Raw genomic sequence first — 139,556 nt, 5'->3', positions numbered from 1 at the left:
GCTATCTTTCCCCTGGAAGAGCTGAGCAGGAGGGGAAGCAGCCACTTCACCTCACCAAGACCTCTTGGATGCCGCTTTCTGGGTTTTTGCCCCTCCCCTAGCAGCCATCTTCCCTGAGGGCTACCAGGGCTTCGGGCATCCGTCTCTTCTCTTCCAGAGCTACCTTCTGCGGGAGAAATCGTGAGCGGAAGGGAACAGGGCTAGGAAAGGGGGCTGGGGGCTCCAGGGGAAGATCCCTGAAAGACACACTGCATCCCAGCTGTCTGTCCCTGCAGCATGCGATGGAGGCTGGGGGTGGGGGATGGGGGAGATGGCAGGGGCTGGTCCTCGGTCCAAATCCAGGTCACTCCCAGCCTGTTCAGCAGCAGCTCAGTAATTAGGGGCCAGCAGGACGTGGGCAGGCAGGTGGCAGGAAGCCTAATTGTCTGATTTTTCAGGTAATTAACAGGCGGCTGTCTGGCCAGTCCCCACGGGGCCCAGCATCCGCCACCCCATCCCCTGGGCAGCCCTAGCTACCTAATGAGGCCAATTACTGAGTGGTGCCCAGGTTCTCATTAGCCACCTGGAAAGGTCATGTGGGACTGGCACCGGGGGGCAGGGCTCAGCCAGCCATGGTGGAGGCTGGGCCTCTCCCCCAGAAATCGGGGTGCAGCATGGACAGGCTGCTGGGCTCTGCTGCTGCGTGTTGAGGGGTAGCCCGTCCAACAGCTGGGACCTCCCTCCACAGCTCCCTTTTCAGGACAGCAGCTTTAGGTCAAACGCCAAACTCACTTGCCACCTCCCAGCTATGTGGCCTTGGGTATGTCAAGCCCCAGTCTGGCCCTAGGATTCCTGGATCAGAGATGATGGACGTAAAGCCCAGTAGGTGCCCCGCACATGGGTGGGCGCTCACGTTCCAACAGCACCAATTCCTGTCCTGACTCTACTTGTGAGGAGCAAGAGGCCAGAGGGGATAGAGCCTGAGGTCACCAGCATGTCAGGAGCCCACTCTGCAGGGCCCTGGAGGCTGAGGGCAGCAGGGACAGCTCCCTGGGATTCACCCTAGGGGACCTCAGCACCTGGGTGGGGAGTCTTAGGAGGGGTCAGTAGAGGTGGCCAGACCAGGTTGGGGGTGCTCTAGAAATGGCTGGACATCCAGGGCATCTGAGCTGGAGGAGGAGGGGAAGCAGGCAATCCCTAGGAAATGAGGGGATTCAGAGACCATGGTGGAGCCTTCCCCCTCCCTGGCTGCTCTGGGACATGTAGGGAAAGAGCCCAGAGTCCCCAGGCTCCTGTCCGAGGCAAGAGCTCATTTTTTCTTGGTCAATTCTCGCCATTTTCGGCCCAGGAAATAGGGGGAGGTCTGCATCCTGGGATGTTGAGCCTTTTGGACTTCTGTGGCTCTTCTGGTTTAAGAATTTTGTGACCTAATTCCATGCTGACAAATTCCATGCTGTTCCGGCTCCTGTAATCGTCGGCTAACGCTACTTTTGGTCCTGCTGCTGGCCTAGAATCTAAGTTAAGGGTTTCCAAAATGTGTCCCCCAGGAGCCCTTGGGTAGAGGCGGAAGCGAGGGGTGAAGGGATACCTGACCCCACAACTGGAGCAGCTTGCCTTTGGTCACTAGGAAAACATTGGTAGCTGCCCCTTTGTGAGCTCGTGCCTTGTGCGGGGAATCCACCTCTATGGTTGTGTTTTGTCCTCATAAAACTCCAAAAAGAAGATAACATCACAGTCCCATTTCCCAGATGAGGATGCTGAGGCTATTCCAGGCTAAGGCTGAGCAGCTTGCCTCAGGTCTCAGAGCTTATAGGAAGAGCCAGGACTTGGATCCAGTTTCCACTCTGAGCCACCGGGAATATGGGTTCCTTAGAAAGAAAACTAGCTGCAGAGTTGGGGATGTGTGTGTCACATTCATCTAAACTTGTTTCCTCCAAGTCGGGGTGTGGACGCTGGCCTCTTTGTCCCAGGGGAGCGTGGTTCTAGTGCCAGGTCACCCAAGGACCCCTGCATCCCGCCACACGGTGTGGTGTCTGTGTGTTTCAGGGCCCGTCTGCCTGTTTCCCTTCCCTCTGCTGTGGGCTCTGCTTTGCTCACGGTCCAAACCAATAAGATCTAGCCCAGAAATAGCATATGTTTCCAGCCTCTGCTCCTCCAAGTCATACATCGCCTGGTGTGATGTGTCCCTGTGTCAGCCTGCTTCAAGACTCAGGGCGGGGGTGGCTGAGGAGGGAGTGTGAGGAGCTCGCAGGGCCACCTCCAGGTTGAGAAACTTAGAGGTGAAGAGCCGGGTAAGCCCAGGACACAGCCTCAGAAGGCAAGTGGGGACCAGTAATCCCTAGGCCTGGGGCTGGGTTGGGGGCTCAGCCTGGGGTGGGAGTCAGAGGTTAATGGCCCAGATTCATCCTGGGTCTAAGGGTTGAGACTTTAGAAACTAGCTGGGCGTGGTGGCTCACACCTGTAATCCCAGCACTTTGGGAGGCCCAGGCGGGTGGATCACCTGAGGTCAAGACCAGCCTGAGGTCAAGACCTGAGGTCAAGACCAGGAGTTCGAGACCAGCCTGACCAACATGTAGAAACCCCGTCTCTCCTAAAAATACAAAAAATTAGCCAGGCGTGGTGGCACGTGTCTGTAATCCCAGCTACTCAGGAGGCTGAGGCAGGAGAATCGCTTGAACACGGGAGGTGAAGGTTGTGGTGACCCAAGATTGTGTTATTGCACTCCAGCCTGGGCGACAAGAGCGAAACTCCGTCTCAAAAAAAAAAAAAAAAAAAAGAGAAACTAGAGTTGGGGCCCAGAGGTTTGGGCTTCAGTCTTGTCTAGCAGTCAGAGGGCCAGACTCAGCTTGGAGTTAGGAGTTAGAGGGCCGGGTTCACTGTTCACCCCAAACTGACCTTTGACCCTGCCCCCAAACTGAGCTTGGACCTTCATCCTCATCAGGACTCAGGCTGGTCCCAAAGGCCACGACTGCCTGAGGAAGAGGTCCCCAAAGACCCAGAAGCCTTCCTATTTTCTGGAGACAACTCAGAGCAGGACTGGTAACAAAGAGATGCCTGAAAAATGGGCATCTAGGGCTTGGACATGACCACGCACAGGGTGGTAGCCAGGTGCGGTGGCGCGTGCCTGCAGTCCCAGCTACTCAGGAAGCTGAGGCGGGAGGATCGCCGGAGCCCAGAAGTTTGAGGTTACTGTGAGCTATGACAGTGCCACTGCACTCCAGCCTGAATGACAGAGCAAGACCATGACTCTAGAAAGAAAGCAAAGGGCTTGGACCGAATCTTGTTCCCGAAGGCCTCCAGCCCCGGCTGCCTGCCTGCTCCCAGGGTGTGCTTCCCCTGAAAACTTGGCTGCTCATCTCCGAAATGTGGGTGATCACAGCACCCACCTTCACGTTGATCATGCTCCCTCCGCGTTGCCGATTTCTACCCTCAAGGCTGTAGGCTCGAGGGACCAGGGGTAGCTGAGCTATTAAGTGTGGATGAGTGTTTGAGGTGGGTGTGTGAGACACCTAGTGTGGGTTCGTGCCCGCTTCCTACCTCCACGGCATGGGGGCCTCAGGGACGGAGCTGAGCCAAGGCTCTAGGTCCCCAGTCACAGCCCAGGGCCCCATCACTTCCCAGGCTACCTCCAAGAGGTAGCCCTGTGGCCTGTTCAGGCCTCATATGTCCCACCTGAGCAGGGGACAGGCAGTACTGTCCAGGGGACCTTTTCTAGGCCTCCGTTCGGCCAGCTGGGTTTTCCCGCCTCTTCTCCATTCTGGGCCCAGCGTGGACAGACATCTGGGGACCAGCCCACATGGCGGCCAGCGGAGGAGCCAGGGTGCAGTAAGCAAGCAGGAATGAGAGGCCAGTGGGCAGCGGAAAAGGGTGCGAGGGGGAAGCCTTATCACAGGCTTCTCTGTTCTCACCTCCCACGGGGCCTGGTCACAAACCAGCCTCAGGCACCAACCCACAACTGGGGCAAGAGGTCTCCCCCTCCCCAGGGAACCACAGGAAGATTCAACCAAGGGGGAAACCGGTTCTGTGTGAGGGGCAGAGGGGTGGGGGCTGGAGGAGGAGAGCACCCCTGGGGGACGGTAGTGGTGGCGTTCAGAGCCAGCAAGGGAGGGGTGGGCGACAGGGGGATTGCTCTGCTGCCCAGGATGGGAGGCCTCCAGGCTTTGGCTGTCAAAGCCCCAGTCACCTCCTCCAGCTGAGCTATTAATACCCAGCTACGACCCACGCACCCTTGCTGGGAGGACGCCGAGTTCCTCAGGGGGCTAAAAATGGTTTCCCATGGGGGCAGGCAAGCCCTCCTCCCTCTCTTCTTGTCAGAGGAGCTGAGGCCGAAGGCCAGGTTGGCTTGGAAGGGGACCGGGGCCAGAGTGGAGGTGCAGAGAGAAGCGAGTGGCTGAGGATTCCAGTTGGGAGTAGGAAGGCGCTCATCCAGTCCGATCCCCATTGCTCAGAAACCCGAGAGGGAGGGGGCTTGCCAGCGGCCGGTTCCAGGAGGGGACCACACCAAGGTCTCCTGGCTCCTTGCCCCCATCCAGACTTTCTCCTTTCCCTCAGGTCTTCGTTTGGTCCTCCCCAGGCTGCAGTGGGGCTGGAGACTGAGGACTGCCTGTCACCTCCTGCCAGGAGGGGCCTAGAGGAAAAAAATGGGGCTCCAGGGAGACGTTGGAGCCTCTGGTAGGAGCTGGGCTGCCTAAAGCATAGCCACTTATGTTTCTGTTTCATGTGCAAAGTCTTGTTTATCCACAGCATTGTCTGAGAAGGGAATTACTGGCAGCACCATTTTACAGATAGCAAAATTGAGGCTCAGTCATCTCCCCAGAGCTTGAGCTGGAAGGAGCCAGGCTGCCTGACTCCAGACCCTATCCTGTGTTGCCTCCTGTTATGAGTTATTGGAAAAGGAGATTCCCTGGTTTGTTTGGGGGGCCCATGAAAAAGGTGTTTCCATCCCAATGTCCTGGTCATCGCAGTGTCCGGGCCCACTGAGGGGCATGGACCAAGAATGAGGAGGTTGCACGGGTGCCCTTCTGCGTTAACCAACCCTCCTGCCTGGACCCATCGACCACTTCTTTCTCCATTCCTGGGGCTCAAGGGCACATCCTCAAGGCCTGTGCTGGTCTTCTGGCCTCAAGGCCACCCAAGGCCACCTGTTTCCTGCTGTGTCCTTTTTTCTCATGGCAGATGCTCTAGGGTCCAGACATAGACCCCAGAAGAGTGCAGACTTGGCCAGCAGATTCCAGACAAGAGAGTGGCTGAGAGAGGTGTCAGCCCCAGAGGCCCCCCCGTGCTGGAAATCCCGACAGCTGCCTGGCTAATAGGTCCTGGGCACCAAGCCCTGACCCCAGGCAGCCAGCAGCCGTGTCAGGTGTCCAGAGAAGTTGGGGGAGGTGATAGCTGCAGCCAGGGCAGTCTGCCTGTGGTTAGCGAGGCTGTCAACACCTTCTGGGTTGCCAAGGCAGAGTGGGATAGGGGTCTGGGAGAGGGGTCCTGCCCTGGCCTGGAGAGACAGTCTCTGGCCTGGCCTGGAGGTAAGGGTAGAGACAGCTTCTGCCCTAAGGGTTCTGGGAAGGCTAAAGGAAGTAGGCTGAAGAAGACCTGGCTCTACCTGAGGAATATAAGGAGGGAGACAGGCCCCTGGCCTTTGGAGCTGGTAGAGGGGGTTTATTTCCTAATGGCTGGTGGGGACTGGGGTGCTGAGGGGTTGTCTCAGACTGACTTCACTTCTCCATCCAGGAAATGAGCTGGCCTAACTCTGCCTGGATTTTCCTCAGCCCCTGGGGAGGATCCTTGCCTTTGAGCTGGGGTAGGGAGAGACTGGCCACCCTCAGAGACCGGGTTCCAAAGGAGCCTCTCCCGGGATGGGCCCGGGTGGCTGCCACCTCCTACCTGCTCCCCTGCCCCCCATGCCTTCGGTTCTCCTAATGTCCTAACATCCACATGCTCTCCTGCTCTGGGGCCACTCTCCAGGCAGTCTTCCTAGATTGATACAGGCTGGGAGGAACCATGTTCCCAACACCCAAAGCAGGCCTGGAATGCCCCTGCCTGCCCCAGCTCTTGGGAACCCTCCCCAGCAAGGCCTGGCCTGAGGCCGTGGACCTCCACCTTCCTTTTCCTGTTCTCTTCTCGGTGCTGTCTCTCTCCAGGCTCTCTCCTACACAGCAGCCGTCTGGTTCTCCCTTGTGTCTCTCCATCTTGTTTCCCTGGGTTTTATCTTTGTCCCTTGGTCTCAGACTCAGACCCGGCTGTGTCTCTGGTTCGGTCTCCATTTCTGCCTCTCTCTGCCTCTGCAGTTCGACTGGTGACTCCTTGTCCTCTCTCTAGCTCTGCCTGGCTCTCTCTTGTCCTATCTCTGATTATCTCTGCCTCTTTGTCATTGTGACTCTGGAACCCTCTCTGCCTGGCCAGGATGTCTGCTCAGACATCTGCTCTAACTGCCGCGCACTGGGCCCCATGAAGAGCTTAGGGGACTTGTAGTCTCAGCTCTGGCCCAGTGCCAGGGGAGCTCCTGTGATTCCCAGGAGGCAGGCGAGGGAGAGACAAGACAGAGGGCTGCGTGCCTGCTCTGCTTGTCCCTTGGGGAGCCTAATGACGCTGGGCCTCCCCTTGGTCAGGCCATTGGCCACGCCCTCCGACCCTGGCTCCCAACTCCCAGCACCACATGGCTCATGGTCACCCCCCATGCCCCCCACTATGGCTGTGTGGCCCTGGATCAGTTTCTGAGCCTCAGTTTCCTCTTCTATAGAGTGGAACCAATTCCAAGGCCAGCTTCAGCAGGCATCAGAGGGTTAAATGTCAATGCACATGGCAGGCATCTGGCACTGTGCCCAGCATGCTGTGGTGCTCAGTAGAGTCCCCGTTACCATCACCGTGGTGGTTATTCTTCAGGATCCCCAGAGCCATGGCCAGTCGGATGGGGGCTGGGTGGAGCCTCTGCTGCTTGTCCCTATGTGCACCCTGCGTCCCACGCCTGTCCTTCCTCTGCTGGGCAGTAGACGCCCCCACAACCTGGGACCTGCCTGTCTTCGGAGCCAGTCTGAATTGTACACAGTGATGCTCACCAATCAATTTTCACTGGCTTGGGGATATATTTTTTTAAGAAGACATTTTTTTCCAGGGGGAAAAACACGCAGGAGCTATAATTAGTTGGGAAGAGGAAAGAAGAGCGGAGTGTGTGAATCACTAGCCCCAGTGACAGACTGTTGGAGCCGAGCAGAAGTTTCAAGAGAAGCCACTGGGGTGTGGGTGAGTTGGGGTGGTGTGTCGTGGGGATGGTGCGCTGCCGCAGGCAGGCTGGGGTCCTCGAACACCAGGTCCAGGGATGGGCACCTTCACCCCTCACCCTAAAGAGTCTTTTTGCCCCGCCTCTCCCCAGACCCTGTCACCCGACACCCTATCCCAGCGTTCAGCTTCTCTGCAGCTCCTGTCTGCCCTGACCGAACCCAGGACCTCTCCCCTCCCCAGTCCTTGCTGACACAAGCCTGAGCAGAGAGACTAGCACTCAAATGAGGAGAGAGAAACTGTAGAGGATTTGAGCTCCAGGGTTTGGAGACTGTCCAGTCCAACTCCTTATTCATTCATTCATTCATGCATGCATGCATTCATTCACTTAGTCATCAAATACTGAACTACTGCTCTGTGCCTAGCTCACAGACAAGCAAACTGAGGCCCAGGGAAGTGCCAGGCCTTGCCCAAGGCCATACATCTGTGAGTGGTGCAGCATCTCTGCCTGTCCGTCATCACTAGCTCTGCTGAGCCAGGCCCTGGCCAGGGCTCTGACCACCAAGGTGACCACAACTGGAACCCATTGTCACAGAACCCCTATCCCAATGGGGAGGCAACCAGGTACCCTTTAGACAAGGAACCTGGAGATGGTTCCTGACTAGGCTGGTGGACATAGAGGACTTCCCAGGGGAGGAGGAAAAGCAGCATGACAGCGGCCATCATGCTGGGAAGGACCTTAAGTGATTCAGTGTGCCTAAGCTCGGGGAGTGGCAGGAATTGGGGTCAGGGTTGCTAGAGACTGAGGCTTCTTGGACCAGGTCATTACAATGCCCATTTTGCCCACATTTCTCCTGAGCTCCTGCCTGAATGGGTGTGACCTGCTGGCCAGGGGCACCCTGGGGCAATGCTCACCATGTGGCCTTGGTCCTTGGAGACCCTCCACTAGTTCTTCCTGATGCCGGGAGCACCAGTCAGTCAGTGGACCAGACAGTCAGTGACCAAGGAGTCTGGCCCTGGGTTTCTCCCTCCCTCCTTCTCCCCTGGCTGAGGACCGGCTGCCTGACTCTCTAGGGGCCCCAGCTCAGGCCTCAGGAGGGAGCACACTGGAGCAGTGTGGCCTGGAACTGAGAGCAGAGGCCCCAGGTCCCCAGGGAGGGGATGCTTCCTCCCCTGGGAGAGCGTGGCATCATTCGGCACACAGAGAGCTCCCTTCTAACCCTAGACCAAATTAGCCTTCCAAATTATAGGCTGCGTTTCCTCTAAATTGGAGACTGGGTGGGAGAACAGAGGCCCGGCTCTCCTTCCTGCTTCCTGTTCACAGAGGGCCCTCAGTTGGTCTAATCCCAGATCACAGGACCACATTCAGAAAGAATTCAGGACACACACACCCTCCTGCCCCTCAGTTCAGGGATCCCCAGGTCCCAGACCAGCATCCAGGGCTCAGGGGAAGCCTGTACCCTTCTGGGGTTTGACAACGAACTTAGAGCCAGCATGGTTCAGATAAGGCCAGCCTAGAGTTCTGAGGTCATTTTCGGGGGGAGGTCATTCATTCAAAAAACACTTTCTGGGTACATTCTCTATGCCAGGTACAGGACAGAATGAGAAGGTGCACAGGTGGCTGTAGGAACACCTGGTGAGGTTAGGGAGGGCTTCCTGGAGGAAGAGGCATATAAACTGAGACCCCAAAAATGAATGTGCTCTTGGTGAGGGGAAGAGAGCAGAAGACAATCATAGGCAGAAGGAGCATTGAACGAAAATCCCAGGAGCAGAGAGTGAGGGAGTGGGCATCAAGAAGTGGGTGGAAACATTGGTTTGCCCAGATTGGGGGGTGGGGAGGAGTGTCAGTCAGCCACATTGGGAGGATTGCATTTCATCAGGGAGGACGCCTGTGAGCAGGGGTGAGGGGGTGGGGGTGCTGTGCAGAAGCAGGGCTGGACTCACTGCCTGACCCAGACAGAGGGCTCCTTGGGCTCTCTCACACTGGCCTCCCTTAGGCCCCTCCACATGGCCTCAGGCGAGAGAAATAATTAAATTTACTTCAAGGAAAACATGGGACATGGGTTTTATTTCATGTGACCTGAAATGAAGGTGCCTTCCTATGTTTTTGCTAATTGGCTTGGGACTTTTCGTGGTTTTCTTTTAGAAGAAAATTATTCTAGATGTTGAGAATAAATGCAATTATTGTTTGGTGCTGCATGCAGAAATAAAAGGAAAACACCTCCCTGAGCTCACCCACTCCTGTGTCACAGAAGAGACAAGTGAGGTGGGGAGGGGAGACACCTGCACGACAAGGACCCGTAGCCATGACAGCCACAATAATTGCTCCGGGGCAGGAGAGGGATGGCTTTCAGGGCTCAAATAGGACAGACGATGCTTAGTGGGGAATATTCCTAACGGGGTGGAAGAGAGGAACTGGGAGATCCTCCAGCTTCTGATCTCACTTGCATACCTCTCCAGACATAGAGCTCACTGCTTACCAACTGCCTGGTAAATTTGCCTAGCTGCAGCTGTTGGACAGTCCTTCTTGAGTGAGGTGCTTCTCCCCTCAAACTCCCAGCCAAGGTTTTCTGCATCCTAACCTCTACCCACCCTCTGCCCTCAACTTTTCATCTTTCCCACCTTGGCCTGAATGGAGTCTGGGGCCAGGGTAGACTCCGTGGGTAGGGCCCTGGGCTTCTGCAGGCTGCATGACACTAGCTGTCCATTTGATCTGTCCTGGGAATATGGCCCCAGATGGCTGAGGTGGGTTCCAGGCTAGAGCCTCCCCAGCTGGCTGCCGACGTGTGCGCGTGAGGAGAGGCACACAATCTGTTTCCTGGACGCCTGGGCTGTCAGCCTGCACATCCTGCCTGGACTGACCAGGTTGAGGACACAAGCCAGCGGGTAGAGGCAGGGCCAGACAATTTCATGGGCATTGACAGACAAGTGGAGCATCCCATTAGTGACCTCCCTCACTTAGCACACATCTGTTTGGCCCCTGCCACTTGTCTGGCCCTGTGATGGACACTGGGCCCTCAGAAATGAATTAGCCACGAACCCACACCCTGCCCTCCTAGACCAGAGCCCTAGGTCTAGACAGGCATGGGGAGACCACAGGGAACAGTACAAAACCTGCAGTCCTGGCCATACCAGCAAAATCAACTCCAGACTTTTGGGAGTAAAATCCTACAGAAGCCACCTTCCACCCAGCAGCCAGAGAAGGACCTCTCAAAATCACCCCTGACCTCCTGCTCCTTCTGCATGGCCTGCCATGGCTCCCCAGTGCTGGACCTATGAGGCCCTGTGTGCCCCTGATCCCACCCACCCTCCAGCCTCCTCCCTGGAACTCGACTCCCTCCCTCCCTCCACTCCAGCTGCCCCGAATGCTCTCAGGTTTTCATAGTCCCTCTGGCCGTCTGGCCCTTGCCCAGGTTTTTCTCTCTGCCTGGAATATGTTCTCTGTCCTTTTCACCTGCTAACTCCTACTTACTCTTCAGATCCCAGCCCTCTCCCAGGGCAGCTTGCTCAGCCCCCAGACTATGACAGCTCTCATGGCACCTGCTCCTATAGCCCCTTGCTCTGCTCCTCATGGAATCTGCAGTGAGAACCTTAACTGTATGCTTATTCGATTGGTGTCTGCACCCACTACAAAAAGCAGGCTGTGTTCTCTTGGTCACTGCTGTATCCCATCACTTCACACCCTGGATGAGCCCTGGAGCACATGCTTAATCAATATATGTTCAAGCCGGGCACGGTGACTCACACCTGTAATCCCAGCACTTTGGGAGGCTGAGGTGGGTGGATCACCTGATGGCAGGATTTCGAGACCAGCCTGGCCAACGTGGTGAAACCCTGTCTCTACCAAACACACAAAAAGTAGTCAGGCATGGTGGTGCGCACCTGTAATCCCAGCTTCTTGGGAGAATGAGGCGGGAGAATCACTTGAACCCTGAAGGCGGAGGCTGCAGTGAGTTGAGATGCACTACTGCACTCCAGCTTGGGCGACAGAGTGAGACTCCATTTCCAGAAAAAAAAAATACATATATATGTGTGTGTGTGTGTGTGTGTGTGTGTGTGTGTGTGTGTGTGTGTGTGTGTCCAGTGTGGAGTAAATAAATCTAAAAACCTATCTAGTATCAACTGAAATGTTTCCATTCCATTGTTGTAGTTAACATCATGAATGGACTTCCTAAGCTGATTACCCCACTGTGGGAATCAAATTGGATTCCTACTTTGTTGGCGTCTCTTTCCAGATTTTAACAATTTACCATCCCATTCTCTGCCCTGTGATTTTTTTAAAGCTTATTCAATGTTCTGCAGCATTGTGATTGTATGCTGGCTACACTGCTTTTAGAATGCTCTTTCTCATGAAGCAAGGAAATAAATTTGTTTGAAATGACAAAAATAAATAAATAAATACAAAAACCAGGGTTTCCGCTAGTAGAAATTTAAGGTCAGGATATCAGGCCAATGGCATTGAAAATGCACGTCAAGACTGTGTACGGTGGCTCATGCCTGTAATCCCAGCACTTTGGGAGGCCGAGGCGGGTGGAATGCCTGAGCTCAGGAGTTCGAGACCAGCCTGGGCAACATGGTGAAATCCCGTCTCTACTAAAATACAAAAAATTAGTCGGGCGTGGCGGTGTGCACCTGTAGTCCCAGCTACTCAGGAGGCTGAGGCAGGAGAATTGCTTGAACCCAGGAGGCGGAGATTGCAGTGAGCCAAGATCGCGCCACTGCACTCCAGCCTGGGTGACAGAGTGGGACTCCATTTCCAAAAAAAGAAAGAAAGAAAATGCACGTCCATACCCTCATGCTGAGGATGTCACAAAGATGGTTACTCTCAATCATAAAATGTAACCATCCCTGAGCCAGCCCCAGTGTCACTGGCAGTGGCTGGTTCCCAGGCAGCCGGGAAGCTAACCACAGCAGCAGTAACACTGACCATGTGTTGGGAGCCACCTGGGCACCGAATGAGTGAGGAAGTTTTTTCAATGAAACACATTCGAATGTAAGAATTTAAATGTGTTTGAAAGTATCAAAGCAGGTGTAGCCAAGCTTCACTCATTGACAGCCATTTCTTTTTCTTTCTCTTTTTTTGGGGGGCGGGGGGATGGAGTCTCGCTCTGTCACCCAGGCTGGAGTGCAGTGGTGTGATCTCAGCTCACTGCAAGCTCCGCCTCCCGGGTTCACGCCATTCTCCTGCCTCAGCCTCCCGAGTATCTGGGACTACAGGCGCCCACCACTACACCTGGCTAATTTTTTGTATTTTTAGTAGAGATGGGGTTTCACCATGTTAGCCAGGACAGTCTTGATCTCCTGACCTCGTGATCTGCCTGCCTCGGCCTCCCAAAGTGCTGGGATTACAGGCGTGAGCCACCACGCCTGGGCATCGACAGCCATTTCTTCAGTGCCAACTCTGTGCCAGGGGTTGCCTGGGCACTGAGGTTGTGGACAGACAGACCCTGCCTTTGCCCATCAGGCTGAAGCCAGGAGGCTCAATGGACCTGACCAAAGGGAAGGGAAGACATTTTCTCCCGTGGGAGGTGCGATCTCTGGGTATAGCTGCCATCTACAACGCAGCACAGACTGATCCTGTCCTGCAGGGCCCTGAGAGGCTTGGGCCAGCCTGGAGCCCTAGAACCTTCTGTCCCTCTGCTGGGGGCCTGGGCCGTCGCCCACGCCATCTGCGGCCAGCATTCAAGCAGCTGCGATAGCAGGTCTGGGCAGAGGGACCCACGGAGACAGGCTGGCAGCCTGCCCTGCTCATGCCTTCCCCTTCCGCAGGGCACCCCTCTGCCACCAGCCCGTGGGATGCAGCCTACAACCAGCTCCTGCTAAGGTCATGTATGAGTCACGGCTCAAAGCAGCCCCTCCCTGCTGCCGGGGCACAGCTCAGTGTGTCTCGATGACCCAGGCTGCGTGATGTGTGTGTGCTGGGTGGGGGTGTGCAGGGGATGGGGGTGCTCTGGGAGGAACGAGGCCTCCCCTTCCCCTCAGACTCAAGGCAGAACTGAGTCTCCCCATCAGACCAAAGTCCCCGAGGGCCCTAACCAGGAACATGATGCAGCCGGCCAGCTTCCCTGGGGTCAAGCCTCCGTCCCCACCTGGCAAGACCCTTGGGTCAGTGGCCCGGGATCTTCAGCGGCTGTGCTGATGTGCCTCAGCCCAAGGCTGCACCCAGCTGTGCCCTCTGCAAGCAGGCAGGGCTCTGAAGGATACAGGCAGCTCTTCCTCTGCCGGGTCAGTGGGACCATCTATCAGGGAGACAAGCGGTAGCCAGAGGGCAGAGCTGGTGGAAGGAGCTGTCTGGAGGAGATAACCTGGGGTCACTCAAAGGCAGCTCATGGCCCCACTCTCAAGCCACCTAGACCTGGGCTCTGACACCCTGCCCCCATGCCTGCTGGCCACAGACATCTGGTCGCCATATCTCAGAGTAAACCCTAAGGCCCTCTGTGCACAGCTTACTCGGGACCTGCAGCTGGCATGGAGTGTGGGTCCTCTTTGTATTCTGTGCCATGGCAGGGCCCCTATTATGGTTCTGTCTCACTCCTTTACAGACTTTACAGATGGGGAAACTGAGGTCTGGAAGTGGCTTTGGTCTGCTCTGGTCCGAGGGAGCAGGCACAGGGTCTTCACCCCGCCCTCAGCCTCCCGAGCATTGGATGGGGAGGAAGCCACATGGCGCTGCACCACTGGGCATTTATTGTGCGTGTCCCCACGTGTCTGCGGTGCATGGCCCCTGTCCTATTCCTGCTGCCCTGTGGACCAGGTCCTCCTTTTCTAGATGGAGACAATGCCCAGAGAGGTGAGGTCACCAGCTCAAGGTCACACCACTAGAAAGTGAAGTTTGAATGCAGGCCTCTTAGAGCTGCATTCAGAGCCTCAGCTGACCGGTGAACAGCACTGTCTGCCCAGAGGGGCCTCGGGTGCCCAGCAGAGGCCAGAACAAACCCCCAGGGAGAAAACGGCTAAAAGCTATCACCCCCAAACTGTCAGAAGACCCTGGGCTGATCTGGCCACCCCACCTCTTATTTATCAAGTAGGACTCAATACATCTCTCTGAACAGATTAATAACTCAATATTGAGCAAATACATGGGAATAAATAATACAACATTTCCCCTTTCTGAGCCCCTGAGGTTGGTCTGGCCCATCTTTAGGGCTTCACACACTGGTCCTGACAGCTCCCTGGGACACATCTGTCCATCATCTGTTGGACTCTCAGGAAGAACCATCAATAGTGACAGTGCCACCTGTGGGAGCCAAGAAGAGCCCAGGCCTTGGATCACAGAGACAGGGAGGAGGAGTGTGAAGGAGTGAGGAGCCCCTTAGCCTGGACTGGGAGCCAAACTCATCATTGCCCTGTGGTGGAGACTTCTGCAGCCCTTGCTGTCAGGGTCTCTAAGGGCTGGCGTGTTCAGGTATTGAAGGAGGCCAGGGCCAGTCTTGGGGATGAACCCTGGCTTTCTTCTCTGCCCCAATGTCCAGGGCAGTGGACATAACCCAGAAGCAGTTGGGAGCTTTTCTGGAAAGTATTTTCCAGATGAATGGTGGGAAGGGGCACCTTGCGGAGTCTTGGAATTCATCTGGCAGGCAGTGGAGGAATGGGGGCCTTTAAGGGGCCTGGGACCTTTCTGGCCATGATCAGCATTGAGGGGCTTCTGGGTCCTCTTTAGCCTGGGCCATCCTGGGAAGGGACAGGTGTGTGTAAAAGGAAGCCTCTGGGTCCTGGGGAGGGAGCCAGGGGAAAAGATGGTCACTCAGAAAGGAGCCCACAGGCTGTCGAATGGGTGCCAGCCCCACCACCCCAGCCCCTGGGAGGCTTCCACACCGAACGGGTCCTTCTTTGAATGCAGCTGAGGGCCTCCATCTCCGCCCAAGGCTGGATTCATGAGAACCTGAGGGTGTGGAAGGGTTTTTTGCCACATGACATGGGTTGAGTCACCTCGTGCTAACCCAGAGGGGAGATCCAAGCCTCCAGTTCCCCTGAACCAGAGACCAGGCCCAGGCACGCTTCTCAGCAAAGCTCCCACCCTTAGGACCTGGGTGGTTGCTGGCTGCAGGATCCCAGCCAGACCAGGCAGATGACACTACTGACAAGAACAGAAACCTGGGGAACAGCACCCTTCTGCTCTTGCTCTGCGCCAGACACTGGCTGAGTTCAGCTTCCCAGCACTCTCTCATTTAACTTAATTCTCACGATCCTGGGAGATTTGCCCAATTATTTACCCCTGTTTTACAGATGAGGAGCTGAGGCCCAGGGGAGTTGAAGTTCTTGCCCAGAGTCACAGAGCACCAATAACCCTAGTACACAGATGCACACTCAGAGAGACTGAGACACTCTGCTCAGCGGTCTCGTTGCTCACGAGCACACTCCTTGCAAGGGGGGTCTGTGATGGCAGAATCCTTAATGGCAAATCCCTGGGAAACTGGAAATGTCCATGGCAGGTCTTTGCACGGGACTCCATTGAGGCAGACATGGAAGCTGGCACAGAAGGCAACGCAAGCTCGTGGTTGGGGGAAAGGCAGCTGCAGCTTGTATAGATCAATCCCACTTATGCGACACAAGTGTCAGAGATAAAAACCGGGGACGAGGCACGGTGGCTCACACCTGTGTTCCCAGCACTCTGGGAGGCCAAGTCAGGGGGATTACCTGAGTCAGAAGTTCGAGACCAGCCTGGGCAACATAGTGAGAACTCATCTTTACAAAAAATACAACAAAAACTTAACCAGACATGGGGGCACTCACCTGCAGACCCAGCTACTCTGAAAGCTGAGGCGGGAGGATCACTTGAGCCCCTTGCTGCAGTGAGCCATGAACACACCGCTGCATTCCAGCTTGGGTGACCGAGTAAGATCCTGCCTCAAAACAACAAAAACAAAACCAAAGCTAGGTGGCTTGGGGAGCAGATGGGACACCCTGCTACATGCCCACTGGAGGGTAGACACAGACAGGGCCCAGGACCACACCGCCACATGTCTGCATGCTTGCATGCACACAGACCCCCCAGCCCCCCGGCAGACCCTCCAAGCCTCTCTGCCTGGGCCTCCCTGCCTACCTGGCTGGGATGAAGGGACTGGCGGGCTGGGCCCAGGTCCACAGCATGGAGTCCTGGCCGGTCCATGGCAGTCTGGGGGCCTTGGCTCCGCCCTCTCCAGCAGCTCCCTCCTTCTTCCTTCCTCTTTTCTTTTATCCTGCTTGTTCCCACCTCTCTGTCACCTCTGAGAGGTCCCGAGAAGGAGTCCTCAGTGGCACCAGCCACACACATGACATGTCATGCTGTTCAGTCACATACCGCATTCCTGTCCCCAGCCCGTAACTGCAACAGGCTGCCCCGTAAAGGCAGCTTCCCTCACTCCATCCCTCCTTTGCGACCACAGGGTGTGCCTTAGCCTTGCAGAGCCTCAATTTCTTCATCTGTAAGATGCGGAGAATGCCACACATATCTGGAGAATAGGTGTGTCTCGTGGGCTATTTGTGAAGATGCATTGTACACCCCAGTTTCATTGCTTGAAAGATGGGGAGAATAATTTCTTCCCATAAAGATGAAAGCATACAAAAGGCTTCGTGCAGAGCTTGCAGAGAACAAGGCCTCACTAAACGGAGACAGTGCTCTCACGATCACGCCAGGCCCTGCACTGCCCCACCTAAACCTCTGGGGTTCTGGTCTCACACTCCCCATTTTCCTAATGAGGAATCTGGAGCTTAGCAGGGTTAGCGATGTCCCCAAGGTCACACAGCTGTAGGTGGCAGAGCTGGGGCTCCAGCCCAGGGTTGTCCTCTACCTGCAGGCTCAACTCCACTGGATGACCTGTTCAGCCCACGTGGAGGGCATCTGTGGCCCTCACTGGAGGGCAGCCAGTTTTGCACAGGGTTCTTTGTCTGAGCCCCCAGAACACCAGGGGAGGAGGCTCAGGCACGCCTGCCTGGCTCTGCGTTCAGCCCTCTGGACAGGGCTCTGAGCCCAAGTGGGTGGCTGGGCAGCTGCCAGCTTGCAGAGAGGGGCTGAGGGCTCTGCAGGAGCTTCTGCTTCCCCTGGCACCACTCTCCCAGGTCCTGGGGTGGGGTGCAGTGGGAGCAGGAGCAGGTGGCCTTAGGTTAATTCACTCTCCTTTTCTCGTGTGAGGACCCCTGAGGCCATAGCACCTCATGCAGTGTGGAGAGACCAACCTGGCCTTGCCTGGAGCCAGCTAGGCTCTGGGCAGATGGTCTCTGCTCTCAGCTTTGGAATTCCAGGCACATCCTGAGGCTGCAGCAGAGGCTGTTGGGGATAAAGCCAGGGTCTGGGCCTGCATGGCTGGGAGAGGCCAGAGCAGACACCCCCAGCACCTGCTGCGGCAGCATGAGGAGTGACGCTGCAAGGTCTCAGGAGGACAGGCGCTGTGAGTCCCTAAGAGGCCTCCACCTGGCCTGCGCCCCTCTCCCTGCTTCAAGGGCTCCCTCCCCACTGTTTGCAGGATTATAGCTGAGTTCCTTGGCTGGGTGCCTGAAACTCCCTGTACATCCCAATTTCACTGCCTGAAAGAGGGGGAGAATAATCCCTTCCCATGAGGATGAAGTAAGGTGTGTGCCTAGAACAGAGCCGAATACACAGGAGGGGCTAAACCACGCAGGTTCCTCTTCCCTAAGACTTCTGAGTTCCCTGAGACTTCCCTGAGTTCCTCTTACCTGTGACTCCTGAGAAATCAGGTACCACAGTTTAAGCTGCCTAGTGCACGGTGCTGAATGGATTAAGTACCTTCTCACTGTGCTGCACCCCTTGCCCAGCAGCCTGGCCGGTGTCTCTCTGTTTCTCTCTCACTCTCTCTTTTTCTTTTATTGAGATAGGGTCTCACTCTGTCTTCCAAGCTGGAGTGCAGTTGTGTGATCATAGCTCACAGCAGCCGTAAACTCCTGGGCCCAAGTGATCCTCCCACCTCAGCCTCCTGAGTAGGTTCAAGCCACCATGCCTGGTTAATATTTTATTTATTTATTTATTTATTTATTTAATTTATTTATTTATTTAGAGACAGAGTCTCTCTCTGTCGCCAGGCTGGAGTGCAGTGGCGCAATCTTGGCTCACTGCAACCTCTGCCTCCTGGGTTAAAGTGATTCTCATGCCTCAACCTCCCGAGTAGCTGGGATTACAGGTACGTGCCACCACACCCAGCTAATTTTTGTATTTTTAGTAGAAACAGGGTTTCACCATGTTGGCCAGGATGGTCTTGATCTTCTGACCTCGTGATCCGTTTGCCTTGGCCTCCCAAAGTGCTGGGATTACAGGCATGAGCCACCGCGCCCGGCCAATGCCTGGCTAATTTTTTAATTTTTTGTAGCGATGGGGTGTTGCCATATTGCCCAGGCTGATCTCAAATTCCTGGTTTCAAGCAATCCTCCCTCCTTGGCCTCCTAAAATGCTGGGACTACGTGCATGAGCCACTGCACCCAGCCACCTCTGTCTCTTGGACTTACAGGGAACACAGGGCAGAAGTTCACTCACCTCCTGCTGGAAAAATAGACTTTGTAGGCAGCAAGGGCTGGAGGCAGGGGGAAGAACAGATGACCCTCCGAGGGCCTAGAGAGGGAGGGGAAGAGGGAGGCCTTGCCTGTGTCCAGGCATCCCAGGCTATGCTATGTTGAGGCCGGGCACTGCCAAAGACGGGGAGCATGGGGCTGACCCACCAGGTGTGTTGTCGTGGTGCCCACCCCTTCCCCCTAGGGAAGGACAGCAGTCCAGTCTCACACCCGCTAGAGACTCTTGGAATTCAGCAGGGAGTTGTCAAACAGCACTATGGAGAGTGGAGCCACCTCATACCCACAGGGAGGACAGAGGCCTCCAAAGACCTCCACCTGGGGGCACACAGGGTGCAGGATGCCCATGGATGAAATCTGAGCAGACTCCCTGGAGGAGGGGGCCTCTAGGATGCCCGTGTTTGGGCAGAGAGAAGCCTGAGTCCCAGAAAGGTGGAGGATGGACAGGGAAGGTCCATGAATGTGTAACACAGACCTGGGCAATGGCCTGGCACCATGGGCCACATTCTTTGGGGAGGATGATGGATATGATCCTATGGGAGGGAATAAACTCATCGGGGGAGGCTGGACAACAGCCGCTGGGTCCAATGTGAGCCAGGGATCACGGAGCAAGTTAGAGGCTAACCACTCTACTTCTCCCTTCCTTCAAGCTATGATTTTCTTCGGGCAGATTCCCAGGAATGGGATTGCCGGATTAAAGGTTGTTCACATTTTTAGGCCTTTTGATTCAAAAGGCCTTTTGATTCAAGTTGCCAAATGGCCTGCAGAAAGCATCTCCAGATCCCCCGCCCTTGGTTGGTTACAACGCAGCGAGGGAGAGCTGAGACACCGTCCCACCCCCACTTCCGAAGGTCGGTTATACCTGTGGTCTGGGACGAGGCTGCCTGAGCTCTCCCTAGGATAAAAGCACCTGCTGTAACATCATGGCCCACGCCATAGCCTCATGGCCCCTTCTCTGGGCTTCCCTCGCTCCCTCTGTGGGAACATAGGAGTGGGTGAGCCAGCCCTACCCTCCTGGAATCTCATGGGTATTCCCACAGACAAACAAGCCCCACAGCACCAGGACAGGGTGGTGGGCACAGCGAAGGCATTTCACTCAGCCTGGGGCTAGGCAGCTTCCTGGAAGCGGCAATACCAGCCCACTAAGGAGGCAGCCAGCTGGGGACAGGAGGGATCAGGACAGGTGGGCCTTGGGGTGGCCTTGTCCCTGCACCTCTCTAGGGCTGGGCCTGACCCCAGGATGAAGCATCCTCATTCTATCCCTTCTGTCTAGCCAAGGGCTGGGGCTTTGGGTTCCCCTCCCTCACATTCCTAGTCATTGAATTTCTCTGGGCCTCCGTCTCTATACTCACAGTCCAGTGGGAACCTCGTGGAGGAGTTAGAAGCACTTCTGTCAAGTCTTCACCTTGGAGCAGTGGTTACTGCTAGCCCGGGTACCTGGGAGGGAGAGTTCTTCTGGCAGGGGAAGCATGGCTGAGCCCACTGGGCACTGGCTGGAGTCCCGGGACTCCCCCAGCCCAGGGTCAGGCTCAGACTGTAGCATTCAAGGAGCCCTGCTACCAGAGGAAAGACACCTGAGGCCACCTTCCTTCTGGGCCTGACCCCTGTGTCTCTCTGCCCTCTGTTCCTTGAGACCCAGTGCCAGGGCAGAGTGGCCTAGCACCCTGATCCTCCCAGCCACCCACAGGGTCACCAGACAGTGTCCCCCATCTTCAAGGCAGAATTTCCATCCCCCCTGTCCTCCAGCTGGGGCACACTCCACAGTGGCTGCTTGGACAGCCCCTGACGGTGCATCCCCAGGGCTCTTCCCCCAGCAGGGTGAAGCACCCAAACTCACCCCCAGCCCAGAGGCTGCGGGGCGCTGAGGGGTGCCTGGGAGCTATTGCTCCCATCCCCCAGCAGGCACAGCCCAATACCAGCTGCTCTCATCCCCCAGGGCCTGGTGGTTCAGACAAGTTCCCCCACACCTGATGAGACAAGTCCCTTTATGATCCCCATTTAAATGAGGCTCAGAGAAGGGAAGTACCCTGCCCAGGGGCATACAGCTGATGCCCTCTGAGGGTGACATTGGAAACCAGTCTGACTCAAAGCCAGACTCTCAGCTGTGCCGCACAGCTCACCCCACTGGGATACTGTCATATGTGATGCTCACCACCTGGCTTGGCTGTGTCCAGATTTTTTTTTTTTTTTTTTTTTTTTTTACAGAATCTTGCTCTATCGGTTGCCCAGACTGGAGTGCAGCGGTGCAATCATAATTCTGTGGCCTCCACCTGCCGGGCTCAAAGGATTCTCCCCCCTCAGCCTCTAGAGTAGCTGGGGCTGTAGGTGAGTGCCACCACACCCGGCTACTTTTTTTGGGGATTTTTTTTTTTTTTTTTTTGTAGAGATGAAGTCTCACTGTGATGCCCAGGCTGGTCTTGAACCCCTGAGCTCAAGCAATCTTCCCACTTCAGTCTCCCAAAGTGCTGGGATTACAGGTGGTTTTCAGAGCTTTTGTTCATCAGAGGTCTCTGATCCTTACCACAGCCCTTGGGGAGGGGATGTACTTACTGCCTACAGGTGGCAGCTGAGGCCCAGAGACCGAAGGGCTGGATCACATACCGACCACTCACAGACACCGGGTGCCAGTGGAGTGACACCTATACAGAGGGAGGTGCTCAAGAGGTTCAGGGGTGGAGGCTGCTGGGCTGGGGGAAGGTGGGAGGAGGGTGCTGGGCTGCAAGGGGCTGTCTGCCTATCCCAGGCCCACCACCCCAGGGCTGCACTTTCAGCCACCCCAATATTTTATTGCCTGAGTGGCAAAAAAGCTTTCAGCACAAACAGTGCCATGTGAGTGTGGAACAAGGTCTACTAGGCTGGCCTTTTGAGGCCGGGTCTCCCTACCTCTGTGAGGACTCTGTCACCTGCCCCAGCTACAGCCCTGGCTAGGCTTGCCATCAGAGCGTCATTGTACTTTCCTCAGAGTGCCTCTTCACCAGTGGACAGAGTCTGAGGACAGAGTAGGATCCCCTCCCAGAAACCCTCAGGACAGGCAGGGTGACTGTAGGGGGCCTGCTGGTGTATTCTGCCTAGCAGGTATGATGCAAGAACTTACAGTATCTGGACTGCCAATAGCCCTCTACAGGAGTCCAGCCAGTGTGCAGATGGGGAGACTGAGGCCCAGAAAAGCCAGGGACCTGACTGCAGGCCCACAGCCCTTCGGGAGCAGAGCTGGAGTCAGGATCCAGAGCCTCAGCCTCCTGGCCCCGCCTAGGAACACTCAGGTCAGCTGTGCTTTGCCCTCAGGCCCCAGCAACCTCCTCTGCCTAGCACATCCCAGCTCAGGCAGGTGCTGGCCACCTCAGGGCCTGAGCCTGGGGCAGAGGCTGGAGTTGGCTATGTTGGAGCTGTGGCCCTGCCCTGGATCCAAAAGTTGCCTGAAGCCCCATCTCTCCTCCCATCACTCCCTGACAGCAGCTGCCGCAGATCATCCAGGGATCTCAGACGGGGCAGCCCCCAGTGTAATGAGGCCAAACTCCCACTTCTCTCCCAGACATCTTGGGGTAGCCTCGACCTCTCTGTTCCTTGGATGGACACAGTTCAGTGGATACCTTGAAACTGAAGGAGGTTGAAACTGGGCTCAGAGCCAAGGCTTTCCCCTTCTGCTGGAGGCTCAGCACCTAACCCCCTCCCTGGGTCTTGGGCTTGGCTAGGCTCAAGGAGGCTTTAGGCACCAAGGACTCTGAGGCTGGGGTGTCAGCAAGATTGGCAGCCGGGACAGAAGGGGCCCTTGGCCAGGTCTGGATGACAGAGCACCCCCGCTTCTACCCCCCACTGCCTGATGTTGGCTCAGGCTGAGCCCAGCACCCTCAAACCAGGGGAGCAGCCTCACCCCCACCATGTGCTCCTGGCAGCCTCTGTCAAGGAGCCCAGAGAGAGGGTGACAGGGCAGGCACGCTCTGGGGAGGCTGGGCTGGGCATTTCCTGCCAACAAGTGCCAGGGCTTGAATCCCCTGAAGGGGTGAGTCTTTAGCTTTAGTCAGAGGAAGTGAGGCAGGGCAAATGGGCAATGTGTGTGTAGTGCTGCCGACCTGGCAGCGACCATGGCTGCGGGGATGGGCAGCCGTAGGGACTGCAGAGCAGGCCTGGCCCTGCAGGTCTCCGGCATCCATGCAGCCATGTCTGCCCTCAGTGGCTGTGTACTGCCCAGCACCCAGGGCGGTCACCCTGAGACCAGGCCCTTGTGGTGACCAGCCCGACCCCAGCTGCATCCTGACCCGGTTGCTGAGTCTCTGTTCTGCCCGTCACCTGCCGTGGGGTTTCGAAGGTCACTTGACCTCTCTGAGCCTCAGGATTCTCATCTGGAAAGTGGGGAAGACTGTGGAACCCAGGTGCCCCTGGCTTCCCCCTCCCCAACATCAGGAGTTTACTCCTGAGTTAGAAAGAGCCCACCAGGGTAGAGTCTGCTGCGTTGAGAGGGGTGCCCTGCTTCGTTGAGCAGAAGGGGCATCTGGGCCCGGGCAGCAGGGCCTTCTCAACACGGACTGCCCGGATGGCTTGTGCTGCGCAGATGGCCCAGGGTGAGCCCCCAGACCCATCAGCCTTGAGAGTCATCAGCATTCCCATGGGGCTCAGCAAATTGAGCTTCCCTACTCACCCCTGGGTGATGAGTTATCAACACTATTGCCGTCTGCAGGCCCAAGGCTGTGAGCACCCTCCAGGAGGCCTCCAGCCTGTCCCGCAGCCCCTATTTCCGAGGATGTGGCTTGGGCCCCCAGTGGCTGGATTCTCAGGCATTTTTCCTGACCCAGCTCTGACCATGCGGGGTGAGAGGGGCAGTTTCTGTCTTGGTCCCCAGACTAGGGTCTCTTCATCAAGAGCAAGACAAGGCCTCCCATGCCTCTCCCTGCTAGGAAGCCTCCAGCAAACCTTGGCCACATGGAGAAGGGAGAAAACGTGGGGCTCAGGGTCCCAAACCTCCAGGCCCTAACAAAGGCAGGAGGCAGGGCTGGGCATAGGGAAGAGAGTACCCTGGGTAAAGCCCTGTCCCCCTGGGCCTCTGTACAGCCTAGTATCCATGGAGGGCTCAGGCTAGCCCAAGAGTGAGCAAAGATGGCCTTGCGCTAGCTGACATCATGGAAAGTCACTGGGAACAAAAGGCTGGTCATGGTCCTGGCAAGGACTCAGACCACAGAGCCTCTTCTATTTCCTGTCCCCCATGGGCCAGGGACCCCTCCCCAAGGAGGCATTGCCCCATCCCACTTCAATGCTTCCTCTTGGGGACCAGGACTGGCTGGGAGCAGAGACTACAAGTAGAAAGGCTTACGCCTTAGAGTCACAGACTTGAGCGGAGCCTGGGGGTCCATCTCTCCCAGCCCCCTTTCCACAGATGGGGACACCAAGGCTTGGGGAAGGGAAAGAGCAGAGCGGAGCCAGGTGTCTTCATAGAAGGCCAGCGGTGAGCCCAAAAGGCAAAGGTGTGGGAACTGAGGAGGGTCCTGGGACGGATGTGGCTGGGCCGGATGGGAGACCGTCCCGGGCTCCGGCCAGCCTGGGCAGTCAGCCTCCCTTCCCGGGCCCGGCTGGGTGGGGGCAGCAGGGCTCAGGCGGGCGGGCTGTTGATCCAGCCCGACAATGATGAAACGGCCCCTTTGTCCTGCGGCGCCAAAGTTGCTATGACTGGAGGAGGCGTGACGTGAAAGGGTCATTGTTCCCACTTGGGCAACCACTCAGGGAGCTGGAGGACCGGCCCAGAGCAGGCTTCATGCCAGCACTGCAGCCCTGCCTGCTGCCTGTGGCCGGTCGGGGTGTCCTGGGCTCCCTGCTCCTACTGTGGCCAGTTCCTCCCTAGGGCCAGGGCCAGCTTGGGCACAGGTATCCCTCCCCACCACTGTGTCCCCCTCCCTTTCCCTCCTTCCTCCTGTCTGGAATAGATCACAAATGGGGTACTCCACATACATGTGAACGCTGCTAGGTCGGACGCCTGCAGATACCAAGGAGAGCTGGCGGGTGGGGGGTAAAGAAGGTGCTTTATCCTGGGACAAGGAAACATGCCAGTGACATTCACATCCTGAGGCTGTGACCTCAGGAACATCTCCTCCCCACTCCCACCCCCCAACCCTGGCACCTCGTGGATGGAGGGAGAGAGGGCCAGAGAAGGGAATTGGGCAGCCCTGGGCACCTTGTGGATAGAGGGAGAGAGGGCAGAGAAAGGAAGTGGGTGGCCCCGGGCACCTTGTGGATGGAGGGAGAGAGGGCCAGAGAAGGGAAGTTGGCAGCCCCGGGCCATTCAGCACAAGCTCGTGGGCTGATGCCCAGGCTGGACCTCACTCCCCACCAGCCCCCAGACATGATGGACCTCCATTCTCTCTGGAAACCTGAGGCCCCTTCTCCATGCCCCCCATTCCTCCCTTGTCCCTTCAATCCACTCTCCCCTGAGCAGCTGTGCCCCATGAGATCTTTCTAAAACCAAAACTTCATTGGATTCCACCCTAGCTTCAAACCTGCCATGCCACGTCCAGAGAAATCCCAAGCTCTTGTGTGGCATTCAAGGCCCTCCCTGCATAGCAGCAGCCAGGGCTGGGAGCCCCTGTCTGGATCCTCCCTTAGCCCCTGTGCAGGAACACAGATCACAGTAAAGACTATTTCATCTTCCCAGATCCAGCCTCCACCCTTTTGCTCCCACAGGTCCTGTCTCTTGAGTACACATTTTACCTCCTCCGGGTCCCATTGCCTCTGGCCTCTGGGGCTCAGGGCCGGGGTGGTCAGGAGTGGCTGGTCTGGGCTGAAGTGAGTCTCCTTCTCCCCACCCTAGGTGGCCCACTGGCTTCAGTGCCCAGAACTACGCTCTTCTTGGGCTCTCCACTGCCCCCAGCAGCTGGCATCAGGCTCAGCCTGACCCAGGCTAATTAAACCCTCCTCCAGCTCAGAGGAAGCTCTGGCTCCAGCTCTAGACTTTTTCCCTGGAGGGACAGAGCTAATTAACCGAAAGGGTTTAATTAATCAATTAGCGTGGCCTCCAGACCCCTCCACTTAGCTGTGGCCATGGCAGATATTTATAAACAGGAGCTGCCAGACCCTTCTCTGGCTGGAACCTGACAGAGGGGAGGGCAGGCGATCATGGTGGGCACAGGAGCAGTAAACATGGCTGCAGAGGCAGGACGTCCTGTCAGAGCTGCAGAAGTGCCAGCCCCAGCTCCTGAGTACCTCCAAAGGCCTGGGCAGATGCAGTCAGTGATGCTCGGACATGTGAGGGGACACAGTGAGGCAGATACTCCAGGGCCCCATGCAACACCTCTTTGTGCATGTCACACAGGTCTGACACCCAGAGCTAGGTAAGTTCCCAGAGGTGCCCCAGACATATGGCCAGGGGTGCTGATGATGTCCAGCTGGACACAGCACCCTGGCCACCAAGACCTCCAGGGATGGACCTGCACAGAGGGCCATGGGAGCTAGAGGAGGCACCAGAACCCCAGCTGGGGGACAAGGTGAGGGAAGGCTTCCTGGAGGTGGCAACATGTGCACTAAACTCAGGGAAAGAGCAGACAGGCCAGGCACGGTGGTTCACACCTGTAATCCCAGGCGGGCAGATCTCTTGAGGTCAGGAGTTCTAGACCAACCTGGCCAACATGGCAAAACCCCATCTCTACAAAAAATACAAAAATTAGCTGGGCATGGTGGCTCATGCCTGTGATCCCAGCTACTCAGGAGGCTGAGGCAGGAGAATCACTTGAACCCGGGAGGCGGAGGTTGCAGTGAGCCAAGATCGTGCCACTGCACTCCAACCACACAAGAGCTTGGGATTTCTCTGGACGTGGCATGGCAGGTTTGAAGCTAGGGTGGAATCCAATGAAGTTTTGGTTTTAGAAAGTTCTCACGGGGGACAGCTGCTAAGGGGAGAGTGGATTGAAGGGACAAGGGAGGAATGAGGGGCATGGAGAAGGGGCCTCAGGTTTCCAGAGAGAATGGAGGTCCATCATGTCTGGGGGCTGGTGGGGAGTGAGGTCCAGCCTGGGCATCAGCCCACAAGCTTGTGCTGAATGGCCCGGGGCCGCCAACTTCCCTTCTCTGTCCCTCTCTCCCTCCAATAGTCAGAATGAGACTATGTCAAGAAAGAACGAAAGAACGGAAGAAAGGGAAGGAAGGAAAGAAGGAAGGAAGGCAGGCAGGCAGGCAGGCGGGCGCAGTGGCTCACGCCTGTAATCCCAGCACTTTGGGAGGCCAAGGTGGGCGGATCACGAGGTCGGGAGATCAAGACCATCCTGGCTAACATGGTGAAACCCCATCTCTACTAAAAACACACACACACACACACACACACACACACAAATTAGCCAGGCGTGGTGGAGGGCGCCTGTAGTCCCAGCTAATTGGGAGGCTGAGGCAGGAGAATGGTGTTTACCTGGGAGGCGGAGCTTGCAGTGAGCCGAGATCGCACCATTGCACTCCAGCCTGGGCGACAGAGCGAGAAAGAGAGAGAAGGAAGGAAGGAAGGAGAGAGAAGAAGAAAAAAAAAAAAAAAAAAGAAAAGAAAAAAAAAAAAAAAAAAAAAAAAAACAGACACATGGCTCATCCTGTAACCACACTTTGGGAGGCTGAGGCAGGCGATCACTGAGGTCAGGATTCGAGACCACTTGGCCAAATGGTGAAACCACTCTACTAAAAAACAAAAATTACTGGTGGGTGGGGGCACCTTAATCACTACCCAGGAGGCTGAGGCAGGAGAATTGCTTGAACTGGAGGTGGAGGTTGCATGACTAGATCTCCATTGCACTCACTGGCAAAAATGAAATCTGTCAAAAAAAAAAAAAGAAAAGAAAAGAAAAGAAAAGAAAAGAAAAGAGGGAGCCAATTGAAGGGGGTGGTGGCAGGTGGAGAATATTGCAGGGGGAGGAAATAGCACGCACAAAGGCTGGAAGCAGGAACAGCAGGAGGTTCATCTCCACTAGAAGATGTCCCCTTCTGGGAGATGCCCCCAGACTACCTTACCTGTTGGAACTGGGTGTCCCTGACTCTCTGCCCCTCCAGCCTGTGCACTCCAGGAGGACAGCCCTGACTCGACACTCCCTCCCAAGCCTTCCCAGCTGTTGCCAGCTCTTCTCTTCCATTTCCCCTGCCCCACCCAGGTAACCTACAGGTGCATCACAGTCCCTTCAGAAAGGGAGCTCCGGGCTCCTTCCCACAACATGCTGCTTTCCTCGGGCTGGCATGGGTGGGAGCCCAGCTGGTGTCAGGGATGGGAGGGGGTCAAAACCCAAAGGTCTCCTGACCTCTCAGGCCTGGGGTAGTTGAGAGCAGAGACTCTCAAGGCAGCCAGACCTGTGCCCAGACCCCAGTGGGGCACCTTCCTGACACATGGCTTCACAGTTCTCTGTCTTGGCTTCCTCATCTGTCTGCGGGGGATAATCCAGCACCTCCCTCTGAGAGCTGCTGGGGAGATAAGTGAGTTTATCATGTAAAGTCCGCAGGACACCTGGCCCAGCGCAAGGGCCATGGCTGTGTGTTATTATTATGGCTTTTACTGCAATTTGAACTGCCAGGTGACTGACTACATCGGAACAGATCCCAGCCAGGGCCAGGCATGAGGGGCAGCCGTGGCAGGACCTCACGCCGAGGAATGATTCAGCCCCCAGTGCTGTCCTGGGCCCCTGCCGTGTGCCTGGCACTGCCAACACGTGGCTTCTCTAAATCAGCAACAGTAATAGCTGAACGTAAAAGACAAACAACTCTGCTTTCCTTTCAGAAGCCAGTCTGGAAAAATGGAAGCAGAGGTGTTTGTCCCAGAAATGCCACTTCTGGGCACGAGGCCCAGGGAAAGAATCTGAGATGCGGAAGAACCACACCCAGACTCCCTGCCCAGAGGTGCTGGTGAGACCACCTGAGTCCCAGCAACCAGGGAGGGACAGTGGTATCCAGCCTGCCTCTCTCCCAGCTGCCAGGGAATACGGCTGCAGGGGCCTGGTGCCAGGGGTCTGGGGAGAAGTGTGAGCTGGGTCTTTGCTCCTGTAGTTCCTCCACCAGGAGCCCCATCCCAAGCCCCCATGCTAGGTTCTGTGGGGTGAGGAGAGAACTAGGTTTCGGGCATGCGAACTGGGGGACCAGAGGCAGGCTCAAAGGGGTGTGGTGCTGAATCTGAGGGCCAGGTCCCTCAGGGTCATTATTCTATCTCTCGTCAGTGGAAACAGGGAATCGGAGAACTGAACGGGGGAGGAGGCTTGTCCGAGATCACACAGCAAATTGGCAATGGTTGGGCCAAAGAGGTGCCCCTCAGCAGGGGTGGGGATGCCACAGCTAAATGAACTCACCTGGGCTCCTGTTCCGGAGGTCTAGCTGAGCGACCTGCCCTTCATCCCGCTGTCTCCTCTTGAATTGGCAATTCTTATCCCCACCGTACAGAGGAGGAAACGGAGGCCCTGAGATGGGCCGTCAGGGCTGTGCTGTCCTGGGGGACTTCTAGAATGCATAAGGATCTTGGGGCCCCCTGGCTCTCCCTGGGTGCCTAGCATGTGGCGGCACAATGAGGGTGAGGCAACCTTCCCTCAGGGGAGGTGAGTGGGGGCTCAGGGTCCTGTGGGCCCATGCATGCTCCGGCTAAGCTTAATCCTTCTGCGTGGCACAGCGGCTGGCTTTCAGGCTGTGGACGTGGCGTCAGACAAGCTGGGACCCTCTGTTCACACCATGGGTCTCGATTCCCATGGGGCCCAAGTCCTGCTGGTCTGCAGATGTGTCCTTCCCACACCCTCTCCAGCCCTCCTGACCCACCCTCAACAACTGTCCTGGCCTCCTCCCTGTCCCCTGGCCTGCGACCTTGCCTTTCAGGCCGCTCTCACTCACCAGCTAGATCTTCATTGTGACAGCCAGATCCATCAGCCCTGTGCCTGATGCCCTCTAGGGGCTCCCCTGTCCCCTAAAGAGGCTCCTCCCTGGCCCATGACGCCCTGTGGAAAGGCACTGCAGCTTCTCCTCTGCCTGCAGCCCTGAGGCCAGAGGAGGAGTTGAAGGCACGGAGGGAGGCGTGTGGAGACCCCACACATGCACGGAAGCTACACGGCAGACAATGGCCCCTGGAGGTGTGCGACAGGACAGCCCTGGGAAGGGGGCTGGCTGCCTGAGCAAAGAGGGGTTCTAGCAAGGGCCGGAGTCTGTGTCACAGTCACCTGTGGGGGCTCATCCGACCCAGCCAGAGACAATGGGGCCAAGGCCTCTAAGAGTTGCTAATGATAGTCTTTAATGACCATGCCTGGAAAGGGATGACCTCACCCAGGACGCACCCTGATGAGAGGAGGCTACAGTCACAGGCAGGCGGCTCCTCCATTGCTATGAGACCTGCATGGGCTTGTCTAGTCAGAGGATGGCGAAGCCGCGTGCGTGTGTGTGTGTGTGTGTGTGTGTGTGTGTGTGTGTGTGTGTGTGTCTGGTCCCTCACAGAGCCAGGGCCTAGTGAAAAGCCTCAGGGCAGCAGGATGGGGGGCCCAGCTTCTACCTTGCCTCACTCTATGACATCCCTCTGCAAACCTCACCTTCTCCATCAGCACAGGGCTGGGAAGCAGAGTGATTCTGAGCCTTCCCAGGGCTCTCAGGTCGGGTGGGTCTTAGGAGTCAGGTGAGAGCGCTGTGACCTGGTGGGGCCCAAAAAAAGCAGGGGAAAAGATGTCAAGGATCAGGACCTGAACACCCTCCATCGGGGCACCCAGAGGTTAACATGCTACTGTGCTCCCTCCAGAGAAAGCTGGCTCCCATATCAGGCCCTCTGGCTTCTGCCAAGGATCTGGGGGTAGGTGTTGGTGTCCCAGACACATCCATTCTGACACAGAGGGAGGTACAGTGCAGTCATGGTGTTGGCCCAGGTGCACAGTACATGGGCAGTGGCAGGGAGGGACAGGCTCCAGTGCAGGCTTGCCACCTACCCCCACCCTGGTCCATTCATGAGGCATGACTGCCCTCTGGGGAGGGGCCCCGTGGGGGTGGCAGGCAGAGCAGGGCCCCCTCCTGAGGGCTCCCTCTGCCCCCAGGCTCAGAGCGGGACCACCCTAGGGAAATGTTCATCTCTCCTGCGGTCTCCTTGTCGGAACCCCTTCAAGGTCACCGCTCCACAGCGCTCCAAGTGCTTCCTCGTATCCAGCCTTAGTCCTCATGTTGCACTTGATTCATTTATCAGAGGACAAGTTGAGGGCCCCATCATCTTGCCACCCAGTGTGACATCACCGAGCTTCCCTCGGGCATATTCCCTCCCTGGGACTGCCCAGCCGGCACAGGAAATGGCTGCTGGATGAATGTGCAAGTGAGTAAGTGTCTTGGATCCTCCTCCCATGGGAACACTAAGCGGCTAAGGAGTGGACCAGGTCCCCGGGGCCAGGGCTGAAACGGAGGCAGAAACAGGGACCAAGGAGGCAAACAGGCTCAAGAGAGCAACAGGACTGGGGACAGAGATAAAGCAGGTGCACCCCCGGAGAGCCAAGTGTCCAAGAGCTCAGGACCGCTGGCACGGAGGGCCTCAGCCACAGATGGCCTGGAGCAAGCAGGGCCCGCGGGGGAGAGCATGGCAGAAACGGGGTGGGATAGGAGGAGCTCAGGACACGGGGCCATGAGATGGGAGCCCAAAATCTGGGGGTGGGGGACCACAGTCCAGTAAGCGTGGCCCGGCCCAAGGTCACAGAGCAAGGACCCAGGGCCCCAGCCACTCAGCCATGACCTAGCCCTCTGTCCCCCAGCAGGGAACCTTAGCCAGGCCCAGTGCTGAGGTAGGAGTTTCTACAGGTAAGGAGGACACAGACGGTCAGAGAGACCACTGGCCCCAGAGTGCACAGGGGTAAGTGGCGAGGCTGGCCCTCTTCAGGCACTCCCAGTCCTCCGTCTGAAGAGCCGGCTCAGGAGGTGGCTGCCGCTCCCACCCCCACCCCCTCCTGTGCTTGGGCACGCTGGCACTGCCAGGCACTTACTCGGTTTGTCGAGGGCCCAGCCCCCAGCCCAGCACCCGCGGGCTTCCCCAGGCCTGGGCGAAGGCAGCAGGAGGGAACAAAGGCCCAGTCTCTGCCTGCTCAGGCCCCCACCCCCTTTGCCTGCCCCTGGCACAGAAGGAACAGGGCCTTGAGGGAGCCCAGGAGCAATAGCAGCACCGCTCCCTTGTTGAGGATGCGGGGAGAAGCCCCCTCCCACCCACACAGGCCTGCCGGCTGAGCGGCAGGATTCTCCCATGCTCCAGATGGGAGTGTTGGGGGGTAGAGCTGAGGGACTGCAGTCACATAGCTGAGATTTGCACCCAGGCCCCACAGTGGGCAGAACCTGCCCTCTACCCCTCGCCACAGGCTGCGCATGATGGTTGTGACTGTGTTCTGGTGCAGAGTAACTGAAGAGCAGAGATGAGGGAGAGAAGAGGAGAGCCTGGGCACTCCAACAGGGCGAGTCCCAGGCTGAGCTGCCCTCACCCTCTCAGCCCTCCGCACCTACCTTCCACCTGGGTCCAGCTCAGTGCTGATCACACAGTTTGCTGAAGGGATAGAGCTGGGGAATGTCAGAAATGGGGAAACTGAGTCAGCTTCCAGGCCTCTTAAGTCCTTGACTGGGGCTCACCTGATCCAGCCAGAGGCAAGGGAGACCTAAGCCACTCTGGAGCCTCCATTTCCTGATCTGTAACTAGGGGCTTGTTGCCTACTGGGGGCCTCACTTCCCCGGACTGTGGCCCCCATCCTTCTCCAGACCTCCTCCCTGCTCTAGCTCAGGGCCTCGCTTAGACCCCCACCCCCAGGGGAGCCTGGACCGAGGCCCGCGCCCACCCTTCCTTGTACATGCCTGAGCACGGCTCATTCCTCCCTGTGAGCCCAGGCCAATAATGTGCTCATCATTGCCACAAAGCTGAAAAGCACTCAGGAACCAGGGCCAATCGGCCTAAGGGACCTGTCCAAGGCCACCCAGCCCTTAAGAAGCAAAGAAGGGCTGATCTGTCACTGCCCACTGACATCCCAGGACCTGCAGGGGCAGGGTTAAATGCACATTCCCCTCTCACCCACACAGCAGCAAGAGAAAGGGTTAGGGTCCTGGCGGCTGCAATCTGAGCAATGCCTAAGCAGACAGCCTCGGACAATGAACGGCGAGTCAGGGCTCAGTTATGTGAACTTGGTATATACAACCTCTCAAGCCTTGATTTCAGCAGAAGCCCACAGAGAAAGCCCTGATGCCTCTGCCTGCCAGTGCCTAAGGGCTGGGGAAATGCCACCTGCCCCAGCTTCATCCAGAAACTTTGGCTGCTCCCTCCCATCTGCGGGGCACCTTAATTGGTCTAAGCAAGTGCCCAGCAGACCCCAAGCAGAACCAGGCAAATGCCTCACACAGAGCAGGCACTAGGATGCCTGTCGACAGTACTCCTTCCCCTCCTTCCCAGGCCCCAAGCCCTTATCGGACACGACTCATTTTAAAGAAAAAATAATATTTATTTGCAATATAAACAAAGTCCCGTTGTTGGTTCGGGATATATATATGTATGTGTGTGTATATATATATGTAGGGTCACAAATCTTCCTTCATAAGATCATAAAGCAAAACTGGCCACCTTCTGGCATACCCTCATTTACACAAATCTGGTACATCTTTCTGGGTTTTCTTTTTAAAAATAAAAGAGAGAAAAAGAGAACCATGTACAGCATGGAAGCTTGTTGTCAATTTCTCGACTGTGGCAAGATTTTAATCTGCTGCCCTAAAGAATCCCTGAAAGCCACCCCTGTGAGGTAAGAAGCAGTGGGGCAGAGTTTTTCTGGGGCCTCACTCACATGCTGAGTGCTGCTCCATCAGGGACCCTGGCCTGACCCCTCTGCCTGCCCCAGGCCCCCATGCAGTCCTGACACCTGGTGGAACTGAGGCTGGAGAAGGAACAAAACTGGAGGAAGATAACGGAATCCGTGGCTTTGTTCTGTGGAGGCAGGGGGAAGTGAACAGAGTCTCACTCCCCTTCTGATCCATCCTTGCCCCACTTGCCCCTGCCCTAGGGTTGAAATGGGTGCAAGTCTCCTGGCAGTAGAAGGCATGGGCAAGATGAGGGCAGGGCAAGCTTCCAAGGGGACAAGGGGGCTGGGAGTAGCTAGACCAAAGCGACAGCTAGGGAGAGGGAAGAACCTGGAGGTAGGGCTGGGCCCCACCACCTAAGCTCTCCCCAGCCACTGGGCCTCCACTCCCAGTTACAACAAGAGAGAGGAGAGGGAGAGAGAGAGAGAGAGAGAGAAACAGACAGACAGACAGAAGTAGTGGCTAAGTATATAAAAGGGCTCAGAGCCCAGGCCCTCCTAGGGGCTGAGCCCAGGGGGCTAATGCTACTGCCTGGCAGCCCCCTGCGGCCCACCTCCTGGGGGACAGCGGCAGGGCCCCAGGTTCCCCACCTTCTGCCTCAGGGAGGTCTGCACGGACCATCAGAGGGATGGATGAGAGGGCAGAAAATGCAAAGACCACCATCCAGCCCACCAATCACAACTTGCAGCAGTCATCACAGGCGAATGCAGGGCTAAGTCAGACTAGGCCAAGGGTGGGAGGCAGCACGACCCGGGGTCCCAATACCTGAAGAGCAGTAAGCCACCCCTTCAAGAAGGGCCCGCCGAGGAAACGGAGGCTTCACACATGTGCAAAACGCATTTGGTCAAGGTCAACATGGGGTCTGTCTTTTCCATTAAAAAACAAAAACAAAAACAAACACGATACTTGCTTTTTGAAATTGAACAAAAAACAAAACTGATAACATTTCTCTCTCTTGCAGGATCAGGAAAGGGATGAAATACTGGGTTATACAATCCACTGTTGCATGTAGCCTGAAAATAACACTTTTTGTTAAAAAAAAAAAAAAAAAAAAGAAAAATCAAGAAGAGCTCAAACACTCTGTGCTCCAGGGAGCTTGGATTTACCTGCCAAAAGTAAAAAGTAAACTCAGGTCCGTGGATGTGTCTTTAAAAAATAGCCAAACTGGCTGGGCCATCAGCAGAAAGGAGCGTCCTGGACAGGATGAGGCCCTGGTGGACGCCCAAAGCCACAGGTCCGAGAGACGAGGCCTCTCCAGCAAGCCCTGCAGTGGGAGACCTTGCCTGTGGGCCCCGCCCCCAAGGATGGTGAGGGGCGCTCCGACACCGATCAGCCTGGGCCTCTGGGCACAGGCGACATCTGGGGGTTCCTCAGGCCAGAGGCGGCAGGCTTGGGCTCTCCCACCTAGCCCTGTGGAGAGCCGAGCAGGGGCCTGGTGCCATGCCCCCCCGTGCACCAGGCCTCACGTGGACTCCAGCGTATTGAGTGGGAACAGGTTGTGGTTGGTGGGCGTGGAAAAGTAGAGCTGCTCACTTGGCGCGTGGTTGTCGCACGGGCTGCTTAGCCCCAGCGTCCGCTCAAAGTCCAGCAGCTGCCCCATGAAGTTGAAGTTGGGCGAGATGTTGGACTTTTTCCTCTTGACAAAGTCGTAGGCGTCATTGAGTGACAGGTTCATCTTCTGCATCAGATAGGCCACAGTGACCGTCACTGAGCGGCTGATGCCTGCCAGGCAGTGCACCAGGACACCACACTTCTTGGAGCGGGCTTCGTCTGAAACACATTGGCATGGGTCAGGGAGGTGCCTCCTTCAAGGAGCCTTCCCACATGGGTGGGCAGGTAGGGCTGGGCCACAGAGGGCAGCATGGTCACTGGCTGGTCTTGCCCAACCCCTGAGGGACTTGGCCAAACCCAGTGTGGGTAGGGCAGCAACTTGGAATAGAGGTCAACAGCACTGCTGTGGAGAGGGCTCTGCACACTTTAGCCCCAAGGCACTGGACACCCGTGTCTCAGTTTCCTCATCTATAAAATGGGCCTATTTATGCACAGTGGTCTCATAAGGACCTGAGCCAAGTGAGGGGTCAACAAACATGAACTACTGTAATGCCTGTGATCATGGCTAGTCCTACCACTGCCATGTGCATTACGACTGCTGTCACGGGTGTCACCTGCATCCTCTTGGGTCATCTGCACCATGGCCAGTAAGCCCATTTTATCAATGAGGAAACAGACACACAGACAAAGTGGCAAGCCCAAGGCCACACAGAAGCTCCTCCTAGCTCAGTGCCCGCTGCTGCCAGGCCATGACCTGGGACTGGGGGCTGGGCTGGTTCTCTTGGAGCTGCTCCCATGGGTTGTCCCTGAGAGTCTCCCAGGAAAGTGGCCTGAGGGAGGCTCCTCTGGAAGGAAATAGGTGGCCTGGCCCTGCACTTTGCTCTGCCCTCTGCCCAGTTAGTCCCCAAGGCCTTAACTCCAGCTCCTAAGACACAGGGACTGGGATGATGGCCACACTATCACTTGTGATGGGGCTTCATAAGTGAGGTGTGCTTAAATGGGCCCCACCCCTGCCACTTGCTAGACCTTCTGCAGCAGGCCCATGTGTCAGTGATATCTCCTACCACAGCCAACTGGATGTGGCCAACCTTCCCATCCCCTTTCCCCTCCAACCCTCCCAGCTTCCCCCAGTGCCACCCTCAGACTCCTCTGTGACACATAGAAGCTCAATAAATACTGGCTGAGCTACTGAACAACTCAGTCCTGTAATCTCTCCTGGACCCTGGGGCAGCTGCCTGTGTGCCACAGCTGTGCCAGGGACATAGATTCACAAGAGGCAGCCATGGGGTCCTAGATGTCCCCACCACCCTGACTCTGAATCCACCAGGAGCCAGGCACACAGCTAGCACTCAATCAATGCCTTCCTACAAGATGACACACGGGTTCACCCACTGTTCTTCGTTGCCTTTGTCCTGACAGAGCTTCCTCTCCCATCCCTGCCCAACCAAGGATTAAGCATACAGTAGGTGCTTCCTCCAGACTCAGGGACTGACAGGGGGCCCCATGGCTAAGGCACTGGGGCAGGATCATCTGGCGAGGAGACAGACATTGTGGCTTCATGTGGAGCTGTGTGGTCTGACCTCGAGATTGGGGGTGGGAGAAGGGGGTGCTGGGACCAGCCTCCAGTGGTGACACCAGGATGTGAGGAACGCCTGGCCTCCAAACCCACCTCCAGGTGATCCAAAGAGAGTCTGTTTCTGCTGGCTTTATTTTTGGCCTTTTCAGGGTGTAGCTGGTGACTGATCCTGTCCCACTGACTCCTAAGGGATGCCTGGGCCTCAATTCCTTCACTTGTCAAATGAGGAAAAAGGTCCCCCTACCCATATGGGGAGGGGCTTTCAGGAAGGATAAAGGTACCCAGTAGCTAGGCCCAGCCTGGCGAAGCCTGCTTCCCTCTCTCTATTCCACTCCCTCGTTGGGGGAGTTCAAATGCTGAGGCAGCACCCCTAGCCTTCTTGGCCCAGAGGGTGGGGGGCAGGGCTGAGAAGCTCCAGGCAGCCCCAGTTGCAGCCCCTCCCCCAGGCCTCAGCTTCCTTCCTTCCTCCCAGCCAGGCACCTACTTTTGGTTCCCAGTAAGCGGATGAGGCGGGGAAGCCTCCCACTTCCTGTTGTTAAAGCTAGCCCAGCCCAGCCGACACCAAAACGCCCTCCACTGGACACAGCTGCCATCGGGAAAAGACAGCCCAGGCCACCCCCACACCTTGCTACTGGAGGCTGGGCAGAAACATTGGGTTACCAGGCTCAGAGATAGAGCATTTACATTCATCCTGAGCCCCCATGCCCCTGCCTTGCACCCTGGGCCAGGGGAGATGACCTGTGGTCTCAGCATCCAGCTGGCCAAGCAGAAAGCAGCGGGGACCCGAGTCTGCTGAGGCTGGGGATACAGGGACTCAGAGGGCACTAAGCCAGACAGCAGGACACACTGCTCTGGGGAAGGCCTTTCTCCACTCCTCCACCTTCTCTTACACTCCTCCACCTTCTCTTACACTCCTCACTCCTCCACCTTCTCTTACACTCCTCCACCTTCTCTTACACTCCTCCCTACACTCCAAGCAAGTCCTACAGGCTGCAGAGAGCATCTGGAGCTTGACTGAGCTAGCAGTCACCACATTTCAACAGCTGCCTGTTTGGGGTGTGCCTCTGGCTCCAGGGCTACCTTTCAGCCCATCTTAGGTCCACATTAAAGCCCAAAGAGGCATTATGACAACCCCATCCTGGAGAGACACGTGTGCTGAGGCGTGATGCGGAGCAAGTGAGACCGGTGGGAGGTCTGTGCGCTGTGATGTTTCAGCTTGCTAAGCCCGAAACAACATCTAAGCCAGGAAAACACAAGCTGGACAGCAGAGAGCCCATGAGGTGCTGCCAGCTAGGGGGAGCTCAGGACTCAGGAGACTGCTCAGGCCCCAACAGGTAGAGGGGCCCAAGGGACTCGGTGACTCACAGTAGGCGTAGGTACACCCACGGGCACATGCTGGCACACGCAGGGCACACACAGGTCTCAACAGGCCCAGAGGTACCCAGTCAGGCGGGGGCGCCACCCAGAGTCCTGCATACACCTTGACGCGCACACACCCCCCTGCCCAGCACACAGCACCTACCAATGAAGCTGATGGCCTCAGGGAAGAACTGGGAGAGGTTCTGGCTCCAGTGGTCAGAGATGGGGATCTGCTTGTAGGTGAACTCGCCGCCGTGCTCGAAGGCGTTGGGTAGGTTGGGTGTGACATTGAGGATATACTTGATGCCGTACTTGCCGAGCACGTCCAGGTTGGTGGAGTCCTTGGCGCAGCCGAGGTAGAGGTAGGGCAGGATCTGGACAGGGAAGGCTGGTTGGCTGGATGGCACAGGGCTGCCGTCCGACTCGGTGGCACTGCTGGGCAGCTCTCGGTCCGACTCGCCGTCAGAGCAGTCAGAGCTGATGCGCAGGCCCCCCAGGCCCAGCACTGAGGTGGGTGGCGAGCTGCTCGGCGAGGAAGAGCTGTCCACGTTGGTCTCGCAGTGCTCAGAGTACTCTGTCTGAAACTTGTTGAAACCACCTGTGTCCGGGGTGAGACAGGGCCTGGGTGAGAGGCTGGCGAGAGCCCAGATGGGCTGCACAAGACCAGAGATGGCCAGGACTCCCCACGCCAAACACCACACCACCGACGGTCAGCATGGGCCATGCCAAGCGTGTTACACGTGTGCCCTCTCTTGTGTTCTCTCCATCTAAACCATGACCACTTCACAGATAAGGAAACTGAGGCCCCAGGAGGTGAAGTGATATGCCTGGACTCCAAACTGGTACCCATAACACTTCAGGGCCCCCAGCCATGCCACCAGCTTTAGGGCACTTGAGGACAGGCCCCAGCTAATTCCTCTTCTGCAGCTCCAACGCACACCTAGCACCCATGGGTGTTCAGTAACAGCTAAGTGGTAAAGAAAAGCAGACAACCCCATCTTAGCCAGCACCTCTGGGTTGGCAAACTCCTCTTACAGATGAGACCACAGGTGCCAGAGCCACATCTGGCTCAGTTAGAGGCAGAGAGGTCCTTGGCTTCCTGAATGGGAGTCTAGTGGTTGCCCAGCCCCGAAACTAGAGCTGGGGAAGGTAGTGGGAAGGTACTGGCTGGCCCCTTCCCCCCAGCAGGGGCAGGGTTTTGAAGGGGGACCTGGCTCCACTTCTCTAGAACCCTCCCTTAGAACACAAGCCCCCCCCAACCCTTGGACCTGCAGCGGGGGAGGGCCACTGTGGCGATACAGGGACAGGAGAAATGGGGAGCCCCTTGCAGCGAGGCATGGGCCCTGCGCCCGAGGGTGCCGCAGGCCTCCCCCACCTCCCGCCCGCACGCCCGCCCCGCTGCCAGCAAGAGGCCATTTTGGAATGTTAATTGGAAACACCGGCCTCAGCCACTCGCCCCCCGGTGCTGCCTCTCCCTTCTGCAAGCTCCGGGGCAGCAGGCTAGGGACCTGGGGGTCCCGAGAGACCCGGGCCAGAGCAATGGACCCTGCCCATACCCTGCCCCAAGCGCCTCCTAGAGGCGGCAATTCTCCGGTGGAAGGAGCAATATCCGGATCCAGGAGACCCCAACCCAAAAGGTCTCCATGCGCTGGAGATGAGGATGGTGCTATGAGAGGTGCCCTTCCTGATCCTGGCCTTCCAGAAACACGAATTCCAGGCTGGACCTGGGCGCCCTGCCGCTTTTAGGGTTCTGGGAGACGGCGCCTTCCACCTCTGAGGGGCTCCAATGGAGCCTAGGCACTACTGTCGCCCCATCAACAGGAAAAAAAGGAAACCTCAGGCAGGGGAAAGTTTGTTCCACCCACTCGAATCGTGCCGAGAAAGGGGGCGCAGAGGGAGCCCCGCGCCTGCCAAACCACACAGTGGGGACCCGGCTCCAGGAGGGCGGATGCGGGCCGGGGACGACGTGGCGCCCAGAGGGGCAGGCCGAGCGCGTGGAGAGGAAAGCGCCTCCGAGGGGGGCGTCAGGGAGTCGCGGGGAGCCCCGATCCCGTAAGGCGTCTCCGTGCTGCCCTCACCTTGGAGGTAGTAGGCCTGGCAGCCGTCGTCGCGCAGCTTCTGTAGGAGCAAGCCGAGCACGGAGGCGGGAGCGCCGGGCTCGGGCTGCCACTCGGCCGTGGCCTCGTCGTAGAGCAGCACGGTGGCCGCCTTGCAGCGCGTGGCGAAGCGCTCCTTGTCGGCGTGGTTGGGGATGATGGAGCGGATGGGCAGGTTGCCCTTGCGCAGGCGGCGCAACATGAGGCCCGGGATGGCCAGGTTGATGGCCGTCTCGATGTGCGACGACTCGAAGAGCTCGTGCGGCCGGCAGTCGAGCAGCAGCAGGGACGCGCCGCCGCGCGCCTCCAGCTCCTCCTGCAGCCACTCGGCGCTCTTGCAGGGCATGGCCCCTGCCCCCGTCGCCGCGCCCGCCCCGGTGCCTGCGCCGGACCCCGACCCCGCACCGGGCTCGGACCCCGCCCGGGTGCCCCCAGCCGCCGCCGCCCCCGAAGTCGACATGTGCGCCCGCGCTGGGGGGCCGCGGAGCTGGTTTTTCATGGGGAGCGCGGGCGGCCCGGGGCCGGGGCCGGGCAGCCCTGCTCTGGGACGGCGCCCCGGCCGCGCGGGCCCCAGCCGCGTCTCCGGGCGCCCGCCTCCCGCCGAGCTGCGCGCCCGCCGCCCCGGCCTCCCGGCCTCCGTCCCGCCCGCCCGGCCCTCCGCGCGCACCGCGGCCTGACAGCCCCAATTAAACAGCGGCTCCGGCGGCCGCGCGCCGAGGCGTTCTCCGGGAGGCGGGGCCGCGGGGGCCGGCCCCCGGGCTTAAAGGCGCAGCGCCTCCACCGCCCCTCCCCATGGGGTACGCGGGCGCGCTCGCGACCCGAGCCCGGGAGACCAGCGGCGGGGCCCTCCCCCACTGCCTCCGCACCGTCGCCCCCTGGACTAGCCCGGAGCTGACTACGATCCGCCTAGGGGCCCCGGCCCAGACGCCCTCACGGGTTCACTCTGCGTGTGTTCCCAAGCTCTTCTGGACACTACGGGAAGAGAGGACCTGGGGGCGTCCTATGCCTGGCACCCCCAGCCCACATTCACAAGAGCATAGTTTTCCTGGGACGGGGCGTGGTGGGGGGGGTGGTCAAGCTGAGCAACCTCTCCTCCTTCCGCCTGTCATCCCATTCATTTTTTCTGTCATCCAGTTCATTCAACAAATGGGAATTGAACGCCTACTACGTGCCAGGCACTGTGCTAGGCGGTCACCGTTTCAGGGGACCTCATCGTTCCCCTGACGGTCACAGGCTCCAGACCTGAGGCGGAACGTCTCACGCCAGCAGGCCTCATGGGAAATCAGAACCTGGGCAACTGGCAGGGTAGGAAGTCTCAGGGCCGTGCCACCTTCCGTGGGCAAGGGTGGAGAAATCCTGGAAAAGACCAGCTCTGGGAAGGGAACGCCAGCCCCTTAAGAAAGCTTTACAAGCGGGGTGGTGACAGGCGCCCAGTGAAGCGCCACGTGACTTTTTCCACGGGGCCGGTGGGAGCGGAATGCTCCTTTATAATCAGCTTTCCTTCCCCTGCCTCCCTCTGAACGGACCAATCAACTTCCGCGGTAGGCGGGCGCCTGCCATGCAGATGGCCAATCCTGGCCGAAAGAGGCGGTGGCGGAGGGAGGCGGGGCCCGCCGCGGTTTCCACCCAGCTCGGGGAAGTGGGCGGGGCCTCCGCCAGCCCTGTGTGTGGATTTGCAGGCAGGCGGGGCAGCGGAGGTGAATGGACCCGCAGGTAGCGCTAGAACAAAGCGGCTAGACGCAGGCGGCGCGCTTGCGCAGGACCTGCAGTGCTTTCCCTACGGAGCCTGGGTAGCAGCTCAAGGCTGGATCCTGCCGTCTATCTGGTCCATTCTTTTGCCTGGCGGGGTGCCCCTCCTTGGGGCTTAACCCTCCGACTCCGCCCGAGGCTGGTCGGCTCTGAGACACCTTGCCCCCATCCCTGACTGGGGGAGCGGTGATGCTTGAGGGACGGCCTCTGGAACCCCGAGGATTTGAGCTTTCCGCTAACCTCTGACCAGAAGGCACGAAAAGGGGTGACTCAGGAGCAGTCCCCGCCCGTCTTTCAAGCGAGCGATAGTCTTTCTGAAGGGTTTCATCCTGGGCCACAGGGCTGTGTCCCAAAGGAGCAGGGGTCTCTCCCACAGTCACACTCTCAGAGTGTGAAAGGAGAAGCAACTCTCCGCCCAAGGTTGTCCTGGGGGTCCTGGGCCCGTGGAAAGAGCTTCCAGGGCCCGAGAGGCCAAGACCCAGATTCTGTCCTGCCACTTGCAGGTGTGTCGTGTGACCTTAGTATGGTTCTTCCCTCTGGGCCTCGGTTCCCCCAGGGTAGGAGAGTGCTAGTGTGGACAGAGCCCAAGCCGTCTATGAATCCATCCGGCTGGGAGGACATGGTCTGAGGCCAGGCCTCTCGGCTGGCAGGCTGGATGCTGCTTGTCAGGGATGGAGGCAGCACCCAAAAAGAGGCCTGAGCAAACTCCCAGGGGAGGGTGAGCTGCTGAGCAGTGCACCATTCACTCAGCAAGCCTTGCTGAGGGCCTCCTGAGTACTAGCCTGCCTGGAGCCGGAGTGACAACAGTGGAGCCTCCATCCTCCACTCAGGCCTGGCTACCTCTCCCCTCTGCTCCACCATGGGGCTGGATGCCGGTCTGGGTGCTCCCCCAGGCCTACCACAGGATGAACACATACCCCCCTTTCTCTAGGGAAGAGACTGGTCTTGGTGTTCCCTCCCCAGACGGGTCCATGGTAGCTCAAGAAGGTGTCCAATAAGTCAGGGTGACATCCCTGAGGGGCAGGCCAGAGTCACATCAACAAGAGGCTCATGCCGTCCTCAAGTGAGACTGGGCGCGTGTCCCACGGTGCTGAAGCATACTCGCTTCTGAGTGCCTGGTGAGGAATGGGCCATTGCTCTCACTAGCAAGGGAACTGAAATGGGAGCCTTCTCTGAGCCTCCCCAGCCCCCACTACCCACGCATGAGGAAGAACTACCCTAGAGAGAGGAAAGGGGTCCCGCCATCCCTCACATTAGCCTGCAATGACTCCTGTCTCTCTCCCTTTAGACTCCTCTAGTGGGGCATACACCCTGGAGGAGAGATCTGTGAGAATGTGTGAAAAGCTCCCGCAGCAGGAGGAGAGGGCGTCCTCTAACAGGGAGGTAAAGAGAGGCAGATTTGGATGAGTGCAGGAGAAGGGGGAGCATGTGGAGAGGGGGTGACGGTGGAAGCAAAGGGTTGGCAGGAAAATTAACCAGCCCCTGAGGTGCCAGCAGGACCCTGGGCCCCCACTGGGCAGGTTGGAGGAGGTTGGAGGAAAGGCCCTAAGTCTTGGTTCTCACTGTGGGGAAGAACCCTCAATCCTGGACTTACAAGGCCCAGAGCAGTGCAGGAACTCGCCTGTGGTCATATGGCAGGAGACCAGAGCTGTCCCTGTCTGGGGCCTTGCCTGGCAGCTGTAGGCTTCCCTCAAGGGAGAGGGTCTTTCTTGGCAGGAACCTGGTGCCCTGGGTGATTCCAAGGCCTTGGAATCATTCTTCCTCTTTAGAAATGTGGTCTTTCTTGCCTTTAGGGTTCAGGCCTTCCCTCACCTGCAGCTCCCAGGAGAGGTGTCCAGCTCACTAGGGTCTCCCTGAGGGGCAGGGTTGGGGAGTGGGAAAGAGGATGCCAGAAAAGGTCTGTCCCTGGGGATGAGCTGGTTTTAGGAGGGAGAGGGGAAGTGCAGGTGGGACATGCTTGAACTCTCTGAGAGCTGTCCCTCCTTCCCACACAGCCTCAGGCCTTTGCGCAGGTATTTCCCCTGCCTGGACAGTTTTCATCCTCAGCCTTTGCCTGCCTTCTGATCCCAGCTCAGAGTCTCTGAGCACAGAGGCCTCCTCTCATTATCTAGGCCCAGATTAGCTTCCCTGCTGCGTGCTCCAAGGACCCCATCCCCTCCTCACCCCATCTTTGCTCTGCACCCTATCACAGTCACTGTCCACCACCCAACACCATCCACCACCACACCACACTTGTCACCCAGAACGCCCAGGGGCAAGTCTGCCCTCCCTCAAGTCTGCTGCTCCTCCTGCCATCCCTTCTCATCGCGTTCAGCCAACTGCCAGGCCTGAACCCACAAGGCACGTCTGGAGCTGCCTTCCCTGTCTGCACACATCCAACCTCAGAACCACACAAAGAAGGGGCCTTCCTGGCAGCACAAGGCCTCGCCATGGTGGGAATGTTTCATGGCCCTTTGCTATTCCTCTGGGAGGAGCTGAGGGTCCCTAAGAGCAGATGTGAGCTAGTGTGTACCCCCTTCCCCGCAACACACACATTCATATGGCTGGTTGACCAAGGAGCTGTGTCATCAGAACAGTTCAAGTGCCTAAGAAACAGATTTACCTTTTCCCACTAGTGCCCATGGATTTCTTGCAAACGGGCCACCATGCTTCTAATGGACAGGCTGAGGCGAGGGGAGGGTCAGCTCCCTGCCCTCCTGGTCCTAAGGAGGCTGGCACAAATCTAAGCTAAGGAGGCGGCTTTCTACTATGGGTCTGTCTCATATCCCACTGTAAGGGATGAGCAAGGGCTGAGCAGTCTGTGGTGCCTGTTGCTGGAGAGTAAGCCAGCCTCTGCCCAGACCAGCTCCACCAGGCTGGAGAGGTGCTCCGATGGAGGCCTGCTGAGACATAGACTTGCTCTGCTTGCCCTTGAACTTTGGGACAGCTTCTTCCCCAACCCTTGGTGGGGTGCCTGCCTGGGCCGGTGTTCAGACAGCAGCATCTAAGCCAGGCCAGGAGAGGACTGTGAAGGGCTGGCAACTCTTCTGCCCTGTACAGAACTCCTGGCTGCACACATACACATATACATGTAAGGATACGTACAACACAGGCACCAACACACATAGTCCTACCCATATAACCACATATGCCCATGGGCACATAAGTGTATGTACAGAAATACACAGATACGGACCTATACATCTGTGCAGAAATACACAATACACGTGCACACACACTCTGTTGTATGTAGACACACACGCTTCCAGACCCACGTCTGGGTGCTCGCCACTCCTATTAGGGGAATACCCACAGACATGTCCTCCAGAGGGGCGGTTACCAGACTGGTGGGATCCACGGTCCTCTCCCCTCAGCCCTCTAGTCACCTAGGCTCACATTGTCCTATTGGCTGTTGCTGGTATCTCCATGGCAACAGGTTCTGGATGGAACCGGAGTCCACTCCTGCCTTTCCAGCAGGGGCCTGCCAGGCCCTGGGTAATGGCAGTGTAGTGTGGGAAAGCTGGGACAGCTCTGGGGTGGGGGAGCCACGTGCCCATTTATCTGCGCCCTCTCCTGCCCAGGTATGCAGGGCAGACCTGGTGAGAGTGCAGGACCTGGGGGAGCAAGTAGACCTGGCAGAAAAGTGGGTCACACCCAGGATGATTAGAGCACAAGACATGGCAAGACGGAAGCAAGGGCCTGGGAGATCTGTGGGGAATCCCCAAGGCTGCTTGGAGAAGGCAAAGGGAAGGGGGAGGAGAGAGCCTGGCCAAGAGGGAAGCCTCCCTGTTCATTCTCAGACATTTTCTCAGCACCTGCCCCATACCAGGGAGTGTGCAGGACAGTGAAGGGGGGACTCAGATGGCACAGACCAACATAATTCTTCTCTCTCAGAGCTCCCCACCCAGCAGTGACAGAGCAAGCCCTTGGCCAGCCTCTCCACGTGGAGTCCCTGGGGTCACTCACTTGAGGGTGTACCTTTCCAATCACAGCCCAAGGGGCCAGCCCAAGGATGGAAAACAGAGGACACACATCTACTGCTCTTCCATGCTTTGTCCCTGGCAGACATTACTAGTCAACCACAGCACATTTTCTTGCTGAGCCATGCCCTGGTCTCAAAACCCTTCCAAGCAGGCATGACCAGCCGATTGTCATAGGCAAGAAAGCTAAAACCTATTTACTTAGGTTTTAGTTCATAGCCAGACCAGCTATGCCCTCCCTGTCCCCACTGCCAGCTCAGCTCACTCTGACTTCCTCCTGCTTGCTCCCTACACTGTGCGCCAGATACAGTGCCCCTGCCTCCACATGTGTCTTCATTCCATGCCCCCACCCTCTGAAATCATCTCCAGCTTCTGAGGGGCCACAGCTTCAGAAGGCCTTCCCTGCCTCATTGCAACAGTCTGCACCTTCTCCTAATCCTTTCCTGTGGGGCCCAGCATTTTACTTCATTTTGTTTTATTCTTATTGTTAGTTTTTTTGAGACAGTCTCTTGCTCTGTCACCTAGGCTGGAGTGCAGTGGTTTGGCCACAGCTCACAGCAGCCTCGAACTCCTGGGCTTAAGTGATCCTCCTGCCTCAGACTCCCAGAATGCTGCGATTACAGGTGTGAGCCACCACACTGGGCCAAGTCCAGCATTTTCTACCCTCTACCCACTTAAGGGCACCTCAGCCTGCAGGGTCTAGGGTGGGGCTTCACCTCTGTGGCTTCTTCCCCTAGGTTAGCCTTCCTTTCATCATTGAAGTCCCATCTCTCATGAGGTCACCAAGGTCCTGGGCCCCACCCTGCCCTCCATTCCAAGCTCTCCCAGGCATGGGTGCCCCTCAGAGCAATGGGGATCTGCTGGGCTGGTCAGCCTAAGCAAGTGAGCATTTAAAACTCTGCTTGGAGCCAAGTTGGGACTGATGTCAAGAGGGCCTGGTTTCTGTTCCCGCAGAAAGACCACACCCTGCTTTGTCCCCACTCCATTGCAGCCTCTTGCTTTCACATCCTCAGCCCTGTATTCACCCCAGATTCCCCAGTGGGGTGAGCAGAGCAGGACCTGTCTGGCCGTTCTATAGATAGGAAAGCTGAGGCCCAGGAAGGGAAGTGTCTTGCCCAAGGGCCTGGCTCCAGCCTCAGCCAGTTACTCACTCACCCACCAGGCCTGGGGTGAGTCATGGTGGCCCAGGTGATGGGAAGGAAACACATAAACACGGGCAATTGGGAAGGACGGTCTGCAGGGAGGGTGGATGCCCGCCTCAGGCTCCCAGTGATGAGTTCCCACACAGGCTGTCTTGGGCTTAATGGGCTTGCACACTTCCAACTGTCTCAAAACATCTTCCCTTCTGGCCTCGAATCCAGGCTTTGCATCAGCCCTGGGAGCACTGCCAACCCATTTTACAAATGGAGAAACTGAGGCCCATGGCCACAAATCAAGCAGTGGCAGGGGGCTGGGCCCCAGACTAAAAACCTAGAGCTCCTTTCCCCCGCCCAGGGGTTCCCAGCTGGCTCTGACTGTGGCTCCAGTCTCCTCCAGGCTCAAGTACAGTCCACAGGGAGCCCTGCTCTGCCAGCTCTTTCCCGTCTCTGGGGAGGCCCAGCGCTAGCAGGGTGGAAGACAGACTGGGAGGACAGGCAGCTGTGCATGCCCATAAAGAGAAGGGCTCTGTCTTCCACAGAGCATTCGTGCTACCAAATGCCTTTTCCACTTCCATGACAGAGATGGCTAATCCATCCCAGTACTCAATTTCAGAAGCCATCTGGCCACCACTACACAGCCCAGATTCTCCCCCTTCTCCCCTAGACCACCTGCTGCGCCACCTCCCTGGGCCTCTGCCTCCATCCCGACAGTCATTCCCCACACAGCAGCCAGAGGGATCTTTTGAGAAGGTGGAGGCAGCCTCTCCTCCTCCACAGCCTCCCACTGTCCCTGGCATAGAGTCTACACTCTGCCTAGAGTCTACACTCTGCTCTGTGACCCCTCCTCTCCCTCTTCTCCTCGTCCTGGATTCTCCAGCCGCTTTCACTCTCTCAACTGAACTTCCCCAGCCTGGGCTCCCTCTGCAGGGCCTCTGCCCTCATTGATCCCCCTGCTGAAACGCTCTTCTCCCAGCTCTCACCTTTGACTACCTTCTTATTCTGTCCCGCAAACCCACTCATCCTCTAAGGGCCACAGTGGGCACCTGGGAAGTGGCAGAGCCAGGATTGGAACCCTGGCCTACTTCTAGACTCTTCTGTGTTGTCAGCCATGAGCACATGGTCCTGTGATTTAAACATGTTTGGGGCCAGGCGTGGTGGCTCACACCTCTAATCTCAGCACTTTGGGAGGCTGAGGTGAGTGGATCACTTGAACTCAGGAGTTCGAGACCAGCCTGGGCAACATGGCAAAACCCCATCTCTACAAAAAAAAAAAAAAAAAAAAAAAAGCTGGGTATGGTGGTGCATGTCTGTAGTCCCAGCTCCTCAGGACACTGGGTAGAAGGATCTCCTGAGCCTGAGGGGCAAAGGCTGCAGTGAGCCATGATCATGCCACTGCACTCCAGCCTGGGCGACAAAGCGAGAAGCTGTCTCAAAAAACCAAAGCAAACAAAACCCACAAACAAAACAAAACATCTTTGGCCCTCCGTTGCCACACTCGATGATCCCAGAAGCCTCTTATTTCCATTCCCTCCTTGGGCCTTGGCCTGTTCTGTATGACCTGCCCAGAGTCACTCAGTGAGAGTCTCTGGAGCCAGAGGGCTCCTTGCCATGAAGGGATGGACCTGCTGGAACCTTGCCTGGCAGGCCTCATCTTGGCCTTGGACCATAGCCCTTGATCTCCCCCACCCAGCTACAGCTCCTCCGTCCTCCACAGAATGAGCCCAAACTCCCACCTTTTCATGGACCTGAGGGTCCCTGGGGTCTTAAGCCTGGGTTTTAGTCCTATACCACACCACCACCCCCCTTCAAGCCTGGAGGAGGGGCTGGGCTGGGTCAGGGGCTCTGACTCACCTGGGCACCCCATCTGCTGACACTGAGGTCATCCCTAGAGAGCCAGGAGAAGACACTCAACAGCCCGGGGAAATCAGGTGTGCTGCATCTGATGTCCTCGGGCCTCAGAGGCAGGCAGAGGAGAAGGGAAAGGACTCAGATAAGCCCAGGTGGACTGGGTTCCCTGCTCCAAAGCCACAGGTGAGGGCTACACCTTCGCCTCTTGCATCCCCTTCCCCACGATCCTCAGCATCTCTGCCCTGGGATGATCTCTCGCCCTGCCTTACACTCCAGGGCTTGTGGGCTGCACGCCATGAGCCCGCCTGGGAGCCTGAGGGATGGGAGCCAGGGCTTTGCAGGAGCAGGAATCCTTAGCTGCATGCCTACCTGGCCACCATGGCACCCTTGGCCCCCTGCTCAAAGTTTCTGATCTTTCGAAGGCCACCTCTGCCAGGAAGGGCCTGGAGCCCAGGTGGTTTTAGCAGGGGATGGGGAGGGGGAGAGGACATCTCGGGCAGGCATTTGCTCAGCCAGAGCAATGGCAAGAAGTAGTGATGGGGCTGGGGGTTGCCCTGGTTCTGTCTTTGCCAAACCAGCCTATGGTTTTTTGATTGGGAGAGCTGGCAGTGGGAAGTTCCTGACAGTGAAGACAGTCCAACCTTTGAGGCGGGGAGGGCAAAAGAGGCCAGGAGTTCTCATGGCACCTCGTGGGCGGATGTGCCAGGGGCTTAATTGCCTCATTAGCATCTGCCTGCTGCCTGGGCCTGTCTGGTCCCCTCCCTGCCTGCCCACGCGGCCCCGTTTTTCAGGAATCCTTCCTATGAGGCATTGATGGTGACAGTGAAGGTGACCATGACGAAGCTGGGAAATGGCTTGGGAGCCAGCTGGCCTGGCCCAGGTGCAGGGTTGCTGGCTTGAGGCCTCATAGCCCAGCACCATTCCACGTGGTTCAGCTGGCCAGCTGCCTGCCGGGACCTGGGTGCAGGCTGTTCCCAGGTAGGCAACAGCAGGAAATAGTCTAGGGACTCCCCTTCCTGCCCTGGCCCCGCCCAGCCTGACTCCAGCCACAGGGGCACATGCTTCAAGACTTGGATGACTCCCTTCCTGAAAAGATCAGGCCCTCGAGGAGGGAGGAGTTCAATGGCTCTCTCAGGGCTCCTAGTGGGCCCTCCAAGGTGGGGACAGGATGGACGAGGGCCTACTCTGCCTGGGACCCTGCCCACCTCCCTGCCCCTCCCCGTGGCTTATGTAGTCTCCCAGCAGAGGACAGCACTGCCCTGACACCCATCTCCAACAGGACAACCCTCTAGCCTGAGCCCTAGGAGCAGCTGAGAGCCCAGGGCTGGTGGGCTGAAGAGTGTTAGGAGGCATTTGGCTGGAACTGGAGCCCTCCCCAGAGACCCTGAAGCATCAGCCAGCCCACAGCCCCAAGGCCCCGCCCAAGAACTCAGTTTGAGGGGTAGCTGGATTCCCCAGGCCATGGGCACTACCCAGACTTGGAGCTCCCAGGAACAACTAAAAGGCCCAAGGAGCTGGAGCCCACGGAGCTGGGGAAACACAGCTCTGCTGCCTGCTATACACTTGGGGGGCCTCTGCAGTGCCCCAGCCCCTGGGCCTTAATCTCTCCATCTATAAAGCAGGGCAGTACCTTCTGCCTCCCCTGATGCCCAGGGAGTATGGGGCAGCCAGGGAAGTTCCACATTGGGCCCATCAGAGGAAAAGGAAAGGCCTCTTTGTCCTAAGTGGCTGGGTATGGGCCCTCGACTACCCCTATGCACTTTGGGCAGCAGGAGTGGCCTTGGCCTGACCCACCTGTGCCAGAGAAGGTCAAGTGCTGACCACCTGGCAGGCCCTTTGCCAGGCATAGCAGGACAGCCCTATGTGGCCCTCAGGTGACCAAGGTGTGAGTGTGCCATGTGTGTTGGGACACAGCAGGGATAAGATTGGGTTGGGGTGGAGATAGGGGAGCTCCAATCTTGACCACCACTGGCCTCCCCTCTCCAAGCCTCAGTTTCTTCCTCTATAAGGAGTCCCCAGATCCCGGGCTGTGGAGAACCGCCTGAGCTCTACCTCCTATCAGGTCAGCGTCGGCATTAGATTCTCATAGCAGCGCGAACCCTATTGTGGACAGTGCATGAGAGGGATCTAGGTTGCATGCGCCATATGAGAATCTAATGCGTATGATCTGAGGTGGAACAGTTTCATCCCGAAACCATGCCTCCAGCCCAAGTCCATGGAAAAATTGTCTTCCACGAAACTGGTCCCCGGTGCCAAAAAGGTTGAGGACCGCTGGTCTATAAAATGGGGCTTCAGTCTACCAGGCAAGAGTATTGCAAGGCAGCAGATGAGCTATGTTAAGGGCCTGGTCCTGCCTTCTGCTCAACCTCTTTGTGCCCAGAAAGTAGAGAGAGGACCTAGGGGTAGTCAAGGATTCCGTGTGGGAAGCCCCCTGGAGCAAAGGGATGAGAGGGGGCCTGTGAGCAGCTGTGCCAGGCAGTGTGGGCAGAGGGGGCTCTGAGCAGAGAGGCTGGCCCCCATAGGGAAATGGGGACAAAGGAGCTCGTCTGAGCCTAGAGCCAGGGGCTGCCCATCCCAAGGCTGATGTCGCAGTGGGAGAGTAGCATGGACACTCCCAACACCCTGGGCCTGCCCGTGCAGGTCCCATATCCTGGGGAAGGCCCTGCCTGCCAGCCTTTGCACCCACGCCGGCCCACTCGCCTGCCTGTTCTCCCATGAGGAAGAAACATCAGCGTAGGGAGAAACTCTGGGTCACCAGGACCCAGCTGGCTCAAGTGAGGTCCCACCAGCCCCCGCTGGCTCCTGCTCAGCCATCCTTTGCTGTCACCTCCATCAATTCCTACCCTTTGCTCAGACCCAGCAGGTAACAATTCCTGATGGGACCCTCAGGGAGCTTTCCCTGTTGTGGAGTTTTGACCCATCCTTATTGCCTCCTCACTGTTCTTTCTGTACCATTTTCTAAAGTGGGTTCTGTAGAATCTCAGGCCTGCCAGGTATGCTGCAATAAAAAGGACCATGTGGTCAAATGTCTGGAAACACTGTGAACTCTATGGCCCAGTGGCTGCACTGCATGGGAGTGTATTAAAGGCTCTGACAATCCTTCAGGGAAGTAGTTGTCTTTACTTTGTTCATCCTGGCATTTCCCAAATCCTGGTGACCATAGCACCAGTTTGTTTTGCATAACCTCCGCTAACAGCCCATGGAACCGGACCTTCGCTGTGTCCTCTAGGGAGGATGTGGAACTCTGTTGCCTGGTGGCTGTTCTACGTACCATATTCTCTTCCCTGGACTTCCCTTCCCATTTTTCAGACGGGAAGCTGAGGGCCATCGAGTTCGTCACTCAGAACTCCATACCCTTGGGCCTGCTCAAGTGGCCCTGGGACCTGCTTTTCACACACAGGTCCAGCTGCCCCGGTGGGATCAGAAACCACCCTGGCCCAGCTGCTGGGGCTAAGATGTCTCACCAGGCGCCAGGATGCGGCTGGAGAGGAGAGGAGTGAGATGAGCTGGCCGCCAGGCCATGCTTCCTCCACTGGCACCGGCTGGCTCCTTGTGCTTTCCAGCCTGTGACTGCACAGGGCCAGACAGGGGCCAGACGTGGGGAAGCCTCTGTGGCTCAGCATGGGGGCTGCGGACAGGGCCCCCTCCCCAAGCCCGGGCCAGAGTTGGGTTACGAGCCCTGAGGGTCTCCTAATGAGTTCCACATGCTAGTGGATGCCTCAGAGAGGAAATGGGAAGGGGCTGGGGAAGGGAGAGGGGGCCTGAGAGGGAATTGGAAACATGTGTTTGTGGAGGAGGAGGAAGAAAGGGAGGAGGAAGGGAGAGGGAGGAGGGGAGCAGGAGGTGGGAGGAGAAGACGTTATCCCCAGGCGTTCTGGTGCTCATCCCCAGCAAGGTTGGCTGCCAGGCACACAGACCCCTGCAGGAGGCCCCCAGGCCAGTGGTCTGCTGCGGGAGTGGTGGGAGAGGCCCCTTAGAGGCCTACTCCTCTCCTTCAGACAAAAAAAGCCCCAATCCCTTGCTCTGCTTGGCTGGGGTTCGGAGCCACTAGCTGGGGCAGGATAGAACCAGGTGGGTGGGAGGGTCTGTGGGGGCATGAGAAAGCCCCCCCCATCTCATCGGCCAGCCAACAGTGAGATGCACATTTGAATCCAGCCCAGCCACCTGCACCCTACCCGAGAGGCCATGGTGCCTCAAGGCCACTGATCCCTCCAGCCCTGACACCACCTCTGCCTCTCTCAGCCAGCAACCGGCAGAGAGGCGGCCCCACTCTCGCACCCTGTCCTGTAGGGCTGGGTGAGGCACCTGGCTTGGCCTGGTGGTTGGAAGCCTCAATAGGAAAAGGCTGTGCAGGAGTCACACGGGCACGTGGGGTGGGGTGTCCAGTGAGCAAGACCCATGGCAGTTACTGAGCAAAGTCCAAGGGCCTTACAGGGCACAATGGCTCCCACTCCCAGGAGCACTGGTTGAGCCCCAGGTTGGCCCAGCCGAGCAGCTGAGGCTGAGCCTGGAGTGGGCCTTGTAGCCAGCTGGTAATCAGCTCCCATTCCCACCCATCTCCCTGGGCCACCGATTGCAGTCCAGCAGGGACAGTGCCAGCTCTTAGCGCTTTGTGTGAATTGTCTCGGCAAGTCTTCCCAGCAGTCTTATGGGGTCACTTTTGCTCTTACCCCATGTTATGGATGAGGAGGCCGAGGCACAGAGAGGTGAAGTCAGAGTATTCCCAGCAGCAGGAACAGCAGGTGCAAAGGCCCTGGGGCTGGAATGTGCCTGGTGTGTCCAAGGAACGGTGAGAAGGCAGGTGTGGCTGGAGGGGGGGAAGAGACAGTGGGTAGAGGTGGGCAAAACCGAGCAGGCCTCAGCTGTGGGGAGCACTCCTGTGGCCTGTACTTGGAGGAGGCTGGGAACTGCTTGGGAGGTTGGGCAGTGATGGCATGAGCTCTTTTACAAGTGTTCTTACTTTTTACTCTTGCATCTCAGCAGACTCTGGCTGTGTTGAGAACAGATGGGGTGGGCTGGGGGCAGAAGTGGGAGACCAGGTAGGAAGTGAGCAGGCAACATCTCAGCAGGTCTTGGCTCCTTGAGGGTCTCGCTCCAGATGGCCTAAGAGGTGGGGAGGCCTGAAGGTGGGGCGGCTGGAGGTATGCTCACCTGACCCGCCCCAGCCTGAGGCTTCCATTCCCCACCAGAGGGGACCACGGAACTAAGACTCCCCTAAACCAGAGGCATTTATCCCCAACAGGAGATTTCGGGATACCTCTCAAAGGGTCACGGTGGGGCTTCACAGTGGCCCTATTCCTGGACACACTGTAATTACCTGGGGAGCTGGACCCAACCCCAAGAAGCAGGGGCGGCCCTGGGAGCACAGGTCAGCTTCACGGTTTCAGCCAAGGCGGCTCAGGGCAGCAGCCTAGATATGGGCCATTGCTGGCCTCTGCGACAGAAAGTACCTTCTGTTTCCAGTTAGCAGGTGCATGAGTGCTGCTGCCTGGAGGGCCAGGGAGCACTAATTACGTTGCTTCTCTTGCTTCAAGTTTCAGAGGCTTCTGAGGAACAAATCCAGGAGCAAGTTGTCTTAGGAGGGAGGTTCTGGGACCTGAGCTGGGGTGGAGAGGGGGGATGTGATGGCCCTAGAGAGCATGGCCAGCACTCCCATTCCAACCTTGGGCACGAGGACATGCCTTTGGGGTGGCTGTGGCTGGAGTCAGAGTTTGAGGGGCCCAGTGCAGAGGTGGCGTGGGCACCATGGGAACTTCTGAGGGAGCTGGATGGTTCTAGAGAGACCTTCCAGGTCAAGGCAAGGACCCTGCCCAAGCCTAGCCAGGGAGGGCGGAGGTCTGGAAGAAGATACCAGGTGGGTAGGGCATCTGCAGAGCACATATGGCCTCAGCCAGGCTGGAGACCAAGACGACAACATGGGCTGGATAAATGTGGGCCCAGGTGCTCCGGCCGCTCATGGCTCTGAAGTCAGTCCTGACTTCAAAGTTGAGTCCAGATGCCAAGCTGGGAAGCATGGAGATGGACAAGGGCTGGTGTCAGTATGTGTGGCTGAGTGACACTGCTCAGCATGGGCCTTGGCTTCTGCAGGCCAGGCCTCTGCCCACTGGGTACCCACAAAAAGATGCCAAAGTCCCACTTTCAGGAACACACGCTGGTGCCTAAAAGAGAAGCTTAGGGCTGAGAAAAGGAAGCCGTAGGAAGACATCACTTCCTCTCCTGCCAGTGTTCCTTGTACCAGCGTTCCGGTTTCTCATGGGTGGCAGGAGAGAGAGGGCAGGGGCAGAAGTGTCTGCCACAAGCAGCACTCCAGGCGGACAGGGCTCTAGATGGCCTCACCTAAAGTGAAAACAACTACTGGCCTTGCTCTATAAATAGGTTCTTGGGAGAGTGTTTCCACACGGGTAGCTCCTGGCAGGAGGAGGGGTTGGCACAGGATGCACTTCCTAATGACTTTCCTGCAGGCTCTATGGGCTGGCTTCAGCCTCGTCTTGAGCATGGCCGTGGGGGCCCCATGGGTCACGGAGGCGGGGTGAATCTTCTAGGGAGGCACCCCCCACAGTGGCCGAGCGAGGGAACCCAGGGTGCCAGGGCGGCCTGGCTGGGGCAGGCTGAGCCTACCAGGCAGCAGGAAGAGGCCCTGTTCCAGGACGGCAATGCTCACAGAAAGTGGAGCCATGCCCCAGGGAACCAGGACCGCCTGGCCTGCCACCGCTGCCTTAGCACATGTGGTTTCCTCAGCAGCCTGGGCGGGCAGAGCAGGGGTGGTAAGGAGAGAACCCCCAAGGGTTCTCTAGGGAGATTCTGCTACCCCTTAAATGACCACACACCAATTAAATTTGGAGCCATCAGGGGCCCATCTCAAGCAAATCATTTCGGAAATGAGGTTAATGACAGGGCACTGGGGTGACAGGACCAGTGTGACTCACCATGCCCTCGCTTATTCAGTGGGCTGGACTTCCGGGATTCGGGGCAATCACAAACACGCACCCTCAAGCCTGTGCTCTCCCCAGAGGTGGCCTTAGTGACAGCAGAAGAGATAGCCTTAGAGTGCTTGCCTTCTCGGGTGGGGAGGGGCCCAATCCCTTCTCACCACCGAGGACACCCATGGCAGGGGCCATGGGATCAGGAGATGAGAACTCTAGCCACCTAACATTACAAAGCCAGAGGGACCCTAGGACCACAAGCCCCCCATCCCCACTGGCACATGGGGCCAAGTTCCAGGGAAGGGGCCTGACCCGCCAGGCCAGTGGTGGGATAACATCAATGGTCATACACTAACCACACTTACTTGCACCAACCACTGTAGTGAGTGCCCAATGACACAAGCACTATTGTACAGAGGCCCATAAAGGTCACAGAACTAGTCGGAGAGAGCCAGGGTTTGGACCTGGGCCATGGGTTGGGGACCTCCTGACCTCACCACTCTGCCCTTGCCCCACAGAGCACCCCCCCGCCCACCCACCACTGAGAAATCATGATGCTGTGGCAATCAAATCACAGGACAGAAGGCCAAGGACTGTGCTGGGTGGCAGGATGGCCGAGTTCCCACAGCAGGCTGGCATGTGCTACCTGAGTCTCTGAAGTGGGTGACTAGGTGGCCACAAGCCTGTGGCAACCCCTCGACACAGCCTGTCAGGTACTCCCAGGGTGTGGTGACTTGGGTGAGAGGCGGAAAGGCTTGCCACAGGCCGGGGCTGGACTTGATGGCTTCTACCTGGAAGCTGCCTGCCTTGGTCATCTCGGCCACCTCTCAGTTTCTCCAGCAGGAAGTACAGGTTTATCCCAGGAATCCACAGAAACTGGACAATGGTAGGCAGCAGGCTGCAGTTTAAATCACAGACATCTATTCTTTTATTTCACATTGGGAAAATTAGGGCATGAAGGGGTTGGGGAGGCGAACGATGGGGAATTGCTGCTGATATGCACTTTACTGACAAAAACGCTAAACTAACTTCATCTTCCTAACACAAAAGAGATTCCTGCAATTTGGTTTCTGAGAGCTCAGTTACCAAATCCAAAATTAGGAGAGATGACGGCTGAGCCGAGCCATTTGCATTTCCAGAAGGGCTGCTTTTGTGCTTGGCAGCAAGAGTGGGGGATCAGTAGCAGCCCCAGCTACAGGGAGCCATCGGGTAGGGCTGGCAGAGTGTCGCTTAGGGAGATTCTGCAAGAAAGGCTCCGTCATGTGGCCCCCACACCTCGCCAAGCCACCTCAAACCCACCCAGGCCCCACACTCCTTGCTGCCTGTGAGGGCCCTACACTCCCAGGCAGTGTGGTGTGCAGCTCAGGGGGCCTGCAGCATGTCCACGGGGAGGGGGTGGGGGTACAGAACTGAGGCTAGAGGGACAGTGCCCACAGCGGTCACAGCTGCCTAGGACCCCGTTTCCCTCCCCCCAGATTCTCACTCAGAGCAGTGAGGTCCTGAGTCAAGCTTCGCATGAGCAAGAAAAGGAACTCAAGAAGAACTCAGGCCCCAGGTGAGAGCCTTAGCACCCACCCCACCCCCAGCTCTGCCCTCAGCATGGTGATACACATTGACCCCCTGGCTTGGTGGAGGCAGTCTCTGTGCTGTTTTTTGTTGTTTGTTTTTGAGACGGAGATTTGCTCTGTCCCCCAGGCTGGAGTGCAGTGGCATGATCTTGGCTCACTGCAACCTCCGCCTCCTGGGTTCAAGCAATTCTCCTGCCTCAGCCTTCCAAGTAGCTGGGATTACAAGCATGAGCCACTGCCCGGCTAATTTTTGTATTTTTAGTAGAGACAGGGTTTCTCCATGTTGGCCAGGCTGGTCTTGAACTCCTGGCCTCAAGTGATCCTCCCGCCTCGGCCTCCCAAAGTGCTGGGATTACAGGTATGAGCCACCGCCCCCAGCCTGTGCTGTTTTAAAGAGCAGCATTCCAAGAAGAACATCCTGCCCACAAATTCCGGGTCTGGCTGGTGGCTCCATCAAGGGAGGGGTGTGGGCGTGGACACCCAGACCACTCTAGCAGAGCCCTCCGACAGTCCGTGGGGCTTGAGCATGGGCCTATCCAAGCTTGGCCCTGGCTCTGGCCTGTCTCTATCTGGACAGCCCACGTCAGGCTGTCCCAGGACACGCTGATATCATACTACAAGAAGTGTGTGGGGGCGAGTCCTTCCTCCTGACCCCTTACATCTAGTAACCAGTGGAGTTTCCAATGGCAGTCAACAATCAGGGACAAATACCACACCACTACTCCTAAGACCACCTCCCGCAACTCCACATGTCCTCCAGCAGACAGAGGTGGATTTCACAGAGATTCCAAACTCAATCCTGATGTAAACTGAAGACAGGGGTGATGGCAACCTAGGTCTGGCCTGAGAACAAGACCTGCCACACAACGCCTTGGAGACCCTGCGCATGTCCTGCTGCCCCCAGCGAAGGGCCGTCATCTGTCTCTGGAGATGACCTTGCCCTGGGCTGGTTGCTCAAATCATCAGTCTCCACCCATGGTAGGTCCAAGCCCAGGTCCGGAAGCCACAACAGGCAGCCCAGTGCTGGTCCAGTGGCAGGAGGGCTGGCATGGGAGGGAACCGACATGGCTGGCCCCACAAGTTGCACCTCCTCTTAGCAGCCTGACCTGCAGTTGCCCAGACTCTCCTTCAAAGCCTCCTGAGGTAGCCAAGAGACTTACCTGCCAGCATGGACCAGCAGGCCTGCCAGGCTCTTCCACACACCGGCGGGGCCACGTGGGAAAAGTGCGGCAGGTCCCAGCAGCCGCCAGAGCACCCTGAGCCCGCAGCTTCTTACCATCAACAGTGCAGGGGGAGTATGGTGTTGATAGCAGACCCTGTAGATCCAGTGGGACTGGTGGGGATGGGGAGTGATGGGCTTCTCTTGAGCACCTGCTCTGCACTGAGCATAGTGCATTGCTTACCTTGTCACCAGAGGAGGGTATCACAACTGCTTCACACAATAAGAACCCAAGATTCAGAGAGGTTAGGTCACAATGTTGAGGCCACACAGCTGGCAACAGGCAGCTCCCTCCCCACCCAGTGTAGGCCAGAGAAAGCCTCCCGTCATCAGGACTCAACACAGCTGCCCTCTTGTCAGTCCAGGCTCTGAGGCATGCAGGCTCTGCTTCCACCTGGAGGCTGCAGAAGCTGTGAACCCACTGACCATGTGGTACTGACAGCGCTTGGGAAGATCTACCATCACCTCCCATTCCCCAGGGCAGGGCAGGTGTGTTTGAGGATAAAGACCTCCTTGGCTGGCTGAGCCCCAAGAAGCTGAAGACAGAAGGCATGGGTGACACATAGACACAGAAAAAACACTTGCTCTGGGTTCCCCAGCACAGGGGCAGAGGTAGGACCCTATGGAAGCCCTCAGGAGCAAATGGAAACTCGGGTGCCTGAGGCCTCTGAGTCCCAACAGAAGCAGTCAGTAGGGGCCAGCCAGAGGGAGGTGGGTGCATGCAAGGGCTCTGACTGCCCTTGTTCCCCGACACCCTGAACACCTGAAAACAGGGGTGTCCTGGCCTCGGAGGCAATCCTGGTGGAAGCCCTCCCAAGTCACCATTCTCATTCTGTTTGGGCCCTGGGGATGGGAAGATTGATTAAGTGTCATCCAGCATAAGCCACTCCTGCAACAAGTGCAATGAAGTCAGGTTTAATTTCGAGATTCCTGTGCCCTCACTCACGCAAGGAGGAAGTCACCTGGCTACAGGGAACACATGTGGAACAGAAATCAGGGCCACTGAAAAGCCACCACCCACTTGAGAGGGCTTGTTCCCAACAAACCTGACTCAGATGGGCGCACTTTGGGCCTTTAGTCAGATTTAGAGAAAACCCCCGGCTCATCCAATCAATGTGCAGTCAATTTCTACGCCATGGCAGAGGTAGGAAAAGCCAGTCGCGTGTCCAAATGATGAGTGAAAATCAAGGCATCGTGGGGCCACCTCCTCCAGAGGACCCCGAGGGAGCAGACATTTTCAAGTGGCTCCTTTACATTAAGCAAAATGTAGTCCTCTCAGTTGGGTCTGAAGCATCATTTGTGTGTGAGCCCGGCCCACTGGGGACCTCTGGCTGCCAGGTGGAGAGCCTCCTGGTGCAGATAGCAAGGTGGAGGGCAGAACTGCAAAAATCCAGGGCTCCGGTATGGATGTGATTCCCACAGAGTTCAGTCCCCTTTATTTACCCAAGTCCCACAGTACAAATCCCTGGCCTGCCACCCGCAAATCAACCGAGCTCCTGATTCTTGCTCCCCTGATCACGGTGTTGCTCTCTGCATTATTAGCTGCTGGTTCTCCAGACACTGCTTCAGCTTGTCTTCTGTCAGTGTTAACCGCTGCTCCAGGATGGAGACTGTCTGCAAAACAAACAGTGGTTGGGTCAGAACACAGAAGGGCCACCAGGCTGCTCTAGGGACCCCCTTGGCCAGTCCCCACTTGGCCGCCTCAGCCACTGCCCAAATGCCAGCTGGCTCTTTCCACCCAGGGGTTCTGTCAGGCCCCTTGTCTCTGGTGCTATTGGGACAGCCCTTGCCTTTATGTCTGCTTCTCCTGGCTCTGGATGGCTGATCTCTGATGTTTGTGGGCAGGGGGTGGGGACACAGTGAGGGAAACTAGATGGCAGGTCCCATAGCCTTTGGTCATTTCTAAAGAGAACCAAGGGGTCAGGAACCCCCCACCCTGGTGGCCTGGCATTTATATTGGAGTTCTGGAGCAAAACCAGCTTCCTTGTCTGAACCAGGCACTGTCCATAAACAACTGGAGACCGTCAACCACCTCCACTCCAGCGGTGAGAAAACTGCACCCACAAATGATGGCACTCCACTTGGGTCCTTCCCCTCACACCTGGAAGAGCCTCCCAGGCTGGCAGAGGACAAAGGCAGGGAGGTGACTCTCCTTATCCCAGGAGGGTCTCTGCCTGTCCAAGTCCAACCAATACTACTATAGGATATGTCATCTGGGACTTCAGCCCAGGGCAATCACAGGACATGACAACTTCATCTCTCTGAGCCCACTTTCTCCTCCCAGTGCACAGGACAACCAAGCTCATGGCCTAGGTAACTCAGCAGCCCAGTAGTTGCTCACTCTGACCATGCTTGTCATCATGCTGCCTTCCTGAAGGTGGGCCCTTGCTCTCCTGGCCTCTCTTACACACCCAGCACAATGGCTCACCTGCGGACCTGGCTGCCTGGCCTGCCAAAGGCCCCCAGCTGCTGGAGCTGCATGTGCTTCATGGGCCAGGGCCAGTCTTGTAGACACAGCTCCCAGAGAGGCTGGGAAAAGCTGCCTTCCTCCTCTGGCTTTGGACAGAGTGTCAGCAGAGGGGCAGCACTGTCTGGGAGCCCGCATGCTCCCCAAAGAGGGGCTGGACCAGAGCAAGCCTGCCCCACTCATCACTTGTGCAGGTTGGACCATGCTGGCCATGACACCTTTGGCGTCATTTCACTTCCCTCTTTAGGGTTGGCTGAGTGCCTTACTGTATGCCAGGCCCCTGCTGGCCACTGGATGAGCCCATGTGAGTATGGCAGCCTTGACTCCAGTACTGTGCCGCCCACAGGCATCAGGAGGGTCAGTTTAACCTCACCCGTGTGCTTTCCCAAGAGGTTTTGCCCCCTTCCCTGGGGCTCCATGAAGTCCTGGGCCTTGGTCCAGTGGAAAGGAAACTTTCTTTCATACATGTAATAAAACACTGAAACATTTTAGGAGGGAGTTTCCCCCTCTAAGGCTGCTATAAATTCTTGCAGCGTCCTGCACAGACATCAGCTGCTGTGGAGGGTGCTCCGCCTGGTGGCTGGCCCCTTCTAAACGAGCCAATCGGGGCTATGAGGGCTCTGAACCCTGTGTCACTGGACAGAGCCGGGAAAAATTGGTGCCCATGGAACACAAACTGCACCCTGAGAGGCAGAGCTGAGCTGAAAGAGACCATCACATTCCCCCTGTGCTGGCCAGCCAGCCGGGGAGGGGGTCTGCAGCTTGTAAAAGTGGCAGCGGAAACAGTCCCTGGCTGGCCTGGGGCAGCATTCCTGCAAGTTTCCACTGGCTGCTGTGAAACTCACAGGGCCAAAATCATTCTTCATCCAGACTTTTTCCGATGGCCCCAAACTCAAGGCCGCAGCAGAGGAGCCTGTTTTTCCTCTTCTGCCTCTTTTTTTTTTTCAAACTTTTCACAGGAACCCAATTTGCAAACGTGGAGATAGTGGGCCCAGAAAACGTGGGTGAGGTGCTGGGCCAATGTCAATACAAGGGCCTCCACTTAGTTCCATAGGGGCCCATACTTCAGCTCAGTAGGAATGTGACCACTGAATGTGTCTAAATTATTTGAAAAGAGAAGCATCACCTGTTTCACAACCAGCCCCCTGCATGAAGGGTGCCACCCCGTTGAGGCCTTCGTCTCAGAGCTTTGAGGATCACTTCACAGCACAGTAGACAAACAGGCTTTTACGAGGCCCAACACCCCTCAAGGCAGTTTCTCCCCTCCAGCCTAGCTTCAGAGGAGCTGTGTCATCTCTGTGTTGGTCTCGGCTTCCCCTGTTCCTTCTCTGCCAAGGTGCCGGGTGGTGGCCACCATCAGGGAGAAAGAAGTCCACTAGGCCCTTCCCAGCACATGTGATCCCAGCTGCCCCCACTCTGAGCCAGGAGAAGGCCTGGAAGAGCAGGATGCTTTTTGGATTTCTGTACATTAGAATGCTGTCTGGCATTCTCTGCTCCATGTAGTTTAAAAAAAAAAAAAAATTCTACTTTCTTAAAAATTTTTATATTTTTCTTAAAAATCAAATTTTCTTAATAAAGCATAGGGCCTCATTTTCACAGAAAATGGTGACTCCTCATAGACAGTGAAACATGGAAATCTTTTTTTTTTTTTTTTTTTTTTTTGAGATGGAGTCTCGTTCTGTCACCCAGGCTGGAGTGCAGTGGCACAATCTTGGCTCACTACAAGCTCCGCCTCCCGGGTTCACACCATTCTTCTGCCTCAGCCTCCTGAGTAGCTGGGACTACAGGCACCCGCCACTGCGCCCAGCTAATATTTTTGTATTTTTAGTAAAGATGGGGTTTCACCGTGGTCTCGATCTCCTGACCTCGTGATCTGCCCGCCTCAGCCTCCCAAAATGTTGGGATTACAGGCGTGAGCCACTGCACCCGGCTGAAACATGGAAATCTCAAATGCTGCTGGTGTGCCTTCCCTCTACAAGGGGAAGGAAGGGGTTCCCCCATGATGGAAATGCCCCATCGGGCATCCAAGTGGCAAAGTGGAGACACACTCAGGGCTGGTGGCACACACAGGTGGGAGGGCTAGCAGGCCACCTGCAGGGAGTCTGTCTGGGCCACAGGCCCAGAGCAGCCAGGACAGGCCACCACAGTGCCACCGTGCTTCCCCAGCTGCACGGGAGCTGTGGGAGGAGGGCAGGAGAGCATCTGAGGTGGCAGAAGGGGTGTGGGGGGGGGCATCCCTGGCACAGACTGGTTTGGAGCCATATCATGTGGCCTTGTTCAGAATATGTATGATCTTTACCTGTCGGTTTAGAACAAAAAGTAAGCACATCCCCATATACCCGTATGAGGGTTCAGAAAATATGTGCTACCTGGGTGTACACAGGCCACTGCCGTTTCCGCCTGCTGCCTAGTGGCCCAACTCCCAGCGGGGCCCAGCCAAGCAGGCTGCTCTCATCGCCTCATGCTCCGTCCACCCCGGGAATTCTCCTGCTACACAGCGCCTGTCCTCGCCAGGCTGGAGACAAGGCCACACCTGCCCTGGAGGGTGAGGAGCGCTCTGCAGGCAAATACCTCTGCGGCCTCCCTGGGTCCACACTCCATAGCCTGGAAGCCACGACTTTCATTTATTCAAGGAAAAATGAGCGCTGACCTTCCAAACAGCTCCTTGATCACACTGCCTCTCACCCTGTGTTCTGTACAGGGGAGCAGGGGCCAGAGGTCTGGTCCTAGCCCCTCAGAAGGTCCCCAAAGAGGTACAGGCTGTGTCAGGTGCCAGGTGTCAACAAGGGTAACTGCTTTGCCTGACACAAGCATCCATGGCTTCTGGCTTTGGGGCAGGGTAAAGGGAAACTGACGAAGGGGTTGAGGAGTCCAGGGCTCTGGCTGCTAGAGGGGCAGCCTGGGCAAAGTGGCCAGGAAAGATGGCCCATCTCCCAGAACTCCCTCTTGCTGGGGTCCAACTCTCCCACAGTGCGGCCCCTTCTGTCTGCCGACCTTGGAGAAACCAGGCAGCTCATTCCCTCTCCTGGGACCTGGTGCCACCCTGGGAACATTCTTAAGTCCTCCGTGTAGTTGGGGTGTGGAGCCTAAACATGAGGGGGACCAGCAGGAGGTCCTGGGACTGGGCTCAGGGCGGTTCATCCTGATGATTGACTCTCTGCTCTGTGGGCTTCTCTTGGCAGCTGACTTTCATGGGACGCTCATGTGTGCCAAAAACTTCAACAAACCTTAAGCGTAGGGGCTTTTATCATCCCCATTTTACAGATGAAGAAACTGAGGCACAGTGAGATTAAGTAACTTGCCTAAAGTTACACAGCTTATCAGTGACAAGCCTAGGCTGTGAGCCTAGGTGACCTGGCTGCAGTGCGCATGCTAAAGCACTGTGCAGTGTGCATCTTGGCTCTGTCCCCATCAAGAATGCCAAAAGAGAGGCCTGCTGGTGTCCCATCACACTTCCAGCCCTGATGCCCAAACCCAGGCAGCCTGAGGAAAGACTCGGGGATACCTGTCCTCACCCAGCAGCGGCACCTGCTGTCCTGGTTTAGGCTGCCTGGCCTAGCTGCTCCAAATTAAATGAGCAGAAGCTCCTACCTCAGCCATAGTGGGAATGGACAGCCCCCAGGGTCACCCACCCCCTCACATTGTCAGGCCTCATGTGTCACCTCCCCCTGAAAAGCAGTCTCTTACCTGGCTAAACATTTAGGTTTGGAATTATTACAAAAGTCGTAAGGATAATTCATGTGAGCCATGAAAACTCAATGCTATAGGAACTGAAAGGACATAGTGACAAGAACCTCCTCCTGGATGCACCACGAGAAGCTGCCCCAATCGCTTCACTGTCAATGCTTCTTTCACCAGCACTTGTGCCACTGCGGCATTAAGTGATCAGCCCCAAAACACGCTGTGGAACTCGCCTAGGTCACTGCTGGGTGCCCCATCCCCTGAAGACAAGGTTCATCTTTAAACAAGGTACCTCTCTCGCCCTAAATCGGAGTGACAGGAAGCCGGAATGAGGACCCTATGGCCGGGGCACTGTCACTCCTCACCCGATACTGTCTGCCTCCCAAGTCAAGGCCCTCATGGCCAGTGTCAGGAAGCTTCATGGGGTGTGGTCAGCAGGGCTCCAGAAGTTTTATCTTCAAAGTCACACCTGCCCCAGGTTCACCTGGGGGCTCATTTCTGAACCCTTTTCCTACTCTGTTATCAGCAATTTCCTGGAAGCCATGGCCCTTCTCAAGAAAACCTTGGCCTTGAAATCACTGGTTTGCCATCGAATGTATTCTGTTGTTCTCGAGACCAAGGGTTAGCAAACTACAGCCAGCTGCCCCTTTGTGTAAATAAGGTTTTATGGACATGCCTGCTGGCTTCCATATGGTCTCTGGCTGCCTTCTGGGTCCAATGGCAGGTTGACAGAGGCTGTATGGCCCACAAAGCCTAAAATCTTTACTGTTTAAATTTGCTGACCCTTGCCTCACTCTTCACTTACTCAAACTCTCACAAAGCACCTCCCCGTGCTGGCCTGTGCCTGGCCCAGGATGATAATACGCAGACTCGGCTGGGCCCACAGGGTGCACCCCAGTTCAACGAGGCAGATGCCATGCAGGTGCATAGACAGTGGGCTGCACTGGGGGGACAGAGGAGCAAGAGGGGCAGGAAGAGGATCGGGACCCAAAGAATGGTGTGCGCGAAGGCCCTGAGCTGGCCACTAAGGTAAGAAACAGGAGGGATAGACCAAAGGAGGCGCGTGTGCTGGAGCAAGAAGAGGGGGCCTCGGGGGAGACAGGAGATGGGGCTGGGCTCTGCAAGTCACGCCGAGCAGCTTCATCTTCACCCTCAGAGCAGGAGGGTGCTAGGCTGAGGGGATTTGAGATCCCTCTGGCTACTACACAGGGACAGTCTGGGAGTGGCTTCATAGCTGTGGGAAGGTGAGGTGCAGGCAAGAGAGAACGAGAGGGGATGACAGTGGCTTGGACTGGGGCAGGAGAAGCCAGGAAGGAAAGTGGACAGAACCAGACAGAGCCACAAAGAATGAAGCACCAGTACCTGGTGACGAGTTAGATGGGGGTCTGAGAGAGGAGATGTGCTCCAAGACCAAGAACACAAGACAAGGACCGGCCCTGCAGGAGAGGCAGAAGACGGGCTCCAGATTGCACAGGCTGAGTATGAGGACCTCCAAGAATGCTGAGAGGGTCTGGCAGGCATGGGGTGGTCTGAGAAGCCTGAGCCAGCAGCAGAGTTGCACTGCATTGTTAAGACTGGGACTACTGAGGATCCTATCGAGGGCAGCCAGTGGATGAGGAGGGAAGGAAGAGGGGAGACGGGGGTGGGCAGTGGACCCACAAGGCCCCTGCAGGCTGGAGAGCAGAGTCCAGCGCAGGGGAGCCGAGGGCCTTGACAGGACCCAGGGTGATGTCAGCGATTGGGCTGAACATCCTGGAAAGCTCCTTGGTGGGGATGAAGGAGGGACTGCCCAATCCAGGTGACCCAACAGGCAGGATGCCGAGATGCTGGGGACCAAAACCAAAAGCATGGTGACAGGCTAGCTTGGGCTGGCTCTCAGTAGCTGGACAGTGGATCTAGGGGCTCGGGCCAGGTGGTAGGGCTTCCAGCCGTGATTCATCAACCTGAGCTCTCCAAGGAAAATCCCCCCAAGAGAGGGTGAACAATGGCATTCTATTTGAATCCTAATTTTCCTGCTCAGGGGAGACACTGTGATCTGTCCTATTGGGGCAACATTCAGAGAGCGAGTGTGCCTTCTCTCACTCGCAGTTCAAGATGTGTAAGAAGTTTTATGTAACACCTTAAAGGGCCTTCTGAGCATGGTATAAAAAGAACTGATTTTAAAATGACAGGCTTTTATTTTTAGCCCCCTAAAAATTGTAGTGATGCCCAAAGAAATTGCACTGAAATACAAGTCCTCAGAGACATGTCTGGCACCTGGGCCCCCAACTCCAAGTAGAAGAGGAACACTGGGGACATTTCAACAGATACCCCCAGTCTGCACCTCACTACCTCAGATGCGTCCTTCTCTACTGACATAGAGTAATTAGGTGTCTGCTGAAAGCCTGCTATGGGCCCCACAGGCCTCCGAGATTGGAACAGTTGAGCCCAGATGCCATATCATCCTCCACGCCCACCAATGGCACAAACTGACCAGCTCAGGTGTTGTGCCTGGGACAGAGCCTGGGTTTATGCAGCTCTGCTGGCCTCTGAGGTGGCTGGGGGGAGAGCCTTAGCTCCTCTGAGGTATGTGATGGGGACTGGGGCATCACGAGAGTTCAGAGGGGCCTCCGTATGACCCTACAGCTGGCGAGGGGCATAGGCAGTGTGACACTCCCATGGGCTCTGCAGAGGTACAGGAAGAGTTCCTCTCTGGACAGGAACAGAGGAGGTGGGAGCATAGTGCTTCTGGAGAGGGTGAAGCCCCCACCCTCATACGTGGCGAAACAGAGCAAACAAGGACAGGTGCGACACACCTGGCTGCGCCTCACACCCCGTGGAGTGACGTACAGTCCTTCATGCCCACTTTCTCCCCCCAGGTCTAGTTACACCCCAGCACTCTCCCTGGGCTACGTGGGCTTTTCCTTTGTCCCTCCTTTCTCCTGCTGGCCACCTCCTCCCAGTGTGATCTTCCCTTCTTTCAGCCCCAGCCTCTTTTTCTCCCTGGCCTGGTTTTCTCTTGAGGTGGGCTTGTCCTGCACTTTTTTCTTAGCTTTTCTCCCAGTTCTCATTTCTATTTCCTTTCAAGGCCTCTTCATTCCCTTTTCACTCTGTGTTTGGTGAGAGGGCAAGGGGAACAGGAGCAGAGCGTGTGTCTGGCCACCTGGGACTGAGCTCCAGGTGGAGTCAGGCCCCTGCCACGGCTCACCTGCTATAGGGCTGATGCCAGGGCTGCCCGGCCTGGGAAGAAGAGCATCAACTCTCACAGGAAGCCTCTGGGAGAAAGCAACACAGGATGAGCCAATGCAAGTGCTTTCCAAGTACTAGGTGCAGCAGGTGCAAAGGCCCTGAGGCACACTCTTGGAACTGTCAGGAGGCCAGGGTGCTTGGCCTCAAGTGATTGAGCAGGGAAGAGGTATAGGCCCCAGGGCCCTCAGCTCAAAACAGAAGGGAACAGAGAAGCCTCCACTGCCTGGCACTGCCTCACCAGGCTCACAGGTCTGAGTAGGCACAGCCGGGGAGGATGCTGCTACCACATGCCTGTGGCCAGTTTGTAGAACGCTGGTTCCAGAATAAACTCTGGGAGAAGAGCCTCGACCTAGGAACTGACCACAGCCACCTGGTCCTATAGTCCATGAAACGGAAGTGAATGGACAGACTGGCACTTCAGAGAACAGACCAAGGGCACACCCTCAGAGACAGGTCCCTTCCAGGAGCTGCTCCTCCTCCCATGACCATTGTCGTCACCACCTTTGCTGAAGGCTTCCCTCATGCATTCATGTACAAATATGGCAGGGAAGCTGAAGCCGTAACTTCTCCAAAACTGAGGAGTTGTGGGACACTCACGACCCTCCTTGGGGGCAGCCAACAATATCATTCACTCCCATACCTCTGTCAGGCACCCACCACAGGCAGCCAACAAGGGACCCTAGCTCTTGGGGGCTTCCAAGCACTGACATGGCTGCAGCACCAGTCCCGTCTGGGCTGGGGGGAAAGCTACTCCATCACCACTGACAGCAAAGAACATCTTAGGGGCAGGAAAGAACAAGGGTGGCCAGATCCTTAAAAATATTTCTCCAAGTACAGGCTTCACTCGAGGCTTCCCCACTCCATCCCCCTGCCCCCCAGCTCTGGGGCAGCCCCTCTTCCCAGGGGCCTCCTGCTCACCTTGGCCAGGGCCCTTCCCCATATCCACAACCTGCTCTTAGCAGAGCCCTGGGTGGTGGTACCTGGGGCCCTCCTTGGTGAGTGGTACTGGTTCTTATGGGAGCCTCCTCTGAGCTGGAAGACAGGTGGTATGGAGGTGGACAGGGTGGTTGGGCCAGACTGATGGGTGGAGGCGGAGCCAACATCCAGCCATGTGTCCCACCAAGCACTCTGCCTGGGCTGGGAACACAGTGGCAAGGGGAGCTGCAACCGGCCTGGGTTGTCAGGTTTGCAGGGAGGCCAGGAGATAAGGCATCAGTGGCTGATGGGGCAAGATGGAAAGCCACACTGACTGAGAGAAAGGAGAGGCAGCAGCTGGGTGAAGCCTGGGAGAGGCAGTAGGAGGGTGAACACACAGGGTCATGCTATCCCAGGCCCCCTGGCGGCCACACTGGGTTGGTCAGCATACCATTGGCAGGGGCAGCCACATCAGGGCTCCACCCTCACCAGACTCAGGCAGGCACTGCATCCCCGGGCCCCGGCTGGGCTCCTCCTGCACTAGGGCCTCCCAGGCAGGGCTCAAGGCACTTCCCTCTTGGCACTCAGGTGCCCCTCTCAGTCCCCATCCTCACCCTAGGCTTCCTGGTGACTCCCCTTGCCCTGCTCCTGGGACACCTTTCACCTTCTGCCTCCTCACTGCTTCTCCGTGCCCCTTTCCTATCCAAGAGCTCAGGAATAAAGGCCAGACTCTGCGGCATGGCATTCCCGTGGCCCTCCAGGCCCTATGCTGCCCACCAATACTGCCTTCCCTGCCCAATCCCACCCACCTGAGGCCTGCCCGCTCTCCTACCCTAGGAGCCTCCTTGCCCTGGCCCCACTGCTAGGATGCCTGCCTTCCTCCCCTCATGGGTGTGGGCCCTTGGAAAATGCCACTGAGGGATTCCTAGTGGGGAACCTTGGTCCCATGCGGTAAGCACGAAGGCTCCTCAGCTATATGGCCTAGGTTCAAAGGGAAACTTGACCACTAACTCGCCGAGCAGCCTTGGGCAAGTTACCAGACTCAGGGCTTCAGTTTCCTTGTCTGTAAAACACATCTCTCAAAGTCACTGCAATATTCATATTAATAGCTAATATGCATGTAGCACTTGCTCTGTCTGGCTGGGCACAGGCATGCACTATGGGGAACATGACTCCTCTAGCCATTGCCCTGGCTGAGCTCTGGGATGTTGGGGGAGCCATGGGCACAGATGGGGCTTGACGAGGCCCCAAATAGGGCAGCATGTGGTCAGGTTTGGGAGGGTGTGAGCCATTGATGCACGTGGTGGTCTGGCTGCTTCTTTAAGTTCTCCTGTGATGAAAAGCTCCTTTTAATCATTTCCCGGGTTGTGGTTGATGTGGGCGCCCCCACGAGGTCTCCCTGGTGGGGCCAGGGTTCTCCAGTCTCCTCCCCACCAACACAGGAGCCAGATAACTGGGCCAGAGGTGGCGTGGCCCCTGCTGCTCTGAGTCTCAGGGAGAGGGCGCAGTCACCCAGCCACACCACTGAGGACATTTGTGGCAGGCCAGAGCAAATGTCCTGGGGCTGGCCATTGACTCAACACCCCTGGTCTCAACTGTGCTGCACTGAATGTCTAACTTTCCTTTGGCTTCACTGCAAAGATGAAAAATGTTGAATTAATCTCCCCTGTAGCATGGTTTTAACTTTACTCAGATTCTCAAGATCTAAAACAGATACAATAAAGGGGGAATCTCTTTGCTGTGGGGTCTCATGAGCTATCAAAACAAAGCAGGGCTGCCGGGCCCCACTGCCTACCCTAGCTCTGCGTTGTATCCTGCCAACTCCAGCTTTGTCACTTGGTGTACGCCTGTGTGTGTACACATGCAGGACCCTGACTTGCTGGTGGTGCCCTTGCTAGCCTGCTGCCACATGTCAGCAGTGACTGGGGGACCAAGGGGCCAGCCTAGCCCTCTGCAGACAGGGCCTGCAGCACCTTCACACCACCCAAGGCTCTGCCTCCTGGCCCCAGCCACCAACCAGTACCTAATGGTCTGCAGCTCAGGGGCCTTCACGTCAGTGCCCCTCGAGCAGCCTGTGGACATCAGTCAGTCTGCATGCCAGTGACGAGGACAGAGATTGTTGTCTATTCTTCCTCATCACTGTCTTCTGCTCCTAGGCAGCACCTGGTACACAGCAGGTGCACACTGAGGACTGACTGGATGGACAAATGCCCAGCCCTGAGTGCTGTGGGAATGCAGGGAACACAGGTCTGGTGCCTGCCAGCCCAGGTCCCCCAGGCCAAAGGGCAGGCCTAATCTAGGGATGGGTCCACCCAGCTTGTGAGGAATACTCACCCCAGCGTGGGTCTTGGACCTGGTGAGCTTGAAGGGATAGAGGGAGAGTGGGGCGGGCAGTAGGAGGGGCCAGGCCCCACCAGCTAGTCTTGGGAGGGAGGAAGCCTTATTGCTTCGGCAGGTATGGGTGGGAGTAAAGGAAGCAGTCCAGTTCCTCCCCTTCCCATCTCTGTCCTGGTCTGATGATGACTAAAATCTTTGAGGCCTGAACCTCAGAGGGGAAGGAATGGAGCTCCCCTCTCATGCTGATGTCTGACATGCTAACATGCCCAGGATCACACACAGCCGATTCACACAAAAAAACAATTTCTAAAAAAATTCCTCCCAATCTCTCTAGGCCCAGCAACCATCTTTTTAGCCACTCCCCCTACCCCACAGTCTGCTGCAAACAATAGAAAATGAGCTTTTGGTCCCTTGAGCCTACGGTCCGTGGTTCTGTTTCACATTATCTCAGGGATATAGGATTTCTCTGACGGTTTTGCATCCCCCAGCCCCCACCTCTACTGAGGATTAGCTCTCTTTGGGAACTACATGAAACACTATTTTCTATTAGTGGATTAGCCACAAGATTAAGAAATCTTGGCTATTTGCCTTCCTCATGGCTTAAAAGCAACTCCTTTTAAATGAACACAGCTCCCTTTTCCATATCACTCTTTCCCCCAAAAGGAGAAGCTATAAAAAGTGGGTCCACTCAGACCATTCATAAAACCAGATGCTCCTGGGACCCATGGGGTGCTGCTCACACCCAAAGGGAGGACCTGAGCCACAGCCCCACTGACACTGGGGTGGGTTCAAGCACATCTCTGCCAGCCATGTACAGGCCACCAGGGAAGCCAAGTAACTGACCGGGATAAACCCCAAGATGTAGGACACCAGTCATGCTTGGCCATAGGCTTTGCTGGACTCTGACTCCAGGGTGAGTCCAAACAGGGCTGAGCATGGGGTGTGGACCTTGGCCTTGGCCGCCTTCTGCAACCCATTTCTTCAGAGGCTGACTTTTCCAACAATCCATATAAAGTAGTTAGTTAACCACTTTCCCAAGACCCAATAAGACATGATCATCCTAAGCCAGACATCTTGATAGCTTGCTGGAGGCCTGGAAGTCTCAGTATAGCCTGGCAAGTCGGGCTGCAGCTACCACCCACCAAGGCCACCTCTGGGAGGAAGAAGGGCACAAGCCACCAGGGATGGAGTCTTAAGGCTCCCCCATCCTGCCAAGCATCCACTGATCCACAGTGGGGAAACCTGGGCAATCATCTTGGCGGGCTTTCTGGAGCCACTGGCTGGGCCCAGATCAGAAGGGCAAGGGGCACATAATAGCTTCCCAAATGCCATGCTAAGTTCAAGACTTCCTATGCTTCCTCTGCTTCCTCAGCCATGGCCACTGTGGGCATGATGAGGTTCTGTACCCATAGTACAGGCCTGGATCAGGGCCCTTTACAGACTGCATGGGAGGAAGCAGCAGGCCCGACTACAGCCCTTCCTGGCCCTGCTGTGGTGGTGCCTCATTCAGGAAAACACCAAGAGGTCACGGGGTCAGCTGTGATGAACTAGGCTGTGGCTTGCTTAATCTCAGAGCCGTGTAGGCCAGTTTGGGGCTCCTGTCATAACACAGGCCCCTTTCTTGTGGCCTGTGTTTGGCCTTTCCTTGGAGGGCCCTCAGGTCCCAGAGGAGCAAGGGCAAATCACATGGAGTCCCCTCCCTTCCTCTTCTCAGAGCAAGCCTAGATTCAGCCCGAATGAGATGTCCCTGCAGGGGCCTCTCTGCCTGCTCCCTGCCTCTGCTCTCCACCACCCGCTCCCGCCCACCATCTCCCAGCCCTCCCCCATCTCCAAGCCTGCTCAGAGCCTCATAGAGGAAATCTCATACGTCCGACCATGAACATTCCCAGGCCCCAGAGATAACCACGGCCACTGCCGAGCCCATCTGGCAGGCAGGGGCCTTCAATCTGCAGCCTCTTTGGGAAGGGGGTGCTTTCTGCCACAACCACAGACGGGATAAAAGATGGAAAACAAGAGTTTTTTGCCAGACCCCCATGGGAGCTGCCATCCAGTCCCCCTGCAAACACGAGCTTGCCCGTTTTTGGGTGAGGTTCGCAGGCTGCGTGTCATGAAGGAGGAAGGGCACTGGGCCTGACCTGCGACTTGGGGAAGACACAGGCTCCCCTGTCCTGCCACATTTGCGAAGCCAGAGGAGCCTTTGGGAAAAATGCCAAAAATAGTAAAGGGCTGGGGAATGGCCAGGGGCCCAGGCAGACAGACATTTCCCCCAGTCCCTCTGCCACCAAGTGTGTCCCTGGCACAGACCAGACAGTGTCTTGAGTCCCTCGTCCCCCAGAAGTAGCCTCTTAACAGAAGGAAAACAAGCCTCTTGTTTCCAAACCCCCACAAAGAAGTTCAGGTTGTCCTGAACATGACTCTGGCCAAAAAGGCAATCCATGAAGGTCCACAACAAGGAGGGTGGCTACATCCACTCTTGACCAAGTAGGTGAGCTGGCTAGATGTGCTGATGCAGAGAGGGGACCGATTTTTGCAGAAACAACCCACCACCACCCTTATGGCCCTGTCTGCGAGTGGGAGCAGTGTTAGGAGGGCTGCACACGCCCTCCTGGGATCATGGGAAGACGCACCGGGTGACTTTCACTCTATGCCCTCCCAACGAATTCTGTCTGGGTGCACGTGGGAGGACCAATCCCCAGGAAAAATTGTATAACTATAAAATTAGGGGTCTATTTCCATAAGCAACAGCAGGTCCTCCCAGGAAAGAGGGATACAGAGAGCCCCTGAGAGTAGTGAGGCAGCTTGGCCCACATCAGGGCCAGGCACTGCCAACTTCCCTGCCAGTGTGGAACCAGATGCCTCACCTGAGCAGCCTGTCAAATAGGAACTTCCAGGACTACCATGGGGGTGGGGGTTGGGGGGAGCAGGTTTAAGGTATCTCAAAGCAAATAGGCCATTCTCTATCCCCAAAGCAAACAGGAAAAATCCTTGGCCTTGCTGAGTTAGGACAGCAAAACGCAATGACTTGAACATTTAACAAAATCAAATGCCAAAGAGACCCAAACAAGCAGGGCTGGCAGGCCTGCTCCCTGCCTGCTCCCCACCACATGCATTTTCAAGTCCCGGAGCCCAGCAGCCTCCATGAGTCACAGGAACTGGAACGTGACATCACAGCATTGCTGTGGCCAGCCTGAAACACTGGGTGCCATAAAAAAACAGTTGGAGCAGGAATTTCATGGCTCGGTATTTTTAAAAAGCAGCAAGACGTGAAACTGGAGTCAAAAATAACTTTGCTGTGGGCTTCTGAGGCAAAACCACCAAGCCGCGTGTTGGGCCTATGCGGGGCCCCCTCACAGCAGCCTCCCCAGCTCCTGGGTCATTGTCCACACCCCCGAGATCCACCTCCTTGCCCTAAGGAAGGCCCAGGGTCTCTGCAACTTCCAGACACCACTGGAACCTGTTACTCCTGAGGGCAGCTGAGCACTGTGCAGCAACCCTCTGGCCTCTTGAGGGTCCATGAAGGAAGCCACGGAGCCAGCGTGGAGGTGAGCTCATGTGGCAGTGGCTATTTGTGGAAACAGCCTCTCTCCCTGCTCACTGGTGAAGTTTTCCGGCATCTGTGAAAAAGACCCCTAGATCACCTGGCAGCACTCCCAAGAGCACAAGGGGAAAGAGTACCAGGGTCAGGGCCAGGGCCTCTGCTTGCACACCTACTGAGCGCCCATCCCTGGGCAGGCAGGCCTAACAGCCTTGGGGTCCGGCCTAGAGTCCTCCAGGGGTGCTCAGAACGGAGGAGCCTGGCCTGGGGGCAGGCAGATGAAACAAGGCCCCAGGGGATGTCCTGGCCCCACCTGACAGGCTGACCTCTGCTGCCCACCACATGAGACAGGCAGACAGAGGGGCAACACTTAACATCTCCCCTCGGTGGAAAGCCAAAAAGAGGCAGAGCCGGGTCTGAGCAGCTGCAGCTTCTGACTCCCTGTCTGGTTTTTCTCTGGAACCCTTGGGCCTCTGGGGTCAAGCCAACTTTCTCAGAAGACTTGAGGCAGGCCCAGCAGGTGAGTGACCCCAGGGCAGCCACAGGCGTGTGCTCTCTCCAGAGGGGATAGGGGAGGGGTGGGTCTCAGGACAGGCTCAGAGCAGGGCCCTTGGACCCTGAGGGAGGGGCGTGCGATCTCTCAGTGGGGCGGGGAGCTTGCAGCATGGGATGCCCATGCTCCTGACCTCAGGCCTAGCAGCTCCTGAGAATTCCCATAGGGGGCTCGAGGAACAAAAAGCCCTCCAAAGAAAATCTTCAGTTCCATTGTTAGGAAATACATGTTCCCTAAAAACCATTACAATATCTACATTCAAAGAACAGCTGTCACAGATACACCATATATATCTTCAATGAGCTTCCATCTTGGCCCCTGTTGCCTAGGTCCAGGTGGAAGGGTCTGATCTAATGGGCCCCATGACCCATGCCTGATTTTCAACAGTGTCTATGTGCACCCCAGTGCCTCTGTCACCTCCTGTGCCCTCCTCCTTCCTGGGGTTGGGGAATGACTTCTTTCTCCCCTCTCTTATCCTCCTGCCTAGCCAGACACTAGTCTCACTGGCAACTCAAAAGCATTTCTGGGACTTGAGTCCAGCAGTATGGGGACTGTGGAATGTCTACTCCTGTCATTCCTGTGCCACAAGCCTGCCCCAGAGCTTTCCCATATTGCTCCCAGGAGAACATCGACTCACTGCTGTGCTTCACAGAACAGCTGGCACCAGTCTAGCACACCCAGTTAACCAAGAGCCGCACAGCAGAGCTCAGAGGACCCAATGAGGCGTCTCTCCCCATTTTACAAGGGAGGAGACTGAGGCTCTGGGATTGACGTCACCTGCCCAAGGTCACCCAGGTGATGAATGGTGGAGGTGTGCCCAGGCTGACGGGCAGGTGGCTCACTGGGTGAACAGAGCAGCCCTGAAACTCAAGGAGGAACAGTTGCTCCCCACAGCTGGTGGGGAAGTGTAAAGCTGAACAAACCCCAGCTGCTCAAAGTATGGCATCAGCTGGGATCAGGGCCCAGAGAAGCTTAGCGAAGAAACCAGTGACGCCCCAAACAGCAAGCTCAGTGTTTGCTGGGGCAAGGAGGGGTCATCCCCACACAGGGGCAGGCCAGGGCAAGGGTGTGTGTGCTCTTTGGCTGGTGACCTAAGGGGCTTGGCCTGCTGGGCTCTCTGATCACAGAGCCCTGGGCAAGAGCTTCTGGCCTTACCTTTCAGGGAGGTCAAGTTTGGTTTGCAGAATTTCTTGATGAAGCCATCCTTAACTCCACCAAACTGGCAAGGGAAGCTAGGGAAGCTCTGACCCACAGTGGTTGAGATCAGGATCACCTGGCCTCCTGGAGAAGCCCCAGGCTGGCTGGACCACGAGGCTGGTCCAGGCACAACAAGCCGTTATTAACACGTTATCTGCACCTGGCATGATGCTGCTGCCACACGCCAGGTGGGAGGATAAAGTGAGGGCCACAAAGGGAAGTCCTTGGAAAGTGGCAGGCCTCAGATAAAAACCAGGAGGATGACAACTATGATGAGTATGTGATCCCCACACTCTGAGGACTTTCCATCTAAAACAACTATGTGGGGAGGCCTGAGGACTGCACCTGCTCGGCTCACAAGGTCACCCCAAAGTCTATTTTCCCCATATAAATACACTTTTGAAAAATAATGTATGGATTTTATAAAAAAGGCACTCATAAAAAAGTAAAACACCAACCCCATTTCTGGAGTTAAAGGGTTTCTGATGCTGTACAAGTCCCACGGGCAGTTTGGTTTCCTCTTCATCTGAAAGGCCTCTTGGCCTGGGAAGGCTGAGGGAAACTGCCCCACTTGCTGGCTTGCTCCAGAGACCAGGAGCCTTGCAGGGGCCAGCCAAAGTGCTGTTTGTCTCATCGCCCCTGGGATGGGGCCATGATAGCACTGCCCTTGTTCGCGTCTCAACTTCTCTGTGTCCCTATCTCCACTCTACCCCAGACCCTCAGCATGGGTCAGGCCTCGACTTTTCCTGGTGTCCCGTCAGGTGAGGGTGAACTCCTGGGCTGCTGCTTCTGTTACGCCACACCAGAGGACCCATGGCCTTGACCCAGTGTCTGGACTCCCACTTGTTTGCAGTGATTCCAGTTGCCGGCTCCTCTGGGGAGGCCTGGCTCCGACCTCGGCAGATTCAGTCCTGAGTTCTTCCTGAAGGTGGGACTGGGTCTCACACAGGGCCCACCACACAGAGTGGGCTCAGTAAATGTGTGTGCATGGAAGGAACCTGCCACCTCTGCTCTGAGGGCCAAGGAATGGCTCTCCTGGGTAGGGAAGGGTCTAGCTTCATGAGGCAGTGGAAAATTGGGAGAGCTATTTCTGGTGCTGTCATGCAGATCCCCCTGGCCCCCAAGCCTTGGATAACAACAATGGCAGCAACAGGAACAGCACCCAACACATCAGCAGTGCACAGCGTTGTCAGGTACCGTTCAAGGAGCTTCCCAAGAGGCCTATGAAGTGGGTACTATTATCAGCTCTGTGTTCCAGATTTGGAAAGTAAGGCACACAGACTCAAAGTGACTTGCCCAAGGTCACTGAGCTAGGCAGTGGGGAAGCCAGACAAAGCTTGAGCCACTCCTCTCCCTTGGCTCATTCAGCTTCCTGGCTTCCAGGCCTTTCCTTTACACAGAGGAGCCACTGAAGGGGTCACCCTGGGGAGGACTGAGATTGGGCCCCTGACCCTCAGACTGGTGCCAGACAGGCCACAAACATCCACAGAGGTGACCTTGCCACATGGGGCCATACCAGCCTGTTGAGCAGGAAGGCAGGCTTTGAAGACTGTGAGCCTCTGAAACAGGGTGTCCTACCCAGGGGCTGGAGACTCTGTGACTCACTCAGAAAACATCCCTGGCTACTGCCCCCTGCATCCCCATGGCTCTCCCCTGGAAGGATGTTCTGCAGGATGGAGGCCTGAAGGACCCGGAAGGCAGCTTTCCTCTCAAAGGCCACTCTGAAGTAGACTTCCCTGTAGGGGAGGGAAGGGATGGTGGGGGCGACGGAGGAGAACAGCACAATTCACATGGATGACTTTGTAGTAGGAATCAGTATTGGGGTGGCTGGGCATCCCACCCCTCCAGAACACAAAGGCTCTTCAGGACTGGGCAGATGGCGAGGAGTGTTGCTGATGGGGTGGCACCCGAGACCAGTATCCACAGACCAAGTAGGAAGCCCAGCTGAACAAGCCACTTGGGAAGATGGATGGTGGTGGCCACCTGGCACTAAGCTTCAGGGGAGGGCTGGGTCAGTCTGGACCATCCAGAGCAGGGCCTGCTGTGGGCCTGCCTCTGCTGGGCCAATGCCAAGAGAAAGGCACAGGGAAACTTTCAATCCCCTGGTGGAGATAGCTCTGGCTGTGGCTGGAACACCTCAGCTAGAGAAAGCCCCAACTCCAGGAGAGAACGGTTGGCCTAGAAGACAACCAACAGCCAAGCCCGATGAGAACTTGCCAGGATTAGCACAAAGGCGCTATGCACAGTTCTGAAAATGGGTTGAACTTTAAGGCCTCAACTGGTGCTTCATCTGCAGAACTCAAGTTTCCTCGGGACGCATTGAGTCCGTCAAGAACATGCCTCGCTTTATGGCATCCAGAAACACACAGACACTGTCCGTTTTGCAAAGCAGGTGACTGGCTGATATTGTTGGCATCTGGTCGGGGGTGGCCTGCCAGTTGGATTTGCAAAGGGGCTGAATGGTGTGAGGTAGGAACAGGGTGCCACAGAGGCATTGAGACATCCAGACACCCAGCCATGGGCCAAAGGCCACAGACCACAGGCCACAGGCCAGCCTTCACTTATTCTCTGCAATGCAAGTTTTTTAAAAGTTACTATCATACTCCTAACTGTGAACACATAACAAAACCTTCCATGTGCACCCCTAAAACACAGTGACAGGAAATGTTTTTAGTGTTATACTCCTCTGGATCCAATGAAGCTATTTTTAACCACCTTCTCAGACTTAATTTCCAATTTTATCCTATAAAGTTCTAATTGATTCCACCTCCCCTAATCTCTCACTTGGCGAGGCTGTGAAAAACATGAGGCAGTTGCTGACGGGTTTGAAGTGGGGTGGTTTTTAAGTCTTTGCATGCTGCTCACATCTCTCTCAGCACATGCCTTCTTCTCAGGGCTTAACAGCCTCTCAGCAAGGTCTGTACACTGTGCCCTGGAGTCCCACAGCCCCCAGTCATGACATCTGGCCTTTCCCTTCAAGAGTGCTTTCTTCAGTGGGCCCAAGGTGTGCCATCCCAGCTGGGCTCTGGTGACACACCCTGGAAGAGCTTTTCTCACTTAGCCCACGATCCCAAGCTGGGGAAAGGATACCATGCCATCCCAGCTCTATTTCCATTAGTGACATCAAGGGTCCTTCGCATCCTTCATGTAAGCTGGATTGGAGACCACTCTTCCTTGCTTCCCCATCCCCCGCCCCCTGGCTTTAACACCTCTTTTCCTAGTGGGCCACATGTGTCCCTCTTGCAGCCTCGCTCTACCCATGTGCTGGCATGGCAGAGGATGATCTGCAGAGTCCCAGCCTGGCCTCAGGAGCCAAGGAGATGAGGAATTGGGGAACCTCTAAATCCTGCCTTGCCCCCCACCCCATGACCACATATCCACATGCCAGCCACCTGGAGCTTCACTCATTCCCTGGACGTGCCCATGGCCTCTCCAGAGCCGCAGGCAGCCAGGACCTCTCTTCTTCCCTCAAGTGAGATGGCCCTGCCAAGCATGCCCCTAGTGCCGGCCACCACTTGTCAGGGGATTTTGCTCTTACTGAAACTGCTACACTATGAGCCTGTGTTATGGCTGCCAACCTACGCTCCAGAGGGCAGGGCCCATATCCATCTCAGTGACGAGAGTGGCCAGGGCCACAACTAACATTTATTGAGCAGCTACCTAGGGCCAGGCATGGGCCAAACATTTCCCAGATTCATCTCCCTTAATTCTCACCATGAATGTGGCAGGCAGAGCCCACAACCACCAGCACATTACAGATAAACACAGCAGGGCTTGGAGAACAGAAGGGATTTCCCCAAGGTTGCACAGAGGATAAGGAAAGGGCCAGGCTCAAACTCAGAGCCTAGGCTCTCAGAAGCCCTGACTCACTACTCAGTTCCCTGGCGTGCCCCTGCAGTGCCCATCCAGCAAAGAGTGGGAGGAATAAACAAACACAGTGTTTCTTTCAAAGCTCTTCAGTGGCTCAGGCCAGCTCTAGGTGAGCACACTCCAGTAGTACCCAGCATTGGGGATTCTGGAGTCTAGTGGCCTGGCCAGGGCTTGAATGGCTCCAAGAGCCAGGATCCCCGGGAAGGCTCTGCAATGTCATTAATCTGGGCTGGAAAACAGGTCCATTATAATTATGTTTTTAAAAATCCAACACCTGTTATCCAACTTCAAATGGTCCAAATGCGGGACCAAGTGCAGATGACGGGTGAACCCACAGTGTGGCCTACCTGAGTGAGGACATCCAGCTGGCCCACAATGTGCTCCAACGTGCTAGTCAGTGTCTGGGGCACGCTCACAGGCTCCTGGGGCTGGCTCTGCACAGACTCCACACTCCTGCCTTTTCCTGGGGGGACAGGGAAGTCCACTTCTGGCTAAAGACAGAAAGAAAAAAGTTCCTCAGTCCATCCAGTGCTTGAAGAAATACTGTGAGAGGAATAGCTCCTCCAAAGGATGAAAGGGAAAACCACCAGCAAATTTGAGAAGGTAAACTCTAAGTGTCAGTGAGAAACAGCAGCGTGGCGGCGTTCCCACATCTGGGTCCACACACACACCTTTCCAGGAAGAGGCCTTAAGTGGGGAGTGGAATCAGAACACCTCGTGGTCCAGGCAGGAAGGGGCCTGGGGAGGAGGGCAGGTAGGCCAGTGAGTGGCCTCAGCCTGCTCTTGGAGCCCCTCAGGGAGGCTAGCTGCCTCCCATCTCTTCAAGCAGCTGGCACCCATCAGCAGGCATCCAGGTGAGTCCAGAGATGCTGAAGCCTGGCCTGGGCCTGAAGTCCCTCCTCTTCCTGGTCAGCTCAACTCTAATTCCCCACCCTTCAATATGGGGATGTGCCAGGCTTCACAAATGCCTTTCCCAGGCCCGAGAAACCGTGGCCCAGAACTTGGTGGAAGTGTGTGTGTGGCGGGGAGAGGGGTGTTCCAACCCCACCCTGGCCCAGATCCCCTGGAAAAACAAAGATTTCTATGTGCATGTCCCAGGCTGGTACATGGCTGGCAGGAATCAGAATCCACAGGAAAGGCACCCCCGGGCTGCTTCAGATAGGACTCCAGGAGGTGAGGGGCTTCGTGTTTCTGTGTAAGGCCCTTCAGCCCCTAAATTCAGCAAAGTCAGCTCCTTGCCTTATGCACAAAGGCTTCTGTGGACCGAGGAGGTGCTGTGCACATGTTCAGTGGGCGGGATGCTGGAGCGCCATGGGTGTCCAAGGGCAGGGCTGGTCTTAGAGCCTGCAGTTCCTCTGTGGACTTGTTCCCGTGGGAATGCGGTTCAGCACGTGGACCCTACCTGCATGTTTTCCTTTATTAGGTAAGTATTCTATTCTCATAGATCACAAACTTTCAAGGGCATGCTGATTTGAACTTGGAAAAATGCTGGCCCTCATGGTAGCTACAGGAGAACTTGAATGTGAGACATGAGCCAGAGGGATGTTCTTGAGATCATAAGCAGCACCGTGTCCACACACCTATCATCAGCATGTCGGCCACTTCCGTGGCCATTTCTAAGACTTCGGCCATCAGGGCTGGGTCTCTTCCAGTCCTCCAGGAATCAATGTGCTTCAGATCTCAATGCTTACCCAGAAGCCCATCCCAAAAGGAAATTTCAGAAGTCCACCAGTCTTGCTAGGAGAGACTTCAGCCTACCACAGTGGCCCCTAGACTAAGGCAGTTCTGTCAGGAGACACAGCAGAGTGCAGTGGTGAGGAATGGTGACTCAGACAGTCACTAACCAGCTCTGGGCCTCCACTTCCTCATCTATAAAATAGGGATGAAGACTGGGCCAGTCCTTCAAACGGCTGGGCTGTGAGACATGCTTATCTGAAGCTACCAGCAGGCCTTTCTTAAGAAATGTTCAGTGCTGTGCCCACTCCTTCCAGAGGACCCCCTAACAGTGCAGACACACACTCTTCCACTGGAGGAAGGGTGTGAGCAGGGAACTGTTTTGTCCCACAGCCAGCATTGTCATGGAATGGGCCAGAGTCTGGTGCTGCTGGCTGCCTAGGAAGGAGGGAATGGAAAATGTGAGTTTCTGCAGAATGGCCCAGAAATGGACAGTGCTGAGCTCAGCCTCTGGAAGCACAGTGGACGCTGCAGGGAGGCAGTGTGAGTACCACTGACTTTAGCAATAGAAACCCTCCTGGATGAGCCAAAGCTGAGCCAGCTCCAAGGGAGTATTAAAGACAGCAGCCACGGCGCTCCAAGCTGGAGAGGTGGCCTTCACAACAGAGGGTTGCGGCAGCCACCATGTTTTCCCACCTATACCACACTTTCATGGGCTGTCTCCATTTGACAATAAAGAGAACTAAGGCTCAGTCAGAAAATGACTGTCCAAAGGTAACCAGCCTCAAACTCCAGGGCTGCCTTGAGCCATTTCCCTGCCTGCTTGCCCATTCCCATCAGAAAATATCACAGCACTTAACACTCCATCAGTCCAGCAATCACCATGGTTTACTTGCCATCCACTGTGTGCCCTCATTTAATGTCACCTCACTTAATACGTGTAACCTCACTTCATCCTTATGATGGCCCTTCCCAACAGGCATTATTAACCTTATTTTTCAGACATGGACCCTTGGGCTCAAAGAGGTTAAGTAACTTGTTCTAAGTTACCCAGCAAATAACAGAATTGGGATCTGAACCCAAAGTGCAGGCTCTTCCCGGACATGAGACAGCCTCTGGCAGGTGACATTGACTGTAGCTGGGCTTCCATGTGCACAAATCCTCTCCAACATCCCCGTGGAGGCCTCTGAATCCTGAGTCTAATGCCTTTTGCGTCACTTCCCCAACCCAGCTGCCCTGGAATGATTGCCCAGCACAGAGCTGAACGCAGAGCAGGCCCTCCACAAACACTCAACACCTCAAAGAACGGGGCCCACCAAGGTAAAATTCCTGTGTAATGAAACCTCCCCACTGTCTGCACTGCAGCAAAGGGCCAGTAGCCCCGCCCCTCACAGCTCTGTAGCCACTCACCTGCATGCCAGCACTCTGGAGCTGTGGCATTTCCCTGAGAGCTGGGCAAATAAGCAAGAAAGCAGAGATAAGAAAATGACACACAAGAGTGGGAAGAGACAGTCGTACCAGAGCCATGAGTAATGACAGTAGCAGAATAACCCAAGCAGCATTTAAATGCAAAAGTCACATCAGCATTTTGTCTGTTCAACATCAAAGAGTCCTAGGGGTTTTGCCCGGTGGTTCTCAGTTAAGTATAACATGAATAAAATGACACAAAGAGGCCAGACACAGTGACTTACACCTGTAACCCCACCACTTTGGGAGGCCAAGACGGGTGGATCACTTGAGGTCAGGAGTCCAAGAAAAGCCTGGCCAATATGGTGAAACCCTATCTCTACTAAAAATACAAAAATTAGCCAGGCATGGTGGTGGGCACCTGTAATCCCAGCTACTCGGGAGGCTGAGGCAGGAGAATCACTTGAACCCAGGAGGTGGAGGTTGCAGTGAGCTGAGATCACACCACTGCATTCCAGCCTGGGCAACAGAGCAAGACTCCGCCTCAAAAGAAAAAGTAATGCTCACTAAAATAACAACAAAGATTAACCCACACATATACTCGTATAGGCCTACAACAATTCAACAACATTTCACTTTTGCCAAATATAAACATCTTAATACCAAAACAAAAGAAGTTGACTCTCAAGAGATGGCTCTAACTTTGGGAAATATCACTTGGGGTCTGCAGGTGTCTCCTCTCATGCCACCCTGGGGTGGGACTCTGGCCTCTCACAGTCGGTTAATGTGTTGCCCTCCTCAGTTCCTGTTTCCTCTGCTGCCTGCTTTTCATACACCACCAGGAGCTCAGCATATCACACACAGTAGGAATTGCCTAAATGTCTGTGGCTGATACTCAGCTACCCAGACACATGAGGAACCAAACCATAACATTTCATTAAAAACAAAAGAAACAGCTTGTAGATCTTCCTTGTGACAAGAAATCAACCCATCTGGAGTTGACTTCTTGAGAGGTCTCTGAATTGACCGTGATCTCACTCTTCCATCAAGATACAAGTATGGATAAGGAGCTGTTGCCTAGGATATATAAAGCTGGGGAAAGTGTTAATTCCATCCTAACAAGAAAAAGACTGACAATCTAAAAGAATCATAACTTCTCTAAATCAGAGAGCTGAAGTCACAGAGCAACCAGTAGCCTGAAATCTAAGGAAAGACAGACACTTCCAAGGAAAATAGAAAGTGAGCATCAGCTGTGGGTCACCTATGGCAAAGCATGAGGAGAAGAGACACCAAATGCCATACGAGTGGGTAAGTTATAGTTTTAACAAATTGCTGGAGACCAAGTGCAGATTAGGGTAAGAGTGCAGAACCCCCAGGTGCCATAGACACAAGTAGAGCTTGCACCCATGCACAGGTTCTCCTCCACAGACCTCCACTGGTCTTTCATGACAAAAAAATGGGGGCAGAACAGTAGATGGAAGAAAACCATTCTTGGAGGTGCAGGCCTAGGGGAGGGGAGTGAGTAAGGAAAGGTATGAAGCCCTGCCAGGACCTCTCCCCTGTAGAAGAGCATCCTGAAGCTACTAGAGAGAAGCAAATATAAAAACACCTCTTCCCTTGAGGGAGAGGCAGCAAACTATCCTGAACTGAGATTATCAAGGTCTCCTTTGAATGAGGAAGGAGCAGGACCGCTAAGAATGTCTCACTTTTGAGACCCAGGGAGACAGAGTCTGCTTAAGACTGAAGCTGGGTCAAGACAACAGGGCCCACGCCAACCCCCTGCAAAACAAAACAAAACAAACAAACAAAAAAAACAAAGAACAAAGAACAAAACAAAACAAAAAAATAGCAAGCACCAAGCAATAAGCAACAGCAGCCTATCTAGGGAGGAGGGCCAAGAGCATGGAAAAAAGCATGCCCCTCTGAGGGGCACGCCCACAGGGCTGGCTGAAAGGTGAGAGTGAGAAAAATGACTGAGAAAAGCCTCCATCACCCAGACCTCATCCTAGGTACGTTAGGTAACACTAAACTAAGCTCAACTCCTGATGAGACTATTTACCTCAGTCTTTACTGTCCTAAGCATGATGCCTGGCATTTAATAAAACATTATGAGACACAAAAAGGCAGGGAGAAAAAAAAACCCCACTGTCAAGAGACAAAGCAATCAGTAGAAGCAGACTCAGATGACCTACATGTTGAAACTATGAGATACAAAATTTAAAATAACTATGATTAATATGGTAAAGGCTCTACTGAACAACACACATGATCAAATGGAGAATTTCAGCAGAAAGGCAGAAATTATAAGAAAGAGTCAAATGGAAACAAAAGAAATAAGAAACCCAGTAACAGAGAAATATGGCTATAATGGGCTCAATGGGCAAATAAATTAGTGATCTTAAAGATAGATCAATTCCTCAAAGTGAAACACAGAGGGATAAAACAGAACAGAGCTTCCATAAGCTACAGGACAATACTGTCTCTAACACATGGACAATTGAAATTCTAGAAGGAGAAGGGAGAGAAATTAGATATTTCTTATAATACAAATTTGCTGGTAAAAAATTGTCAGCTTTGGTTTGTCTGGAGGGGAAAAAAGGTCTTTATTTCTCCATCATTTCTAAAATATTTTTGCTGAGTACAGAACTTTGGGTTGGCAGTTTTTCTCTCAAACTTTAAAGATGTTACTCTTTCAGTTTGCATAGTTTCATGAGAATTCTTCATAATTCTTACATTTGATCCACATATATATGTCTTTTTTTCTCTGGCTACCTTCAAGATTTCTTAATCCTTGGTTTTCAGAAGTTTGAATATAACTCATCTAGGATTTTGTTTTGTTTTGTTTTTCTCCAGCTTGTTTGCTGTTTCTCTGAGCTTCTTGGAACTATGGTTTGATGCCTTTCATTATTTTTGAAAATTATTGGCCATTATCTTTTCAATAGCACCAAAACAACATGAAGTATATATTATTAATAGTTTCCTAGGGCTGCTGTAACAAATTGTCATGTTTGATGGCGTAAAACAATCTAAATTAATTCTCTCACAGTTCTGGAAGTCTGAATCAAGGCAGGGCCACATTTCCTCTGGAGGCACTAAGGGAGAATGCTTCCTTCCCTCTTTCAGCTTCTGGTGGCTCCATAATTCCTTGGCTTATGGCTACATAACTCCAATCTCTGCCTCTGTCTTCACATGGCATTCTTCTCCTTTCTCTGTGTGTCTCTCTTCTGTGTGGCTCTTCTAGGGACACTTGTCATTCAATTTAGGACCACCAATCCAAGACGATCTCATCTTGAGATTCTTAATTACATCCACAAAGATCTTTTCCCCCAAGTAAAGTCATCTTCACAGTTTCTAGGGGTTAGGATGTAGACATATCTTTCAGGGAGGCTCTCATTCAACACACTACAAAATGCTTAAGTATAAATCTAACAACATTTGTGTAAAATGTGTATGTTGAAAACTACAAAACACTAATGAGAAAAATTGAAGACCTATACCAATGAAGAGATATATCATGTTCACGTATTAAAGGCTCAATGTTGTAAAGATGTCAATTTCCTCCCAAATCACCTATAGACATCAAGAAGTTGATTCTAAAATTTACATGGAAAGGCAAAGGAACTAGAAAAGCCAACACAATTTTGAAAAAAAGAATAAATTAGAGGAATCACACTACATGATTTCAAGACTTAGTCTAAAACTATATTAACCAAGACACTGTGATATTGGTAAAAGGATAGACACGTAGATTAATGGAACAAAGAGAATCCAGAAACTCTAGACCAATATCCGGCCAGTTAATTTTTAAAAAAGGTGCACAAACAACTTAGTACAGAAAAGTTAGTATTTCCAACAGTTGATTAAACAACTGAGTATCCACACGCAAAAAAATGAACTTCGGTACATACCTTGCACCACATACAGAAACTAATTCAAAATGGATCATAGACCTAAGTGTAAAATCTAAAACTATAAGGCCGGGTGTAGTGGCTCATGCCTGTAATCCCAGCACTTTGGGAGGCTGAGGCAGGTGGATCATCTGAGGTCAGGAGTTCGAGACCAGCCTGGCCAAAATGGCAAAACCACATCTCTACTAAAATGCAAAAATTAGTCAGGTGTGGTGGCGGGCACCTGTAATCCCACCTATTAGGGAGGCTGAGGCAGAAGAATCGCTTGAACGTGGGAGGCAGAGGTTGTAGTGAGTCGAGATTGTGCCAACACATTCCAGCCTGGGCAACAAAGCAAGACTTCGTCTCAAAAAATAAAAATAAAAAACAAAAAACAAAATCTAAAACTATAAAACTGATACACATTTTTCCTGTAAAACATAGAAAATCTCTGTGACCTTGGGTTGGGCATATTCCTTAGATATGACACCTAAAGTATGATCTATAAAAGAAAAAATTGAAAAAATGAACTTCTTCAAAATTCAAAACTTCTGCTCTTTGAAAGACACTGTTAAAAAGGATGGTGTACATCATTAATCATTAGGATAATGGAAGTTAAAACCACAGCGACATACAACTATATGCGTATTAGAATAGCCTAAAGGTAAAAAAAACTGATCATGCCAAGTGTCGGAAGGGAGGTGGAGTAACTTGAACTCTCATATACTGCTGGCACGAACGTAAGATGGCATAACCATTTTGAAAAGTTTGACAGTTATTAAAAAGCTAAACATACACCTATTATATGTCCCAGCCATTCCACTCCTACGTAATTACCCAAGAAAATGGAAGCATATTTCCATAGAAAAATATGTACATGAACGTTCATGGCAGCTTTATTTATAATAAAATTGCAAATAGCCCAAATGCTCACCAACAAAACAAAACTGTGGTATATCCATTTGATTAAATAAAAAGGAATGAACTACTGATACATATAACAATGTGGGTCAATCTCAAAATAATTAGGCTGAGTGAAAGAAACCAGACCAAAAAGAATATATAACTGTATAATTCCATTTATATCATATTCTAAAAAATACAAACTAATCAATAGTGACAGAAAGCAGATTAATGATTGCCTGGGGCTGGGGGTGGAGTGAGTAGATTGACTACAGAGAGGCAAAAGAGAACATTTTGGGATGATGGAAAGATTCTATATCTTGATTGTGGTGGTGGTTACATGACTGTATCTGTCAAAACTCAGAGAACTGTTTGCTTTCTAACACGGTGAATGTTACCATTTGTAAATTATAAAGCCTGACTAAAAACAAAAAACATGTGGTTACAACTAAAATGTCCTTAGGGGACCAACCTACCCATCACAGGACAGTTGACACCATCCATCACTGCCACTCTGCCCTCAAGGTGAAAATCACCAGCTCTCTCCACTGGGCATTACCAATGGGCCAAACCCAAGGCTGAAGACCCCAGGTGAGGCCCACAAGGTCCACCATCAGTCTGAGAATTACAGTTTCCAAATGCAAAGCCAGAGTCATAACTCAATGCAGTTCAATTCCCAAAGCCCCAGTTTCCCAGTGGAATTCGAGAGAGCAGCAGAGATTCCCAGGCAAGGTCTCCCAAGCAGCAGCCATGCAGTCCATGGAGTGTCAGGCCTCCGCTGCTTAGGAGTCTGCACACACCTGGTCAGCAGGCTGGAGCTTGAGCAGAGATGGAATACACCCCTCTTAGGGGGTGAAATGGACAATTCTTAACAGCTGCTCAAGGTGGAACTTTCTACTTTTAATTTCTAACACTGGACCATGCCCTTTGCCCAGCCCGCTCCTGAAACTGAAACTCTGTAATAAACAAAAGCATCCAGGAACTGGTCCAAAGCTTGATTCTAGGCAAGAGAGGGGAGAAGAAGGTAACCTGGGGCCAAGAGCTGGACTATCACACTCACCCTCCTGTACAGACCCAGGTGAACAGCATGTCTGGCCACTGCTCACTGAAAACCAAGGCACGTCACTACATTTCCAAAGCAGAGCTGCCCTGTGCAAAACTGGAAGAAATGGACACAAACACACCCCCAAGATTAAATCTTTTCAACTGAATCTTTGATTGGACTGTTCACTGTACAGCCTGCTAAGTGTGGATGAGGAGACTCACAGACACAGATGTTTCTTAGTCCTGGCCTCAGGCCTTTGACAATTTGCCTTCATGAAAAGTTGACAGGCAGCCATGTCTGTCTACCTCCATGTTTGCTAAACCTGCCCCTGAGGAGGGAAGCAGGGAACACACCGAGCTCACTTGCACTCAGCATCATGTCCATCTTCTCAAGAGGAAAGGCACGGGCGTTTTCTCAAATCAAAGCTCAAAAGAAGCCTGTACTGAATTCACCACACGTATCTGCAGACTAGATACACTACAGCCTTATTTGCCCTGTAATTTAGGGTTCTGGCCTAGAATCCAACAGGAGAAGAAACTTCTGATTCCAAACATAGCCCTGAACCCAAGAGAAATTCTGGTTTCCTAAAACCATCTAACTTTTGGCAGTCCTGCCACTCCTGCCTCCAGGCAACCTGAGCATGAGGGTGGGGTTTGGTCCCACCGCTGGCTTTCATCTAGGGGGTATGAAAATGCAGGGTGCCTTTTCACATTCCCCATGCCAGACTGTGAGTAGGGCAGGTGCTGGGTCGTTTTTGAAAGTTCAGGCCGGGCGCAGTGGCTCACACCTGTAATCCCAGCACTTTGGGAGGCCGAGGCGGGTGGATCATGAGGTCAGGAGATTGAGACCATCCTGGCTAACACGGTGAAACCCCGTCTCTACTAAAAATACAAAAAAATTAGCTGGGCGAGGTGGCAGGCACCTGTAGTCCCAGCTACTTGGGAGGCTGAGGCAGGAGAATGGCGTGAACCTGGGAGGTGGAGCTTGCAGTGAGCCGAGATCGTGCCACTGTGACAGAGCGAGACTACGTCTCAAAAAAAAAAAAAAAAAAAAGAAAGTTCAGAAGTTCAGAGACATGGGGCCTGGAGGTCCACAGTCCACACAGCAACCTCCAAAACCAAATCAGATGCTCTACAACTATAGATCACAGTCAGGCCTCAGAGCCACCCCTTGACCTCAGGCCCCTCTCTGCCTATGGGAAACCAACATGGTGTCCTTTGGACTAAAACCTGTGAAGGGGCCAGGTGTGATGGCATGCGCCTGTAGTCCCAGCTACTCATGAGGCTGAGGTAGGAGGATCACTTGAGCCCAGGAGTTGGAGGCTGCACTGAGCTATAATCCAGCCTGAGTGACATTGCGAGAGATCCTATTTCTAAATAAATAAATAAAATAAAAATCGTGAAGGGGTTGAGGGGTAGGTCTAAAATGAAGGATGGGGAATCTGCATGCCTGACCAACCCCTGGATTCCAGGCCTTGTCACACACAGAACCAGGACCACCTGGTTCCCAGGACCACAGGCCATCTCCCAGTCCCCTCTCAGAAAGTGGTCCCTTTGAGGCAGGGATCACAGGTGCCTGTCATCCTATTTCAACCTGTGTTGCTCACAGGCCTTGGGCATGTAGGAGATGCTGTATGCACAAACCAAGACTCCGTTCTCCTCACCCAGGCCCATGGCAAGATGGAGGACCTGCCCCAGGGCTGTGATGGCCACTCCTGGGCTTGACCCCCATCAATCTGCTGACTCCCCAGCCTCTCTCTGCAAGTATTTCCAAGAATTTTCCCCCACACGAAGCGAAGGGGTGATTTTTCAAAACAGTGAAAGGATTGCCTTGATAGGCAAGAAATGGCAAGTTATTTGGTGTCTGACATGCCCCCAGGAGAAAGAAGTTGATCTGGGAGGTCTATCTTACTGAAGTGACACACATAGGCGAGGGAAGCCAGGAAGAAGAGAGCGAGATGAAGCAGTGAGGTGACGGCTAAGTAACTTCAAACCAGTAGAGGCAGTGAGGAAGCAGCAAGAACATGCCTTGGCACAGTGCGGTTCCTTCCCTGGAGGGGTTCAGAGCTGGTTGGAAAACAACCCCAGCCTTTAGGGGCGGGAGCCCTCCAGGTCATCACACTTGTTACAGTGAGAAATGCACACAAGGGTGGGGGGCAGCAAGGTGGAGCCGGTTTTAGGAACACAGAGCGGGAGGGCTGCATGGTGGAGGCTAGGAAGCCTCAGGAGGAAGCAGGTCCATCCTGGGCCAGGCCCACACTCCTGCTGAGTCTGTTCTGGAGTTCCTGCAGATGCACCTCTGGAGCATCTTCAGAAACCACCACATAGGCAAGCAGGCGACCTGCCCTGCCCAACACCTATGTGGGAACATTCCCTCTCAACACACACCTGCTTCCTTGAGGGCGGCTCTGGTTCAGTTCAGCTCCACGTACACTCCCAAGGGCTCACTACAAGCTGGTGCTGAGTATCTTAGGGTTACCTGCCCCCTACCTGGAGAAAGAAATGCCTACCCTCTCATAGCACATACCTGAACCGAAGTACCCTGGGAGGGAGATCAAGGATTCCGATAAAGCCCAAGTGCTGACTGTAGATTTCTTTTATATTAAACTGCTTTGAACTAATTTTAGAATTGGAGAAAAGTTGCAAAAAATAGTACAGAGAATTTCCATATATCCCTCTGCCAGTGTTAATGTCTTACATAACCATAGGACAATGATCAGACCAGGAAACTAACACTGTGACAATACCATTAACCAAAATAGGAACCCCATTTGAACTTTACCAGTTTTTCTACTAACGTCCTTAGATCCTGATGTTCCAGAATCCTACCGATGCATTTATTATGTTAGCCTCCTCCCATCTGTGTCAGTTCCTTAGTCCTCCCTTGTCTTTCATGACCTTGACACTTCTGAAGAATATTGATCAGTTATTTTATCAAATGTTCCCTGACTTGGGTTTTATCATTAGATTCAGGTTATAAATGTTGGACACCACCAGAAAAGTGATGTGCACAGTATCACAGGGTTCATGTGGAAGGGCTTATATTACAGGGAATGTTGACCTTGATCAATGGTGACACTGACCTCTCTGCCAGGTTTCTCCAATGCAAAGTTACTATCTTTCCTGTGTAGTTAATTTTTGGGGACTGTGGATATTTGAAAGGGAATGTGTTGCTGTCATTACAAACTCTGTGTGTCAGCTCCGCTTGCAGCTGCCCCACAGATGAGGCATCTAATGAAGACGAGCAGCAGAGCCGACATCTCTGGGAGACGCCACAGCTCTCAGTGACAAAGAGGAACAGTAGCGGTTTATTTATAGATCCACTTGAAGACAGCTCATTGTAACTACTGGAGTTGAATTTTTAAAACCTCGGAACAAAGGCTGGCTATTTTAAACTCTCCTTGCACTTAGTTCAATGGAGAGTGTTAGAGCCATCGACCACACCCCAGGCATCACTCCCAAGCTCCGTAATTCATACTTTGTGCAGCATCACAGGACACGAGCAAAGCCTGCCAAGATAGATAAACAGGACTGGCTCTGCCCAACCCGCAGAAGCAGCAGCCCTCCACCAGAGCCCTCAGAGCCACCAGAGCAGATCAGCCAGAGCCCTCCACCAGCAGCCCCACGATTCCCAGGGAGGAGTTGCAGGAGGCTGTGTCCCATGGGGTCAAACGGCCTCTCCTTTCCTGGAAAATGAAGTCGCAGACAGCTGTTATGAACCAAGTTTACATCACCTCTTCCCTTCCCTCCCCCTGCAGGCTTCAAAGACAGCCAGTGCCCCCCAGCGGATGCCTGGCCCAAGATAGCTAGCAGTAGCTGGCCCACCTGTGCCTGACCCACCTCCAGGAAGGAGTGAGGAGCTCACAGTACCAAACTCTCCTGGAGGACATCAGGAGTGTGGTGTGAGCCCAGACGCACCCCTTTCCCCAAGCCCAAGACAGCTCCAGGCCAAAGCCCTCTCAGCTACTCCATCTACCAGAACCATGGCTCGGGGAAGGGGGAGCAGAGAACATGGGTTTTCTCAAAGCTTCCCGCATCCTTATTTGAACAATGACACAATGTGGGAAAATGTGAATGTGGACTAGATATTTGATATGAAGGAACTATTAATTTCATCAGATGTGATAAGAGTACTGCTATTATATAACTAAGAAATGGCCTTATTTGGAGTAAAAAATGATATATCTGGGATTTTTAAAACCACTCAAACTCTTCTTTAAAATGTGGGGGCAACAGATGAAATGAAATTAGCAGAATGTTGAAGCTAGGTGAGTGGTACATGGGGTTTGTTACATTATTCTATCTTTTGTGCTAGCTTGAAATTTCCACAATACAAAGGTTTTTCTGTTTTGTTTTGTTTTAATTAAAAAAACAACAAAAAAAACCTTCCTGGTGACTGAAAGGAGCTGTGGAGCTGAGGCCAGGCGAGTGGGACTCCAAGAGGAAGCTCAGCCACAGGATCACCTCCACTCTGGTGTCCTGGGATTTGCAAGCATAAGAGGCAGATGACTTTGTCTAAGTCCACGGAACGTTCTGACCAGCCTTTAGCACTGCCACAGAGAAAGCCCCTGATGGCAACAAGTACTCAGTGAATCCTGCAGCAATGTCCGGACCTTCAAAGAAACTAATTGTAAGATAATCTCCATGGAAACCATCTATTCTGATTTTTTTTCCATGGCAACCAATAAGAACATAAACACAAGCACTATCCAACACCCTTACACCACATGGCAATGCTGCTGTCCAATCTGGAAAATAAAAACCACAAAGGGTTTTTTTCCATTTAAAATGAAAAGAAGTTCTGAAACTTCTAGTCTAGGCATGCAGACGCTACCACCCTCTGTTGCCCCGCCACTGCCCACACCACCCCATGTCATCTGCCCCCCAAAACTGACAAATAAGGCCAGAAGGTAGCTTCCTTCTTTTAGTCTGAGACCATCAAAAATGCCAAAAGGAAAGACAGCCCGCCTCTAGCCTCACACACTCAACTTATGCTGCCCACAGACGTGAGAATGCTTTGACTTCCTGAGCATTTTTTATGTGCCAGACACATACTGAGCACCATGGCAAGAGCAAGGCTCCAGCCCTCCAGGGAGAAAAGTTAGGTCTGTAAATAACAGACAACAGGAGAGGGGGGCTGCTCCAGGTAGGAGAGTGCTCCGGGCAGGTGGAGCAGGAAGAACTCACTGCTGCTGGCCTCCCAAGGAAGGCTGCATGGAGGAGGTGCCATCTGGAAAGAGACTAAAAGGATGAGCGCAACACCACTAGGAGCAGTCAATGGTGGCCCCAAAAATCAGTCAGACTTAAGAGACAGGTTTATTTCTACCTGTGGCTCATTTATTTCATTTTCAGGTTTCTGAGCTTAAAAAAGTAGAATGAGGCCGGGCGCGGTGGCTCACGCTTGTAATCCCAGCACTTTGGGAGGCCGAGGCGGGTGGATCACGAGGTCAGGAGATCGAGGCCACGGTGAAACCCCGTCTCTACTAAAAAGACAAAAAATTAGCCGGGCGTGGTGGCGGGCGCCTGTAGTCCCAGCTACTCGGAGAGGCTGAGGCAGGAGAATGGCGTGAACCCGGGAGGCGGAAGTTGCGGTGAGCCGAGATTGCGCCACTGCACTCCAGCCTGGGCGACAGAGCGAGACTCCGTCTCAAAAAAAAAAAAAAAAGTAGAATGAAAACAAAAGAACAGAATAAAAGGGAAGAAAGATCCTTAAATGCCAAAGCCCTCGGTTCTTGTCTACCCTCTCTGCTTTGCAGCAAACAATTGTTACAAGACGATTCTTGTGGCCTCTGTGGGCTCTCCTGTGGAGAGGTGATGATGGGACTTTAGATTGCCTGTCATCACTATCGGCAAAAAGGCAGTGTCATAGCAGTGGCCCCAGTGTGTGAAGCAAAAAGTCCTTCAAGGCATGCAGCCTGGCTCTGCCTGGAGCCATGTGTGCCTTGTAGGAAAGCATCACAGTGTTGAGACTCCACTTTCTGTCCTGTGACTCAGGTTCATTTCCCCACACGCACATGTGGAATCTCCAATAACCCTGAGCCCAAGCTTTGGCTGCCAGGGGAAAAGGAAAACCCAAAACAGTTCTGGAACTCTTGAAAGAGATAACGAAGCTCTCAAAGGAGTGTGTGGGCCTGGGTTTATATGCCAAATGTGTACTGATGCACACAGAGCTGGACCCAAGGGCCTCCAGACTTTGTCTGGATTCCTGAGTCAGGTTGCTCTGTCTTCCTGATACTGTGATTGTCTTAATACGATTTTCCCTGGATGTCTGAGAACACACCTCCCATTGGTTTAAGTCATTAAATAGGCCTTCCTTCCTCAACATCATGCAACTCTCCTCTGGAGAGGAACCTACTTGCTTTTAGAATGGATGGGAATTTTTCTAGTGACAGGAAACACCATTAGCCCCTCAAGGGGGCAGTTCAGAGAAGGGAGTTCTGGCTTCCACTCCAACCTTGCCACCTCTACCCTAATCGCTGTTTCAGGGCTTGTTTCTGCTCTTGCTACCTCGAGGCACCTCTTCAAAAGGCTCTGCAGGCCGGGCATGGTGGCTCACACCTGTAATCCCAACACTTTGGGAGGCCAAGGCGGGCAGATCACCAGAGGTCAAGAGTTTGTGACAAGCCTGGCCAACATGGTGAAACCCTGTCTCTACTAAAAATACAAAAATTAGCCAGGCATAGTGGCAGGCCTGTAATCCCAGCTACTCAGGAGGCTGAGGCAGAAGAATCTCTTGAACCAGAAGGCAGAGGTTACAGTAAGCCGAGATTGCGCTATTGCATTCCAGCCTAGGCAAGAACGGCTAGACTCCGTCTCAAAATAAAAATAAAAATTAAAATTAAAAAAAAAAAGAGGCTCTGCAAATAAGACCTTCATCTGGGGTTCCAATGTTAAGCCATATACACCCAAGCCATCTCCGGCTCAGACAGAGACTCTCACCATCTGCTTCCCTAAAGCCTAGCAGGCTGTCTGAAGGATGGGAGCTGGCCTAGGCATCCACATGTGCAGGGTGAGAAGTGCGAGACAGGACATCAAGACAGCAAGGGAGACACCAAGGATAACACGGGAGACAGGTGGCCTGGAGAACACAGATCCAAGAATAGGTGACTGGACTAATGGCAGGAGTACTAAGGGGCAGGACAGAAGGCAGGACAGAACAACAGGCCTGGCAGAGGCTCACAGCAGAGACACAGCGAGTCCCATCTTCCTTACTACTGATGTCCTCAGCTGGTAATAAAACCACATGCCTGCCTGTCTGGTTGTAAACAGAGACTTGGTAGATGCCTTTGGGTTGAAAGGGCCCACGAGGCAGCACTGGACTTTCTTTCTTGCTTTCTTTCTTTTTGAGACAGGGTCTCACGCTGTCACCCAGGCAGTGGTGCAATCATAGTTCACTGCAGCCTTGAACTCCTGGGCTCATGCAATTCTCCCACCTCACCCCTGAACAGCTGGGACTACAGATGCATGCCACCAAGCCTGACTGGGCTTTCTTTAAACAGTGCACTGAGATTAGAACCAAGGTTGGCTGGGCGTGGTGGCTCACACCTGTAATCTCAGCACTTTGGGAGGCCAAGGTGGGTGGATCACCTGAGGTCAGGAGTTCAAGACCAGCTGGCCAACATGGCAAAATCCCATCTCTACTAAAAAAATACAACAAATTAGCCGGGTGTGGTGGTACATGCCCGTAATCCCAGCTATTCGGGAGGCTGAGACACGAGAATTGTTTGAACCCCGGAGGCGGAGGTTGCAGTGAGCCGAGATCACGCCACTGCACTCCAGCCTGGGTGACAGAGCCAGGCACTGTCTCAAAAAATACCAAAACCAAACAAACAAACACATAAAAAAAGAACCAAGGTCATACCCTTTTCCTCTTCTGGAAAGCAGCAGACTACAGCGGGCTGCGAAGGACACTGATTTTCTGATTGCCTCCCCTAAGCTGTACCCACGACGAGTCATAGAAACTTCGAAGATAAGGAGACTTACTTCTTCCCCTAATTCCCCTGCCCAGGATGCCATGGTCACAATAGGCTAGACTGTTTTCCAAAAGACCAGTGGTTCTCCAAGTGAGTCCCTGGATCAGCAGCATCAGCATCACCTAGAAATCTGTTAGAAATGTGAATTCCCTATTAAATCGGATACTCTGGGTGTGGGGCCCAGCAAGCTGTGTTTTAACAAGCCCTCAGAGTGATTCTGAGGCACACTAAAGTTTGAGAACCACTGCAGGAGGCTTACTACGATAACTGTCAAATGTTAAAAGGCCTGTCTCTTCACCATCACTGCCTGGGAAGCCCAACTAGCATCTCCTAATGGATTTCTGCAAATGCTGTCCTCGTGCGTATCAAAGGCAACTCCTCCCTCGTGGGAAACATAGTGACTATTTAACATTTACCTGGCAATAACATCAGTGGTAGCCTCTGGATGAAAAAGGAGCTGGGACCCTGCCCTGGGCCTGGGTGGCCCCACTTCCAGGAGCACTGGCATCTTTGGTGCTCCTGGATCTTGCAAACACCACATTACTCACCAGCCACTGGCCAAAGGTACTCTGTTTCAAGCCCCAAAACTGTAGTTTGGGGGCTGGGCATGGTGGCTCACGCCTGCAATCCCAGCATTTTGGGAGGCCGAGGTGGGTGGATCACCTGAGGTCAGGAGTTCAAGACCAGCCTAGCCAACATGGTGAAACACTGTCTCTACTAAAAATACAAAAGTTTGCCGGTGTGGTGGTGTGCACCTGTAATCCCAGCTACTCAGGTGGCTGAGACAGGAGAATCGCTTGAACTCGGGAGGCAGAGGTTGCAGTGAACCGAGATCACGCCACTACACTCCAGCCTGGGTGACAGAGAGAGACTCCGTCTCAAAAAACAAAAACAAACAAACAAAAAAAACAAAACCTGTAGTTTGGTAACAAATATTGAATCTTTTTTATTTTTAGTATCCACTCTCTTACCACTGAAACTAAGAAACCCAGAGCACTTTCCACGAATTCTATTGAGATAAAGGTGGAGGAAAATGCAACCCGAGTATGAAAGGGGACATCTTATCTGGAGGCCCCTGCCACCCAAAGCAAAGGCTGCTGTGGCCTCTCTTCTGCAGGAAGGTCTCTTGCAGAGTGAGCCCATGAAATGAAAAATGCACAAAGGACACAATGTCAACTGCTGGGGAGAAATCGGGGTGCAGAGAATTGAGACAACCTGCGTGAGGTTACAGGAGACACGCCACCTCAGGCTGGGTCCCAGCCTCGGCTCAGACCAGCACACTGGGGCAGCGCAGCTCTTACTGCCAACTAAGTTCTTGAAGTGGCTCCCAGAGCCAGAAGTTTCTAGTATCTACCTTCCACCTTCCTAGTGGGGCTGCCTGAAAATCCTTTCCAGGAAAGATATGCTTGTAAGCTGCCTGTTCTCATACCAGGAAGGTGCCTAGCTAGATCCCTGGCATCCCCCATGCTGTGCCCAGCCCCAGTACATCCCATGTAATCCGGAGATGCCCCACAGAACTGGAACCACAGGGTCTGCAGGGGGATTACACGGATGAGTACAAGGGAGGTGCACTTGACAGAGCATTGTGGGAATGTAGACACCAGGAGACCCTGAAGCAGCACTGACAGGGGTCCACACATGAGCATGCATGTGCACACACACAGGGGAAGGCATGGTTATCTGTCCCAGGGGTGAGGATGCTAGGCTCCTTTTTCCCACTGAGAAATGAGGAGACGCCCCCTTGCTCTTTTCCAGTCGGGGTCTCTTATTAGTGTTCCTGCACTTCAATCCCAGAGACAAGGACTTGGCTGGGGCCCAGGCTATTCACCAACAGGTCACCTCTGGGCTCAAAGTTCCTCCTCTGTGTGGCATAGGGGGCAGGAATGAATTTCCCCCAGGAGCCAGAGATGGGCCACCTGGTAAGTCCCAGGAAACATGAAAAAGAAAGCCCCCACTGTTCCTAAGTCATCCCATAAAGCTGGCCCTGGCAAAGCCCCACAATAGCCACACGAGGTGGAATGGTGCCCCTTAGAAGAGGGTCTGCTTTGCCATTTCCACCAAGCTCTCATTCACACTGATAAAAAGGACTGTGGGCAATGCCAGCTATTCAGCCAAAGGGTGTGAGCAAAGTGAGAGCCACAACACATTAATAGGCACATCTTGACCCCCAGAGATGCCCTGAGCCCAAGAGCACGGGCAGCTTGAGGTGTTGGGGGTTTGGGCCCCATGAAGCCATGCCTTTTCCAAGTTGGGTAACTTGCCTGGGCATCTTCTGACTTGCCTGCAGCAGGCAGAAAGCCAATAGTTCCCTTTAACGGTATTGTTATTTTAAGAGATGGGGGTCTCACTACGTTACCCAGGCTGGTCTTGAACTCCTGGGCTCAAGCCAGCCTCTTGCCTCAGCCTCCCAAACTGCTGAGATTACAGGTGTGAGTCACTGCATCCTACCAACTTTAATGGTCTTGAAAACATTAGATGCCAGGATTGGGGTCAAGTGGAGAAGGGAGAGGCTCTTCTCTAAGACATGTAAATCTGGGGTTCACTCCTGCTCCAAACACCTACAACACCGCTCTTGCTAAGAATCCCTTGAATCCACACTTCTCCCCTCTACAGAAAGCGAATGCCAAACCATAAATCTGTGTTCTCATTAAGCGACCCAAGTCCTCCCAAGTGAGAAGCAAATCTGCCACAAGGTCTGAGGGCTAGTGTCCCCTAAAATTCCTGTGTTGAAATCCTAACCCCAAAGTAATGGTATTAGGAGGTGGGGCCTTTGGGAGGTGATTAGGTCATGTGGGTGAAGCCATCAGGTTTGGATTAGTGCCCTTATGAAAGAGACCCCAGAGATCTAGCTAGCCCCTTCCACCACACGAGGACACAGTGAGAAGGAGCCATCTATGAAGCAGAAAACAAACCCTCACCAGACACTAAACCCGTTGGTGCTTTGCTTGGACTTCCCAGCCTCCAGAACTGTGAGAAATAAAATTTCTATATTTATAATCTACCTAGTCTATGGTATTTTGTTATAGCATCCTGAGCAGACTAACACATAATCTATGAGGCAAGGGATGAGAAAATACTTAACCAGTATAATGTACATTATTTGGGTGATGGTTACACTAAAAGCCCAGACTTCACCCCTACACAATATACCAAGTAACAAAACTGCACTTGTACTTCTGAAATGTATACAAATAATTTTTAAAAATCTATGAGGCAGATGAGGTGGAAATGGGTCTCCTCTCCCTGCTTCTCCAACCCTCTAATTCCTCAGGCAAGGCACCTGGAGTGAGAACCCAGATCTTAAAAATCCACAGGCACCCAGGACCCCCAGATCCAAAGCATAAGGGAAGATCTAGTGCCAAGAATCTCTAGGCCAGGAATCAGGGTCCCACAAACCCCTAAGTGAAGCCCACCCCTGTGGCAGTGCCCCAAAACAGAAATGTGGGAGCTGAAGGACAGGCACAGGAGGTGGCTGGTGCTTTACTCTCAGTATCAGAGGAACTAGGAAGAAGAAATAGGCCATCCTTCGGCACGGATGAGGCTCAGGTTAGATGTTCTCAAATGACCCACCTCCCTCTTCCAGAGGACAGTTCAAGCACTGAGGCTCTGGGGATCCTGGGCATCCTGTCCTGAGGAATTCCATGGCAGAAGGACAAGTCTGTTTCCACCCACTCACAGATCTGCTCTCTCATCTGGGAGCACAGAGGACTTGGGTCTGCCATCAAGAAACACAATTTTGATGCCTGCAAGGGTCTAAAAACCTCACTGGCCCTCGCTACAATGACCTGCGGAGAGGGGTCAACATGGAAAATTATAAGTGCTCCCATTATTGCCCGCTGTCCCTCACCCCAGCAAGTTTTGAACACATAATCTCCTGGATTGGCTTTCAGTCAGGGAGGGGAAAAGAACCCTTTTTAAAGTAGCTAAAGCTTGGTGGGGCAGGCATGGTAGTTCACACCTATAATCCCAATGCTTTGGGAGGTGGAGGCAGGAGAACTGCTTGAGCCCAGGAATTTGAGATCAGCCTGGACAAGACAGGGAGACCCTTTCTCTACAAAAAATTTTAAAAATTAGGCCAAGTGCGGTGGCTCACGCCTGTAATCCTAGCACTTTGGGAGGCCGAGGCAGGTGGATCACCTGAGCTCGCGAGTTCGAGACCAGCCTGGCCAACATGATGAAATCCCGTCTCTACTAAAAATACAAATTTTAGTCAGGAGTGGAGGTGCATGCTTGTATTCCCAGCTACTCAGGAGGCTGAGGCACAAGAATCTCTCGAACCCGGGAGGCGGAAATTATAGTGAGCCAAGAGAACGCCATTGCACTCCAGCCTGGGTGAGAGCACAAGACTCTGTCTCAAAAAAAAAAAAAAAAAAATAGCCGGGTGTGGGGGCACACGCCTATAGTCCCAGCTACTCAAGAGGCTGAGACAGGAGGATCGCTTCAGCCTGGGAGGTTGAAGCTGCAGTGAGCCACAATTGTGCCACTGTAGTTCAGCCTGGGTGACAGAGCGAGACCCTGACTCAAAAAAAATAGCTAAAGCTTGATGAGCACTTGTCATGTGCCAGGCAGATGCACCACGCATGAAATCCCATGAAGGAGGGCCCAGCTTCTCTCCAAACGACAGAGGAGAAAACCGTGCCTCACAGATGTCTGGCCACTTTCCCAGGGCCACACCCCAGGCAGGGTAGAGAAAGGATTTAATCACAGGTTGGCTGGAAGCTAGAACCCAGGCTCTTAACCACAGATGAGCTTTCCTCCTTAAAATGAGATCTTGAGAGGTGAGTGGAGAAAAGCACTCAGCCCTAGAACTCAAGGTTAATGTGTGAACCGGACAGCAGCCAACCCTTAGAACTCAGAAAGTGGGGGTTTTTTTCCTCCCATTTCACTGAATTACCTAGAACTCTGTGTTCTCCTCCCACCCCACCCAGCGCAACCTTTCTTCCCCATTGCATAATGGGCCCTCAGACATTTGGAAGGAGGGCAAAAATAAGTCAATCAAGCAAATGCATTTTTGCTATTTAAAAAGTGGTTAAAAAATGCTTCTGTGGTTGAGCAGAAGTCCATCCTATAGTGGCGGGGGTTTGGGAGGTGTTAAATTCAAGGTCAGCCAAGATACAGGGGTCTTTATGCCTCGGGGACAGGCCCCAAAGAACAGACAGCAAGAGGGTGGACAAGAGTAGAGGGGGCCTGGGCTGTGGCAGGGAACAGAGCTAAGCACTAGACCCTTGAAAACACTAGCACGGGCACCCAATGCAGACCACTCCCAGGGGCTCCCATCCCTTGCCCACACTCAAGCCCCTCTGGGAGGTGCTCATTTGCCTGCAAATGGCTCTTCTAACCTTCCTCTAGCCTTGTAGCATGTCACAAGGCAAAACATGGAGCTTCTGTCCACCCTCAGCCCAGAACATGGCCTGGAATCCTTCATCTGCAATCTTCTAAGCAGAGAAGGTTCCCCAGCCACAAGCCCTGAAATCCCTCCTCATGCACAACTCAGCCAAGAATAGAGGGAAAATGGAACCCATTATTCTCGTTCTGAATGGCTGGGAAATGGCTTTTGCTTTTCAACATGAAATGTGCCTAAAAATAAGCTGTGAATTTCAACCAGAGGTTGAAAATAGCTCTGCAGTGAACAGAGCTCTATTCAGAGTGGGCTCAAGGACAACCTTCATTCCAAGATCTGAGAGCTGAAGTACTGCAGTCAGAGAAAGGGTCATGGGCAGGGGGTTTTCCTGGGCAGAAGGACCATCATAGGCTCACAGGGCTGCCCTTGCCGTGGTCTGCTAGTGGGTAAGTAAAGTAGGGGGTCCATGCAGGGTCTGCCCCTCTGGCTTTCGACTGCTACACTGGAATGGGGGCATGGTGAGGAATTCAACACCTACACCTGCCCAATGGGCTTCCTAGAATCCCCAAATGCCCAGGAGTGTTTCACAAGGCTTCAGGGCCTGAGGCCCAGGGCGTAGACAGAGCTGATGTAGGCAGAGGATCATTAGATTCATGAGTTCTTGGGGCATGGCTATGGTGCCCATGAGCTCTTTGAGAAGTCGAGCCACACTGGTCAGCCACCAAACCACTGACCAGATATTCTCCCAGAGCCAGGGAAGCCTTTAGTCAGGAAAGGCAAAAACACTCTCCAATTTTTAAGTGAAGAAAACCAAGTAGTTGCTAAAGGCAAAAGGTTTTTTTTTTTTTGGTTGTTTACCATCACCTCCAGAAGACTGAGACCAAACAAGATTCCTACAAAATGACTTCTGTTAGAAACCCAGGCTGAGACACCTGGGCCACTATTGCTGCTGGTGGTGGGAGCCCAAATCTGGCCCAATTGAACAGAGTCCTCACACTCAGGGCTGCTGGAATAGCAGTCCTTGTCTGCATGCCCCTCTCCCACCTCATCCCCGTGCTCCTCCCACTGCTAAGACAGCCCCATCTCTAGACACATTCCCACACTCCTCCCACTGCTAGGTCAGCTTCTTTTCTGGGCTCCCCACTGAGGCAAGACTTATTGCAGTGATTCTAAGCTGGGGACAATTCTGCCCACCAGAGGGACATTTGGCAGCATCAGAAGACTTTTTTTTTTTTCCAGAGACAGAGTCTCACTCTGTCATCCAAGCTGGAGTGCAGTGGTATGATCGTAGCTCACAATAGCCTCCAACTCCTGGGCTCAAGCGCTCTTTCCGTCTCAGCCTCTCAAGTGACTAGGACTACAGGGGAGTGCCATCATGCTCAGCTAAGTTTTAAATTTTTTTGTAGAGACAGGATCTTGCTGTGTTGACCAGGCTGGTTTGAACTCCTAGGCACAAGCGATCCTCTAGTCTCAGCCTCTCAAAGTGCTGAGATTACAGGTGTGGGCCACCATGTCTGGCCTAGAAGACATTTTTGGTTGTCACAACTTGGGTTGGGGGGAGGGTGAAGATGCTACCGGCATCTAGTGAGTAAAGGCCAAGGATGCTGCTAAATATCCCACAATGCACAGAACGGCCCCCCACAGCAAAGAATGATCTGGCCCAAAATATCAATAGTGCTGAGGGTGAGAAACCCTGGGTTACTGGAAGGCCAGTACATGGACAGTGCTGGAGGGACAGAGGCTCATCAGACTCACAAGCTCCTGAGACATGGCTGCAGTGCTCCTGGGCTCCCTATGGGGCTGAGTCACTCTGGCCAGCCATGGAACCAGTCCCCAGATATGGTCTCAGTGCCAGGGAAGCCCTTGGGCAAGAAGGGCGAGAGCACACTCATCAGCTTCCCTTCCTATCTCAGAAGAAAAACTGAACCACTGAACAGTGTTATAAAAAGTAGCTCTCCTCAGTTTGGAAAGATGAAGATCTGGAAATAGACAGTGATGGTTGCACAACACTGTGAATATATTTAATGCCACCAAATTGTACACTTAAAAATTGTTAAATTGGTAAACTTTGTGTTATATATGTATGTATCACAATAAAACAAGGCAAAACAAACTAAAAACCTAGCTCTCCTCTTGGCCTGGGAGTCCTCAGATTAGAGAAGTCCTGAAGGTTGACACCACATGGCATGTGTGTGTCAGTGAAAGTGTATCTGGAAGAGGACTTACATCCACTCAGGGTCTCAGAGGGGCTTATGACAAATAAGGAAAAGAGGTCCGATCTGAACCAAGAATGATTTTAGGATTAACAAGTCACTTGGCGGGGATCTCAAAGTTCTTGTCAGAGCCTGCCTATGGGGGTATTCAGGTACCATGTGGAAATGTTGGTTTGGGAAGACCAGGTATTTTGCCTGGGGCCACACATCCAGGGTTCAGACCCAGTTCTCTGACCCCAGGACCCACATCCTTTCCCCTGTTTGAGGCCCACGCAGTGAGGGCCAGTGGGCAGAGCTGTGACTACAACTCCAACGTGAGTCTGTAGATAGTATGGGAACAAGTGGTTGCTCTAAGCACTGCCGAGCTGTTCACCCACTCATGCCCCATCCTGCCATGCTGGGATCCCCCACTCATAGCTCTGGGAAGCAAAGGTGCTCCATACTCCATTGCTGAGCCAGGACTAAAGGAACAAGAAGCAGTTCATGCAAGTTATTTTCCTAATAGCTGTAAGAACATGGGATTCTCCCCCAGCTGGTAGATATTAACCATTCCCAAGCGGCAGATGTCAGTGCCCTCCCTTGAAATGCGGAAAAGCAGCCAGCAGTCCTCTGCCACCTAAGTTTCTAGCTTTGCTCAGAGGGGTCAGCCTGGTGGGACCCCAGGTCCAGGCATCTGGGGAAGGTGACTAAGCCCCAGGTGTCTCATCTGTGAATTGAGCAGTATATTTACCCACTCATTCTGATGAGATAAGGAATAAACAGGGTAGCGAGCATAAAAGGCCTTGGCTGTGGCTCACCAGAAGTGCCTAATAGAGAGGGATTCACAGGAAAGAGGGCAGGGACCTAGAGGTCTGCTGGGTCCCAGGGGCCTCAACCCTGCAGTGTGAAATGCCTTTCTGGGTAGAAGATGAACTGGCAGCAAACAGTGCATCATGCAGCCCAGTCATCCCCCAACAAACCCAAAAGCTGGAAACTGGCCACGGATTAGCAAGTACAGAGGACAGCCAAGAGACCAGCCAGGACGGCAACCCTTGTAAGAAAAACCATAAATCCCAACTGGGCCAATGCCTAGAGGCAGCCCAGGACACAAAACAGGGGGCATGTGTGTGTGCTGGGGTGGGGAGATGGAGGGTCTATCTGCTGCAGCCACAGAAGCCCTGGGACAGACTCAGGAGGCTTCCTAGTTCTATTCTGGGCCCCAGCCTTGACTTGCTGGAGGCCTTGGGTGAGCGGCTTCCTGTTGTTTGGGCCAGTATCCGTGTGGGGGAGGCCACACTCTCTCTATGGTCGAACGGAGAGACATCTGAAGAGCCTGTGGCCATAGGAGCTTAAAACCCTCAAGGTTCCACAACCTTGGCTTCAATATTTATTTCAGCCCAAGGTGAATATGACCTTATTTAATGAGACTGTATCAGTTACCAATTTTTTCCCCAAATATTTATCAAAAATATTAACTATTTAAATTCAGGAATACTGAATATTCTTTTACCAACAGAGGTACTAAAAATGGTTTGTGGCTGAGGAACTTCCTCTCCATGGTTAGAAAAAAAAAGGGAGGGAAGTGAAAGCAACAGGGCTGGGCCTTTCCCATTTGTCCCAGCTGTGGCTTCAGGCCCTGAACTCTCTAGGAGCCCCACATTTGGGTCCCGTGACCCAGGGTTCAGTATGGGACGGGTCCCTCATCTCCTAAGGCCTCAATCAAACAGCAGCAGATGCCATGGAAACATGCTCCCACCAAATGGCACAGGTCTGGGGCACCCGGCAGCTTGCTGTAACAGCCTCTTTGTGTCTTATTCGTTCACTCTAGATGGAAAACAAAGCACCACAACTTCCAAAGTATTTGGTAAATGACAAGATCTTACTAGGGTCCCTTTCCCGAGACAGGCCTAAACCTCCTCCCTCACCGTCTCCAAGCCCAGAGCTGTTCACCATGACCTAGCCCACCAGAGTCACACAGCTCAGGACATGCCTGCCAAGCCACTTACCAGATTCCCCATGGAGCTGGCCAGTGTGGCTGGGGGCCTTGGCACTTTCATGACTTCTCCATGATCAACAATATCAAAGTTACTCTTCCAAACCATCACCTGCCAAAACCAACAGGCACACCAAGTCAGGAGGAGAAAATCCCCTTGCCAGTCCCTCACTGAGGAAATGGGCTTAGAGGCCATGCCCAAAGTTCTGAGCCATGGTGGGATAGTGGTCCCCACCTGACACCCCAACTCAATTCAGGGACCTACCCCACCTCCCTGGGGAGCAGGCTTTGTGGACAGGCCTCAAGAGGACCTGGATGTGACCAGGATGGACTACCACAGCGTGACACCACCAGGCCTTCGCACTTGCTGGTTCATCTCCCTAGGGTGTCACAGGCCCGAGCTTCATGGGGTTGGCTCCTTTGCAGGCTGAAGTGTCTGCTTCAACAGCACCATCTTCTCAGAGAGGCCTTCTGTGAATGTTCATCATAGCCCTCTATTTACTTCCTTCATAGCATCAGAGTAGGGAGTTATTTAATCCCCTTTTCATTGTTTATCATCTGCCTCTGAACTAAAATAGAAGCTCCTGCGGGCGGTGGCCTGGCCTGTTACACTGTGAGAAGTGGTTAACACATGGACTCCAGGCCAGAACACTCCTTACTGAATGGCCCAAGGCAAGGGACTCAACCTCGTGCCTCAGTTCCTGCATCTGCGAGACGGGGATGAGCCTAGTTCCCATCTCATGGGGCTGCTGTGAGGCTCACAGGAGACAGCCTGGCAGACGCGGGCACACAGGAAGTACTCAACAACACACTCATCATCCCAAGGCTAACTCAGCCATGAAAAACACGTCCTATTCTGGGTGTCCTCCTATCAACAGGACCATGTCCCTCAGCTCCTTGAACACAGCTGAGGGAGGCACCTGGCTGGGGAGCAAGAGCGCTCCCTGCTGGAGGCTGCTGGCCATGCATGACGGTGTGCTTCCAGGGCCACTTCCAGGATGGCTGGCTTGGGCGTCACAAGAGAATTGGGGAGTGTGTGGCCAGCGGTCACCTGAGGCCACAGAAGAACCACCATATCCACACAAGATGAACACTCCATATGCCCTGGACACCATCTTTGTCTGTCAGGACACAGCTGTGAGCCTTATTCTTCAGGAGGCTCCTCACCACTCTCTGAGCAGCTCCACTGTTTCCTCTCCCAGATGGATGGCGTCTAGGGTCGTGCACATATCACCTTACAAACAGAACGTTAGCACACACGCACCCTTGTTTACAGGGTCTTCATGTCACTGCAAATCTAACTGCTGAATAAATTCCTAACAGTAGAGTGGCTATCATGAATGCAAACAGACAATGCCAATGTCACTCTGAAAAAGCTCAGAGTAGATATTAAACAGGCAGCCTGGGAGCTGATGGCAGCGCTGCTGGACCTACCTTCCACCAGGCTGCCTCTCCTACTATGTCAGTTGATTCTACCATGACTCTATTTACTGTGTGAAGTTACCAGTTTCCCTGTCTTCTAAGCAATAAGCCAGGCTTCATGCTCAGGGAAGGCTCAGGAGTCACTTTTGCCTTCTTCCTCCCTCGTCTGCTAGAGCAGGACTGGTGCTGGTGTGGGAAGATGCCTGCTGTCTCTAATCCAGGCTGTGGTCAAAGAGCCTCCAACTACCCTCTGCCTTACTGGAAGAGACTCAACCAAAATTGGTAAATTTGGCTGAGACCAGGACTCATATAGGCCAATAGGACTCTTCTAGGCTGAGCAGCCAGAGCTAAGAGACTGGGCAGCGGTGGAATAAACATTCTCAGCCATCCATCAGGTCAACAGTGGCACAGAACAGCCACCCTTTCCTCCTTGCCTCATCAGGGGCTGTGGTTCTCTGGACAAGAGGACCATGCGGACACTGGAGAAACACTGCTGACGGGTGGACTCTTCAGTGCTCCTGGCCTCCCCAGTGCCAGGGTCTGAACTAGGCCCCAGAAGCAGGATGCCTGCCAGGAGACAGGTCATTGGTGGTTAGCAGTCAGGGCAAAAGGCACCAGGGCTGACAGGATGAAGCCTCAGAGCAGAGGGTGACAAGGTGGGATAGGACCTCTTCACAAAGTCCTCTCTCTGCAGCCAAAAATACTGAAAATGCTGACCCCTCAAAAAGTGTCCAAGGGGGCTGGGAGCAAAGGGCAGCAGATGACAGAGCAGAGGCTCCCAGGGCAGGAGAATGACTCTGAAGTGAGACAGGCCCCAGTACCTGCCCCAGCTCTAGCATCTGCTGGGACTTAGTTTCCTCATCTACAGCATGGGAAGATGAGAGAGCCTCATCTCCCACATGGAGATGTCATGAGAATTAAATGAGGTATGAAGCTCTTGTCACATTGGCCATATTCCCAGGCCTAAAGTAAGATCATATTAATAATAATCATTATTTATTTATTTGGAATCAGGAAAATAACTAAAAAAGCAACTTTTCACGACAACCATAGCCCAGCCTCCTTCCACTAAGCACTAGCCTGAGCAGTGAAGATTCTGAGATGCGGCCATGAGGTCGGCACCTGCAGGAGGCCCATTCTGGGGTGGCAAGGGACCTGGATCTGGGTACCCCCAAGCTCCATCAGGGCCTTTTTAGTTGCTGAAAGCCACCAAGGAAGCCGGTGAAACCCAGCCTATCCCCCAAACACCCTGTTTGGTTCTGAGCAGAAATCAGCTCAGATTCCCTTCTTCACCATTTCATTCAACTACTCTTTACTTACTTGTTCATCAGAGCCTCCAGAAGCAAAATACTCCCCCGTTCTTGAAAAGGCAACAGTGGTGGCTGGTCCCTGGCAGAACAAACAAAAAATAACACACATCAAAGGTCATTCTCCATTCTAAATGCACAGGAAGAAAACGAGACGTTCCTGAATGAAAGCAGCAGCAGGATAAAGGACCAAGAGTCCACTCAGCCCACAGTCCTCCGTAACCTGTAGCCCAGGAGCCTGCCTGCAGCCAGGTGCAAGCGCCACCGCTCAGGCTTCTGTTCCTGAGCACTACAACAGGGACAAGGCCAGGCTATGAGAATGTGGGTGACAGAGATGAGTGAATGGGACAGTCTGTGCTGGCAGCCCTCCAGGGCTGGCCTCATTGTCCCACTTTCCCAGTAAGAAACCACAGGTCAGAGAGATGCACTGAGTCACCCCAGCCACAGCACTGAGACCAGAAGTTGGTCCCTTTGACCCAGACCAACCCCAATATCCAACATCTCCCCAACACCGCACAGCTGCTGACCAGAGAAATAGGGATCTCCAAGGAAGAGCCAATGGCTCAAGCAGACAGGGCATAGTTCAGGGCACAGGTGACAGGAAGGAGGTTTCCAAAGGTTCTTGGGCAGCAGAGCAACGTGACATGTCTCTCTAATGTGCATTCACTTTTCTTATGTTCAGGCCATGGGTAGTGATGTGCCCACTCTGGCTTCCCAGATGCTGAAGGTCTGCGTGACCATCTGAAGGGGAATGCCAGGCACGCGCCAGGCCGCACTCCAAGGGCTGGAGAGCAGTCCAGGCCGGGGGGGATGGGGGATGCATGATCTCCTAGTAAAGGAGGGTTCTTCCCCACATACCTAAAATCCATCCCAGAAAGGTGCTCAGATTAAGGCTCTGTTTAGCTATGACACCATGACCACAGCTACCACCATCTCTTCCTCCCAGTTGAACTTTTACTGTGGCCAGTACCTGGTATTCCCAAGCAAAATCAGATAAAAGAGGTTCTCTCCTAGAAGACAGCACAGCCACTGTCACCAAGTCCACCTCAGTCCCCCCAGACCAGTGCAGGGAGTGGCAAGAGCCCCAACTGCCCATGAGATGGGCTCTGGCAGCACATCTACAGCTAACTCATCAGTGAGAGGAACACTGGGAGGTACCTTCCACTCAATGCCAGAAAAGACCAGCCAAGTTCTGGGAGGGAAAAGGGACCTCGAGGCCGTGGAGGAAGGCAGCTTTTGTCTCCCAGAGAGACAGGCAAGTTGAGAGGTGCCATTCAGCCTCAGACACACTGGACAGCAGGGAGTATGCCCACCCATGCTTCCAGAGTCCACCTTCGGCTCTTCCTCTCAGAGGTGCTCGTAACACCTCTGATGAAAAAAGCGAGTACAACACTGGTGAACACCGAGCGCTCAGGCACTCAGAGCACAGCAGCACCTGCATTTACCCACTGAATCCTGAGAGGACAGTCTGTGTGGTGACCCTTTGCCTTAGTCCACTTCTGTTGCTATAATGGAATATCTGAGACTAAGTAATTCATAATGAGCAGAAATGTATTGGCTCACAGTTCCAGAGGCTGGGAAGTCCAAGATCAGGGGGCCAGCATCTGGGAAGGGCCTTCTTGCTGAGTCATCCCACAGCAGAAGGACAAAGAGACGGTGACAAAGAAAAGGGGGCCAAAGTCATCCTTTTATAAGAAACCCACTCCCGTGGTAACAAACCCACTCCTGCAAGAATGGCATTAATTCATACCTATGGGCATGGCCTCATGACCCAAACATCTCCCATTATGCCCCACTTCCCAACAACCCCACAATGGGGATCAAGTTTCTAATACATGAACTTTGGGGAACACATTCTAACCACACTACCCTAAGGGTGCCACGTCCAAATGCAGGGAACAAAGCCTGAGAGGACACAAAGACAAAGCCTCTGGCCTACACCTGCCCTCCTGCCTTCTTCACACAGGTAGAGCTGCAAGGGCCCAGGAATGCCCCACTCCCAGCAGCCCTGGGAATCCTAAGCCACCATTAACCAGGATAATATAGATCCACTTTTACTAACAGGGGAACAATGCCCAATAACATCAGTGAGGGTGAAATCCCAAGTGTAAGACACCACAGGCTGTGTGGCCCCTGCTCATGCAGGGCCTGACTGCAGGATGGGGGTAGGGCATCCATCACTCAGATACCCTTTCAGGTGGACAGTCACCAAGGGGTTAACAGAGGGGTGTGAGGTAATTTCAGGTAACTTTTACTTGATTATTAGAAATTCTGTCATTTTTCCATTACTTTGAACCTTTTTTTTTTTTTTTTGAGACCAAGTCTCCCTCTGTCGCCCAGGCTGGAGTGCAGTGGCGCGATCTCGGCTCACTGCAAGCTCTACCTCCCGGGGTCATGCCATTCTCCTGTCTCAGCCTCCTGAGTAGCTGGGACTACAGGTGCCCGCCACCACGCCCAGCTAATTTTTTGTATTTTTAGTAGAAACACGGTTTCACCGTGTTAGCCAGGATGGTCTCGATCTCCTGACCTCGTGATCCACCCGTCTCAGCCTCCCAAAGTGCTGGGATTACGGACGTGGGCCACTGCACCCAGCCATGAACCTTTTTTTTTTTTTTTTTTGAGACAAAGTCTGGCTCTATCGCCCAGGCTGGAGAGCAATGGTACAGTCTCGGCTCACTGCAACCTCTGCCTCCTGGGTTCAAGCGATTCTTGTGCCTCAGCCTCCCAAGTAGCTGAGATTGCAGGCACCCTCCACCACACCCGGCTAATTTTTATATTTTTAGTAGAGATGGGGTTTCGCCATGTTGGCCAGGCTGGTCTTGAACTTCTGGCCCCAAGTGATCCACCCTCCTCGGCCTCCTAAAATGCTAGGATTACAGGCATGAGCCACCACACCTGGCCTACTTTGAATTTTTTAATAATGAATATATGGCATCGCTACATTAATACGAACACCAAACAACAAAACTACTTTCATTGTGAGGAAAAACAAAGACAAAACAGAGAAAAGAGAAGGAAACCAGTACATGGAATGTCAAAAAAGATGGGCCTTTTGCCTGCCAAGAGCTCACTGAGTAATGGCAGGTTTCCAAGAAGTCACAGCAACTAAGGGACAAATACTTGCAGGTCACTCTTCTTTCCTGTCATGGCTCAACCACCAGAGGCCAAGTTGGGAAAACGTGGTGGAGTCAGAGCAGCAGCAACAGCAGCAGAACCAACAAAGCCTTCAGCTCAGCAGGGGTCAGGACCAGAGCGCAGGCGTTGGAAGCCCTGCAGATAAGGAGTGCTAGCGCACCTTCACGAGACCAAGCCCCAGGAAGCTCCAGCGATGAAGCAAGTGATAAGCTGTGCAGATCAGCAGTCCTCCCTACCAGTGCCTATTTACCAAGAGGACCACGCAGCCCCTGTTCCAGGTACCTTCCACGAAGGCTCCTGTTCCTCTGCCTAGCAGCCCAGGGCACTCAGAGGACAGCACAGAGAACACCTGGGCTCTGCTGTGGGCCAAAGCCAACATGTACTGTAGAAGAGACTGTCCACTGCTGACATGCTTCAGGGCCTAGTCTGGAGGCCCCAGACTACTTTGGCCCCTGCCGACCTTCCAGGCTCTCTCCTTCTCCCTGCCCCAGTGCTCCTCAAACACCATGATCTAGACAGAAAAGGTCCTCTCTTTCTCTATATTCTTTCTGCTGTCACCTGCACTGAGTTCTTAATTCAGGTATTTTCAATTTTTTTGGTTTTATATAAATCCATTTAAGGCTACAAATTTGCCTCTGATGATACCTTCAATAGATCCTGGAAGTTTCCAGTATGCAACATTTTCAGTCATTCACTTCCAAATGTTTAGTTTCCACTGTGATTTCCCCTTCAGCCCATTGGTTGTTTGGGAGTGCATTCTAGAATCTCCAGGCTGGGCATGGTGGCTCACACCTGTAATCCCAGTACTTTGGGAGGCCGAGGCAGGAGGATCATTTGAGGTCAGGAGTTCGAGACCACTCTGGTCAACATAGCGAAACCCCACCTCTACTAAAAATACAAAATTAGCCAGGTGCAGTGGTGTGCACCTGTAATCCCAGCTACTCGGGACGCTGAGGCAGAAGAATCACTTGAACCCAGGAGATGGAGGTTGCAGTGAGCCGAGATCATGCTATTGCACTCCACCCTGGGCAACACAGCGAGACTCTGTCTCAAAAATAAATAAAATAAAATAAAGTTTCCAAACCATAGGTGCTCGAGGAGTCTCTTCTTACCATTGCCAGCAGCCAGATATGATACATGTTTTTGGAGACTGTTCTACCCTCATGATGGCTTATTCCTTTTATTTAATCAATCACTGTTCATGCATGAGGGTATCCACTTGGGGCAGGGATGTTGCCAAGTCCATCCTCTCCAAAGGCAAGACCTGTCTCTGGGTGTCTCTGCACACCCCTGAGGACTCCTCTGAGCAGCGGCTCCTGGCTGGGCCTTCAGCAGTATGGATGCCGGCCTGCTCCCAGCTACCAGAGGCACCCACCTGTGGGAAGCCCCAGTCTCCCTCTGACTCCAGGCCAGGTCCATTAGCAGGGATGACTCACAGGCTCAATAAGGGCCTCCCTCCCTCCCTTGAAAGACCAAGCAGAGTCTTCAGGGAGATGGTCCTGCTTAACCAGTCATGAATCCAGACACAGCCTGGCCTCCCTGCTACTCTCCTTGCTAACCGGGCCATACCTGGCCCTGGAGCTTGGCTGGACCCATACCCAGTCATTTTACCACACATCACCTTCTGTTGCCAATTTCCAGACCTAAAAAGGACCCACACTGCCTGGTTTCTTCAAACAACAAAGTATCAACAGAGAAAGATTTTTTTTTTTTTTAAGGCAAAACAAAGGAGCCCATGGTGTTTAGATTTCACAGTCGTGCTGGCTCTCGCTCTGCTGCTCCGACAGCTCACACTGACCTCACTGCTCTCCTCATCCTCCTCACCTTCTCCCCCCTGACTCTCGGAGGCCCCTGTGTACCTGAACTCTGACTGCATGCCCACAACAGCTATGCTGGCAAACCCACTACCACCTCTCAAGAGCTGCAAAATATTTTGTATTGGCTCTCATATGCACGGTCTTCCAGTGAACAAATAGGATTGTCACACCACATGCCCCTCAGTCAGAGGTGAAAGCAGAGTGGCCATCACACAGAGAATGGGACTAAGGAGGCCCAACAGGCCTCTGGGGTGAGTGCTGTGGTCTCCAACCCCTGTGCTCAGACAGAGAAACAACATTCCAGCCCACTGGGATGCTTCTTCCAGAGCCCCACCAAGAGGCTCCTGCACTCACTTACCAGGGTCTGCTGTGAACTGGGCTCTCGGGGCTGAGTGGGGCCCATAGGAGGCCATCATAACTCCACGGACAGGGAGTGTCCTCCTGACCCTGGCTGAAGACACCTGCTCCCAGCCCTCAACTCTGGGCTGCTGGCAGGGGACAAAGGGCCAGGCCGACCTCTCGGTTTCTTAGTGTGAAATAAATGAGCCATTCTCTCTCTGCATGTCCTCTCACCTCTCACAGGAGGTGCCCGACCACCCAAGCTAGGTGTGACCCTCCCAAGCATCAAAACAGTCCTCCAAAATGCCTAGACAGAAGCCACAGAGCTATCACGGAAACAAGGGAGAGGTGGCCCACTCCCAGAGCTGCCTTCCACCTGGGGTGGACAGAGGGACGGCCCACCGGCCCAGCCACTGTCACACAGCCACCTCTCCTCCTTGAGGGTGCGTCCCCTTTGCTGCTGCTATCCCAACCTCAACCTAGGGCCCAGCATGGCACAAGCACCCTGTAAGCATCAGTGGGTCCCCTACTCTGAGCTTGCAAGTTCCTGCCAACTAAGCCTCAAAGCATAGCCCTGAGCATAGACAGCAGCGCCTGTGCAGGTCTGGGTCCAGGGCAGGGGCTGCTCACCCACATGGGGTCGGGGGGAGGGTGGCGGGGGCGCATGGCACCGTGTGCAGCTCAGTCACTCTACAGCGACATGCACACCAACTGCACAGCCACAAACACCAGATTTAACTCCCCACCCACAACCCGCCCACCATCCTCTCCCAAATAGCTCTAGAGAACTTAAACCAAGTAAGTGTGGCTCAAGATTATGTTTCAGAAAATACAGAAAGATAAATCTGTATTTCTAACACACTGCCCCCCACGCTTGCCACACATGGGGCTGTGAGGGCCTCACACGGGGCCTGAGGCTCTGAACGACAGTGGTAGTTGGTAGGGAAGCCTTCCCTCTCCTGACCAGTGTTCCCTTCTGTAAAACGAGGGGGTGAGATGGGATGATAAGGCTCCATTGCAGCTCTGACAACCCAAGTCTGTATGACATCCAGTGAGAGGCAGGGACTCCCTTTCCTCCTGCTTAACGTCACAGTTGTGTCACATCCCCTGACCAAGACTTTCCAGAACCTCAAATAGGGCCTGGCACCAGTGCCACCACACGGGTCTCCTGATCCACCAGCCATCCTCCAGGAGTCAGGTCCTCCAGATGACTGCAAGGACAGGCCTGACAAAGGGCAGTGCACACGGACGTGTACACCAAGGCACCTGGCAAAGCAAACCCACGAGGGCAGCTGGTGGGGACACCGAGTCTGGGTCAGGGAGTCTCCCCAGCCCCCAACCAGGGGACAGATTCCATGAGCTGCGTGACAAGAGAAGCCAAAGCAGTATGTTCTGGGGGAGACAACAACCCTAAGCAAAAGTAAAAGGCAGATGAACCCCTGAGAGATTCCGAAGGTGCGCAGGAGAGGAAGCGCACACCTCCAACCCTGGGGGCAGAGGCCACAGCCCCATGCCAGAAATGGGGTGGCTAAGGCACCAGACACCCCCATGGACCTGTTTTCCTAACAAAGAGACTGCCCACCCACTCAGCATCACCAGGACCGTGTCCACAACAGAAACTTCTAATGCCCTTTTATTTATTTTTTATTTTTTTATTTTTTATTTTTTTTGAGATGGAGTCCCGCTCTGTCGCCCAGGCTGGAGTGCAGTGGCGCGATTTCGGCTCACTGCAAGCTCCGCCTCCCGGGTTCACACCATTCTCCTCCCTCAGCCTCCCAAGTAGCTGGGACCACAGGTGCCCGCCACCTCGCCCGGCTAATTTTTTTGTATTTTTTTTTAGTAGAGACGGGGTTTCACCGTGTTAGCCAGGATGGTCTCGATCTCCTGACCTCGTGATCCGCCTGCCTCGGCCTCCCAAAGTGCTGGGATTACAGGCGTGAGCCACCGCGCCCGGCCTCTAATGCCCTTTTAAAGCGCTCTCACCTAAAATGGCATCACATCATTTTCCATGAGCTCAAGTGGAAAGGGATTAACATCTATGAGGACCTACGGTGTCCGGTGCTGGGAAATTTAGACACATCCTCTCCTACTATGAGACAGACAATGGGATGTCAGTCTCACAGATAAGAAAAGAGGCTCAGCAAAGTCAAGGTCTTGCCCAATGTCACACAAAAAGAGGCAACACTGGAATCATCTGACCCAGTGCCCAAGCCCATTCCTCCCCTCCTGAAGCTCAGGCTGTTTCAGATGAACAAGATGGGAGAGGACCCATGGTTTTTCAAAACCAGAAATGGGGGGGTACAAACTGTTTGTTCCTAAAAATACTGGGGTTTTCCTGAGAAAGCTAAGTATCATCCCCCACCAGACAAGGCTGTGTAACCTCCCCAACTGAACATATCCCAGCACTTGGCCTCAATCAAAGATGTTTGCAAAGGTGACCGATGCAGGCTCTGGTGTTCCCAGGGCAAAGGCTGTGGAAGGAGGGCAATGTACCATACCCTGCAGGCAGCACCTCCCCCATCTGTCCACTCTCGTCTCAGGATGGGCAGATTTGAGAGACAGAGGGCCCTTTGTCACCCAGAGTCCCCAAGCCGGGGAATGAATGTTTTTGTCCCCACCAAAATTGATATTGAAATTGAATCCCCAGCCAGGCATGGTGGCTCACGCCTGTAATCCCAGCACTTTGGAGAAGGTGGATCACTTGGGGTCAGGAGTTCGAGACCAGCCTGGCCAACATGGTGAAACCCTGTGTCCACTAAAAACACAAAAAATTAGCTGGGTGTGGTGGCGTGCTCCTGTAATCCCAGCTACTCAGGACGCTGAGGTGGGAGGATTGCTTGAACCCGGGAGACGGAGGTTGCAGTAAGCCGAGATTGCGCCACTGCACTCCAGCCTCGGCAACAGAGTGAGACTCCATCAAAAAAAAGAAAGAAAGAAAAGAAAGAAAGAAAGAAAGAAAGAAAGAAAGAAAGAAAGAAAGAAAGAAAGAAAGAAAGAAAGAAAAGAAAGGAAGGAAGGAAGGAAGGAAGGAAGGAAGGAAGAAAGAAAGAAAAGAAAGAGAAGAAAGAAAAGAAAGAAAGAAAGAAAAAGGAAGGAAGGAAAGAAAGGAAAGAAAAGAAAGAAAGAAAAAAAGAAAAAGAAAGAAAGAAAGAGAAATTGAATCCCCAAGGTAACAGTGTTGGGAGGTGTGGCCTTTGGGAAGTGATTGAGTCACAAGGGCTCCGCCCTCATGAAGGGGATTAGGTGCACTTATGAAAGGGCTTGACAAAGGGAGTTTGGTCCTTTCTGCCCTTCCACCTTCTGCATGTGAGGACAGTGTTACTCCCCTCAGAGGATGCAGCATTCAAGCCCCATCTCAGAAGCAGAGGGCAGCCTTCCCCAACGCTAGTACCTTGATCTGGGACTTCCATCATCTGGAACTGAGAAATAACTTTCTGTTCTTGATAAGTTACCCAGTCTCCAGTATTTTATTACGACAGCACAGAACAGACTAAAATAACCCCTTACTCTCACAAAATGAGCCTGCCCAAACAAACGGCCTCTCAAATGGGCCCATGTGTGCCACTCATGTGCCAGACAGCCACCAAACCACCTGCACGCTGACTCCTGGCTGATAAGCTGCCCTCAACACCAGCACACAGGTCCAGCCCAGGAGACCCAGGGCTACACTGGGTGATAATCATCTTAGCTGGCACTTGGCAAGTCCCTCTGTCCTGGCGCTCCCTGTACCTTAGGAGACAACTGAAAGGTACATCGGGGTGAGTTTGGCCTCAACTCAGACAATAGAGTTGCAGCCCAACAGCACTGCACCCTGACCCTCCTTTTTCTACCCCAAACCTCCCCCACAGTTTCCCCAGAGGGCTTGCTGGGGCCCTTCTCCTGGCACCCGCAGAGCCCCCATGCCCAGGTCAAGGTCTGCCTCATCCCACAGCAGCTCCCTGTGGCTGACCTCACTGCTGCTCACCCCCAGCCTGCACTGTCCACTTCTCAGATGCAGAAATAGAAGCTGTCCCACCGGCCCTAAGAGGCAGTGGCCCTCTCTCTTGCAGCTCTCCCAAGCCAACTCTGAGGACACAGCAGGTCCTCTGCATCCAAACCAAAGTTTTATGGGGCTCCCTTCTGCTGGATCAGAATGGGGTCATGTAGCAGCAGGATGGGGACACAAGCCGACATAAGCCTGCTGGTACCCTACCAGACCTGTGAGCTAAACACAAGAGTGACATCTGTGGGAGTTACGTGGATCTCATGAAGACAGAGTAGACTGGTGGTTACCAGGGCTGGGATGAGGAAGGGGAGCCAGGGAATGAAGGGGTTAAAAAAAAGAGAATATAAATATATTTATTACCACTGAACTGTACACTTAAAAATGGTAAAGATGGTGAATTATATACATATATGCTACCCCAGTAAAGACAAATAAGTAAATAAAAACAAGAAGGCTGAATGCAGTGGCTCAGGCCTGTAATCCCAGCACTTTGGGAGGCCAAGGCAGGTGGATCACCTAAGGTCAGGAGTTTGAGACCAGCCTGGCCAACATGGTGAAACCCTGTCTCTACTAAAAATACAAAAATTAGCCAGGTGTGGTGGCAGGTGCCTGTAATCCCAGCTACTCGGGAGGCTGAGGCAGGAGAATCGCTTGAACCTGGGAGGTGGAGGTTGCAGTGAGCTGAGATCGCACCACTGCACTCCAGCCTGGGCGACAGGGTGAGACTCCGTCTCTGAATGAATGAATGAAAGAAACAAGAGTGAAATTACAAATGGAATTTTAGAAGTCATATGTACATGTGATAGAAACTGCATAGACACAGGTACTTGTCCCAGCTCTGGCACCCTAGAAGTCATAAGACCCCCTACTAATCCAGACAGCTCTCATTTTCACCACCTGGACTAAAAAAAAAAAAAAAAAAAAAATGCTTTCCAACCTGCCATCCTCCTTTTCCATAGGACAGAAGCCCCAGGCACCCAAGACCCACTCGGGAGCCCTGGGCTGCTCAGCCACACAACTCAGGAAGTGGCTGATAGCAGCTGCTCTCCATCAGGCCCTTGGCCACCAGGACCCCACCACATCGCCACCTCCCGGAACAGAATGTGAAAGATGAAGTCACCAAAGAACCAGCTGCACATCTTCCTGGAAGGTCTGGGTGAGTGGGAGCCCATGAGGACTCTACACCCACTGCAGAGTGCCCAGGCGGAACCCAGCCCCTTTCTCAGCAGGCCCCTGTGATGTGGCCCCCAGCCAGGCCCTCATCAGTAATGAACATCCTCAGAACCAGTTGGGTGACAACACAGGCCCAGCCCCTATGGATTTCTACCCCTGGCTGGAGCAAAGCTGCCTCTGATCCTAGCCACAGATCTCCATAAGCACTAGGTATTCTGTCCAGCCAGTGGACCCCTATCTTAACCAAATGCCCAAATTAAGGCTGCTCGATTGCACTATGCTCCCTTAGGAAGCCAACATTAGCTGACTCTGTTTTTGGGGGGTTTTTCTGTTTTGAGACAGTGTCTTGCTTTGTCACCCAGGCTGGAGTACAGTGGCACAATCACAGATCACTGCAGCCCCAGCTTCCCAGGCTCAAGCAATCCTCCCACTTCAGGCTCCCCCCAAAGTGCTGGGATGACAGGAGTGAGCTACCACGCCTGGCCCATTAGCTGACTCTGAATCACTCCAAACCCAGGGGCAGAGCTAAGCATGACAAGGAGCCACAGCAAACCCTGGCAGACCTGGGTCCCAGGGGTGCCAGGCTGTGGTATGGAGGTGAGCTGGTCTTTGCTGGAAGTAAATAAGGCCTTCTCTTGGGCATCCCTGCCCCATACGTACTCACACACTCACACCCCTACCTCAGCCCTCAGCCTGGCTCTTCAATCATGCTGCTGCACATCATTAGTAAGGACCCCAAAAGAAAGCCCTCTCAAGGCAGCAACCCCACACTGCAGGTGGGAGGGGCACAGGAATCAGGCCAGGTTTGTCCGCATCGGGACCTTTCAACCCAGGCCAGCTGTAGAACCCAGTATTGAGTTGCCACCACCAGTTGGAGTGCATGGTTGGTCTCACCATGGGTCTTAAAGAGGAGAGATGGGAGAGAATCAACCTCTAGAAAGGAGCAAGAATTAAAGCAAGTGCAGAGGTGGGGGCAGAGTCAGGGTGACCCTGGGCAATTTGTCTTCCTGAATCAGTTTGCAGAACCCTGAGCAAGCCAGGCCCAGGGGTTCCTACACCTGGATACCTGGAGTACCCCCACAGAGGGGCTGGGTGTCATCAGTATCCCAGGATGAAGAGCCCCTAAAACTTGTGGTAAATCAATCCTAAGTTCCTGTATTTGATAGGGAGTTTAGGGGGCTGGGAGCAGAAAATAATTTGAGCCGCATACCCTGACTCCCACCTTCATCTGAGCTGTACCCTGGGAGATGGGCAGGGCCTACCCACCTTCACCTGCCCTCCAAGTACTTTCTAAGACTCAGCCTACCTCTCAGCCAGCCTAACTCATCTCATGCTGCCTTTAGCTCTGTCAGCCTCCCTGTGGAGTCCCCCTCTTCCCAGGCCAGGAAGCCCAGGAAGTAGAGCTATAACATCCATTTCCTATCCCTGGTGCCCAGCCCCGTGAGCTAGAGAGCCGATGATGAATGAACAGAGAGATGGCAAAATGAACAGAGGTCGGTTTGTTTCTCTTCTTCTCCTTTCCTCTGGGCATTGTGAGCCTGGTGCCCTGAAGAAGAAATGACCCAGCCCTATCCACACCCCAAACCATCAGCTGTCCCTCAGCCTGGTTCCCATATCTCTAGGTTTAACAGCAGACAAGCGACCACACAACGGAATGCGCCATGGTCCTTGCTTCACTTCCCGGAGAGAACAATGTCAATAGCTTTCGTTTATGTGCCGGATATGATGCCAGAACACCAGGAATGACATTTTAGATCCCACACTCAAGTGTTCTCAGGCTAAGCGTGAGTTAGCTGTTTAAAGAACACTCACAAAAAGATGTGATCACTTGATACGCATCTGTTTCAAACTGTTTCTGAGTGTTTTTTTTTCTTTTTTAGGGGAGCAGGAGCGGTAGCAGCATTCACATGATTTTCAAATGCCCTCCTGGGCATAAGATCCCAAACGGTTACACATGAATCTGTATAACTGGCTGTCCAAGGGCTTGGCTTGTGAACAGGCTTACACCAGGGCCAGCAGCCACCCCCTCTGGATGTGCTGGCCCAGGGAGAACAGGCCCACTAGTCCTGCGCACTGGATATGTCTCTGACAGGGAAGGCAAGGGGTCACAACAAGGCTGGGGGCAGCAAGCAGCCTCCAGACCTTGAGGAAGCAGAAGAAAAGGCCTATGTCTCCATCCCCTAGTCATAGCCAAATGGCCCCCAGGTACCCTAACTCAGATGGCAGTGGAAACCCAAACAACAGCTCAGAAAGCACCAGGCTAGACATCTCAGACCTAGCTGATAGTCCAAGACACATAAGCACCCCCAGGGCCTCCCTCAGCCTGGCAGGCAGATTAGGGACAGACTTGAATTCAGTGGACTCCAGACCTCCCATCTCAAGTGGGCATGGTGACTACGCCCCAACAGGAGACATTCTGATGACTGCTCTGATCAGGAGGGCTCGGACACTACTTCCTAGTGGAAGTACTAGATGTGAAAGGCCCGGACGCAGGCCAGCTCCCGGGGAGAACTGCATGTGGCCTACTCCCCACAGCCGGCCCCCAGGGACCCAGCCCACCCAGGGAGACCAGGGAACCGGATGCTTTGAAGCTCATTGAGAAAGGAGGCCTCTGCTTCCTTGATTCCATTCCAGGAATTCTCAAACGACAAACATGAAGAAGATTTCCCTTCTTCATCCCAGCCTCTGCAAGACACGTGAGGTTGCCTCAGTCTCTAGACACACTGATGTCTGCCAGTCCGAGGGCCTCCATGAAACCCTGATATCAACTCAGAGCACGGGTTCCAAGACAACTCAACCTCTGGACCAAGGGATGGCTGAGGCCATTAGGGCACAGATTCCATTCAGGCCCCTAAGGGGCAGCTTGCTAACCATGCCCAGATGCAGCCCCCAACCCCTGCCCAATTCAACACGTATATACCCTTCTCAGCTGCACCAGTCCCAGGCCCAGCAATCTGCCCAGGTCACACGGAAATGCCTCTATCCATCTCCCTGCAGGCCGTGTGGGTGACAAGCCTGTTTCTGCATCTTGCCCACTGCCCAGACAGTGAGGGTACCACCACTCCACACCACTCAGCACCCGGCCGACACCTCTCACCTGATGCCCGTGGAGTGTGTAGAGCAGCCGACCCTCCATCAGGTCCAGGATCTTCAGGGTTGAGTCACTGGAGGCTGTGATCAGGTAGTTTCCCGACGGGTGGAAAGAGAGCCCGTTCACTGCTGCACTGTGCACTGGGGGAAGGACATCAGTCAGGTGCTGGCTGGGAGGCACAGGGAGCACAGCTGAAGCCCAAGACGGGCAATCAGGGCCAATTGAGGCTCAGCACAGGCCTGATGGGGCTGGGTCAGGATGGTCATTGCTCAAAGGAGCTGTGGGGAACCCAACAAGGATTTCCCAGGAGAGGGGCACAATCAAAAAACAGGAAAAGGCCTGTTCAGAGCCAAGGGCAGGCAGTGGAAGACAGGCAGACAGTAATAGATGCAAAAACCAGGGGCAGCAGACGATTCCTCCATCCTCTCCCACAGCACCAAGCGGTCAAGCTGGAGCAGAATAGAGTACTCAAACATACAAACATTAGCCTTTGGTCTGTCCGATATGCTTTCTTTAAAGAAACCAATGGAAAACAAAACCCTTCAAATGTCAATACGATGCCACTGCCATACAGGGAGGACGTGTGTGGGGGCAGATGAGCAGAAAGCTAAGACACTCTTAGGAAGCAGTCAGGCCTGCATTCGGACCCCAAGCCTCCTGCCTGGGCTCACCCCATGACCTTTTTTGAGAGACGGAGTCTCACTCTGTCGCCCAGGCTGGAGTGCAGTGGTGTGACCTCAGCTCATTGCAGCCTCCGTCTCCTGGGTTCAAGAGATTCTCCTGCCTCAGCCTCCTGAGTAGCTGAGACTACAGGTGTGCCACTACGTCCAGCTGATTTTTCTATTTTTAGTAGAGATGGGGTTTCACCATGTTAACCAGGCTGGTCTCAAACTCCTGACCTCAGGTGATCTGCCTGCCTCGGCCTCCCAACGTGCTGAGATTACAGCCTTGAGCCACCACATCCATCCTGAGCAAGCATCTTAACCATATTGAGCCTCAGTTTCTCCATCTGTACCATAGCACCTATGTGTAAGAGGTGCTGTGCGGATGCTACTAAGTTAAGCACATGAGGTCTTTGCAGAGTGAGCCATCCAATGCCAACATGGATGTTCCTCTCCTTTGCCCCGTGTTCCATGCAACTCCAGGTCCTGCCACTTCACCCACTCAACAGCTTGGCCCTGTCCATGACTCTCTTTTCCCTACCATCCCAGGCTAATCCCACCATCTTTTCTGGTGTCCCTCACTCTCCAAGATCCGGCCACCCCAGCTCTGTCAATTCCCCCAGCCACAGAACTTTTTTACCCCTTGTTTCCAATGGGCCTGGGAGACTCTTGCCCTCCCCTTTCCCTGACCTTAAAGCTCAGTACTGGAAGCTGCCTTCTCCAGGAAGCCTCCCCTGGCCTCCCAATTAGGGCCACCCCCTTCATTTGTCCTTCCAAAGCACCACAAGCCTCCCATCGGTTCACTCTTCACATTCACATACAACTATCTGACTCACATCTGGATCTCCCATGAGACCATGAACTCCATCAGGCAGGGGCGGTGTTGAGTCCCTGGCTCCCAGCTCAGTGCCTGGCACCGAGCAGGACTCAGAAAGTGGTTGGTGAGCAGGTGCTTAAGCTGGGTATCCAGAAGCCCCAGCAGGTTACACAACTCTCTCTCAAGGTCAACAGCATGTTCTAGATGAAGCTGGGGGCACACTTGGGCAGTCTACATGGGGACAGAGCAACTCCACAGCCAATGCGTGGATCAGCTGTACCACAGCCTCCTAGGGTGGCTTCTGAGGAAAACCCCAGTTTCTTTCTTCCCATTACCACAGGCCTGATGAGGAAAACCAGTGGGGCTAAAATAACCATGAACCTGCCAAGTCAGAATTGCCACCAACATAAAGGCAGATTCAAAACCAACCGTCATCTTAGCACTGAAAGGCTGCAAGAACCACTACTGGGTTGGTAAACACACCCAACACGAAACGGCCCTCAACAAGGCCCACGGGGTGCACGCAGTCCCTCAGATGCCAGCCCAGCTGATGTGCTGATGTGCTGGGGAGTCTGGATACGTGTTCCCAGGCACTTAGGGGGAAACAGCCAAGGCTTTACGTAACATGATATTTATATCTGAACAACACCCTCCAAGCACCAGGATCTCCAGGAGGCAGCCTGGAGAGGTACCAGTGGGGTCTCTGAAGCCAGCTCTTGGAGGCAGAATTCAGAGACCTCCCCCAACCAGAAAGTCTGCACTGGGATAAAGGCCACCCCCACCCCTCCATGAGCAGAAGCTGCCAGAGGAACAGCCGGTGGCAGGAGGGTGCAGAAGGGAGCGCATGCTCAGGGAGCTCTGGGCTTCCTAGCACCACCAGGGTGACAAGGTCAGTGTATGGATGCCACACCAGGGGCCCCCACCTGATCAAGCCCATCCAAGGGAAAGAATCTCTCCCAGAGGAAGGGCAACAGAATCCCCACTCCACATAAATGCCAGGAATACCCAAGCCTGGGTAGAAACACCTAGAACCATTTACTCCAGAAGAGGGGCTGGCCTGGCATACCAGGCTTTGGGGGATACCCCAGACACCAGGACCCACCCCACCTTTCCCCACTTGCTCTCCTGCCTCACCCACTGGCCACACCAGCCTCCACTCTCACTCCTCCTGCCTCTGTGGAGGTGGTGGGGAGCGGGTAGTCTATGGAGGCCTCATCGTAAGAACCACCCCTGCATGAGAGTCTACCATGAAGACTAGGCTGTCACATGAGGGCATGAGCCTTCTATCATGATGCCTTGAGCACCAAGTGTCTGAGAATGATCCACTTTTTGTCAAGTCCAAAGCTGCAGGTCTCTTCTTGGCTCCATGGCAGAGATCAGTGATGACACACACTGCCACCTGGGTGGCAGCTGTGAGCTTGTGGCTCTTATCCCATCTCCACCCCAAAGAGAGAACTCTGACTCCAGGTCAGAGATACACCAACATCAAACTTCTACAGATCCTCAGGGGCCCAGGGATGAGGCCACCACAGCCCCTGCTCCCAAATACCAAGAACTAGTCATGACTTGTGGGCAGTAGCTGGTCTAAGCAGAGACCTGAGTACACCCACTCCATGCTGCTCTGCCTATAGAGGCCTTGGCAAACCTAGGCCCACTACCTAATGGGCTGCAAACAAGCCAAGGGCCCAGAGAAAGCCTGGGTGCCCAAGCAGGAGATACCTCTCTGGAGAAGACCATGCCAGGGCCAAGCCCCACCCCAACATCCTTTCACAAAAGGACCGCTCATTTTCCCCAGGGTGGTCTCTTGCGACGTGCAACTGATGTTACTAGTGACATGGTGGCTCTGGGTTGACAAGAGGCTTTGGATTCATACCACAAAGGTGCTCTGATACCAGCAGCAAAGGACACCCAAAACACCCCTCTGTGTAAATGCCGTGTAAATGCTCACCTCAGGACGGTGGGAGAGTAGGTTGGCTAGATCAGGTGGGACAGCACCATTGTACCCCAATCAACCCTTTTAGTCTCAAAACACCAAGTACAGGGTACAGGCCTGCCCTGCTAGCTGCAAATACTTAAAACCCTCCGGCCGAGCATGGTGACTCACGCCTGTAATCCCAGCACTTTGGGAGGCCGAGGTGGGAGGATTGCTTGAGCTCAGGAGTTCAAGACCAGCCTGGGAAATACAGTGAGACCCCAACCCCATCTCTGAAAGAAAAAAAAAAAGATAAAACCCTCCAGGACAATGTGTGAGGCCAGGCAGGGGTGCAGGGGTGCAGGGGTGCACTAAAGACCAACGGACAGAGAGCCTGGGACTCTATGAGTTCTAAGCCCTGCTGACAGCCAGCCAAAGAGACCACCTCTCCCAGGGAGCCTGGGGAGTAAATGGCTAGAGTCACCGAAGTGCAAGGAACCAAGCGTGAGACAGTCAACAGAATGCCAGACTCAAAGGCCCTGAGGTGGAGACTCAGACCCATAGCTTTCCAGGTGTGTGACTGTGGGCTGCATGCTCCGCACCTGTGAAATGGAGGGTAGATCTACTTTGCTGGCCACCCAGGCCTGTCACTGGATAATGGACCTGCACGTGCTGTAAGGCACGAAGCACATTAGAGGTTCTGGGATGGGGGCTGCTGCTTAGATGCCTGAACAGTCTTAACGTGGGCTCAGAGCATATGGAGCTAACCCACCACCACAGGGATTGGCACTCCCAGGGCTCCACCAGCCCAACTCCTTGCTGAATTGAGAAATCAGAACTGCTCTCTGCAGTGATAGGCCAGAGCCAAGAAACTCCTTACCTGGGAGGAGAGTCAGCCAGCACAAGACAAATGGCTCCAGCTGCCTCCAATAGCCCAAAGCCCCAAGTGGGCTTCAACTCCAACAACCCCAGCAGGAACAGGAAGTGCCCTCATAGAGCACAACCATGGACGGCTAGACGCAGGCAGGCTGGGGCTTGCTAGCCACACACTGCAGTATCATTAACCAAATCCTCTCACAACAGCCCATCAGCCTCCAACACCCGAAGGTCATTCTGGAAGTGCCTGGTGCCCATCCAGAGTCACTAGGGGAGACACTGAATGTCACTGTGTCCGTAGGTTTCCCTTGGGTTTCCTAGGGATCAGGGACAGAAAGCAGATCAGGCGTCTGTTGCCAGAGTACTGGGAGCCCTTCCTGGGGAATGAGCCTCCAAAGAGATTCCACTGCACCTATGGGGGTGGGGGAGCCACTTGGGTAAAGGGTTTCCCCCTAGTTTCAGCTGAAGGTTTTCTGGGGAGCCCCAAGACCAGAGCAGACCTGGCCATGTCCTCCCATCAGCAGAGGATGAGAGGTATGTTCCCCCTACCCAGGGAGCTCAGATCAACCTGGCTCACTGCACCCCTAAGGGTCAGCCTAGAGGCTATGGGATAACTCCACTATCCTGTGAACACAGACCACTGGTCACGGCATTGAGCAGGGAGCTCAGGGGGAACCGGCTGTGTTTATGGGGTACTCCAAATCCCGCTAAGCCTCCAATCTACACTAGGGGTGGCTTAGGGATGAGACACTGCAGGCCCACTGAGAGGCTGTCATAAGAGGCAAGGCCAGAAGCACAAGCAGACTGCAATCTCCCAGCAGGGCCTGTCAGCCCACACACTCAGCTCCACTCAGGACTCAGCCCCTGGAGCTCATCTGAGTCCACCCACACCTCCCCAACCCTGCCATCATGGAGATCCACCCCTGCCCTCCGCCAAGCCTGCTCCCTCCAGGACCCCGGCTCCCTCTCCCCAGTACCCACCACTCTCCTCGGCCGCTCTGCATTGCTCTACCTCCTGACAACCCTCTTCACAAGACCCCACTCTCCTTCGCTCCCCAGCCTCTGCCCTCCTCAGATCTCCCATGCTTGGAGACGGGGTTCATACCTCTCACTCTGGCTGCTTTGTGGACCTTTATCTTCTGTGGTCCCTCAATTATAGGGGCTCAGAATGTGACCTCAGCCATTCTCATATCCCAGATCCCTGGGTCCAGCTGGCCCCTCCACCCCAACAGGGTCAGCTTCTCTGCTTCTATTCAACCTCTGCAACCCATCCCCCACTCTGATGCCAGCCCCTACTTTGATACCGGGCACAGCCGGACACCTACCCATCACTGGAACACATGGGGCACACCAGCCCCCAACCCCAGCAGGCTCTGGACATCGCTATCCTCTCAGATGTCCTTCTTCCCTTCATACCTTAAATGAGGAGGCCAGTCCTAGCACTGCCAATCAGGCCACATCTTTGAGGCCCCAAGCCGGAGATGGCATCCAAGGCCCTTCCCAAGGGGTACCTGCTGTTATACACGTGAACACCAGGCCCAGGCTCCTGATCCATCAGAGATGGACCTGGACCCTCCCAGGGTCACCTAGAGATCCTCTCTGCCCACTGTCAGGACTTATGTAGCACAAACCACATACCCAGCTCTGTGTTATAATCCTTTTGTGGCTTTTCCCATCAGAGCCTCACAAAGCCATGAGGAAGGCCTATTGCCACCCCTTTTACAGAAAGGAACCAGAGCATGTGCTCCTGACCACTGTCCTGCCTCGTCACCTTCCACTCCCATCTCTCCCTGTCCAAGTCCTCCCTCCTCTGCACCTGCCCATGTTCCCCAGGCAGCTGTGCAGATGTGCCCCATCCCCGAGCCCCAGCCCTTCACTCAGGCCTGGCCCAGAGCAGAAGGCTGAAGGAGGCATGGGAGAGGTATGGGCTCCAAGTGGAGGCAAGCCCCACTGCTCTTCTGTTCCAGAAGCCTCTGTCTGAAAGAGCATTGGTAACAAACCCCAGGGCTTCCTATGGAGGGGGGTGGGGTGGGGGAACAGGTTCTTGTGGCTGGCCCCTGCCACCTGGTGGTGCTGTAGGGTACTACAGGCCTTAACCAACCAGGTTGGCCTCACCAGACCAGACAGGACCAAGACAGTGTCATTGTCATCATCACTAACATTGTACCTCCTTCCCCCCATTTTGTGCCAGCCACCCTCTCAATTCTTGATATGAAACAACTCATTAACCCTCCCAACGCCTCCTGCGAGACAGGCCCCATCATTGTCCTAGAGGCCCCACAGAGTCAAATGACCTGCCCAATATCACACAGCCAGGAATGCTTTAAAAGCCAGCGGCAGAGCCCACTCTCCACCACGTGCTGTTCAAGACCAGGATCTTCTCCCCATTCTGGGAAGGTGTGCTCACCTCCATTACCCCAAAGAAAGTGCTGTCCTTGAACACCGTCAGCTAGGAAGGCTGTGTGTGGTGGGGGTGGGTGGGGTCGGAACCCCACACCTGTGTCCAGCCATGTCCTTCCCATTTCAGGTGTGGCTTAAGGAAGCGAGCCCAAGAACTTTAAGCTTAGTCCCAGGTTAACAACCACGGTTCTTCAAACAACTCCAGCTCTGCCTCCTTCCTGGTCTCAGCCCTGGTCGTCTTGCTCATCTCTGTTTTGCCAGCTACACAATTCCCAGTTTCTCCAATGACCCCTCACCAGCTCCCTTCCCTGGGCCCATCCCTGGAACTGGGGCGCCTCATGGCCCTGCCCACTCATACTTGCTCTCAGGCCAGTTCCCTACCCAATACTCTCAGCTAACTCATCCTGGGCACGTCTAAGTCTGCCCTCGCCCTCCAACTCCCACCTGGAGCCTGACATGAGCCCATGTCCACTGCCTGCCATCCTGCCTTCCAAGGGCTACCATCCTGGGCCTGGCCCCTAGCTAAGTCAACCCTCCCTATGACTCTACATCTGTGGAGGACACTGTAAGACCAGAGGTGGCCACGGTCCCACCAGTGCTGGCCTCTACTGACAGCCCTGTTCTCTTTACCACAGGTCAAGGGCTGTCACCTTGGCCCTGGAGGGCAGAGCCTCCATCACCAGGAAAGGCAAGTGGCATGCCCCTGAGAAGTGGTCCTCAAGGGAAGCCCTGGACAGAGCCCCAGTGAGGACTCCCCATCTGGCCCTGCAGTATATGTGAGATTCTGCCACTTCGGAGGTGGGCACTGAAGGGCTCAGAGGAAGCCAGGTAGCACCAGGCTCCATCTCCTGGCCAAGGTTCCAAGCCAGGCCAGCCATGCCACAGACTCTCACCCCTGGAATCCCAACAGACCCAGGACACCTTCCCGCCCAAGGCCATCTCAGGCCCATTTAAGCACTACAGCAGCGAACAACATCCAACACCAGCACAGTCCCACCAGGGCTGCCCTTGGGACCAGGAGGCTGTTCACCACTCACACTGATAATGCTGTAGCAGCCGGTGAGTCCGCACGTCCCACAGCTTCACTGTGTTGTCCATGCCGGCAGCGGCAATGCACGTCCCACTGGGGTGGAAGTCCACGTAGGTGACAAAGCTGGAAAGACAGGGGCCACTATGCACTATAGGAGGCCTGCCCTGGTTCAGGATGGACCCAGAAACATTTAGTGCTTTCCCATCCCTGTGTCCTGCCCATGCTGTTCCCTTGACCCAGACACCTCCTTTCTGTCACATTTGTTTACCAGGTGGCCAAGGGAGAGCAAGAAGAAGTAAAAGGTGAGAACAGTGGCCAGCAACTAAGGTGGACTGACCAGGGAGCACATCCCACTGCCAATTTTAAATACAAGTTGAGAGAGCTATGTTCAAACCCAAAAGTCAGCCGGGCTCCCCTGGGGTTTTCAAAGTTGGAGCTGGTATCCTTCCCAGGGGTGGCTGCAGGGCAGATCCTGCCAGCTGAGGCACAGGTGGGAAGGTCCAGCAGGGCCACAGGGCCATTGGCGCACTCCTCTCTAGGAGACAGGCCAAGGACCCTCACTACACTCATATGTGATACCCAGGCTGGTACTATGTCCACCTCTCAAGGAGAAGCCCTTGTGGCTCCCAGCCCAACAAAGAATGGCAGAAGCTGGGGTCTCTATTCAAATGCGGGCACCTCTCTCTCCTGATGATGTGGCACAATATGAACAGGCTCCATCTGCTACAATAACCCAACGAGAATTTTATAAAGCCATCATCATGGATAACATACCAAGAGGCTTTAAAATGTAGTTTGGGTGACTGAGTGTCAACTGCTCACAGACAGACATGTTGTAATCCTGAGAAACAGAAAGTGAAGGAGAAAAAGAGGAGCACAAATAATTACACAGCTCCAAAGAATTGCATGGCTTGAGGTTAAGCACTCCTGCTATTCGTGGCATGGGGCCAAAGCTTCCATCCACACAGCAAAAGATATAATGCTAGGTTGCCAGACCTTACAAAAAGCACCAGACAAGGGGCAGCAGTGATAAGGCTGCTGGTCCCACAGCTCCAGCCACTGAAGGCCACTGGGCCTCCTCATGCCTAGGTCTGTGCTCTGTGCTTGAGCGCCTACAGGTGGAGGACGGCATCTGGGGACTCACCTGCCATGCTCGCAATACGAGTGGACACATTCCCGGCTGCTCTTGTCCCACAGCTTAACAGTCTTGTCATCACTGGCAGACACGATGAGCCGCCCGTCGGGGGAGAACCTGAACCGGGTGGGGCGCAAGTCACACCACAGACTAACAGACGACATGGGCGCCACACACCTTCTTCCACAGCCACTCTTCCCCAAGTGCCTACTATCTGCCTGCAGGAACTACCCGGGGTCACATGCCCTGCTGTGATTTTTTTTTTTTAATTTGAATACCCTAATTTGTCTTTTCAGGAACAAATGCATTGCATCCTAGGAGGCAATGTTACTTCTGTTTATTTGTTCATATCTTAAATTATACTTTGTTTCTGAAAATAATTAACTTTTAGCACTTGATCAGTTTTCTTTTTTCCTTCTAAAGAGTTTTTCAGGAAACTGTGACTAAATTTTGGTTTTGGTTTTGTTGTTTTTTAGACAGGGTATCACTCTGTCACCCAGGCTGGAGTGCAGTGGTGTGATCTCAGCTCACTGCAGCCTCAACCTCCTGGGCTCAAGAGATCCTCCCACCTAAGCCTCCCGAGTAGCTGGGACTATAGGCGTGCACCACCACACCCAGCTAATTTTATTTTTTATTTTTGTAGAGATGGGAGTCTCACTATGTTGCCCAGGCTGGTCTTCTAACTCCCGGAGTCAAAGGATCTTCCCACCTCATCCACCCAAAGTGCTAGGATTACAGACATGCGCCTTCAAGTTTGGCCTATGACTTAATTTTAAATGTTATAAAAATGTTTCCTTTATTTTTTTCTTCCTGAATCTGTGAAACTTATTGATCTTTCCTGTTGCTCTTGTTTTCATTTTCTTACGTAGCTTCATGCACAACCAGCCCCTCTCCCATCCCAACAGCAAACTCTGACCAAAAGGGAAAAAGAGAAATTCTTCCTGACTTACAGGAAAACCAAACATAAATAAACAAAAAGAAAAAAAAAAAGGTGCCTGCCTCACGAGGGAGCACAGAGCAGCCTCATGCACATAAAGCCCCAGCACTGCCCCGACGCACAGCACATGGCAACATGCAGCCGACTGCCTGCCGGCAACATTTGCACAAAGGTGGCCAAAAGCTCACCATCAGTGTCATTACTCTGGGACCAGGTCCTCCGAGTCTACATTTGACTCAGGTGTGGGTCAGCACGACACAATCTGCCAACAAAAGGCATGAGGTCCTGGGGACTGCCACCAAAGGCCCAGTATGGACTCGACACCCCAGTTTGCTGGCCTGGCCCCTCCTGATCTCAGGACCCTAGTCATAAAGCCTCTAAGAGCCATCAGGGGTCTCCCAGGACAAAGGAATGGGGGTGCCCTGGAGAACAGTAACTTGTATGGGGTCCCCAGAAGAACACAGCTCAATAGTCCCCAACTTCTGACTCATGTGGTTTCTTAATGTCACCTGGCACCCCAACCCCTTCCTCTGAAGCAAAGATATTTGACCCATGGGGCAGTTCTGTTGAAAGGAATGAAATAAGCTAGAAGTAGGACTATCTGTCTGCAATTCTTGGACCTTGAAAGGTCCTTTGGGTCACCTGGCCCCCTCTCTGCATAGCACTGGCTCCCTGGCCAGCGGGAAGCCTAGCCTCCAGGCTAAGCCCCCCATCTCCGAAGCCTGCGTCCCCCCATCTGGGAGCTGTGGAGCAAAATCATCCCTGAGAACATCCCAGAGGAAAGTAGGCAAGCCTTACTGTCAGAGAGAGTTGGGTTCAAACGCAGCTCTGCCACAGACCCACCGTGTGCCCTGGGACAAGATACTACTATTCTGAGCCCCCATTTCCTCATCTGCAAAATGGAAATGTACCACCTAGCTTGCAGAACTGTCTTAAGGAACAAAAAGAAAATGTGTAGTGGTAGTACTGAAAGTACCTAATTGTTTTTGATAATAAATGGCCCCTGTTGACCTAGTTTGTGCTTTGCCAACACAGATGTCAGAGGGTCATCATGGCTGACTATGGACTAACTTACATGTCATGCATCAGCTCCATGAAGCTTCTCGACAACTTACAATGCAGGAGCTATTATTGTTCCCATTTTACAGATAAGGAAACCGAGGCTGAAGAAGCTTAAACAATGCCTAAGTAACTTCCCCGAGGTCACAAATTGGTACCTAGCAGCCCCTGGGCCAGCCTCCAACCCCCAGGGTTCCTCCAAGGGTCTCCAGACAGAACAATGCTCACTTGGCACAGCGGACCCAGTTGATGTGCTGGCTCAGGGAGAACAGGAATTTCTGGCGATGAGTTGCCCACACTTTGACTGTCTTGTCGTCAGAGGCTGTCACGAAGGACTGGCCATCACTGCAGAAGTGGACACTCCTCACTGTGGCTGTGTGTGCACGAAACGCAGTTGACTCACCTTTGCTACAAGGACAGGCATCCAAGAGTGAGGAAACCCATAACAGTGACATGAGAGCCCACAAGCACATCAAAGCTCTCCTACTCCTCAAGCACCCCTCCCAAAGTTAGCCAAGCCCAAGTACCCCAGTCTCCACAAGGGAAAGTCAGAGCCTCTCCTATGTGAACAGAGCACCATCTCTAGGCCCCATCACATGAACACAGCATCAGGTGGCATTTCTTTAGGGATAGATGGGGTCAGCCCAGAACTCCTCTTCCAACCCTGAGGGGAGGGCTCCAACTGCAGCCCCAGCCTCTGATGGCACCTCTTCCAAAGCAGAGTAGAAGTCTCACTGTGACCAGTCCAGAGCCAAGCTAGGGGACCTGGGTGGGGATGGCTGTGGCACCAGGGCCCCAGACTCCAACAAGCCTCCTCAAAGTGTATGACTCACACATTGGGTATCCAGATGCGGACAGTCTTGTCTCGGGAGCCGGAAGCAAGCAGGTGTCCCGAAGGAGAGAAGTTCACACAGGTGATGGCATCCTTGTGGCCAGTGAAGCGGTAGGCGCGTGACTGCGGCTTCATGTGCCAGACCATGAGGCATGAGTCCATGGAGCCACTGGCTGAGGAGGACAGTGGGTGATGCTATGACCCGCAGCTCTAACGGGCTTCAAGCCTCCACCAAGACGTTGGAGAGGCAGGGGGAGCAACTGGCCCAGCTCCACCTTCCCTGGCATCCACAAACAGACCGTGAGAAGTCTCCCATGGAGCAGAGCACATCTCGAGGTATGGTCTGGAGGTGGAGAGCCTGTGGCCCAGAGTTCTCCAAGGAGCACACCCACATGGGAACAAGACCGAGGCCCTTCCCATGCTAGCCCTGGACTGCAATCCAGAGCTCTGGGAAAACTCATTCCCATGGGGCCCAGGGTCTCCCCCCAGACACATCCTGAGGGCACCAGAGAGCAAGTCCTCCCTGGCTGGGAAGCCAGCCCCTCCCATTGAGAGGGCCCAACTCAGTACGAAGCCTAAAGGAGGTCCCCAAAACTGACCAAAAATCACTTCAGTTCCCTCTTAACCTTTACACATCAGAGGGTCTTGATGACAGGATGAAGGGGCAAGCCTCCTCTGCAGGAACCAGAAAGTGCAGTCATAAAAGCTGTGTACGAAACCTCATGCAACCAAGGAAGGGGGACACTCAGCTGCAGCATAAGAGCAGTGGGGTTGAGGGGGGTGCCCAGCTCTGCTCAACAGCCTTCTCACCGACAAGGCTCTTCAACAAGGTGTGCCTTATTACTGTGGGCAACAGAATCAATAAAGCTTCAAGGAAAAAGAGTCACTGTTTAGGGACCACACCAAAAGACAGACCCAAAAGGTGGCTAGGGTGTGCAGAAAAGACCCAGATCCCAGTCCCACCCTCAAAAGCTGTGTGGCCTTAGCAACGCCCCTAACCTCTCTGACCCTCAGGCTCTGCATGTAAAATGGAGCTCATGAAGCCCAGTGCCCAAAGAGCTGGCACGCAGAAGCAAGAAGCAGGTCTAGACAAAGCTGTGCAGCCCTTGTGCTCTGCTTCCCACCCACCACCCCTCCAAGGTAAAAACTTGGCCTGTTCAGCTCATAACCTAGAACCTAGACAAGGTGCCTCTTCTTACCCAGCTGCTTTGTGTTGATACTGAAGTCCACACAGGTAACTGCATCTCGGTGGCCCTTAAAATGCCTTTCCAGCGAGGGGTCCTCCTGAGGGAGAGCCAGGGTCAAATGTGTAAAGCCTGGGTGAGGAAGGGGCTTCCCCAGGGCCAGCACTTTTCCTACAACAGCCAGGGGAGTAGGGTTAAAAATGCTCAAGGCATGATCTTATATAAAGAAAATCCTAAGGAATCCACTTAGGATTAGTTTTTACTAGGAATAGTTTTTACTATTCGAATTAATACATCAACTGCGGAAATGCTTCAACAAAAACAAAAAAGAACAAATGAGTTCAGCAAAGTTGCAGGATACAAAATCAAGACGCAAAAATCAATTGTCTTTCTGTACACTAGCAATGAATAATCCAAAAAATAAAACTATTTATGATACATAAAAAAATAGGAATAATTTAAATTAGCTGGGCATGGTGGCGGGCGCCTGTAATCCCAGTTACTCAGGAGGCTGAGGCAGGAGAATGGTGTGAACCCGGGAGGCGGAGCTTGCAGTGAGCAGAGATCGTGCCACTGTACTCCAGCCTGGGCGACAGAGCGAGACTCCGTCCCCAAAAAAAAAAATAACAGGAATAATTTAACAAAAGAAGTGCAGGACTTATACAGTAAAGACGACAAAACATCACTAAGAGAAATGAAAGAAGACTTAAAAAATGGGAAGACATTCCACGTTCATGAACAGGAATACTATTGTTAAGATACAATACTACAGTACTACTCAGATTGATCTACCGATTCCACATAATTCCTATCAAAATCCCAGGTGTCTTTTTTGCAGAAACTGACAAGCTGCTCCCAAGATTCACATGAAAATGCAAGACACCCAGAAAAAAAAAAAATCTTTAAAAAAAAAAAAAACAGATACTGTAGAAAGCAATTTGGCAGTTCCTCAAAAAGTTAAACATAGGTCAGGTGCAGTGGCTCACACCTGTAATCCCCACACTTTGGGAGGCTGATGCAGGAGGATCACTTCAAGCCAGGGGTTCAAGCCCAACCTGGGCAACACAGCAAGACCCTGACCCTACAAAAAAATTAAAGAATTAGCCACACGTAGTGGCTCATGCCTGTATTCCCAGCTACTCAGGAGGGTGAGGTGGGAGGACTGCTTGAGCACAGGAGTTCAAGGTTGCAGTGAGCTGTGATCACATCACTGCACTCTAGCCTGTGCAACAGAGCAAGACCCTGACTAAAAAAAAAGTAGTTAGCCAGGCACAGTGACTCACGCCTGTAATCCCAGCACTTTAGGAGGCCAAGGTGGGCAGATCACCTGAGGTCAAGAGTTCAAGATCAGCCTGGCCAACATGGTGAAAACCCCTCTCTACTAAAAATACAAAAATCAGCCGGGCGTGGTGGTAGGCGCCTATAGTCCCAGCTATTTGGGAGGCTAAGGCAGGAGAATCGCTTGAACCCGGGAGGAGGAGGTTGCAGTGAGTCGAGATCGCACCAGTGCACTCCAGCCTGGACGACAGAGTGAGACTCCTAATCAAAAAATAAATAAATAAAATAAACATAAATAAATAAAATAAAAAATGAAGTAGTTAAACGTGGTTAGCAAATGACCCAGCAATTCTAGGTAAACACCCCAAAGAGTTGGAAACATGGTTTACACAAAAACTTGTACACAAATGTTCAGAGCAGCATTTTCCTTAATAGCCAACAAGTGAATGAACCCAAATGATCCATCAACACGACTGAATAAACCAAATGTAGCATATTCATACAACAGAATATTATTCAGCCATAAAACGGACTGAAGTGCTGATGCTTGCTGCAACATGGGTGAACCTTGAAAATATCCTAAGTGAAAGAAGTCAAACACGAAAGGCCACATTTTGTCTGATTCCATTCATATGAAAAGTTCAGAATAGTCAAATCTATAGAGACAGAAAGTATTAATATATTAGTTTGCCAAGGGTTGGGAGAAAATGGGGAAACGGAAGAAGCGGCGTGACTGTTATTGAGTATGGAGTTTCTTTTTGGGATGATGAAAATATTCTGGAATTAGTGATTACAGTTGCACAACACTGTGAATATACTAAAAACTACTGAAATGTACACTTTAAAAGGTGAATTCTATGGTGTGTGAATATCTTAATAAAGTTAAAACACCAGAGAGAATATTCTGGAGACTCTCTCCATCCAATAGCAGCTTGTGTCTTAACACTTGAAGGGTTATAATTCAGCCATCCAAACATCTCCCCATACTCTAAGTATCAGAAACCTCAAAGAAGCATTTTGGGTGCTCCAGGAAGCCCAAAGGCTCCTCTTGGAAAAGGATGTCCTTGGGGCACAGCAAAGCCACTGCCACCCTACAGAGCAGTAACCAGAACAAAGGCCCTATGGCCTTGTGCCCAGCTCCACCCCTAACGCACCTGTCAGAGTCTCCTTTCAACAACAGCCTGGGGGAGGGTCCCCAACAGGGCCTTCTGCTCTCACCTGAGCTTCTTGAAAGAACATGCGTAAGAGAGTGTCCGCCTCTAGGCTCAGTGGGCAGAAGCAAGTTCAGGTCCACCCCTGACCAGTAGGTCCCGTGGTATCTCTCAACATCGCCTCCCCTCTGTAGTTCCCTACATGTGGGCCTCATCTCCCTCAACAGTGGTTTATACATGAGGGGACAGGAAGTGAGGTAGAGTACCAGATTAGGAGTCAAAAGGTCTGTATCCTAGCCTGGACTCTCCGTCCATGTCCTCAAGTGCCTCAGGGCATCACAGGCTACCACCCAGCCTCCCTGACTCTCCAATCAGCCAGAGGGCCTTGCCCGTTCAAAGGAATCTCTCGAAATGAGGACCTCCGGAGGAACGTGGACTCAGAGAGGGCGGCTCCGCCCAGCTCACACTGCAGGCCCGGGCATCCCAGCGTCCTGCTGTACCTACCTGCTGGAGCAGGGTGTACCCTCAACAAGACCCCACGCAGCCACCCACTGCTAAAGACAGGAAGAATGGCTAGAGAGGCCCGATACCGGCCCCAGGTCACACATGAGTCAGGACTTGGCCGTGTGTCCCTCGCTAGGATGCAAACTATGGAGGCAGAGGCCTGTTTGTTCGCTCCAGAAACCCAGCGCAGGGCCTGGCGCAGGAGGCGCTCAGAAAGTGCCCGACTCAGCGCCGCCTGCACAGACGGTAAACCGGACCTGAAGAGGACCACCCTGGAACCTGGCGCCCCGCCTGCCCGTCGCAGCCATCGCTCTGGCCACTAGGCGCCCAGTGTCCCAGCGGGGAGATTGACGCCTGGGGAGTTGCATTCGGCTGGGCTTACCGCACAGGGCGCAGCCATGGCTGGGCTGGCGGCGCCGAAGGCAGCTGCGGTGGCCGTTGCGGCCCGTTCAGTTTCCGCGCCCCCAACGGCCACCAATAGTAACGCGGGCCGCGTCGGCACGCCCCGCCCACCGCAATTAAAGGAGAAGCGCCTCAGCTTTTTGCCCGACGACTGGAAGCAGAGCTGTATGACCGGCGCCCGGCGCCACGGTCTCCGTGCCCAGTTCCCCAAGCCCAGACAACTCACAGACAGAGCAGCCAAAGGCCTCTGGCCACCGCCACTCGTTCCGCCTGAGAAATTAAAAGACCCAGGATGAGGGGTTCACCCCACCAGCCCGTCGTCCGGCTACTCTAACGGCGAGCGCAGCCTGCTGGGAAATGCAGTTCCAAGCCACCCACGCCCCTATGTCTGGAGGAAGGTGGAACTACACTTCCCAACATGACATGAGGGCGGGCCGGGTTTTACCACCCGAAGCGACGGCCTTAAGGATCCCGGAAGCGGAG

The 139,556-nt window shown here is 54.1% G+C and overlaps 2 protein-coding genes and 1 long non-coding RNA gene across 7 annotated transcripts; 1 reads left to right on the top strand and 2 right to left on the bottom strand.

Moving 5' to 3' along the window:
* Window positions 1-34,480: 34,480 nt before the first annotated feature.
* Window positions 34,481-40,687, bottom strand: DUSP7 (dual specificity phosphatase 7). The gene is made up of 3 exons (XM_032161379.2): window positions 40,006-40,687; window positions 38,091-38,525; window positions 34,481-35,211 (listed from the first exon to the last, which is right to left on the bottom strand). The coding sequence occupies exons 1-3, from the start codon at window positions 40,520-40,522 to the stop codon at window positions 34,904-34,906; spliced, it is 1,260 nt and encodes a 419-aa protein (XP_032017270.1). The 5' UTR covers window positions 40,523-40,687; the 3' UTR covers window positions 34,481-34,903.
* An 18,640-nt stretch (window positions 40,688-59,327) lies between these two features.
* Window positions 59,328-139,122, bottom strand: POC1A (POC1 centriolar protein A). 5 transcript variants are annotated; one of them, XM_058442622.1, is made up of 12 exons: window positions 139,054-139,111; window positions 135,754-135,838; window positions 135,181-135,229; window positions 134,556-134,727; window positions 133,951-134,130; window positions 131,736-131,843; window positions 130,599-130,714; window positions 122,901-123,034; window positions 109,368-109,436; window positions 106,639-106,737; window positions 80,559-80,702; window positions 59,328-60,042 (listed from the first exon to the last, which is right to left on the bottom strand). In XM_058442622.1, the coding sequence occupies exons 2-12, from the start codon at window positions 135,796-135,798 to the stop codon at window positions 59,944-59,946; spliced, it is 1,215 nt and encodes a 404-aa protein (XP_058298605.1). In that variant the 5' UTR covers window positions 135,799-135,838; window positions 139,054-139,111; the 3' UTR covers window positions 59,328-59,943. The 5 variants fall into 5 exon arrangements, with proteins under 5 accessions (XP_058298605.1, XP_032017267.1, XP_032017268.1 ...); XM_032161376.2 differs by lacking the exon at window positions 135,181-135,229 and having other exon boundaries at window positions 139,054-139,122; XM_032161377.2 differs by lacking the exons at window positions 106,639-106,737; window positions 135,181-135,229.
* Window positions 118,358-123,013, top strand: LOC131384029 (uncharacterized). Its single transcript, XR_009214515.1, has 3 exons — window positions 118,358-118,403; window positions 119,590-119,786; window positions 122,801-123,013. It is a non-coding gene; the product is annotated as an uncharacterized LOC131384029 (long non-coding RNA).
* Window positions 139,123-139,556: the final 434 nt, after the last annotated feature.

This window comes from Hylobates moloch, unplaced genomic scaffold (assembly GCF_009828535.3).
Source record: "Hylobates moloch isolate HMO894 unplaced genomic scaffold, HMol_V3 SCAFFOLD_8, whole genome shotgun sequence".
Taxonomy (NCBI): domain Eukaryota; kingdom Metazoa; phylum Chordata; class Mammalia; order Primates; family Hylobatidae; genus Hylobates; species Hylobates moloch.
Note: the sequence above shows the minus strand (reverse complement) of the source record. Positions and strands in the feature narration are given on the sequence as shown.

Bases quoted from the DNA above. Each gene is read 5' to 3' on its own strand.
- POC1A (XM_032161376.2), bottom strand. The intron at 134,728-135,753 runs GTAAGAAGAGGC...TGTCCTCCTCAG, and splicing joins TATCAACACAAAGCAGCTGG to CCAGTGGCTCCATGGACTCA. The intron at 130,715-131,735 runs GTGAGTCCCCAG...CTGTCTTTCCAG, and splicing joins TCGTATTGCGAGCATGGCAG to CTTTGTCACCTACGTGGACT.
- DUSP7 (XM_032161379.2), bottom strand. From the start codon at position 40,522: ATGAAAAACCAGCTCCGCGGCCCCCCAGCGCGGGCGCACATGTCGACT. The intron at 38,526-40,005 runs GTGAGGGCAGCA...CCCCGGACACAG, and splicing joins CCAGGCCTACTACCTCCAAG to GTGGTTTCAACAAGTTTCAG. The intron at 35,212-38,090 runs GTAGGTGCTGTG...AATGTGTTTCAG, and splicing joins TGAGGCCATCAGCTTCATTG to ACGAAGCCCGCTCCAAGAAG.